The following is a 144,179-nucleotide window of genomic DNA, read 5'->3' on the forward strand; positions in this document are numbered from 1 at the left end:
GTGTTTTGTCGCTGTATTTTTTTCAAATTTGCTGATAAAAGGCTCGTTATGATAAAATAACGTTTCCATGTGGGGTGAGCCAGAATCCCCACTCTCTATACTACTAATTTGTTTATTCCGTCTACTAGGCGGAATCTGTTTATTCTGCTTATTTAGCCTAGATTCCCCTTATTATCACTTTTAGGCAGATTCAGGGTGGAATATAAGTTCGAAATACGCAAATTACTTTTACTAGGCGGAATGTTTACTTCTGCCTAATTAGATGGAAATACCTGCAGAAATCCCATCCAATAATGAAAATGTCAAGGATTTCAGACAGATTTTTTAAGCAATTTCTGCCTTAACCATAAAAAATATACTTCAGATTTCTATTAAACTGCCTAATGATTTTTAGGCATTATTGGGAATCAATGATAAATATTCACAGTAATTTTTAAAATGGATCATAAATTTTATTTTGATAGACATTATCAAATAAGATTTAGGTTTTTCTTATCCTATGGGGCAATGCCATTTTCTTTCTTGCATACAAAATCTAATCCAACATGGCATTACTTAAGTATTTTTCATTTCACTTTAAAGTTTGGTGAGATTTCACAAATATTTTGACCAAAACTTTCTTTGAAATTATGTTGAGGTCTCACTCAAATTTCTTTGAAATATGTGTGAGGTTTCACAAAAAATTGACTAAAACTTCACTAAAATTTTGATCATTATATAGTATTTTACTTAAGTTTTTTAGTGTTTCAGACATTTCTGCAGATTTCAAAGAAATAATGGATATGAATTAAACAGGACTTTATTACCCAAGGTGATATTTAAGTGTGCATGAAAACAATTATACTGATGTTGTAATTATATGACATCCAAGGCAAGAGAAATGGGAGTTAATAGTAATAAAAATAATAATATATATGACTTTATTTAGAGAAGGTAATTCAATTAGTTACAGAACTAATCTACCTTGAGGCCTTCTGTAATGTACAACATATACTGTATATACAACATGATATGAAGTATCTGACACTAAATAATTAAGTGGTTTTAAAAATCCAAGTATCAAACTTGGAACATATGCACAGGCATCTGTGAACACATAAACATATATAAAATATAAAATATTAATCTGCATTGAAAAATTCAGCTGTGAAAATAATGCAAAATTACAGAGAAGCATCCATTTGAGACAATTTGATTATGAGAAGAAGAAAAGCTAGGAGCCTGCCTTATGTAACTTGTACTGTAGACTGGATTTTTGACTGCACAAACTATGATGCTGTTGTGGTCTCTCGAATTAGTCCTTGTTCCATAAGCAGCCATGACAAACGTTTATCATGATATAATTACTCTTATTTTATACTGAATTCCAACACACCAAGAATATTGTGATAATATACACAATAATGCCTCACGAGACTGAAAGTAGATTCTTCTTTTCAGCCAAGAAAATTCCGCAAAGATATGACTCTCTCTGAAAGACAAGGATATCTGGCAACAATTCCCACCAGTGATCTACACGTTGTCCCTCCTTAAAGTTAATCAGTTTGGAATTGTATAACTTCGAAATCATCCTGATTCCTAATTCAATTCCTTGTCTTATTTAGCACGTTAGCCGCTACTGTAAAGCTCTTTATGGCACAAAATGCAAAATGCTTGTCCTGGCGTTCAGTTTTCATACAGATTCATCAATTATGTTCCCATCAAATTTGCGTTCAGGGTATGCTCATTGCCACACATTTTTCAAATGGTTATTCAATCTCTCGTCCCGCTCGAAAATTCGAATCGCCATGTTTAGCAAACATGCTCTTTCCCATCAGTTTCTGTTACGCGACGATTCATTGGTCAATTAAAAAATTTTGACCAATCAGAAAGCTTTATACAACGATCATCTGTTCAACAATAAATGGAACAAATACTTATTTAAAAGCTTGTTGTGGAATGGGACCGGATGGAGCATTATTTAAAAAAAAAGTTTCGGAGACGATATTAAAAAATGAGGAAATTCAGGTCAGGAGAAAAGCTAAATTATGTTTTAAAACGGAAAACAAGATGAAAACTTGTTCGAAGGCAGGTAAATCCAATTAAGTTAAACAAAAATAAAACAACAACAACAAATTTGAAAAAGAAATTTAACATGGCAAGCTATGAAAAGAAGTTATACATTGTGCCCAAAATAAACAATAAAATTACAGCTATCAGAAACAGGAAATATAAATGCTCTGAAAATCATTCATATTGTACAAGAAACAATAAATGTTATTATATCTTACTGATATTTTTATTGAACTGTCAGTGATATTACAATCACAAAATATCACTATATTTTCAGTCATTTAACTTTACAGACACACAAAAGCCAAGTTCTAATTATGCCTTATTTAACTGATGTAAATGACGAAGTTCTTCGTTCTGCCTAGATGTTGGTTAGAAAATATACTAAGTCCAGATTCCTCCTTTCATATAATAGATGTCAGTGACTAAGTTCCTAATTCCACCTAGATGGTGGGTGGAAAATCAACTAAGTCCAAAATTATGCCTAAAGATGTATTTATAGCAGGAATTTGACAAAAGTCCATCTTAGAGTTAGACGGACTCTAGATGGATTCATCTTTGACTTCTCAAATTTTCCATGTCCGCCTTTGTATTAACCAGATTTTTAACATTTTAGGCAGATTCCGCCTGGAGTCTGCTTAAGTTCCAGGTGGAATCCACCTAATTATTTCGTACGGGGGTACTGGCATGTGAATGTATATGTAATGATATGTGTATTGTATATACTGGTATGTGTATGTGTATGTACTGGTATTTGTATGTACTGGTATGTGTATGTGTATGTACTGGTATTTGTATATACTGGTATTTGTATGTACTGGTATGTGAATGTGTATGTACTGGTATGTGGATGTGTAGGTACTGGTATGTGTATGAACATGTATTAGTATGTGTGTGTGTAGGTACTGGTGAGTGTATGTGTAGGTACTGTTATGTGTGTGTGTAGGTACTGGTGAGTGTATGTCTAGGTACTGGTATGTGTGTGTATGTACTGGTGAGTGTATGTGTAGGTACTGGCATGTGTGTGTGTAGGTACTGGTTTGTTTAATTGTATGTAGCACATCAACAATTCCAGCACTGGACTATTTTAGATTACCACAACAGTTTATTCATAGCTTTAAATTAGTATGACTTGTGTTAGTAATTCTGTGATTATTTGGGATTTAATTTACACTACCAGAATTTCATTTTCTTTACATTTTCACTTTGAATCCTAAAAAAGTAAATTATTTATTGAATTTTTACAAAAACCTTTTGGTTTTTGCTCAGTTCTGTTACTTTGTTTAAGACCAGAGTTGGAACAATATATATACACATGTGTGTGTGTATATATATATGTGTGTGTACATATATATATACGACTATAAGATCTTAAAATAAAATGAAAAAGAGTGAGAAGCATTAAGGTTTGTAAAAATAAAAAATAATTGATTTCCCTAGAATACAAAGTGAAAAAAATGTAAAAACAAGGAACTTATGCTATTGCGAAGTAAATCCTACATAAAGCTAGAATTACAGATACAGGACTTAATAATTAATATTCTGAATAAACTGAAGTGCCAAAAGTGTTTTGTTGGATTAAAAAAATACAATCCATGAATTAAATTCTTATTAGAGACTTCAGTATAACAGGGCTGAGCAAATTTTTTTTTTAACTACTAGTCCAGGACAAGTGGTTTCAGAAAATTCACTAGTCCCACCTTTCTCTTCACTAGTCCCACCTTACTCTTCACTAGTCCCACCTTACTTTTCACTGGTCCCAAAATGGTAATCACTTGCCGATATTTGATGAGACGTATGTACTTAATCCATAGAAAAAAACAAATGAAATAATATACAACATAATTATTTCTTTAAAGAATTTAATTTTTAAAAACACTGGTTGTTATACATTGGCTTCTTCAGGTTCATGTATATATGTTTTAGCTCATGGATTTGAAAATATGTCCATGTATATATCTGCCACCTTCCGAGTCATATATTCAAGACAGGGATAACAAGCACACCCAGTATCTGTCTTACGTTTTATCCCTCCATTTTCAAACAAATTTACCTTCTCCGAATCGCCGTTATTACCTTCCTTGCGATTTTTTTTAGCAAACTCATTTTATCCGCAGAGTAACTATCAGCTTGCTTGACAACTACTTCTAAGTGATCATAAGATCAAATTTCTCTTTTAAATACGAACTGAAACAGCTCATTAATTAGCGTAATTGTTTCGCTTCAAACACAATATTGCACGTGGAAGTTAATCATCTGTATAATCAATTATAAATTAAAGACTCATTACTGTCATTTAATCAGTTCATAAAGGAAACCAACACTGATGTCGGTAAAGTACCTTTCATTAATTTAATTACACTGACTCGCTGGATTAAAATCATTGTGAGCCGCTGGTTATGATCAAGATTGAGAAAACTCATTGCAACAAAACCGCTTACAACACTGCTAACTGATCATACTGGCTATCTTTTGTTTGACGTGTTTTGATTTGCCAATAATTTGGTCGCTTAGCCCAATATGCAGTCAAGCGGTAACAGGATGTAAATGTATACACGAAGAGGAGTAGAATCAAGTATTCATTATGCCCGGAGGGCATGATTGGCCAAATAAAGGTAGATATAGTGATTAAAGCACAAAAACAAGGACTAGCCCGACTTTTTTAAAAAGCACTTGTCCCTGAATAGCGACTTGGAAAATTTTACTTGCCCGACTTCAAAAATGACTAGTCCAGGACGTCGGGCTATGGGATTTGCTCAGCCCTGGTATAAATTCAAGTCTCTACTTCCAAGAATGTTATTTTTGAAGAGCACTTTCTATTTCCAGAGAAGAATCATTTGAATTAAATAATTTCATAAATTCCAGCCCAAATGAATTACTGGACACAACATAATGCAAAATTTACTATTGAATCAGAGTAAAAAATATTTATGATGACCATTCAGGAGACCAGCTAGCTAAATGTACCACTGATATAATAACCATTCAGGGGACTAGCTAGCTAGATGTACATCATATAATAACAATTCTTTGCACAACTTATCAAGATTTACTGGTCATATAACGACTACTCGACGAACAAGCTAGCTAGATACAGATCATATAGACCACTCAAGGCATCAGTTAGTTACTGGTACAAGTCATTCTGTTATTTTTCTAATTCTAAAAGTCTCTAGGTGAAGGAGTTGCTTGTATTTGCACTTGCTTTATTAACATTAACCTTTCATACTTTGAATATTAGTAATATGTTGCAATATGCATAAAAATAGCTCTATGGTGTCATAGGGAATTGATTTTATTGCTGACATCTTGAAAGTACGGCCGTATGACATCAGTGGGAATATCAGTTGTTGTTGTTGTTGTAGGGTTTAACGCCATTTTTCAGCACACGATAGGCTATACATGGCGGCCAGTATTAATGGTGGAGGAAGAAACCGGGAAATCCCCGGAAAGAACCACCGACCCTCGAGAAGCTACTGGCAAGCTTTCTCACATATCCACATTGGCCGAATCCGAGGGGAATATCAGTAAAAATGTCCATAGGTTTAACATTTGCAACAGTATGGGTTCAAGGAAAACTTAATGTTTAAAATGTCCATAGGTTTAACATTTGCAACAGTATGGGTTCAAGGAAAACTTAATGTTTAAAGTGTTCATAGGATTAATATTATTTATTTTCTCAAAACAATAAGATAGCTCTTATCTGCCATCATTATTGCCGCTCAAGTGGCCTAGTGATTAGAGTGTCTGCCTCGGATACAGGAGAAAGTGGGTTCAATCCCTGGCTGAGTCATACCAAAGATTTACATAAATGGTACTAACAGCTGCCTCGCTTGGCACTCAGCATTAAGAGGTTAGTGTCAGGATAATGTGACTTGGTGGGACATCATGATACATCACTATAAACTGCCACACTGCAGACATCGTAGTGATATGACTGAAAAACTGTTAAAGCTATGTTAAAAATCTAAATCACACAAACACACACATTTGCCATCAGCGTGTTAGTTTGGATAAACTTCCACAGACTTGACAAACTACCAATGAAACTCCACTGCATAAAGCTGGAACAAAAGACAGTGCAAATAACTAAAGACCCATCTCTATCCTTCCATATAATTTTTCAACTTGCAAGAAAAATATGTACATGATTATTTTATCATCTAAATGAACGCTAATTATTTTATGATAATCAGTCTGACTTTTCACAGAATCACTTGTGTAAAATTGCACTTGCATCTATAAATAGCTAAAAGCATTAGATAAAGAAAGATGGTTGGCACGATTATGCTTGATTTCATGAAGGTTTTGAACTTCTAGACGGTGAAAGTTTACTTGAAAAACTGAAATCTATCAATGTAATGAAAATGTTTCTAGACTGGTTTACTTCCTACTTAATTGGCTGAGTGCAATGGGTATCATGCAATGGTCACATTTCTAAGAGTAAAAATATTAATTGTGGGATACCACAGTGCTCTATCCTCGGTCCTCTGTTATTCATTCCATTTAATAATGACTTACTCCTTTAGATAGGAAATTCAGCTTTTCCACTGACCCCTATGCAGATGACGCTACACCATCAGTCTGATAAAACCAGAACTGAACATGAAAATAAGTTACAAAATGTTGTTAACTGACTTTAAATATGGTACAAGAAAAGCTGTATGCTTAAAAATTAAGTTTTTAATAATCAGTACAGAAGAATAAAAAGGAATATTCATATTGTTCTGAACAAAAGCAGAAAGGGACACAGTTATGTTTATTGGAAATTACATTTTGATTTGAGTATGTCACATGGAGATAAGATTGCCGTCATGTGTCCTGAAGAAAACAAATTCCAAGAAATAGGTCAAGTTGGGAGATAGCAACGAGCCATTGAGCTGCATAGGGTTTGGAACTTAAGTTTATGCAACTGTACTAGAAGTTAATAAGATGTACATGTACTTTACAAGCCTTTCAGATGAACATAATGCTTACCGTCGATGCATCAGTTTGGAATACCAAACTTTTTAAATACACGTTTTCCAACTTGACAATAGCAGTACATGATATTTTGTTACACCTTCCTGAAAACTGGTCAAACTTACTGAAAAAAATAGACCTTATTGAAATGATCTTGTAAGGGTTGGCAGGTCTGTACAAATACTGCAAAACAAAAAGCCTACTAGGTACAACAAGACAAAAAGGAGTAATGCTGAACAGCAACAACCTCCAATTTATATTTGATGATGTGAGCCTACTAACAGATGGAGACAATTAGCAAGAGTTAGCTGATAAAAGTCATCTGAAGGAGAAGCAGGACAGCTTACAATGAGATTTAGACCGGAAACGCTCGTAAAACATCTTTTTGAGAAACTGGATAGCATTTATGAGACTGTAGAATCTGCAGAACACTTGATGGTTGAAATTCTACAATACCAGTCAAAGAGAGGATGACGATTTTGTGTCATAGTCCTGCCAAAAGCTAAAGAGAAATGTCTGCTTTTTCACTAATCGGTACCTGAAATGAAACCTAATAGGTTCTGGACAGGTTTAAATAAACATTTAAGACATGTATTAGGGCATCATTACAGAGATTTATCTACTATTTCTTGTCACGAGAAAGTTGAATATGAGTTCATGATTTTTAAAGCAACTGACCTATGTTGTTAGGCAACATGTTGCAAAAGGCAGCGTATAAGGTCAAAGAAGCAGAAATCAAATGGCAGTCAAATAAACTGGAGACTATTTTAGCAAGTCTCTCTTTTAAGGTAAATAGCATGCAGAGCCAGGTTATTAACATCAATGAGAAGGTGAACGGCAATGTATGGACAACCCTAGATGGGCCTAGAAGACAGGGTCAACTGATATGGACAACGCTAGATGGGCCTAGAAGACAGGGTCAACTGATATGGACAACGCTAGATAAGCCTGGAAGGCAGGGACAACAGGTAAGTACAATGCTAGATGGGCCTAGAAGACAGGATCGACTGATACGGACGACGCTAGATGGGCCTAGAAGACAGGGTCAACTGATACGGACAATGCTAGATGGGCCTAGAAAACAGAACCGACTGATACGGACAACGCTAGATGGGCCTAGAAGACAAGGACAACTGGCAGAGACAACGCTAGATGGGGCTGAAAGACACAGGCGACAGGCTACAATACATCAAGGTAGCAGAACAGGTGGATTAAACAGAACCGATATGTTGGAGATGTAGCAGTCAGGCTTCTTCAAGAAGAATGGCTGATTAAGGTACAGCCCCGACTGTGGACCTTTATCGGTTGGAAACTTCAGTAAAATGGATGTTGATATTATTGGTAACCAAAGGCGTCTTTTTTTAAATTCTATTTTGGAGATGTAGAGGTTAAGCTTTGCTGTCAGAATGCAGAAGGCCAGATTTGTCTGTTTTTAGCAGTACTAAACACGCCATCTTCATTAAATTCCAAACAATCCATCAAAAACTTCATCGTTTCCTTTGTTTCATTAGGTATTCTCAGCTTTTCATAAAGGACCTTAGAGATATTGCAAGCTGCTCGATGGACAGCTGAAGAAAAAGACCAAGAAAAGTGAGTTTGAAGAAGAAGCTGTATGTTAAGTAGAAAGCTTAACAAGGCGTTCAAACAACACCTGAATTAGTGACTACGCAGTTACTTCCATTAACACTTCATTATGCACTGCTCTGTTGGCCTAGTGGTTAGAGTGTCTGCTTTGGAAGTGGGAGGTCGTGATTTCCATCCCCGGCGGAGTCATACCAAAGATTTAGAACAATGGTACTAACAGCTGCCTCACTTAGCGCTCAGCATTAAGAGCTTAGTGTTAGGACTGGTCGGCCTGGTGTCAAGATAATGTGACTGGGTGGGACATGATACTACATGTCTGCGGCATGATGCCCCAGTGCTAGACAACACACACACACACTTCATGTCGATGCAAGTGGTGAGGGTCTCGGTGCAATTTTGAATCAGAAGAAGAATACAGTTCAAGCATCAGTTGCTTTTGCTGCCAGGGTCCCATGGTACTGTCTAGAGCAGAGAAAATCTATCTTGTCCACAAGTGATAATTTGTGGAATTAGAATGGGACCGCTCCGGTGGATTAGTTGTTAGAGCCTCCGCCTCCGATGCGGGAGGTCATGGGGTTGATCCCAGGCCAAGTCAAGTCCAAAGACTTACAAAAATGGTACTAACAGCTGCCTCGCTTGGTGTTTAGCATTAAGAGGTTAGTGTTTGGACTGGTAGGCCTGGTGTCAGGATAATGTGCCTGGGTGGGACATCATGTTACATGTCTGCGGCATGATGCCCCATTGCTAGACATCAGTATAAACTGCCACATTGCAGACATCATAGAGATATGACTGAACGATTGTTAAAGCTACATTTTAAAAAAATCCAAATCCAAATTAGAATGGGCTGTAACTGAAATGTGTTATGATTATCTCTATGGCAATGTGTGCAGAGTTTATAAAAACAACAACCCATTAACAAATAAACTAAAGTGGAAAACTGGATTCAACAGGGCACAGGTGGTTAGGTTCATTAGAAGGTTATAAATTACGCATTGTCTACAGGCCTGAAACAATATCACCTGGGGAGGATTCAGGAACCATAAATGTACCAATAAGTGGCTAGTTTCTCATTTAGTTTTTACCTTTTTGATCACTCTACCATGACTGTGTGAAAACGTTGATTCTTTCCTGTATTTAGTGTGCTTATGAGTCGGAATTAGTTCATGCTTATAACCACAATGACCCTGTTTCAGAACTAGAACAGTAAATAAGCGCTAGCCTAATATACATGACCTACCATTGCAAGCACTGAGTAGTAACCCTTGTAGATGACTATTAAATTAAATGACCGTACATGGAACTGTTTCAGAGTTATGGAGGTTAATGCAAATAAAATGTTAAATGTTATCTTAACGTTTCCTGGCATGTCATCGACAAACCTTATTTCACAAAAGTGTAATTTTATTTTCCATCTTCCAAATTCAGAAGATTCCTTTGCTTTTATTTGGATTAAATACATCATTGTATAATTTGGCAGAAGAGTATGTAGGCCACTTTATAACTGTAGTTATTTAGCGAAATATTAAGTAGGTCATTTTACAACTTTCTTCTCCTGGAAAAACTCTCTCTTGGGATGTTTCACATCTGGTGGTAATAAAGCCAGATCTTATGGTGTCTCAGCTCCTAAAAGATGAAACAAAAGATATCTCGATGAAGCCATGCATTGAATCTAAGTACAACCTACAGTTATTAAGACAGCATGCAATACAGAGCAACTGGCATTCGAATGCGTTTGCGTCAAGGTCGAACAAAGGTGCTCCAGTTAGCATTTGTACTAATTTCTCCTCAGCTCTGCATTAGCCGAGAATTTGAGATGAATCAAGATATGATTAATTGTATCGCTAAATCATCGCTAGCAGTCAGCCATTCAAAAATTTTTGTTTTAATGTTTTTTTTCTTCCTTGGAAGAGATTATTTACTTGCAGTTTGCTCATGTGTGTTCTTTTGATTTTTAAATCAATTAATTCCCATTTCTTACACCACTGTATATTTGTTGTGCAACCATATTTATAACATGTCTTTTTACCATTGTAAAGATAATCAGAAACAGGCAAGCCCTGGTAAACGCAAGCGCAGCTTCAGTCGTGTTTTTTGACTAACATAGTTCCTGAGTTGACATGCTGCTGTTCAATACAAGTGGGTAATAACGGGGAACAACAACAATAACACTATACAAGTGGGGAATAACGGGGAACAACAACAATAACACTATACAAGTGGGTAATAACGGGGAACAACAACAATAACACTATACAAGTGGGTAATAACGGGGAACAACAACAATAACACTATACAAGTGGGTAATAACGGGGAACAACAACAATAACACTATACAAGTGGGTAATAACGGGGAACAACAACAATAACACTATACAAGTGGGTAATAACGGGGAACAACAACAATAACACTATACAAGTGGGTAATAACGGGGAACAACAACAATAACACTATACAAGTGGGTAATAACGGGGAACAACAACAATAACACTATACAAGTGGGTAATAACGGGGAACAACAACAATAACACTATACAAGTGGGTAATAACGGGGAACAACAACAATAACACTATTTACATGACTTCCTAATATGATTAGATTAGGGGTATATGCGTGTTCTTCATCATGAATTACATGGAAAAATATTATTTTCTTGGTCCTTTTAGTTTATTCTTCGGACATGCATATTCTCTGCTGAAGCCCATACATACACCGTGTCCTTGATTATGTTCCCTCATATGCAAAGCACAAACCAAAATTAAGTTAGATATCATCTTATTGGGAAAACAAAAAGAATTTCTTGAAGGTTACTGAATGCTAACTCTCATGAGTGACCAAACAGAGCTTTTGAATTGATCGTCAAAAAAAGAAAGAAAAAAGTGGAGATGAAAACATATAAATGTGATGACTCGCAATGATCCATCTGTCCTAATGATAATGCAGCAAAATCAGTTATAAAGAAAGTACATTCATTTATTGTTTTTGTTCCTTTCTGAGCTGTCATGTATATATAAATTACATTCATCAATTTTTTTCCCTTCATGTTCTGTCATGTACATAGAAATTACCTTCATTAATTGATTTTATTCCTTTGTGATCATTCATGTTGGTGTTGACGTAGTCGGGACAACACTGAAAAATATGTTACCTAATATCGAATGATAAGAAGAGAAAAAAGCCAAATATGTCATGCATCAAAATGAATAAATATGTAGTGAATCAAACCACTTTAAAAATTCGAATATTTAAATATTATTTGATATGACGTGTGTAATGTATGAACAGTGAACGAAAAGATTTAAGTCTGCAGACTGAACCTATTTTAAGTAACAAATTATAATATAGCTATAATTTACTTCCGATTTTTAATTACGATACTAATTATTATGAATTATTAGTGTCCAAGACTTAATACAGTGTTATTTGACTCTGGTAACCTTGGTAACCTATACTAATGCAATTTCTGAAATAAACAAAAATTTTAAGACTAGTCTACAGAGGGTTCATACTGTTGACAGTAAAAAAAAAAAAATTATATTACAATCAGTTCTCTCATTCTCCACACACACATAATTGATATATATATATATATATATATATATATATATCTATATATATATATATATATATGTATATATATATATATATATATATATATATATATATATATATATATATATATATATATGCATTATTTGCTTTGTGATTCGGCAACTGACAGTTTATACCATGATAAACTCAGAAAAAACCCATTAAACTAACTGTCTGTATGTATGTCTGAACACGAGATTGTCATCAAGATAGATCAGGCAAGCTGTATATTGCAGACCGGCTAGGAAGATAGATCAGGCAAACTTTATATTGCAGTCCGGCTAGGAAGACTTTCATCAGGCGCTCAAATGCCCTGATATGCTGCACAAAAAGATGTCACTTATAGTTCTGTACTATTTATGAAATACAAGACATCAATACAGCTAGGAAGGGGAGTAAAGACTGCCTTGAGAGTATGTTTCCCATAAACCCTAGTGAAAGTATAACATAAACCAGCTGTTGATGTGTATCAGTTCTAATTCAGTATGGAATATCTGATTATTTTTACTGTCAAGTGATCTTACAAAGCTAATTAGATTAAGGCTACAATATCAAGGCAGGTAATACAACATTTTGGCTGCGGTAATTTTTATATTTGCTTGTGTAAAACCTAAGGAAATTTATTTATGTTCAGTCTTTACTTACATGCATTGTTGGGATGGGCCCACCCAAAGGTTCTATATGTAATATAACCTTTTCTGACCCCTTGAAGGAAGCTTGTGTATAACTGAACTGTTTCATGGTTTAGGGTGCCGAGTGCAATTTTCAGTACCAAGGGTTTGGCATTCCTCAAGTCACGTGTCATTATCTACTCACTGACTTCTATCAGACAAGTGAGAGGGCAGGGGCCAGTTTTTATGTACAATTTATTGCCTAAATCAGTGACCTAGTATAAAAAATCATGAAAAAACAAATACATAAGTGAGGTCAAAAAGGTCAATAATTTTGGATACCTATATTAAAACAAAGTATAAGAATATTATCCACTTGACCAAAGAAGTCAATGGCAGCCCAACCCCCAATTTCTATATGCAATTTTCATGTCCGAAGGTCATTTTTGACACCATGTTATGAACACAGTGCAAATACAAGCCCTTTTCCTAGATGACAATCCTGCAAAACAGTGTGTACTAAACATGCTGATGCAATTGAAAATAGTTGTCATCCAAGACACTTATGAGATATTCTACTTGCCCCAAACCCATGTGTTTACTGCAATGGGAGGCTAGCTCTTCTTCCTAGTTGACTATTGGTTGTTGTTGTAGGGTTTAACGCCATTTTTCAGCACACGACAGGCTATACATGGCGGCCAGTATTAATGGTGGAGGAAGAACCCGGGAAAACCCAGGAAAGAACCACTGACCCACGAGAAGCTACTGGCAAGCTTTCTCACATACCCACATTGGCTGAATCCGAGACTTAACCCACGCAGACAGAGGTGAGATGGCAGTGATCTGTAACAGAGAGTGCTTTAGACCATTCGGGGCCCTGCCGACTATTGGTATTTCACTATCAACATACTGCAGAGTAACTATGGAAGGTGTACATGCCTGACATCAATTTCAAGAACAACACAAGCCCAAAACAGCCAGTTCACAAATATATTCATATCTTTAAATAGTAAACAAAAATAGCTGAAAAAGTCACACCATAGTCTTAAGATAAGAAATTTGCCAGGGGCCAATTTACGAAACTGTACCCTGCCACCTTAAGAATTCGGCTGAAAATGGTTTGTGGGTGTGTGAGATTTTGATTTTTAACGTAGCTTTAACAATTTTTCAGTCATATTGCTATGATGTCTGCAGTGTGGCAGTTTATAGTGATGTCCAGCACTGGGGCATCATGCCGCACGATGTCCCACCCAGTCACATTATCCTGACACCAGGCTGACCAGTCCTAAAACTAACGCTTAATGCTGAGCGCCCAGCGAGGTAGCTGTTAGGGGATGTCCATTAATTATGTCAACAATTTTTAGGCAATTTTTTACCCCCCCTCCCCCCTTGTCAACAACTGTCAAACTTTCAGTGACCCCCCTAATAAAATTCCCCCCTCCTACAAACTAACAATATTTTATACGGCAAGCTTTTATGCTCAAAATAGAATTATGGAAATTAAAAGGTCTACAAATAAATTTTAATACATTTTTTTTTTACTTGTTTAACAGATTTCAAATTGACTATAACACTTTGAATTCATGAAAAAATTGAGAGTTTATTTTCTTGCTTCCTAGACTTCCTTGGCAAGAGCTCAACCAGTTTAGGATTAAACTGGTGGGCTGTTGATGGGCGAGCGTGTGCCATACCAACGCACCGACTAATTTCCTATTTTTTGATTTATTAAATTTATTGTAAAAAATAACATTGTTGACGTCAATTTATCTTGAACTCCCCCCTCCCCCATGTCATCAACTGTCAAACTTCTTCAAACCCCCTCCCCCCCATTTTGTTGACATAATTAATGGACGACCCCTTAGTACGTCTGTATGTCTTTGGTATGACTCGGGGATGTCCATTAATTATGTCAACAATTTTTAGGCAATTTTTTACCCCCCCCCCCCTTGTCAACAACTGTCAAACTTTCAGTGACCCCCCTAATAAAATTCCCCCCTCCTACAAACTAACAATATTTTATACGGCAAGCTTTTATGCTCAAAATAGAATTATGGAAATTAAAAGGTCTACAAATAAATTTTAATACATTTTTTTTTTACTTGTTTAACAGATTTCAAATTGACTATAACACTTTGAATTCATGAAAAAATTGAGAGTTTATTTTCTTGCTTCCTAGACTTCCTTGGCAAGAGCTCAACCAGTTTAGGATTAAACTGGTGGGCTGTTGATGGGCGAGCGTGTGCCATACCAACGCACCGACTAATTTCCTATTTTTTGCTTTATTAAATTTATTGTAAAAAATAACATTGTTGACGTCAATTTATCTTGAACTCCCCCCTCCCCCATGTCATCAACTGTCAAACTTCTTCAAACCCCCTCCCCCCCATTTTGTTGACATAATTAATGGACGACCCCTTAGTACGTCTGTATGTCTTTGGTATGACTCGGCTGGGGATCGAACCCACGACCCCCCGCATCCAAGGCAGATGCTTTAACCACTAGGCCAATGGAGCAGTGAAAATGGTTTATGTCAAAAGTTGAGTACATATCACATATTTAGATATTATCTAGTAAAATGGTATAAAGGAAAACTTTTTGTGTGCAAAACTAAAGCATTACGCTTTTAGAAAAGTGACTACTTTGTGGCAAAAATCACTGCATTACTTACATTGTGAGTTATGACTGACTGCATTTCTTGAAAGATTTCAAACTGTTTGCGACCTACAATGCTTTTGGTCTTTGTTTACCACCATAGCATCATGACAGAATCTAAATTCCTTTACAATGTTTCATGAATGTCAAGAAGAGATCTGAAGTTATAAATTTTAAGAGCGAATAACAGAAACGCTATGTTTGTTGTCAGTGACAAAAGTGAAAAGTTTCTATAAACTCTTCTAGTAAACTTAAAGAAATCACATATTTAAGTAAATCATGTGCTTTAGAAGTACTTTTACACTGATATAAAACAAGCAGTTCCTAACCTTTCAGTATCATTTTGGAGATGCTAATAACAGCATCAATATTGATTGTGTGAGTGTTGGGGGGGTGTAATCATATCGACAGGCTAGCTACTAAGGAGAATACAAGTTTGATCAATTAACATTCAACCATGCTGGAATATTGATATACTGATGTGTGGGACCCTGTAAAACTTACAAAGTGACATATCAAATAAATTCATTGATACACAGCCAATGAAATTGACCACACATATACAATTACTCAATACAGTTTAACAGAGAAATTTCTTCTCAGACACCAATTCACTTACAACTGACTTTAATGATTTCTGGAATTTACAAAATCACAGTAAATAATAAGATAAGATATAGAACAAATATTTACAGTGGATAATTCAGTTCAAGGTAAAAAGCATTTCACCTGCTTGGCTTTTAATAAGCATGTACCATAAAACAACTCCTGCGGAAGCTAAATCTGTCCGTCAAAGTCACTCTCTTGTGCACTTAGATCAGAATGAGTATCTGGATGAGATTGAAGCTATTACTGCAAAAAGAAAAGAAACAAGTGATATTGATGTACTTTTAACATTCAGTGAAAACATAAGAATTTCAGAAGAGAAACTTTATGTGTATTGTCCTTTGCATGAAACTGCCACTTAATTTTAAGCTTTTCCCCCTTAGTTAACTGAACCTAGAAATTTCAAGATATATACACAACACTGAAACATTTCCTATTATCATCCAAGTGTGAGATGAATCTCTTATGTCAACTTCAGAGTGGGGTCATGAAGGTAGAAATTATGTTGGTGTGCTAAAACTTTAATTCTTCTCACCAAAATATAGCAAGGAATATGCCATATGCATCATTATTTCTAACACCGTTCCACCGGTGACATTTAACATTCACAACAGTATGTTTATGTGTGATTCCTCTGAAGTCCATCTGCTCCTGTGGGGTTAAATTACTTTTAAGAATGCATGTTTACATGTTATGCAATTCTTCCTGTGTCTGTATTGAAATATGAATAATATTCATAAAAAGGTGCAAACCTTGACAACTACAAAAAGAGCAAGACAATACATAATGTATTGTCTTGCTCTTTCTGTAGTTGTCAAGGTTGCACCTTTCCACATTTTGTTCCCGTATTTAGTAAGTTAAGTCCAAAATATGCTACTTTGTCATCATGTAAACAGTTCTCACATTGAGGTACAAAACACAGTTACCTCCCTCTCCAAAGTGCACCACATACAACACTAAGTGATATATGGAAAAAGGAAGGAAATATAATGAAGCTAATGCATAAAAAATATTTAAATATACACAAAGAAACAGAAAAGTATAATAGATGTGGCTGACTGCACCAATAAAAATTATCTGTTTTCCTTAAGGGGGGCAGGGGCCAGATTTTATGTACAACTTTATTGTAACAATCAGCGACCTAGTATAAAAAAGCATGAAAAATCAAATACACAAGTGAGGTCAAAAAGGTCAATAATTTTGGATACCTATATTAAAACAATGTATAAGAATATTATCCACTTGACCAAAGAAGTCAATGGCAGCCCAACCCCCAATTTCTACATGCAATTTTCATGTCCGAAGGTCATTTTTGACACCATGTGATACTCACAGTGCAAACATAATCCCTTTTCCTAGATGACAATTCTGCAAAACAGTGTGTACTAAACATGCTGATGCAACTGAAAATAGTTGTCATCCAAGCCACTTTTGAAATATTCTACTTCCCCCAAACCCACATGTTTAGGTGGCAGGGTCCAGTTTCGTAATTTGGCCCCTGGCAAATTTCTTAACTTAAGGCTATGGTGTGACTTTTTCAGCTACTATTGTTTACTATTTATAGATATGGATATATTTGTGAACTAGGTGTTTTGGGCTTGTGTTGTTCTTGAAATTGATGTCAGTCATGTACACCTTCCATAGTTGCTCTGCAGTATGTTGATAGTGAAATACCAATAGTTGGCTAGGAAGAAGAGCTAGCCTCCCATAGCAGTAGACACGTGGGTTCAAGGCAAGCCGAGTATTTCAAAAACGGCTTGGATGACAACTATTCTGAATTGCATCAAACTATTTAGTAGACAATGTTTTTCAAAAGTTTCATCCAGGGAAAGGGCTTGCGTTTGCATTGTGAGTACTACATGCTGTCAAAAATGGCATTTGGATGTGAAAAATGCAGGTATAAAATAGGGGTTGGGGTGCATAAACCTCTTGCTATGAACTGCCATTGACTTCTCTGGTCAAGTGAATACTATTCTTATGCTCTGTTTTAATATAGGTATCTAAAAATATGGACCTTTTTGACCTCACTTGTGTATTTGATTTTTTATGATTTTTTATACTAGGTCACTGATTGCGGCATTAAATTTGTACATAAAAACTGGACCCTGCCCCCTTACCGCTATGGGAGGCTAGTTCTTCTTCCTAGCCGACTATTGGTATTTCACTGTCAACATAATGCGGAGTAACTATGAAAGGTGCAAATGCCTGACATCAATTTCAAGAACAACACAAGCCCAAAACACCAAGTTCACAAATATATCCATATCTTTAAAAAGTAAACCAAAATAGCTGAAAACGTCACACAACAGCCTTAAGTTAAGAAATTTACGAAACTATACCCTGCCACCTGACTGCAACTGTATAGCAAATGTATACAAGCCACCATGGCGGCCAAACGTGTGTTAATAGTATACGCCCACCAGGAACCCCGGTCCTTTAACGGGACTCTTAAGGATGAAGCGGTACGAACCCTGAAGGAAAATGGCTGCGAGGTGGAGGTATCAGATTTGTACGCAATGCAGTTTGATCCCACTGCTTCTAGACACCACTTCACAGGTGAGGAAGCATGGGGAATGGGGGGGGGGGGGGGGGGGTCCGCTAAATGTTCAATGTGGTAGCGCTGATTACAGTCAGCATTCGAAAAAACTAGTTCGTAGAAGAAACTCATGCTAGTAAGAACAAAATGAAAATAGTTAAAAGATGAAATTAAAACAAAATGTTAAAAATTTACATAACTACGTCAACAGCAGGATTGGTACTAAGGTGATCTACACATTGTGATGCTAAAGGGAGTTACACATAGTTTGGTATCTCAGGGATTTACACATAGTTTGGTACTTAGGGATTTACACATAGTTTGGTACTAAGGGTCTTTATATAGTATGTTGCTAAGAGGATTTACACTGTGGTGCTTAGAGTATTTACACATAGAGTGGTAGTAAGGGGATTTACACATAGTTTGGTACTAAGGGGATTTACACATAGTGTGGTACTAAGGGGATTTACACATAGCTTGGTACTAAGGGAATTTACACATAGTTTGGTACTAAAGGGATTTAGACATAGTTTGGTACTAAGGGGATTTACACATAAGTAGTGAAGTGGGTCACCCTAGCCTCAATGCACACAACGTACGCGCGCAGACACACGCACACACATACACTCACACACACACACTATAAAATGGATAAAATTAGTAACTACTTACAATATCAACTTGAGTGACGATCGTGGATAAACACCCATGTATCTATTTATAGCTATAATCAGCTAAAATTCCTATGAAATCCCACTATCTATTTATACTACAACTTGTGGGTTATTCCTTTGGAAAACCCCACTATCTTTTTATAGCCTCAGTTTGAGTGACGTTCCTGTTTATGAACTCTAGTACATATGTATAGCTACAACTTGTGGAAAACCCCAAGTCCATATTTATAGTCTCGAAATTTCCTGCGTCAGTGACGTCACTGTACTGGAAACTAGGGGGATAAATGTCAACAGTGTTGCAAGTGGCTGACCTGAATACGCGCTACTTTAGGTAGGTAGGTAGAATGTATTTAATAGGGATAAAGTGAGTTTTATAGGGACAAACAGAGACCAATACACACACACACACACACACACACACACGCACACCACAGAGGGAAGAACAAAAAAACAAACCCAAAATATACTATTCACACAGGGAAGAGGAAAAACCCAACAAATATACTATCCAGACGTGTGTCTGCGCGCGTACGTTGTGTGTGTGTGTGTGTGTGTGTGTGTGTATTGGTCTCTGTTTGTCCCTATAAAACTCACTTTATCCCTATCAGATACACTCTACCTACCTACCTGCAGTTGCGCGTATTCAGGTCAGCCACTTGCAACACTGTTGACATTTATCCCCTAGTGTTCAGTACAGTGACGTCACTGACGCTGGAAATTTCGAGACTATAAATATGGACTTGGGGTTTTCCACAGGTTGTAGCTATACATATGTACTAGAGTTCATAAACAGGAACGTCACTCAAGCTGAGGCTATAAAAAGATAGTGGGGTTTTCCAAAGGAATAACCCACAAGTTGTAGTATAAATAGATAGTGGGATTTTATAGGAATTTTAGCTGATTATAGCTATAAATAGATACATGGGTGTTTATCCACGATCGTCACACAAGTTGATATTGTAAGTAGTTACTAATTTTATCCGTTTTAGTCTAAACCATTGTAATTTAATTTTCGGGGATATGTTTCTTTTCCTTTAAATTCTGGGACAATTTCGTCATTTTAACGTTACTTTTAGTCACATCCATTTTGTTGCTGAGCATTTCTTGATTATAGCTATTTATAGCATCATTAGAATTATGCAAATTTTTGAACAGCCCAGCAAAATTTCAGGTCTTAGTAATGCTTTATATATAAATCTCAGGCTTTTACTAGTGTATGTCTGTCTCTGTCTCTGTTGTGTTTGGCCTTCTACCATCATTGTCCCTAGACAGGCCCACCATGTTAAACTCCCTTTGACGCTATACAGACCCACCATGTTAAATTTCCCTTGACGCTATACAGGCCCACGATCTATTCCCATGTTAAATTCCCCTTGAGGCTAGAGTGACCCAAGACTTTTTCCCCATGTTCAATTCACCTTGGGGCTAGAGTGACCCAAGACCTTTTCCCATGTTAAATTCCCCTTGAGGCTAGAGTGACCCATGATTTTTTCCCATGTTAAATTTCCATTGAGGCTAGAGTGACCCAGGGGGGTCCTGTAATGCTAATTCCCATTGAGGCTTGGGTGACCCACTTCACTACTCACATAGTTTGGTACTAAGGGGATCTACACATAGTTTGGCACTAGGGGACCTACACATGGTTTGGTACTAACTGATTGATCGATTGCTTGGATTTACGTCGCGTGCGCCCAAAAGGGCATGTGCGACGGGTTGATTCCCGCACAGCGGGATGCTAAATGTTCATTGGGGATGGAATTAGTGCCACATCCCCCAAACGTTTATGTGCTCAAGGAGCACTGCTAATTTAACCGACAGGTCGTAGGACCATATGTCTCTAACGACCTGAATGAAGGGCTTTCATGAGTGGGAATGGGCTCAACACACACTCGTGTTAACAATGAGTTCATTTCAGTCCGTATTTTCTGTACTATGTTTCGACCCAAGCAGTATATAACGCCTGTTGCGATTGGTCGCAACGATGACGTTACATCGGGACGCCTAGCTTTTGGCGGGTGGAAATTGTTCCTCATCTCCGCCGTTATACGATGTCCGAAAGAGGCAAGCGGGCAAGGAACTCAGCAAGCCAGCCATGGATGTCGTGGACTTTTAAGAACGTCAGTCCGTACTTAGTCAGATTTAGTCTAGTTGTACTAATGGACAATAAAAAATGCCAATAATGTGTTAGCCACCTGTGCAATTGGGTCAAATCAAAACAAGTTGTACAGTTTTCCTACGTCCTAACTATCGAAAAAATTCTAGTACATAGTGTACGTTGTAGATGCCCTACAGATTTGTAATAACTAATATGTCTGAGCGACATATAAAAAGCTTGGTCTCTATTAGGTCATAAAAGGTTTGAATTTTTGGACCGGTGGATTGACGGATCAAGTTAGTGTACATAATAGTTTTATCGAAACGTGATACCAAGCCAAAATGGTTCCCTGGATAAGAGGTATGATTGGTACCCCTTGGAAGGGCATTTTTAGCAGAAGTTCCCCTTTTTCTTCTGCTTTTTTTTACATTTTTCCACAGTCCTTTTTCCTTTCAGGTTATTTCGGTGAAATGGTAGCTGTGTAGCATAAAATTATAGTTAGCTGCTAGTAGTGAAAGGGGATATTATAGCGTCAATGGGACTTATCATTAAAAATACCCTTGGGAACATATAGCGTCAAGGGAAATTTAACATGGAGAAAAATCGTGGGAACATATAGCGTCAAGGGAAATTAACATGGAGAAAAATCGTGGGACTGTTGAGCGTCAAGGGGATTTGAACATGGGAATAGGGGACTGTATAGCGTCAAAGGAATTTAAACAGGGTGGGACTGTATAGCGTCAAGGGAAATGGAACATGGGATTTTTTAAAAAAAGGGGTAGGCAATGGAAAGGCTATCTCTTTTCGAGAAATATGGCTGGCCCTGAAAAGGGCCCTTGGGTTTTCTTCTTCTGCTTCTAATTTCTTCTTTTCCTCCACCAACTTCTTATTTTCTCACCTACACTCTTTTTCTTCTTTTTTTTCTCCTCCTCTTCTTTCTTCTCTTCCTCCTCTTCTTCTTTCTAACTCTTCTCATTTACTTCTTCTTTTTCAATTTTTTCATTCCATGCTCTCATCCTTGTCCTTTCCTCTTCATCCTCCTTCTCCTCCTTTATTTCCTTCATCACACCACTTATCATATCCTTTGCTTTTCTTAAATTATTAATTTCCATTTTTACTCTATGCGGACTATAAGAATAGTGATCTTCAACTAGTCGTACGAGCATTTGTTCTATCATTCCCAAATTGTCAAGGACGTCTTGCAATGATTGAAATTTATCCAGGTGGTTTGAAGCCATCTTCTATGAAGAATGGTTTGAACGACGAATACTGTGGGTTCTTATACTTAAAGCGCGTACGTGAAGGAAAACATCCCCCTAAAAACATAAAATGGATCTTACCTAGATCATGACCCAACAACGCGCGGACGTGAAGGAAAACATCCCCCTACTTTTTCATTTCATATAATATAACCCAAACTATACTCTCCACATACGCTAAGAAGCCCATAATCTACTATTCACACAAACATACCTGAGCTCTTACAAACACAAACACGCAAACACACAAACACATACCCTCACATCTTTTAAAAAGAGTTAGTGTTTATATTCACACTACTCTACCTACACACATTGGCAAATCGATCGTTATTTCTTTTCTAGAGTATTGGGTAGCCCTGAAAAGGGCTGTTTTGTTTGGAACTTCATGGACACCTGGTTAATGGTGGCACCTTCCAGGCCTGGCACCACATACACATCTTATCCCCCAGTTACTTTTTACCTTTTGGGGGGAGAGAGCAGAGGCAGGATATGTCGCTTCAGAATCCCAATTTTCGCTCTCTGGGATTCTGAAATTTTTTCTTCTCTCCTTTTCCTCCTCCTCCTCTTCTTTGTATCTTCTCTCCTCCTCTTTGTATCTTCTTTCCTCTTCTTCTTTATATCTTCTCTCCTCCTCTTCTTTGTTTCTTCTTTCCTCCTCTCTTATCCTTCCCTCCTCGACAATGGCTTCCGCGGCCAGTTCATTTAATATGCGCCTGGCATATTCCAGATGCACATGAAGTTCCAACAGTTTCTCCAGTCTCGTGTTCATTTTTGGTGTTGATCAATCAACAAGGGTAGCTAGACTGCCCAGCGAGTTTCAATTTATAGTGAAAGCGCGGACGTGATGGAAAACATCCCCTAATAACATAAAATTGATCTTACCTAGATCGTGACCAAAAAAACAACGCGCGGACCTAAAAGAAACACTCACTCACTTTTTTATGCTACCCATCATTATTGTAAAATTTTTTATAAATCACTTCAATAGACTACCCACATACGCAAAGCAATCCAATCTAACCCCAAATATACACCTCAAACAGACCCCCAAAAAACAAACATCATTTTAATCTACTATCTACACCAACCTACTTTATCACTTACAAACACACAAACACACAAACACATACACTTCCACTATTAATAAAGAGTTAGTGTTTATTTTCACACTACTCTACCTACACACATTGGCAAATTGATAGTTATTTCTTTTCTAGAGTATTGGGTAGCCCTGAAAAGGGCTGTTTTTTTGTTTGCTATGGCATTCTTTTTTAGTTTCTAAGAATGCGATGTCCTCTGAGGATAGACTTTCTGGCGATAGGTCTGCTTCTTCGGAAAGAGAAGAAGAACTCTTTGGTGTCGATACGGCAATCGACAAAGCCTCTGTCAGCTTCAGGTTGCTGCTGCTGCTGCTGCTGTTGCTGCTGTTGCTGCTGTCTCTGAAGTCTGTACTTCTCTGTCCATTCTTCTTTTTCCCTGTTCATTTCTTCTCTGAAGAGCTCTTCTATCAGGTCTTCAGTGATTTTTAACATTCTCACATTCTCTATTTCTTCTGGCTTCGGTATCAGACTGTGTCTGACTCTATGCAAATTCACGTAGGCTTCGTTGAGCTTAGCTAGTTTGGAACACATCTTCTTAGGAGGATGAGTCGACAATGGATGGTTAGACTGGGAACAACCCCGGTTCTTAAAGTCAAAGCGCGGACGTGAAGGAAAACATCCCCCACACGGTTTTCGAGCCGCAACGTTCAGTGAGTGTCATGAGAGGGATAGTAAGAAATCAAAGAGCATCAATCCAACAGTCTTATAGCTAAACAAACCACAAAGGCATTTTTTTCAAAACACAACATTTTTTATTCAAAAATCACTTAACACTAAACAACAACTCTAACATTTTTTAACAATAATCCAACATTATAACATCAAACAATTTTTTTCAAATCACAACATTTTTTCTCAATGGACAATCTACTTTAAACAGGGCTGACAACGTTGTGAATGAAATTGTGATTTCCACTGTTGGAAATCATTAGGCCATTGATGGACACTACGTTTCCTAGCTTGAGACAAAAGATAAGCATAATGGTCACAAAACCATCGATCTACTTTCACATCGTTTCTCGAAGAAGAACGAGGATCGAAATGAGTCACTAAATGTTCTAAGGAATAGCCCAGGCTGCGATGATGCAGAAAATACACACAGTACTGTCCACACACCAAGGAATCTGTGCCTTGTAATTTCACGTTATTGAATCGGGTGGTTTGAGCATTTCTTTTCATAAAGTCGATGATATCGTCTTCCAAAGGGGGCAATCCGTACGAATCGAAATATTCCACACATCCTTCTTGAGGAAAGTAGACGGCTACCCAATGGGTTCCTGGGAGATGACTGTCGTCCGTGTTGATCACGTAAGCTTGATGGTCTTTAGGTTTGCGATGAGGAAGTTCATCTTTAGCACAGACGACAGGATTCCAAGAAGCCGTATACGAACTGTGGTTTAAAAGGTAATAAAGTTCCCAGGTATCCATTGATTTGTGTGTTTTTTTCTTCTTCTTCACAGGTAATAATAAGTCGTCAATTCGATCCTGACTTTTTGCTTGAAAATGTCTGACGAATAAACGGTTATTCGTTCTGTTTCCTCACTCTGATTCAGGAGAGCTTCGATACGATGGATCTCTTGAGTGGTTAATGGTGGACAAGAATGTTCACGCAAGTCTTTATACCACTGGTGCAACACGTCCTTGTTTGAGATGAGACTCCAAGCTTCGTCCAGATACTCGTCCAATTTTTCTTCTTGACTTAACATCAGGCATTTATCGTGTTGAATTTGACTGGGATGATCGTTTTGGCATCCATAGCAATTTTTCTTGATCAATTCCGTCATTTTATCGACCAAGTGTTTGGCAAAACAGGAGACTAAATGGGCTTCTTGTTCTGGCCATCTCGACTTCATTATGATCACTTCTTCTTCTTCCACAGTCTCCTCACATTTCATGTCCAAAGTTTCTCCACTAGGTAAAGAGGGAGAACAGTCTTCCATGGTTTCTAGTAATCTAGAATGACTTCTCTCAAACTGTTGATTTCTATCGTATTATCAAATTCTGCATACAGGAGGACGTTCACTGTCTCGTCCAGTGACTTTGCAAACTGAAGTTCCACACGAATCTGGCCAGATTTTATAGGGTGGAAATGTCCCTCGTCGCTGCCTTGGTCAGGAGTGAAATTGAAAGCCCACAAAGCATAGCCTCCTGCATAATCCTCGTACGTAATACCGTGACTGGTGTTGGTTCCTAACTGTCCGGTGGCTTCGTACAGGGACAAGTACGACCTCAAGTAATTTTTGTTGGCAAAGTCAGGTTCAAAGGGTCGGGTACACAAGGTCTTGCCATCGCGACTGACTTCGATCTTGGACACGCCAAAGTGATGAAAGTGGAAAGGATTTTTACCCAAATCTCCGTTGAAGGCTTTATTCTCGACCATACCAAGAATTAAACGTTTGGGTAGCTGTCCTTGGAACAGATGATCTTTGATCATGGATCGCTGTCCCCTAGGAATGGTGAAAGTTTTCACTTCCACGCGTCGTATGGGATACTTGGCGGTCGTTCTGCTCAATGTTTGACTGATGTCGTTACCCACTTTAGGTAACACTTCTACGCGTCGTACGTAGAGCCTGGCTTCCTCGATGACAGTTTTGCAAGCGTCACTACCTATCAAATGGAAAGCGGCACTGCTACGATTCAGTCTCAGGCGGACATTCACCCCGTTTAGCAAATATTTCTCTTGCAACCACATGTCCAAATGCAAACGATCCATCAGTTCTAAACTTTTGTTTTCTATGATTCTGTTTCTTCGTTCTGTAAATCCCTCATTCCATGATTTATCTTTATCCTTTGTATCAATTTTGAATTCTTCAAACTGGTCTGCATCGTCAGCTTCCCATACCACACAGGCATTGAGATGAGTGTTCTTGGCGTCTATTCCGTACGTCAAGAGATTTTCCAGGTAGGCACGATAAGGGTAAGTATCCATGCTGCTGCTGACCAGTTTGTTGTTCAAGTACAAGTCCACTCCGCTAAACAAGGAATGCATGAAATTGTTGACGGGAGCTATTACATCAGTATTTTCTAGGGCTGAATTGTCTTCTTCGACAACTTTGACTTTCAGGTACAAGTAACTGCTATTCAGATCGATGTAATCTTCGGGCTGTCCTTTGATTTCAAACTCAATGGGAGCTGAGGCTGTCAATGAGGAAACGGGGTGAAATTCCACCCACTGGGATTCTTGCATCGTCATCATGGTGGGAGGCATGGCAAACAGATCCAGTTCCGTCTTGGAACAGGCGCAAGACTCTCGGTGCATCATTTTTTTTGTTGCTGTGTCTCAATAATCGAAAATGTCTAAGTCTCGAACGGTTCTTCTTTTCTTGGCCTTTCTCGCTTGAAGTCTGGTGAAAGGGTGTTTTCTTCTGCGTCGTCTTTTTCTGCCTTGTCCTTGCTGAATGCCTGACTCGGTAGCGTGCAGGGCATTTATAGGTGTGTCTCGTCGGCCTAAAATGTCTTTACCCGTTTGCAGCAAGACATTTTTGCCAGCCCTCATGAAGGCTTCTTTAGGGCTTTGTTTGTCGATGATGACATTTTGGAGAAATTCTTTGCCTTGCGTCAGTGCCGCATCTTTCAAGGCGTGCAATCCGCGTGTCACCATCGGTTTCAACACCGGGGCCACCGAACGAAAGGCTGATTTTAACATGTCTCCTAAACCGTGTCCTCGCTGTTGAGCCACCCCTCGGTACACTGGATACATGACTTAAGAGTCGTGAGAGAACCGTTTTCGAAAATGGAGTTTCACCGTGACTTTTCCTTTGGTGAATGGAATATTTTGTCCCAGATCTCCTTTTATAGCAATGTTGACCGTGTCCAAATACGACTTGCTGACCGGCAAATAGTGAGGATGGACAAATTCCCGGTGGACGTGGTAAGTGTTCCCACCTTCCTGGTGACTGGTCGTGGTACTATCCACTTTGAAAGGAATGACACGCAGTAACGGCACGGAGGTGTGTCCCACCACGTTATACTCCACCACATCGGAGTACACGAACATCAAATTCAGTCCTTGATTCAGTTCTACAGGTAATCGAAAATACTTGTAAAATTCCATATTGCTGTTGATCTTCGGATTAAAATTTGGAGCCATTTTTGTGTCTCCACCTAAAATATCAAACAAGTCACGATTGAACCTGAAGGACAACAGTTCAGTATCCTGAAATTTCATCAGTAAGCGACGAGCCACTTTATGGTACTCCAGGGTGACACTTTTTTTGACTCTGATCAGGGCTTTGCCAAAGGCGAACTCGAACCTGTTCGCAATAGTGTCCACCAAATGTTGGCCACTAAAATAAAACCCTGCCGGAATTTTAAAGGTGTAGATTTTGAAGGCTGGATTGCCGGCTTGTTTTGTGTCCCCTGAAAACCCGATGTCATTCATGGCTTGTTGCAATTGTTCGTTCAGGATTTCCACCTCAAAAGTGTTTTGCTTTTCGGTGATGTTTTGGATTTGTGTAGGGTGAATCATTTCTACTAAAGCCACTTCCCAATGGGCTTCGTGATCTAAGGGGATGGCTTGAGGTAATTTGGCCGTGTAACAGCACAACGTGTTGTTGGGAAACACCTCCATGGAACTGTCACTGGGTAAGGTTAAGTAAAATTGGTTTTGGTGACTCATAATTCCAGAGTTCTGTGGCTGTCCGAGGGGTTACTGGACGTCAGAGGCGTCTCTCCGCCCAAAATGGGGTTCTGGTTGTGGTTGTGGTTGGACTGGTGACTGACACTGGCACTGGACACAAGGTTCCCGTTCGAGGAGAATTTCAGGGAGGGATTAGGAAGCAGGTAACCGATGCAACTGCTCAATAAAATGGTCCACAATTGTTTGTCTCCTTGTTGCAAACTCAAATTGGCGATGGCTGCCCCGATGACACAATACACCACGAAGATTTGGCAGAAAAAGACGATTTGCGTTTTAGGCACACGTTCTCCACACCACACCCACAAGGGCTGTTTTTGTAAATCTTGCACAGAAGAACTAGGGGAAGAAGGAGTGGTCGACGTAGCTGCGTCTGCTGTGTGAAAGGGCATGATGGTCACTTCTTCTTTTTATAGTCGATGACTTGCGAAGCGTCGATCCAAGAATCGAAACTGGGTGGATATCCTTTCCAACGTACTTTGACTTCTTTGAAACGTCGTTTGCCCACTTTACGGGTTCTGCGTTCGAGAATGCTTTCGATATCGTACACGTCGTCTTCTTTTTTGGTGACACGTTGTAACTCGGGCAAATAAAACGTTCCTTTGAGCACTTCTCCGTTCATGTCTTCCAATTTATAGACGGCAGGATGACGGCCATGCACTCGTCCAGTGACGCGAAACAATTCGGTCGTCCAGTTAGGTAAGTAACCTTTGTCGAAAGTGCGTTTGGTTTTGCCAATGCGCACCCAATCTCCTACGGTCAACTCTCCACTTTTCTTGGGGACAGCCCTCGTCGGGGACGTACCAAACGGGCGCTCAAACACCAACACTTCGTTCTCGGGGGTCACGTCTTGCGGGGCACGTCCGATGCTTCGATGGTAAGATTGGTTGTACGCTTGCACCAGGTGCGGTAAGATGTCGATGTACTTCAGAGTGTGGTGATGCGTAAAATATTTCCACATGCGTTCTTTCAAAGTGCGTTGAAAACGTTCCACGATGCTGGCTTTGGTTTCGGGATTCTCGGTGGTACAAAAATGAATGTCACGTTTCTTTAATTCTTTTTGGAAAGCTTGGTTCAGAAATTCGGTGCCTTTGTCCGTTTGCCATCGAAGAGGGTGACGACCGCTTTGTTTCAACACCCGTTGCAGGGCTCGCACTAACTCGCTGCTCGATTTGGAAGTCAAGGGCACGACCCAGGCAAATTTGGAAAAGACGTCGATGACACAAAACAAATATTTGTAACCACGATTGTAGCTGGCCAAATGAGAGACATCGGCTAAATCGGCTTGCCATTGATGATCGATGCCTTCCACTCGGGTGCGACTTCTGGCAAACTTGCGTCGAATGGGTTTGTGTAAAGTGTAGGTAGCTTGTTCTTGTAACCATCGTTGCACTTGAGGTAAACGGAGACTTTTCAGTCGCGTTTTGGCAGCACGATACAATTTTTGAACTCCTGCGTAACCTGCAGGATGGGAGGGATCGTAGTAAATGCTGGCTAAGACTTTTTCCATTTTTTGTGTTGGTTGGTGTGTTAGTAAGACACCCACTCTTGGAGGATGCTACTCTTTTTCTCTTGGGGTATTTTCTTGGATTGCAAGGCTTTGCGTGTGCGGCCGGCAATAGGTGTCGAAGATGAGGAGGAGGATGTCTGAGCGGGGGATATCGGTTCTTGTTTCACTTCTGTCTTCACTTCTGTCTTCACTTTCTTTTTCTCTTGTGAGGAAGAAGGGTGGCCATCATCTTTTTAATCCATCCAATTCTGGAGGTAGGTGGTGTTGTTAACTTGCGTACTTTTTCTGGTGGAGTTTGAAACCCTTCCTCTTCTTCTCCTTTTTCTGTCTTGGTCACGGGTACTGGTGGTACTGGTACTGGTACTGGTGATGGTGCTGGACTTTTCATCAAGGTCTTAAAATCTTTTAGAGTGGGTAAAGCTGTTTCGTCTAAAGCTTTCTGGTGAAAGAGTTGCAGTCTTTGCAAGAGTTGACCGTACTTTTGCGATTTTTCTGTTTCGGACAAATCTTGGCGATCCATCAAGGATTGCAATTCGTGTTGTAACTGGGACATCTCGCTCAGATTGGGATTGGGAGGTAAATGCGGGGTGCGTTGTTCTTGCCACCGATGGTATTCCATCCATCGTTTGTAAGGCACTAAAGCTAGTTTTCGTCCTTCCATGGGGTTGTCAGGGGTCAATTCTGAGATCTTGGGACTTCCGAAGGCCTTTTTATCTTGCTCCCACCAGTCCTCCCAACATGGTTCCCAAGACTCCTTTCAGTATGGGGCCTAACAAGAGAGGTAAAATGCCTCCACGTTGGACCAACATCTTCTTTTTTTGACGAATGGGAATTTTCTTTTGAACCATTTTCCGAAGAACGTGACGATGTTTGCCTAAGCATTGTTTCTGGTGTTTGGACAAAGGGATCGTGCCTTTCAAAACGTTCAAACAACATTCGCACACGGTATCGATGACCTCTTTGGAGGCCGTTTGAATGAGTTTTTTTCGTAGGGGTGGAGAAGCTTTGGACAGGACAGATAACAGGTCCCCATGTTTGGCTAAACGTGGTGGCAGTCCTTTCCTTTTCTTTCCTTGGGGTTTTCTGGAGGGTGACATCTTTGAGTCTTTAGGAGCACCTAAAAACACTGATACCCTACTCGGTCACAGGCCTTTTTTATACTGGAACGCGTCGCCACTGATTGTCTTTACGTCGTATCAGTTTGAGGGCAGGCATGACACGTCGTGCAGGGGTACGTAACGGACTAAATCGAGCCAGTTCTTGCTTGGACAAATCCAGTAAACTTTGTAACATGCCCGATCTTTCATGGACTTTGATTTTGGGAGAAGGTACTTTGTGAGCAGCAGCCACTGCCGCTAAATTGGAGGGTCCTGCTACTGGGGAAGTTCTTTTGGGGGTCATCAACGGAGAAGTTCTTGGTGTGATCAACGTCTCCAAGTACTCTTCAGTTCCTGGTGACATCAACGGAGAAGTGGACAAACGTGAGGCTGCCGGAGACGCAGTCATTGCCGTGGCAGGTCGTGGTTTGCGAGTGTAAGGTTGCGTCCTGGCCGAAGTGCCTCTCTTGCGACTAGTTTTCTTCTTCTGTGGACTTTTCTTTTTCTGGGGACTTTTTCTCTGTTTCTTTTTCTGTGGGGCTTCTTTTCTTTTTCCGGGGTGGTGGTGGTGTCTGGTCAGAGGAGGGGGCATTAGTATCCCATCTTAAGAGTGAGCGAATGATGACCCCTCCTAGAGTACCGCTCCCTCCAGGTTTCAAAATGATTTGTTTTTTGGTTTGAGTATCGATGCGGGGATCGGCCAGTTGGACCAAAGCGACTTTGTTTCGATCGAAAAAGCGTTGGGTTTGATGAGGAATCTGAATGATTCCTTGGAGTAATTGACGTGCCGTCACCGTGAACCATCGTAAGACTTCTTTGAGACTAGCTTCTAAGACACGAGCTCGTGTTTGTGGATCTTTTTCTCGACTGATGCCATAAAAGGCACGAATCAATTTGACGGGAAGATGCGACTGAAGGGACGTCATGTTCACACTGTGTGAGACAGACGAAAAAGGGTCTGAGGTTTTTATAGATTTTTTTTCATGGGGAGTGAAATGAAGTCGAGGACGGAGACGTGTACAGGACAGGCCCTCCGTCTTGGCACCAGTGGTGAAACAAGTGGGTACGAAATCGCAAATCCTCGGGGGTCGTAGGTTTCAAATCGACGAGTAAATAGGCGTGTGGTGTTTGAGTGGCATCGTCGTACGCCTGAGTCAGCCAAGGCGTTCCTAACTGTTTGGCTAAGACTTGCACTTGCGATTTATCTCGAGGGCTTTTAAACAAGACCACGTAATGCGCATTGAGACTGATGGTGCGATGGGCTTTACTTTGTTGAAACAAATTTTGGGTGATGTAAACGACACTGGCATTACGGTGATGCCCTTTGCGCGTGAACCACAATTTAATTTCTTCTTCGTCTTCTCCTAACATGTCGTCGAAAATGACCAAATGGGTTTGACGGGAGTCAGAGACGATGCCGTCGTCTTCTTTAGGAATGCCTTCCACAAACACGATGGAATCTCCTTGACTTTCTCGCAAGAGGCTGTACGCCGATTGCCACTCTTTGTAACACCACACGATCCGTTGAGGGGGCCGATCGATCAAATGATGTTTATGTTCAATCAAACGTTTGACGAATTCGGTTTTGCCTGAACCGCTAGGTCCAGCAATGAGCATGTTAAAGGGATGGCGAAGATACAAAGCCTCCCAACTGGCACGATCTAAGTGTTCGTCGATGACTTTGACAGTAGAGGAAGAGGGAGCAGAGACAGTAGAGGTAGCCATGGTGTGAGAAATGTCACTTGTGACACGAAAAACAAAGAAGACAAGAGTTTATATACTTTTTCAGAACACGTTTATTGAATGTTTTTTTTCAAACATGAATACGAAAGACAAAAAAAGATAAAAGCCAAAGGCTTAAGTACAAGGATAAAAGGCACATGATAACGATGAACGTGGAATAAACACAAGTGTCTGTACAACAACCACATCTTTTGGGTAATGTTCTAACCAGTTCAACAGGGGGTAAGGTCACACAAGTGTCCTCCCGAAAGGGTCTTTCAGGCCTGTCCACGACAGTCCTGTCCTGGGTGACGGGTTCTTCTGGCACCGTCACTAACACGGGTTGAAAAGTAACTTTTTTCCTTGAACAACTCTCGTGCATACTGGGCCACTTCTTGGGTCCAAGCCTCAAAATCCCATTCTTTCCAGGCACGGACATCTGTCCAATGGGGATGTAAGTCACAAGCTACACACACATCGTCATACACGTCTTGGGTAGCTAAAAGTTGACGAATCTTTTTTTCCCGTAGAGGTCGAGAAGTATCCAGATGAAAACGCAAGGCTTTGAGCAAAAGGAGTTTTTCGTGACAATTTAAGGCCATGGAGGTGGTAAGTACTGATCGTAAAGAGTCCACAAAGAATCGGCTGGTAAACGAAATCCCAAAAAACAAGTCACTAAGACACACACCACTTGTCGTCCCAAATTGAATGGATACAGTTCTTGTAATAATCGATGGTAATGATCCACGGTTTGAATATGGTCATTGAGTTCCTTCCACGGAATCTGTTGGATGACATGTGACATAAGTCGTGGCATGGCAGCCTGTTTTTATAGTCTCTTTGTTTCGGAAACAATACACGTACTTTCTAGCCAGAGATCTTCGTTCTCCAGTAGGGAATCTAAATCTTGCATACTGTAACCGAAACTTCAGAGTTCGTTTAGAAGTTTCCTCTTCCTCAAAGTAGATTCCACGTAAAATATGTTGATAATCCTTTAACTTGTCTTCCTCAGTGTATTGCTGTAGGTGAATCTCGAAGTAACCAAAATCATGAACATTTCGATCATTCACTAACTCAAAGTGTTGAACAAGGTCTGACCACTGAAACAATTTCTGACGAATCAGTTCTCTTATACCATTCAGGTACCAGTGGTTAAAGATCTGGTGACGTAACGGATGCAATTGTTCTTTACGTTTGACTTGTATTTTCACCAGCTCTCGGTAAATGCGTTCTCTCAACTCCACAGGCAAAGCACGAATGTTCTCTAGCAAAGTATCCATGAATAGGTTATACTAAATCCTCTTTGGTCTGACACAAGAAATGTACTGTTTGCACAAACATGGTTTCACTTCAGTGTCGAATTTAAATCCTTTAGTCACTAATCTACACATTACAATTCGTTCAGAAGTTTCCTCTTTCACTAAGTTGACATTGTGTTCAAGATGTTGGTAATTCGTTAACTCTTCCTCTGGAATTCGATGCAGTACGTTTACAATGATGTAGGTAGAATCGTCCATACCAAACCAATCCTTTTTAAAACTAGAGGATCGTTGATCAATGTCTGTCCGATGGAACACTTTCAATTGAATCAATCCTTGTATAGCCTTCAGGTACCAGTGGTTCAAACACCGGTGACGTAACGGATGCAATTGTTCTTTACGTTTCACTTGTATTTTGACCAGCTCTCGGTAAATGCGTTCTCTCAACTCCACAGGCAAAGCACGAATGTTCTCTTGTAAAGTATCCATGAACAGATTATTATGGTAAGAAGTTACTTCAATGTCTCGGTCCCACTAAAGGTAAGTAATGACAATTCGGTGACCATCGAGCATGTTCTACGTAGGCCGAATCTTGCGGTTCCCAGTGGTGAAGTGACACACCGCAACTGAAGCACTTGACTTTATCTCCTTCGCCCAAGTAGAAAAATCCGGCTCTGGCTAATTCTTCGGGGGTCGGTCCTCCCAGATACTTTGGCCATTTTCCTTTGAACGATTGAAGACGATTTTCAAAGTCGCAGTATTCCGACAAACGCACAGGAAACGAATATTCGTCTTTCACAGGTTCGTTTCGATGAGGGTTGGGTGACAGGAACAGGAGTTTGCTCAGGGCTGGATGACATCCGTAGGGAGGTAAACGTGAAGGTCGACATTCCCCTTTAAACCCGGTAAAATGTCTAAGAGGACGAGCGGCATCGCTTTCGCATCCCTCAGGTTTGACACGCACAGCATCACTTTCCATGATAGGGGCAGTGAGAACAAAGTTCCCATGATGCTTTACGGCATCGCTCAGGTCACAAGGTACAGCATCGTATCCATCGCAAGGCTCACAATCGCACTCGTCTGCAAACTCCGTTATGCAATTACAATGGTAACCACATGGACAATCGCAGTTTCCTTCCGGACATTTTCCGTCGCAATGCCTGGGTCTTATCCATCCAGTATTAGTCACACTAGAGGAAGATACAACTTTTTTACAATCCCCAAACTGGAACGATGTCTCTTTCAAAGTATTCATCTTGTTCGCTCGGTCTTGGTAGTCACAATGAACTATCGATCTTGACCATAGCCCTTTTTTATACTAGTCGCAATGCAGTCTCCAGCTTGTACATCTTTCCGTTTTTACGTTTTTTATGTCCTGTTCTGGAAGGTACCGTCTCTAAGGTACCGTCAACATTGTACCGTAGTGTGATGGGTGGAAAGGCCATAGAAAGGTAAGGGCAGTGCGGAGACCATCGAGTATGCTCCAGAATAGCTGAATCTTTATAGATACATAGATCCATTCGTAACTTCAGTCCGCAAGCGAAACACTGTACCTCGTATCCCAATCCTGACTCAGGTCCCAAGTAGACAAATCCTGTTCTAGCTAAAACATGCGAAGAAGGTAATCCTTCCCTATCCGTAGGCCATTTCTGAAACGTGTCCAATCGACGGGCACAATCACAATAGTCAGGTAAGAAGACTGGAAAATGGTAGGGTTTGAACTTGGAGTTCTCATCGGGTTTCTCACTCGATTCTTGCTGTGGCGAAGTCATCTTTCTGGTGGGTGACTATCCTCTTACAACCAATGTTTTATACCAACGTGTCCATACGGTAAGGTAAAATGATTGGGAAGTCGAACTCGCTTCTGGTACACGATTTGATAAACTTTTTCCAAAGGTCGACTGACGATGTGGTGAGTGGGTAAACGTACAATCTTGTTCGGTTGGTGAGTGGTCACTTGAAAGTTTCCATCCTCTCCCGATTGCAAGGCTTCTTTCAATACCCCAAAGTTGACCACTCGACTGGTACGATAATTCAGAGTCAGTCCTTTCACTTTGCACGTCGTGTGCACTTCTCCTTGTTTGTCCCGGTATTCGTAGCCGTAATTTTTGGGACCACCACTGACGAAACTTAGAATCTTGTCGTCGGGATGCTCGTCTGTCCAGGCTCCTAAACGGTCTCCTTCGATGTCAGGGTGATGTTGAATCGGGTGATGGATGTAAATGCAACTGTCCGTGTCAAAGTACAGGACGCGTTCTTCTAACAGTTCTAAAGCTTCGTACAATTTTAAGCGAGCATGGGCTGTCACGTAAGCCGCAATGATGACATTTCCAAAAGGGTCGTCTTGTACAAAGTCCAGATCTTCTTCGTAATTGACCAAGATCAAATTCTCTCGAACGACGTCCACGTGTTTCATGTATTTGGTTTTGTCGTGAATCATCTAGAAGTAGCGGGAAGGTTCTGTCAAATATTCCGTCTTGGGTAAACACGGTCGTTGTGCCATTTTACCCCACAAGCAATTTAACATCACTTTGGCAAACGATCGCCTGCCTTCGTTTTTCTCGATGTGGTCTAAAGTGATGCCTTCTTGTTCGTAGTATTTCTCTTTGAATTTTATTTGGTCTTCCGGAGTGTGACACCAGGAAGGATAGCCGCTGGCTTCTTGTTTCAGTTTCAAAAAGGCATCCACGCAGTCTGCGAAAATGCCTTTCTGCGTGGGGTCACCCTTGCGGTATTGTTGTGTCTTGGGAAAGTGACAAATTTCGTACACTTCTAACAGTTGGTATCCCATGTCCAGAGCTTTGAACAATTCCACGCTGACCCAGGTTCCCGTCAAGGCACGTTCTTCCTGGCTGTGATGGCAAGGTTGGTCTTGGTTGCACGTTTCGGCACAAGTACGGCACAAGGGAAACATCAGTTTGCCTTGACAATGGTGAGGTAAGACGGGATGGTATAGGTTCGTGGGAGGCAAAACTTTGCACTTGATCAAGCCTTCGTATTGTCGAATGTTGACCAGGTCGATGTGTTCCGTCAGCAATTGCGGGTGCCCTACAGGAAAGCGACAATATTTGCACACGTAGGGATACAGCGAACACACGTCCAAGTATTTGATTTCTTCTCCTTTCTCTTCGTCGGCTTGGTACAGCAAACAGGTGGCATTGGTCCTTCCTCCGTACAAACTATCCCTCGGGTTCAGCGGGTCCATGAACTGGTAACTTTCCACGAGGCGTTTAAACTCGGGATCGGTTTTGATACGGTGATCGTACTCGTGTTCCCACATTTCCACCACTTGGTATCCTTGCTGTTCTAACTTTAGGCGCCGCTGACAAGTGTCCTGGTACAAGTCTTCCATGGTTCGTTGCAAAAACTGATTTTTAGTGCCACGGTCAGGGTAGCAGACGGGACATCCGTGAAATAAGCAACCGTTAAACTCGTACACGATCTTGGGGTTTTCTAAGTCCCAGCCATCGACCGAATACGTTCCGATGGTCTTTTCGCCCCCTCCGTTGCGGGCATGCTGAATCCATTTGTCTTCCTTGTCGCACAAGTAATGTAACCAACGTAGGGCTTTGACCGAGTATTGACGTTTGACAAAGTGAGACGTTTGAGGGCTGATGACAGCCACGGTGTTTTCAGGCATGAATCGTTGTCGATACACTAAGGAACACGCTTTGGCAATGGTGCAAGCTTCTTTCAAAGGATCGACCCCTCCGTGTTCCATGAACAGTTCTCGAAATTTTCCACAGCAACGCCGTAAAATGTCCACGTCGGAACGACAATACTTTAGCATTTCTTCCTGAAAGTCGAAAGGGTCCGAGGCGTGAGCCTGGTACCAAGCGTAGAAAGCTTCTCGTTGTTCGGTACGCATGTTGTCGGGGTCGTAATAGTGAGCCTCGGGTAAATGGGGTAGAACGGCATGTTGATTGGCTTCCGTATTGAAAAAGTGTGGAAAATACCCTTTAGCCATTTCTGTCATTCCAAACGTTTTAGGCATTCGACTCAAAGGCATGGCCAAGTAACTCATCGAATCTTTAAACTGCACTTGTCCCACTTGCATGAAAATGATTTTGGCTCCGTTCAAAGTCACTTTAGGACGCTCGGTGCCTTGTTCCGTATAGTATCTGAGAAGAAACTGTCCATCGTATCCGGAGAAATTGTGAGCCATCACCGTGGCATGACGATGACAATCTCCGTAACGTACGATGTCCTCTTGGCTCCACGTCTTGTCGACGGGGTCTAAGACCCATCGAGCGAAATCGGCTAGCGTGTTCGGTCCCCGAAAGATTTTTTCACGTCCTCCAGGAATCTTGCTGCAGTGAGGGCAATGACTGAAAATAGGTTCTTGAATGCACTTCTCGCACGCTCGATGAGCCACGCAGAAATTAGGAATGTGAATGCCGGTTTCTTGCATGCATTCGAAATCGAAAAAGATGAAATTGCCTTTCTTCTTGTGACCGTCCTCTTTCTCAGGTGGGGGTTGGTATTTTTGCACGTGACATTGGTGTTCCAAGTCCACGATGTGGTGACAAATGTGACATTTTTTCTTTCCTGAACATACGTGTGTCTTGATATTATTGGTACGTATGACTTGTTCACACGTAGAGCACAATCTCAGCAGTTGACAAGCGCATTTCTTCTGTGAACCTTGCGTTTTCAGATGTTGTTGGTAACAGGTAGAGCTGACAAACGTGCGCAGACAAGTTGAACAAGGCACTGGTTCTTCGCTCAGACAGGGTGAAGAGGCCAAACATCCTGGGCATTTCGATCCACAATGTTTGTGTTGCTCTCGATTATTATAACCATGGTCACATTTCTCACAGTAATAACCGTATCTCAGGAATCCGGTGATACTGGTAATGGTATCAAAATGGTCATCGTGATGATAAACATGAATGTATTTTCCGTCCTTAAAATCTTGCCCTCGAAACAACATAGACCCTCGCACTTCTTGAGGGTGCACTTTCAAGGTGTATCGTGGAGCTAGGGTATCTTGCAATTTTTGCATCTCAGGAATGCCACAGGGTGTGTCTTTGGACAGGCCAGCTTGTTGCAACAGGAGTTCTGCTTCGTTTCGTTGTTTGGCTCGATCGGATTGTTGAATAGTTTTCCAGGTTCTTTTCCATTCTACCGTGTCGTTCTTGTTGGCATAGGTTCGTCCCACCACAATGGCACGGGCTAAACACATCTGGTCATGAGGATTGTGAATTTGGACAAGGCTACCCTTAATGCTGCGAAGGTCGTTCACCAATAACATCTTTTTGCGTCCGGTCCCTTGAGGTGGAGAGACGTGGGTCATGTCCAATGTGGCTTTTCCATCGGTGATGTCAAACTGGTCATTAGATTGTTGCACGTGTTGAATCTTGTCCATGACTTTGGAAGCGGTCAATTCTGCAGGGCTGCTAAACTCGATCCAAACAGGGGATTTCAAACCGTCGTGTTGTATGGAAAGTCTCAAGCGATCGTCTTCTTTGGGTTGACATTGTTGCTTGAGTGCAGTGAGCAAAGAATCCCACACCCCAGTGATAAACACTTCTGCTTTCTCTAACGGCACTTCAGCCTTGAAATCTTTAAACTTCACTGTGTATTTGTAAGCCGTAGTTCTAAATTTTCTAGAGGAGCGCTTTTCCGTCTCTCGAATGGAATAGTACTTTTCAGGGTTAACTAAGGGTGGTGAAATTGGTTTAGAGGGTTCTGATTCTGGTTCACTCATGTCCTCTTCAAAATCACTGGCATGAATTTGTGCCAAGATTTCAGCCCTGGTACGAGGCGATAGATCACGTTTCTGCCTCTTACTTCTTTCTTCTTCTTTCTTCTCGAATGAATTAGATCGTTTCATCTTGAAAGCAAAAAGTCAAATGACTCAAGTTCAAACACCATGAGCTACTTTATAGTCATAGCATACCAGCGTATATAAAAGGGTGTGTGTCTTGTCCTTTCACTATTCATTTCACTCTCAAGCCGAGCACAACGATGGAAGAGACTAACCAGATGGAACGTTTCGTCAGAGCTTTGCGAGGGGTCATTAGAAAATTCTCTTCAGACCAGCCTACGGACTACTCTCCTTTCTTTAGAGATAAAAGTCAAGATACTTGCTATATCTGTCAGAAGAAAGGGCATTGGTCTTCAGAATGTCCAGACCGTCAAAAAAGAACAAAAACAGGGACTAAAAAAGACAAAAGTCAAGATACCTGTTATTATTGTCAAGAAAAAGGACATTGGTCTCCAGATTGCCCAAAAAAGAAACAAGAGGAGTCAGAAGAAAAGAGGGATTCTTCAGAAGAAGAGAGGGATTCTTCGGATGAAGAGAGGAATTCTTCAGAAGAAGAGGAAGAAAAAAGACAATTCTATTTACAAGAGGCAAAGAAACAGGAGAAGAAGAAAAGAAGAAGGGAAGAAAATGAGGAAAAGACGGTGAAGAAATTCAAAAAACAGAGAGACTAAACATGGAGAAAGAAGAAGTTAATGAACTTTTTTATTAAAGTGTTGTGTTGTGAATTGTGAATTGGATTGTAAAAAATGGATAAAAGAATAAATGAATGATATAAGGTAAGAGTCTTTTAGTTTTGATTTTAAAATAAGAACGTACACTCACGCACTCATAAAACAGACACGTACTATAAAGGTAAAATGGGTGGGTTTTTTTTTTTTGAGTTATTGGCAAATTGAAATTGTATTTCTTTTCGAGAAATGTGGGTGGCCCTGAAAAGGGCCTTTTTTTCTCTTTATGGTGTAGGGGTGAGTTTAAGCAATCAACTTTAACTGCCTTATGCCTTTGCCACGGCCAAGGCCTACTTCTGAACTGCGTAATGTTGATGATGATTGGGGTGAAATCACTAAGGGTGGTACGGTAGGCTTAGTCACAGGGTTGACGTGTTTAGCTCGGGAAGGTCGTATTCTCTTCGGTCGTGATAAAGAAGTCTGATACATTTGTTTTAGACTTCTTAACTCCGCTAAAATGTCCAACAGTACCGTGACCGTTTGATTTTCACCCTCTTGTTTCTTTGCTGCTACTTCTTCTTGCTGTTGTTGCTGTTGTTTTTTTCTTACCTCTTCTTCTTGTTGCTGTTGCTGTAGGAGAAAAGCCTGTTCCGCTTCCTTTTGTCGTTGTATAAATTTCTCCAATTCTTCTTTCTGTCTCTGTCTAAAATTCTCCACTTGCGGTAATAAAGAAGGTAACGAAGGTTCCGGAACAAATTCTTGCGAGGAGAGAAAATCCACAAAATCCCAATTCACCTCTTCTGAAAGTAAGTCCGGGTTCCCTTGGGCGGTCTCCCCTGTTGGTGCACCCCATTGGATCGTTTTCTGAGTTTCCGTCATGTTGAATCACTGTCGCATAGATTGACTGCACACAAGCGCTAGCGAATCTATATAGACTACGTGACGTCACAGACTGCTCTCTTCGGATTGGATGCGGGCTGACTGAATTTTGTAACGCGTGTTCGGATTGGTGAATGAACTCAATCCGTTTCAATCCTACCTGTACCTATAAATAAGCGCAGTTCAGTGCATTGATTCACCTGTTCTCGTCGCTTCAAGATGTGGACCACAGTTGAGTCATCCACCCTTGTGTCTTCCATGATGTTTCGGACAGACTTGCTTATGTATGTCCGATCCAAGTGGACCGTTGTCCACAGGACAAACACCAGCCTGTGGATACGTAGGATCTACGTTGAAAGACAAGGATGCCTGAAAAGAGTGCTGGTTTACGGGCCAACAGTGAGACGCAGCCTAAGGACAAGAAGAAGACCAATACGGTGCCCTTTATGTTAATGAATACATTAACATAAACCCAAAGGCCCTTTTCAGGGCCAGCCATATTTCTCGAAAAGAGATAGCCTTTGAATTGCCTATTCCTTTTTAAAAAAATTTTTAAAAAAAATCCCATGTTCCATTTCCCTTGACGCTATACAGTCCCACCCTGTTTAAATTCCTTTGACGCTATACAGTCCCCTATTCCCATGTTCAAATCCCCTTGACGCTCAACAGTCCCACGATTTTTCTCCATGTTAATTTCCCTTGACGCTATATGTTCCCACGATTTTTCTCCATGTTAAATTTCCCTTGACGCTATATGTTCCCAAGGGTATTTTTAATGATAAGTCCCATTGACGCTATAATATCCCCTTTCACTACTGCTGCTGGACTGGGTAGTTCTTGTAGGCGTCTTGTGTAAGGATTGTGACACCATAGTGCCACTCGCTATTCATTTATTTTTGCTTTTATTTATGTTAGTTTTTTTCATGATTGCGTTGCACGCTTATTTGTGTCCGACTGAGGCAAAGGAGGTAGTGACCAGGAAGGCAGGCGACCATCAGCAGGCAGGAGTCCGCTCATTCCAGGGTACTGGTCTAAATGGATGTACTTGCACGAATTTTGAGTTTCGGTTCTTGTGTCTGAAATTGTTCTAAAGATAAGCTAGATTACATTGGATGGAAAACTCTGTGCTGCTTTAGTGTTAGTATGGTCTGTATCACAGAATTAAGCCGCAGTATTACTTTGGCTGTCTTTCATGTTAGGGCTAGGAAGAAAGCAAGAAGATTTAAAAAATTAAAATAATTTGTTTGTTTATTTTTTAAGGATATATTTGGGATTTAAGAACACGGGAACCTTTGCTGAGTACTGAGGTCCCTGGGGACGTATAAAAAGCGCCCGTCTTTCTATGTATATTTATCTGGTTTTAGAGAGTATTTGGATGAGTTATGTATGTTTTACAGATTTTTATTTTTAAGCTAGAGGGACACCCTTGCTGAGGACTCAGGTCACCCAGGGCCTGTCAGAGGTGCCCATCTGCTAGTGGAAATTTATTTTTAAGTGAGGTTGGGTTGTTTATTGTATGGTTTGAGGGTGTTTTATATTTTTTCTTTTATTTGGTACTAAGGGTATTTACACGGTGTGGTGCTAATGAAATTAAGTGTTTCCCTTTACGCACATTTGTGCGTCAGGGACGCACGCTGGAGAAAATTGACGCACACGTTTTGTTGCCGTGCGTTTTTTTGACGCGAACGATTCGCATAAATCGATCAGAATTTATTTAATATCCAATGCTTTGGACGAGGGAAGGCATCGTGTATATTTCGAGCATGTGCATAGTCTGGTTCCCTGCTTCTTATGTTCCCTGTGTTGCACTCCGCTATTCGTATTGCGGAATTCAGCATAGGGAGCATACGAAACAGGGAACCAGACTAGCATAGGTAATGTTTTGACGGAGTAGCTTCCCCTAATCATCATGGAGCTCCTCAAGATGAGGTCTCTCTAAACACCCTTAGAAACCCCAGGACACCCCAAGACTCTCCAAGAACACCCCAGTATTACACATATTGGCACCAAAGCTCTCTCTCTCTCAAAAAAAAAAAAAAAAAAAATGCTAAGAAGCGAAAAGAAAAGCAAACACATATTGGTATTGTTACCATCAGTGATTAATAGTATTGGTTGATGTCCGTATTTCCAATAACCTACGGAAACTAACTCTTATGCATCAAATATCTTTAATTTTATAATATTAATAAACAATTTTCTCATTTAATGACTACGCACCATACTTCTCTCATTTATTTTGTTATAAACTGTTTGTATACAGATTTTCATTTTAAGTCGTGTATCAAAATCTTTGACAGACGTTTAGAATACATGACCAAAGAGTGTTACAAGCTCCACGCGAATGATTTCCCTTGATTTTAAGTAGCCGTGGAGGAAAGTCGCTCTGTAATTCCTTTCGATTTTACATGAATGCCATGCTTGATATATCAGATTTAATTTATCTAAATTGTTTGATTATACAGGCCATTTAATGATTGGTACAGTCACATAGACAATTAATTATCAACAATAAGTTACAAACTACCAAGTCGTTTAATTCTCTGTATGAATTACTCTGTCTCAATAGCGAATCCAGAGGACATGCCAGACATATTACACAAATTACAGACTGATTAAAAGAAGAAAAATAATGAAACACACATAACTGGTTTATTTTAGAAGTTATTAATGTTTTCGCATAGTAATAAAATCCAAAAAGTAGATTTTCATCGCTTTAAATTTATTTAATAGAGCAAGTTTCTAGCTGAAATTAGAAGAAGAAAAAAAGATATGAGCTATCGCATACCAAAATAACTTTCCAATGTTTCCATAAAGAAAATATAAAATTAACTTTTAGTAAATCAGGCCATTATCAACACTATCAAACAGTAAGGCATATTTATTGACTATTGAGTTCTCTAGCAAATCGTACTTTCTTCGCATTATATTTACAAAACAAACTGCATAAAGAGTTATTGACGAGTAAAACGATTGTACAACTTATTAAAGAGTTATTGATGAGTAAAACGATAGTACAACGTATCAAAGAGTTATTGATGAGTAAAACGATGGTATAACATATCAAAGAATTGTCGGAAACAGTACAAACGATCATCCGATATGTATTGATCCTGTCCTTCTGTACACAGACGCTTCTTACAGAACTTAGAAGAGCTTTCTGGAACATATTGCTGCAGAGCTAGATAGAGGTGTTGAGTCCGTGGAAGTCAGAGTGCCTGGAATGATGGAATGTGGAAGTGATGATGAGAAGAGTATAACCAAGCCAATAGAGCCTGTATTCCCCTCTGCTACACGCTATCTTTGCACTGAATATCTGAAGGATAATGTCAGGCACTTCCTTCAAAATAAAATATGGGTGGAAAAGGGTGAACGTGATATAATAATGACCCAAATATTTGATACCGGTGTCATCACAGTCGCAAATACTACAATATATTTTGAAAGTCGATCGGAACTTTTGGAAACAATCATTAATAAACAGCATCCGACATTTGCACCATGTTTTATAAATAACTTGAAACCAAGACTACATAAATATTTTTTCAGAAAGCTAGCTGTAAGAATACTGAACGCGTGAATTTGACTAATGACAACTCACCCATCAATAACATTCTACAACTTTCCGTTGACTGGAAACCACAACACGTGCAAGATCTAATACATAAACTTTTCAGCGTGACACAGGCCCATTTCATGGATGATAGAAGCACTCTTCATGACAGCGGGAATTATCAACTAACGAAAAAAGAACACATTTGCTACATAGATTACAGAGACTGAAGGTGCAGATCCGAAAAGCAAAAAGACAGAGATTTTCGCAAACGTCCTCATGGACATTAAACGTATACAGAAATCAAAGTAGATGAAATCGCAAATTGGAAAATACACCGCAATTAATAAGGCTATTATTATTATAGACTACTAATTATAAAATATATATTGTGTTTTTGGAAAGTTAAATATTATTAAGAATTTATATGTATCTGTAATCGTAGTATTGATTTATTGTATAGAAGATTTCGCTACTACATGCTCAGTACTAATTAATTTAGAAATAAAATACATTTAAAACTACAGAACATAAGATATTGGAATTGAAAGTCAAACATTTAATACTTCGCAATTATGGCAAACAGTGTTGGAGTCAGCCCGAAATATTGAAATTAGTAAGATTTGTTTGCTAATCGTTAATTAATTCAATATTTAATTATTTACATTATGTTTTAAAATTAAGAAATTCTAGAACGTATGAAGTTGGTAAGCTTGAAGGAAAAAAATCATTATCTATATACTTTTATATCTAAAATGTATGAATATACAAGCATCATCTATGCTACTTGGTATGTTCAATTCAGAAATACATAGATAAATAAATAAATATTTAAGAGAGGAAGACTGACAGAATAAAATAGGATAATGAATCATTACACTAACCTGTATAGCAAATGCGATGCTGCCATTTCCCGCATCTATTACAATACAAAGCAAGCTGGCGAGGCCTGACATGATTATTATATTGTACACAAGGATAAAACGTCATTGTCACAATTAATACTGTCTGTAACTTGTCACAACACTGTGACACTTCCTCGCCCAGCCCTTCTTTGTTCCATTAGTTTAGTTCTTTGAGCCGTAATTGGATATGGCAAAACTTCTTCCTCCTCCTCGGTATCATCATCACTAGCGTGTATATCTTCGTGGCTATCGGTGTGTGTACCTTCACTTTCTGGTCGCACCAAGCATGGTTTTAGTCTATTGAAGTGAACAATCTGAGTCGCCTTATGATTGCTTCTTGCGATCAGGTATGTAACATCCGTTACTTTCTTAACAATCCGCCATGGTCCAGTCCATTTGATATGTAATTTAGGTGACTTTCCTTTATTTCGTAGCGTATGGTGCAACCACACTAGGTCACCATCACTAAAAGATTGACCATAAACCTTGAGATCATAAGCGACTTTCTGATGCCGAATAGCGGTGCCTATTTTTTTTCGGGCTTCCTCGTTGGCTTCCCACATTGCTTCTCTATAATCCGACACAAATCGAGGCAGATTCTTTGGGGCCTCGTCTGGTGTTTTGCCAACTAGAAGATCCGTAGGGAGAATCACTTCTCGGCCCAGCATTAGCTTGTTCGGGGTGAATCCGGAGGAAGTGTGCTCAGATGCACGATATGCCATGCTCGTAAGAGAAAGGTATTCGTCCCAATTTTCTGGTTTATCATCCACGTATGCTGCTAGGATCTGGCATAAAGTTCTGTTATACCGTTCCACCATCCCATTACATTGTGGATGATAGGGAGACGTTCGCGTCTTCTTAATCCCTAATATTGCACACAGCTCTTTGAATACGGCACTTTCAAACTGCCGGCCTTGGTCAGATAACAGCACACGAGACACGCCAAATCGACAGATAAAATTATCCAGCAACGCTCTTGCGACCGTAGTGGCTTCAATATTAGGCAGAGGCACCGCCTCAATCCACTTAGTGAAGTGATCTCCAATTACAAGGATGTATGCATTTCCTTCTTTCGTTTTCGTAAGAGGTCCCAAAATATCTAGGGCTACCAGCTCTCCTGCTTCCCCAGCCGTTATGCCCTGAGGTTTCGCTCGGCGCTTCTGTTTGGGACTTTTGTGCTGAGCGCAGACGGAGCACGTCGCACAGTAGTCACGAATATCATCCCTCATACCGGGCCAATAGTAACGTTGACGCACTTTACTGAGCGTTTTGTCAACACCTAAATGTCCCCCGGCGGCTCCATCATGGCATTGTTTTAGGACTTCTCGCCGCCAATTGTATGGTACGACAATGTATCTTTTAACTGGCTTGCCGGCACGATCTAGCCAAACTCGCACAAGCATGTCGTCTGACATCTCTAATAATTTGTATGCCCCCCATAAAGCCTTAACGTCTGCACTATTCCCAGATATTTCTTCCCAAGCAGGGCGTTTCTGTGCCTCAACCCAACTAATGACTCGTGATAAAGTAGCATCTTGTCTCTGTATCTCTCCGAAATGTATCCCACTGTCTAGCCGTATAGCGGAAAACCCCACGGTACGTTTGCTACAGTATTTGCACCCGTTGCACGGTAAGCGACTCAAACCATCAGCATTGGCATGTCGAGTTCCAGGGCGATGTTCTATCACAAAATCATATTCTGACAACTGCTCCAGCCAACGAGCCAACTGTCCCTCTGGCTCTTTGAAGCTCATGAGCCATCGCAGGCTACTGTGGTCAGTGCGTACCTTGAAAGGTAGGTCTTAAAATGGCGAATGAAATGTACGACGGCCAACAGCTCACGACGAGTGACACAATACTGGCGTTCGGTCCTGTCCAGACACCGACTAGCGTAAGCTACTACTCTTTCTTTCCCATCTATGTTCTGGGACAGGACAGCACCTATGGCTTCACCACTCGCATTTGCGTCAAGTATAAAGGGGCTATTGAAATCCGGTACAGACAGTACTGGTGCAGAGGCAAGCGCTTTGCGTAATTTTTCGAATGCCGCCTGGTGTTCCTCTGTCCAGCGGAAAACAGAATTCTTTGTCGTTAGTTGGTGTAAGGGAGCTGCAATTTCAGCAAAGTGACCTACGTACCGCCTATAATAACTGCAAAACCCAAGGAACCTCCGCACTGCGGTTACTGATTTCGGAGTGGGCCATTTCAAAACAGCAGCTACTTTCTCAGGATCAGTGGCAACTCCGGCCGCTGAAATAGTATGACCCATATACCGAACCTCTCGTGCACAGAGTGTACATTTGCTGGGTTTCAACTTTAGGCCGGCCCCTAAAAGACAGGTAAAGACCCGTGCTTGTCTTTCTAGCAATTGCTCGAACGTGCTTCCGAAAAGTATCACGTCGTCGAGATAAATCAGACAAACTTCATATTGCAGCTCGGCTAGGACGGCTTCCATTAGTCGCTCAAAGGTCCCAGGCGCGTTGCATAAACCGAACGACATGACGTTAAATTGATAGAGACCCCTTCGCGTTGCAAACGCTGTCTTGGGCCGATCAGCCTGCTCAATTTCAACTTGCAAGTACCCCGACATCAAATCAAATGTCGAGAACCAGCTCATACCAGACAGCGAATCCAGACTATCATCGATTCTAAGAAGAGGATACGCATCCTTCTCTATAACTGCATTTATTGCCCTATAGTCCACGCAAAACCTCTTCCTCCCATCTTTTTTTGTCACCAATACCACAGGGGCAGCCCAGGGGCTTATGGACGGTTCTATAACCTTTTTTCAGCATGTCGTCCACTTGTATGTCAATCTCCTGTCGTAGCTGGAACGGTAATCTTCTAGGTGGTACTCGAATTGGCGCGGCATTCCCTGTCTTGACAGCGTGCTTGATAAGGTTTGTTCTGCCCAAGTCGTCATCATCTTTAGCAAACACTGTGCGAAATGCGCTTAACTGTCTGCTTAGGGCGGCTGCTTGATCTGAATTCAAATGGACGCTTGACCTCTCAAATAATTCAGACAAATACAACGGTAGACTGCTGTTCGAATCCTGTCTGGAACAATCGACATTTTGTGTAGATATGGCCACACTGGCTTAAGCACAACAAACACCAGCCTGCAAGTTCATCGCCTCTTTAGTCGGGTTTAGCAACCGTATTGGCACTGTTCCGTCTGCAGTCTTGATGACGGCTTGCGCGACAAGGATTTTTGTTTCATATCTAAATGATGATAGAGGCTCAAGCACTGACTCGGTAGCTAGCTTTCCACAGCCGGCATTTGCCATCCAACCTCGCGTGATAATTTCCTTCTCACCTGGGACAATGATGTTTTCAGCCAAGGTGATACGGTGACAGCCTAAAGACCCCGCAAAGTAGCACGGGAGCTTTAGTCCCTGCATTTGCAGTGTACACTGTGTTATGCTAATGTCACATTTATGCAGACGGAAAAAATCTAGCCCAAGTATTCCATCAGGCCTAATGTCAGCAACGACGAAAACATGTCGCCTTCTGACGCCTTTCCAAGCAATCAAAAATTCAGCCTGACCATAAGTTTCAATTTTGTTACTGGATGCACTGATTAGTTTGCTATCCACAGTCTGAGTTTTGGCTTTCGATGACATAGTGCTTCATACCGCCTTCTGCTGATAATGGAAACGGCAGCACCGGTGTCTGCCAGCAAAGCGAGCTCCACCCCGTTAACAAGACATTGTGTGTACAGTCCCGGTTCTTCGTTTAAGTAACGTACAGGATTGGAAATGTCTGTACTGCTTATCTTTTTAGAGTCCCCTTTTTGTTGGTCTCTTTTTCTCCACTGTTCGTTGTATTTGTTGAGAGGCTTAGTACATTCGCTTTGGTAATGACCCCATCTGTTTCAATTCAGACACTGAGCCCTGATCGCCTTAACTCGCGTTGCCTACATTCCGTCTGGTGCCAACGATCTAATGTTTCCTGCTGTTGTTTATTCAACTTCTTATTTTGTTCCACTGATGTTTCTATCTTTGCCTCAAGTTGTTCTATTGTAGTTTTATATGTACTCTCCTTACACCTGTCTGCAGACTCCTCATAATCCTTACTAGCAGAACTTACTGGCTTCTGCCTTGCACCAGCACGCAGGAAAGCCTCCCATTCGACCCCTACCCTGATGGCTTCTTGCAAGCTGCTAGGGCGATGACGCCAAATTTCAAGCTTCAGATTTTCATCCTGTACCGCCCCTAAGAAGTTGTCTTTTGCCAGCCTATCGCGAATATCAGGTGGGCAACAGGGATATGCCAACGAAACCAGTCTTTGTATTGTTTGACCTAATTCAGGGAGTGTTTCCCCCCTTCTCCTGAAACAGCTTCGGAGCTGTGCCTTGTAGTACTCATCTTGGTTACGAGGCGCAAAGCGAGCTTCCAAGGAAGCTTTCAACTTCTCAAATTTCACTTGACCGGGCTGGACTTGGAGATCTGTTAAGACTTGGAGAGCATCTTTCCTTAAACACGCAGCTAAGCGCAACCCTTTTTCAGCTTCACTCCAATCGTTAATCATTGCGCAGTGTTCGAAATGTGTCATGTAGTCTAGGAAAGGTTGCGAACCATCGTAAGTGTCTGCTTTAACTCTTGTCTTTGTTCGAGTTGGAGACAGAGGGGCACTACACTCTGTTTTTCTCGTGTCATCTCCCTTGGTTACACGTGAGCCTGACGTCACTTTTCCAGTGTTTATCTCACTGTGGCTCCTGAGCGATTTTTCTCTCAACAAATTATCTATGGTTGTTCCTAATTTTTCGAACTTTTCTGTGATGAGGGTATCTATAGTCTCTAGCAGACTATCAGTGGGCGGACTTAACTGTCTCTTCGATATTGGATACGTAGCTCGATTGTAACCGTCAGACCTCACGTTCTCAGGCGTACCCTCCTTTAAAGTTTCGAACTTCAGATCATCCGACTTGCCACCAAATGCACGTGCATCGCCATCAACTTTATTGGCCTCGCACGGAGTCGAGGTCACAAGAAACTGGACGTTACTGTCTACGTCCACGTTTTATCTGCCTCTCTATAGTAGGCGACAAGGGCGATAACAGTCGCCAGTGAACAGACTGTGGTAAAGGCGTATCAATTAAAGAGGTAGGCGTACCTCTGCCTGTAGCCATTATAATAACTTATAGTAATTCCCTATTAGCCTGTCGCGATGAACTTTAAAAGAAACTTTGCAACTACCAATTGCTGTTCAGAACAGGCTTAGAAGTATTTGTTGTTGTTGTTGTTGTTACTGTTTCGCCAAATCCGTTACGAAATGTTAATAAATTCAATATTAAACTCATCGACTTAACACAATACGGCGAGGGGGAAGGTGTCAAATAACTTTTTTTTTTTTTTTTTTTTTAAACCAATTAATGGTCGCTAGTCACAAGTACGCAGACCAATGTGTGTACTTTTCAGTTCACTGAGAAAGTAGCAGGTCTGTCAAAACAGAAATAATGAGGTCTTACTAATACGAAAATAGAGCGAGATGGACGATTATTTTGGTCCAATCTGTGTTTATGCTATTCTGGGTGGGGGTGGGGTATCAAACACGCGATCTTACGCACGGTTCTTCTCTTATTATTTAATAATTATACAGCCAAATTCATGAATCGGGAAAGCACAGAATTTCATGGCCAAATAAATTATGATATCTTTAGGCCATTTCAGCTTAGTTATCTCCGGAATAATCAGCCGTTTTGCCCAATTCGGTATCCACGTCTCAGCAATGTGACACGATGCTTGTGACTGACCGGCGTTCATTTTACCTATGAGCCATCTGCAATTTCACTTCCTTGTCTGCATCACTGCTGACATTACGTCCTAGATAAAATATTCCGTCTCGACTGGACATATGTACTCAAATTAAACAAATTTCTTAAGAGCAAATAAATCTAACTACTTTCGCAGACTAAATATTGCGAAATAATGAAAATAATTTTTAAAAGTGTTGTATCATTTATATCTATTTTTAATATTTATTATTTTTTTATTTTTTTAATTTTATAGGACACGTCTTTCTTTCCAAATTGCGAAGGAATAGTCTGTTCTATACATAGTAAAAAAAAACTAATTACTTTCAACATATCACATAACTATTCACATATCCCATCGCTAGCCACCAGAAATTTTCTTGTTACACGCACACGGGTATTTACTTGACCGAGCGGTTGTCAAACCCTGGCGCGATTCTCGCTAAAAGTCATAAGTTTCCCCGACTTTCCAAAGACTTCCAAACAACCTCAGTTGTAAATCAGAAAGCCCGACGTATCCATTCTTTACCTAAATTTTCCTCTAATTAATGAAAGACCACAGATAAACCAAACTGCCAACTATCTATCAACCGTACATCTGCGTGTTTTGGCTTCATTATGTTTCCGTACCACCAACCGTTCACGCCTTAGAACATATATGAGTACTCCCTAACAATGGGAACTATTTTAACTCCGCCACCTTAGGCCAGTCAATGATGCTTTCCAGGCACATTTCGCCGATATAACTGCACCATATTCGCCCACATGGCGACATGAACGGTGTCTGTCAAGTCCCTTTTTATTTATGCCCTTGTGTAATTTACCGGTTTAATACCGTAAGTACTGTCCTTGCAGTCACGCTACCAATGTATACCACTAGATTTTGATATGTACTATTTTACGACAGGGACATTCATTCGGTTTTGGTCGGAATTCACTACTAGTGAACCAGGACATCATGGAAACACACTAACACTTCACTCCGTGACGTTTGCTCCTATTAATTAGCTCATTAGTTCGGGCAAGGAATATTTCCATGGCGCCGAATTCCAGTAATCAAAGAAGTAATCACACAAATCTAAGAATTGCTTAAAACGGGGCACTACAACCAAGTGCACATACTCTAAATTTACTACAATATAAACTGTAATTACTCTAAATTAATCCAAAATTTACACACAAGTATGCCAAACACCTTCATTAAAGCTTAGGATAACGACTAGCATGTAATGAAAATGTTTGGCTCTTTTGTACAAATTTAAAGCGCGTGGTGCGTTTAATTATTTAACCTTTTTCTTTTCATTCAAATTAGCCTGCATTGATTAACTTAATAAAAGTGCATTTTACGTATCCATACTAGCATCATACAATTTACGTATCCATACTAGTATCAATGCATCATGCAATTTACGTATCCATACCAACATCATGCTGTTTACATATCCATACTAGCATCATGCAATTTACTTATCCATACTATCATCAATGCATCATACAATTTACGTATCCATACAAGTATCAATGCATCATGCATCATGCAGTTTACATATCCACACTAGCATCATACTGTTTACCTATCCATACTAGCATCATACTGTTTACGTATCCATGCTATCACCTTGCAGTTTGCGTATCCACACTAGCATCATACTGTCTACGTATCCGTACTAGCATCATACTGTTTGCGTGTCCACGCTATCACCATGCATTTTACGTATCCATACTAGCATCATACAATTTACCTATCCATACTGGTATCAATGCATCATGCAATTTACGTATCCATACTAGCATCATGCTGTTTACGTATCCATACTAGCATCATACAATTTACTTATCCATTCTAACATTAATGCATCATACAATTTACTTATCCATGCTAACATCACGCAATTTACGTACACACTAGCATCATACTGTTTACGTATCCGTACTAGCATCATACTGTTTATGTATCATTGCTATCACCATGCATTTTACGTATCCATACTAGCATCATACAATTTACTTATCTATACTAACATCAGTGCATCATACAATTTACGTATCCATACTAGTATCATGCTGTTTACTTATCCGTACTAACATCAATGCGTCATGCAGTTTACATATACATACAAGCATCATACAATTTACGTATCCATACTACTATCAATGAATCATGCAATTTATGTATCCATACTAGCGTCATGCTGTTTACGTATCCATACTAGTATCATACAATTTACGTATCCATACTAGTATGAATGCATCATGCAATTTACTTATCCATACTAACATCATACTGTTTACGTATCCATACTAGCGTTATGCATTTCACGTATCCGTACTAGAAGCATGCATTTTACGTATCCACACTAATATCGTGCAGTCATTTCAGATCGCACGCTTAGATATGCTGTTTGCAACTGAAGAGACCAATGAATGGCTACTTATGTTCTAGCAGCGGGCGAAACGAATAACAGTAGTGAATAGCGACGATCTGGCGACAATGGGACTTATCATTAAAAACACCCCTGGGACTGTCTAGCGACTGTGTAAATTTAACATGGAGAAAAATCGTGGGACTGTCTAGCGACAAGGGAAATTAACATGGGAAATAGATTTTGGGACTGTTGAGCGACAAGGGGAAATTAACATGGGAAATAGATTTTGGGACTGTTGAGCGACAGGGGGAAATTAACATGGGAATAAATCGTGGGACTGTTGAGCGACAATGGGAAATTAATATGGGATTTTTTTTTTCAAAAATTAAAAATAAAAAAAGGGTAGGCAATTGAAAGTCAATCTCTTTTCGAGACCTATGAGTGGCCCTGAAAAGGGCCTTTGGGTTTATGTTAATGTATCCATTAACATAAAGGGCACCGCATTGGTCTTCTTCTTGTCCTTAGGCTGCGTCTCACTGTAGGACCGTAAATCAGGACTCTTTTGAGGCATCCTTGTCTTTCTACGTAGATCCTACGTATCCACAGACTGGTGTCTGTCCTGTGGACAACTGTCCACTTGGATCGGACATACATGGGTATGTCCGTCCGGAACATCATTGAAGACACAAGTGTAGAAGATTGCACATCGGTCCACATCTTGAGGCACCGAGAACAGGTGAATCAATGCAGTGAACTGCACTTATTTATAGGAAGAGGTAGGATTGAAACGGATTGAGTTTGTTGACCAATCCAAACACGCGTTACAAAATTCAGTCAGCCTGCATCCAATCCGAAGACAGCAGTCTGTGACGTCATGTGGTCTATATAGATTCGCTAGCGCCTGTGTGCAGTCAATCTATGCGACAGTGATTCAACATGACGGAAACGATCCATTGGGGTGCACCAGCAGTGGAGACCGCCCAAGGGAATCCGGACTTACTTTCAGAAGAGGTAAATTGGGATTTTGTGGATTTTCTTACTTCGCAAGAATTTGTTCCGGAACCTTCGTCACCTTCATTACCGCAATTGGAGAATTTTAGACAGAGACAGAAAGAAGAATTGGTACGATGGACAGTTTCTTCTCAGATACTATACGGAACATGGCACCGAACGTCCTAAAGTGACTTTGAACGGAGCCAAAATCATTTTCATGCAAGTGGGACAAGTACAGTTTAAAGATTCGATGAGCTATTTGGCCATGCCTTTGAGTCGAATGCCTAAAACGTTTGGAATGACAGAAATGGCTAAAGGGTACTTTCCACACTTTTTCAATACGGAAGCCAATCAACACGCCGTTCTACCCCATTTGCCTGAGGCTCACTATTACGACCCCGACAACATGCGTACCGAACAACGAGAAGCTTTCTACGCTTGGTACCAGGCTCACGCCTCGGACCCTTTCGACTTTCAGGAAGAAATACTAAAGTATTGTCGTTCCGACGTGGACATTTTACGGCGTTGCTGTGGAAAATTTCGAGAACTGTACATGGAACACGGAGGGGTCGATCCTTTGAAAGAAGCTTGCACCATTGCCACAACGTGTTCCTTAGTGTAGCGGCAACGATTCATGCCTGAAAACACCGTAGCTGTCATCAGTCCTCAAATGACCAACTATGTCAAACGTCAATACTCGGTCAAAGCCCTACGCTGGTTACATTACTTGTGCGACAAGGAAGACAAATGGATTCAGCATGCCCGCAACGGAGGAGGCGAAAAGACCATCGGAACGCATTCGGTCTATGGTTGGGACTTAGAAAACCCCAAGATCGTGTACGAGTTTAACGGTTGCTTATTTCACGGATGTCCCGTCTGTTACCCTGACCGCGACACTAAAAATCAGTTTTTACAACGAACCATGGAAGACTTGTACCAGGACACTTGTCAGCGACGCTTGAAGTTACAACAGGAAGGATACCAAGTGGTGGAAATGTGGGAACACGAGTACGATCACCGTTTGAAAACCGATCCCGAGTTTAAACGCCTCGTGGAAAGTATCAGTTCATGGACCCCCTGAACCCGAGGGATAGTTTGTACGGAGGAAGAACCAATGCCACCTGTTTGCTGTACCAAGCCGACGAAGAGAAAGGAGAAGAAATGAAATACTTGGACGTGTGTTCGCTGTATCCCTACGTGTGCAAATATTGTCGCTTTCCTGTAGGGCACCCACAATTGTTGACGGAACACATCGACCTGAAAAACGTTCGACAATACGAAGGTCTGATCAAGTGCAAAGTTTTGCCTCCCAAGGACTTGTACCATCCCGTGTTACCTCACCATTGCCAAGGCAAACTGATGTTTCCTTTGTGCCGTACTTGTGCCGAAACGTGCAACCAAGACCAACCTTGTCAGCACACCCAGGAAGAACGGGCCTTGACGGGAACGTGGGTCAGCGTAGAATTGTTCAAAGCTCTGGACATGGGATACCAACTGTTAGAAGTGTACGAAATTTGTCACTTTCCCAAGACACAACAATACCACAAGGGTGACCCCAGTCAGAAAGGCATTTTCGCCGACTACGTGGATGCCTTTTTGAAACTGAAGCAAGAAGCCAGCGGCTATCCTTCCTGGTGTCACACTCCCGAAGACTAAAAGACATTGAAAGAGAAATGCTATGAACAAGAAGGCGTCACTTTAGATCATATCGAGAAAAACGAAGGCAGGCGATCGTTTGCCAAAGAGATGTTAAATTTGCTTGTGGGGTAAAATGGCACAACGACCGTGTTTACCCAAGACGGAATATTTGACAGAACGTTCCCGCTACTTCCAGATGATTCACGACAAAACCAAATACATGAAACACGTGGACGTCGTTCGTGAGGATTTGATCTTGGTCAATTACGAAGATCTGGACTTTGTACAAGACAACCCCTTTGGAAATGTCATCATTGCGGCTTACGTGACAGCCCATGCTCGCTTAAAATTGTACGAAGCTTTAGAACTGTTAGGGGAAGGAGATAAAGTCAAGTGCTTCAGTTTCTGTGTGTCACTTCATCACTGGGAACCGCAAGATTCGGGCTACGTAGAACATGCTCGATGGTCACCGAATTGTCATTATTTACCCATAGTGGGACCATAGACATTGAAGTAACTTACCATAATCTGTTTATGGATACTTTACAAGAGAACATTCGCACTTTGCCTGTTGAGTTGAGAGAAAGGATTTACCGAGAGCTGGTCAAAATACAAGTGAAAGGTAAAGGACAATTGCATCCGTTACGTCACCTGTGTTTGAACCACTGGTACCTGAATGCTATACAAGGACTGATTGAGTTGAAAGTGTTCCATTGGACAGACATTGATCAACGACCCCCTGGTTTTAGAAAGGAATGGTTTGGTATGGATAATTCTATCTACTACATTGTAAACGTACTGGATCCAATTCCAGAGGAAGAGTTAACGAATTACCAACATCTTTTACGCAATGTCGACTTAGTGAAAGAGGAAACTTCTGAACGAATTGTAACGTGTAGATTAGTGTTTAAACGATTTAGATTCGACAATGAATTAAAACCATGTCTGTGCAAACAGTACATGTCTTGTGTCAGAGAAAAGAGGATTTAGCATCACCTATTCATGGATACTTTACAACAGAACATTCTTGCTTTGCCTTTGGAGTTGAGAGAACGCATTTACCGAGAACTGATCAAAATACAAGTGAAACGCAAACGCAAAGTTATTCATCCGTTTTTAAATTATGCTCTGTTCCAAAGTATAAGAAGACTGATTATGAGTGGATATTACATCAGGCACAAAGGTAAACGAGGCTATTGGCCACCACCCAAGGATTCCAAAAACAGTGTATATACTTATGGATATTTTACAAGAGAACATTTTGGGCTTGCCTGTGGAGTTGAGAGAAAGGATTTACCGAGAGCTGGTGAAAATACAAGTGAAACGTAAAGAACAATTGCATCCGTTACGTCACCAGATCTTTAACCACTGGTACCTGAATGGTATAAAAGAACTGATTCGTCAGAAATTGTTTCAGTGGTCAGACCTTGTTAGTGAGTTAGTGAATGAACGAAATGTTCATCATTTTGGTTACTTCGAGATTCACCTAGAGCAACGCATTGAGGAAGACGAGTTAAAGGATTACCAACATATTTTACGTGGAATCTGCTTAGTGGAAGAGAAAACTTCTAATCGAAGTTTGAACTGTAGGTTACAGTATTCTAGATTTCCTACTGGAGAACGAAGATGTCTGGGTAGAATGTACGTGTATTGCTTCCGAAAAAAAGAGAGTATAAAAACAGGAATCCATGCCACGGCTTATGTCACAGGTGATTGAACAGATTCCGTGGAAGGAACTCACTGACCATATTCAAACCGTGGATCATTACCATCAATTATTACAAGAACTGTATCCATTCAATTTGGGTCGACAAGTGGTGTGTCTTAGTGACTTGTTTTTTGGGATTTCGTTTACCAGCCGATTCCTTGTGGACTCTTTACGAACAATATTTACCACCCCATTCAACATGAAAGTGGTGCCATTAAATGTTCACGAGAGACTCCTTTTGCTCAAAGCCTTACGTTTTCATCTGGATACTTCTCGACCTCTACGGGAAAGAAAGATTCGTCAACTTTTAGCTACCCAAGACGTGTATGACGATGTGTGTGTAGCTTGTGACTTACACCCCCATTGGACAGATGTCCGTGCCTGGAAAAAATGGGATTTTGAGGCTTGGACCCAAGAAGTGGCCCAGTATGCTCGAGAGTTGTGATCCTTCCTTTCAACGTCCAAAGAAAAAGGTTACTTTTCAACCTGTGTTAGTGACGGTGCCAGAAGAACCCGTCACCCAGGACAGGACTGTCGTGGACAGGCCTGAAAGACACTTTCGGGAGGACACATGTGTGACCTTACCCCCTATAGAACTGGTCAGAACTTTACCCAAAACATGTTGTACAGACACTTGTTTTTATTCCACGTTAATGATTTTCATGTGCCTTTTATCGTTGTACTTAAGCCTTTGGCTTTTATGTATTTTTGTCTTTCGTATTCATGTTTAAAACATTCAATAAACGTGTTCTGAAAAAAGTATATAAACTCTCGTCTTGTTTGTTTTTGTGTCACAAGTGACATTCCTGACACTATGGCTACTTCTGCTGTCTCTGCTCCCTCTTCCTCCACTGTCAGAGTCAACGGCGAACACTTAGATCGTGCCAGTCGGGAGGCTTTGTATCTTCGCCATCCCTTTAACATGCTCATTGCTGGACCTAGCGGTTCAGGCAAAACCGAATTCGTCAAATGTTTGATCGAACATAAACATCATTTGATCGATCAACCACCTCAGTGGATCGTGTGTTGTTACAAAGAGTGGCAATCGGCGTACAGCCTCTTGCGAGAAAGTCAAGGCGATTCCATCGTGTTTGTGGAAGGCATTCCTAAAGAAGACGACGGCATCGTCTCTGACTCCCGCCAAACCCATTTGGTCATTTTTGACGACATGTTAGGAGAAGACGAAGAAGAAATTAAACTGTGGTTCACGCGCAAAGGGCATCACCGTAATGCCAGTGTCGTTTACATCACCCAAAATTTGTTTCAACAAAGTAAAGCCCATCGCACCATCAGTCTCAATGCGCATTACGTGGTCTTGTTTAAAAGCCCTCGAGATAAATCGCAAGTGCAAGTCTTAGCCAAACAGTTAGGAACGCCTTGGCTGACTCAGGCGTACGACGATGCCACTCAAACGCCACACGCCTATTTACTCGTCGATTTGAAACCTACGACACCCGATGATTTGCGATTTCGTACCCACGTGTTTCACCACTGGTGCCAAGACGGAGGGCCTGTCCTGTACACGTCTCCGTCCTCGACTTAATTTCACTCCACAAAAAAATCTTTAAAAACCTCAGACCCTTTTCGTCTGTCTCACACACATTTTGAACATGACGTCCCTTCAGTCGCATCTTCCCGTCAAATTGATTCGTGCCTTGTATGGCATCAGTCGAGAAAAAAATCCACAAATACGAGCTCGTGTCTTAGAAGCTAGTCTCAAAGAAGTCTTACGATGGTTCACGGTGACGGCACGTCAATTACTCCAAGGAATCATTCAGATTCCTCATCAAACCAAACGCTTTTTTGATCGAAACAAAGTCGCTTTGACCCAACTGGCCGATCCCCGCATCGACACTCAAACCGAAAAACAAATCATTTTGAAACCTGGAGGGAGCGGTACTCTAGGAGGGGTCATCATTCGCTCTCTCTTAAGATGGGATCCTAATGCCCCCAAACTTCTCCCCAAGAAAAAAGTCAAACGAAGCCCCAAGAAGAAGAAAAAGACCAGGTCCCCAAGGAGAACTTCTGCAGTGGCGGGACCCTCCTCTTACCAGACACCACCCCGGAAAAAGGAAAGAAGCCCCCAGAAAAAGAAACAGAGAAAAAGTCCCCAGAAAAAGAAAAGTCCACAGAAGAAAACTAGTTGCAAGAGAGGCACTTCTTCGGCCAGGACGCAACCTTACACTCGCAAACCACGACCTGCAAAGGCGGTGACCGCGTCTCCGGCAGCCTTACGTTCATCCACTTCTCCGTTGATGACACCAAGAACTGAAGAGTACTTGGAGACGTTGATCACACCAAGAACTTCTCCGTTGATGACCCCAAGAACTTTCACAGTGGCAGGACCCTCCAATTTAGTGGCAGTGGCTGCTGCTCACAAAGTACCTTCTCCCAAAATCAAAGTCCAAGAAAGATCGGGCATGTTACAAAGTTTACTGGATTTGTCCAAGCAAGAACTGGCTCGATTTAGTCCGTTGCGTACCCCTGTGCTGAAGTTGATACGACGTAAAGACAATCAGTGGCGACGCGTTCCAGTATAAAAAAGGCCTGTGACCAAGTCGGGGTATCAGTGTTTTTGGTGCTGAAGACTCAAAGATGTCACCCTCCAGAAAACATCCCTCTTCTAAACAGCCCCAAGGAAAGAAAAGAAAAGGACTGCGTCCTCGTTTAGTCAAACATGGGGACATGTTATCTGTCCTGTCCAAAGCTTCTCCACCCCTACCAAAAAAACTCATTCAATCAGCCTCCAAAGAGGTCATCGATACCGTGTGCGAATGCTGTTTGAACGTTTTCAAAGGCACGATCCCTTTGTCCAAACACCAGAAACAATGCTTAGGCAAACATCGTCACGTTCTTCGCCAAATGGTTCAAAAGAAAATTCCCATTCGTCAAAAGAAGATGTTGGTCCAACATGGAAGCATTTTACCCCTCTTGTTAGGTCCCTTACTGAAAGGAGTCTTGGGAACCATGTTGGGAGGACTGGTGGGAGCAAGATAAAAAGGTCCTCGGAAGTCCCAAGATCTCAGAATCGACCCCTGACAACCCCTTGGAAGGACGAAAACTAGCTTTAGTGCCTTACAAACGATGGATGGAATACCATCGTTGGCAAGAACAACGCACCCCGCATTTACCTTCCAATCCCCATTTGAGCGAGATGTCCCAGTTACAACACGAATTGCAGTCCTTGATGGATCGCCAAGATTTGTCCGAAACAGAAAAATCGCAAAAGTACGGTCAACTCTTGCAACGACTGCAACTCTTTCACCAGACAGCTTTAGACAAACAGCTCTACCCACTCTGAAAGATTTTAAGACCTTGATGAAAAGTCCAGCACCATCACCAGTACCAGTACCACCACTACCAGTGACCAAGACAGAAAAAAGGAGAAGAAGAAGAAGAAGGGTTTCCAACTCCACCAGAAAAAGTACGCAAGTTAACAACACCACCAACCTCCAGAATTCGATAGATTAAAAAGATGATGACCACCCCTTCTTCATCACAAGAGAAAAAGAAAGTGAAGACAGAAGTGAAACAAGAACGGATATCCCCTGTTCACACATCCTCCTCCTCGACACCTATTGCCGGTCGCACACGCAAAGCATTGCAATCCAAGAAAATACCCCAAGAGAAAAACAGCAGTATCCTCCAAGAGTGGGTGTCTTATTAACACACAAACAAACACAAAAATGGAAAAAGTGTTAGCCAGCATTTACTACGATCCCTCCCATCCTGCAGGTTACGCAGGAGTTCAAAAATTGTATCGTGCTGCCAAAATGCGACTGAAAAGTCTCCGTTTACCTCAGGTGCAACGATGGTTACAATAACAAGCTACCTACACTTTACACAAACCCATTCGACGCAAGTTTTCCAGAAGTCGTACCCGAGTGGAAGGCATCGATCATCAATGGCAAGCCGATTTAGCCGATGTCTCTCATTTGGCCAGCTACAATCGTCGCTACAAATATTTGTTTTGTGCCATCGACGTCTTTTCCAAATTTGCCTGGGTCGTGCCCTTGACTTCCAAATCCAGCAACGAGTTAGTGCGAGCCCTGCAACGAGTGTTCAAACAAAACGGTCGTCACCCTCTTCGATGGCAAACGGACAAAGGTACCGAATTTCTGAACCAAGCTTTCCAAAAAGAATTAAAGAAACGTGACATTCATTTTTTTACCACCGAGAATCCCGAAACCAAAGCCAGCATCGTGGAGCGTTTTCAACGCACTTTGAATGAACGCATGTGGAAATATTTTACGCATCACCACACTCTGAAGTACATCGACATCTTACCGCACCTGGTGCAAGCATACAACCAATCTTACCATCGAAGCATTGGACGTGCCCCGCAAGAAGTGACTCCCGACAACAAAGTGCTGGTGTTTGAGCGCCTGTTTGGTACGTCCCCGACGAGGGCTGTCCCCAAGAAAAGTGGAGAGTTGACCGTAGGAGATTGGGTGCGCATTGGCAAAACCAAACGCACTTTCGACAAAGGTTACTTACTTAACTGGACGACCGAATTGTTTCGTGTCACTGGACGAGTGCATGGCCGTCATCCTGCCGTCTATAAATTGGAAGACATGAACGGAGAAGTGCTCAAAGGAACGTTTTATTTGCCCGAGTTACAACGTGTCACCAAAAACGAAGACGACGTGTACGACATCGAAAGCATTCTCGAACGCAGAACCCGTAAAGTGGGCAAACGTGTCAAAGAAGTCAAAGTACGTTGGAAAGGATATCCACCCAGTTTTGATTCTTGGATCGACGCTTCGCAAGTCATCGACTATAAAAAGAAGTGACCATCATGCCCTTTCACACAGACGCAGCTACGTCGACCACTCCTTCACCTAGTTCTTCTCTGCAAGATTTACAAAAACAACCTTTGTGGGTGTGGTGTGGAGAACGTGTGCCTAAAACGCAGATCGTCTTTTTCTGCCAAATCTTCGTGGTATATTGTGTCATCGGGGCAGCCATCGCCAATTTGAGTTTGCAACAAGGAGACAAACAACTGTGGACCATTTTATTGAGCAGTTGCATCGGTTACCTGGTTCCCAATCCCTCCCAGAAATTCTCCTCGAACGGGAACCACGGGAACCTTGTGTCCAGTGCCAGTGCCAGTCACCACTCCAATAACAACAACAACCCCATTTTGGGCGGAGAGACGCCTCTGACGTCCAGTAACCCCTCGGACAGCCACAGAACTCTGGAATTATGAGTCACCAAAACCAATTTTACTTAACCTTACCCAGTGACAGTTCCATGGAGGTGTTTCCCCACAACACGTTGTGCTGTTACACAGCCAAATTACCTCAGGCCATCCCATTAGATCACGAAGCCCATTGGGAAGTGGCTTTGGTAGAAATGATTTACCCAACACAAATCAAAAACATCACTGAAACTCAAAACACTTTTGACGTCGAAATTCTGGACCCAACAGTGCAGCAAACCATGATGACCACTCCTGAACTTAAATCACTTGCGAAGACCCAAATACCCCGCAGCAGCAGTGACATTTCTCCTCCTTTTTACGTTTATCACTTTAAAATTAACTAGGCCATTATTTTAGTGGTCAACATCTGGTGGAGGCCATCGCTGACAAATTTTATGCAGCATTTGACAAAGTTCTGACCGGACTAAAAAAACGTGTCACCATTGAGTACCACAAACTGTCTCACCGTCTACTCATCAAATTTGAAAGTGAGGATAGAAGTATACGTATTAAATTTTGCCCAGAATTGTATGACATTTTGGGTGGAGACCTCAATATGGTCACGGATAAGCACTCCAAAAAGATTGAGAAAGCAGAGATTGACAATAACGGGCATTTTGCGAGGTATTTTCGTTTCCCAGTAGAACTGAACCAGGGACTGAATTTGATCTTCGTGTACTCCGATGTGGTGGAGTACAACGTGGTGGGACACACCTCCGTGCCGTTACTGCGTGTCATTCCTTTCAAAGTAAATTCTGCCACGAACACTGACGAGGAAGGTGGAAACACTTATCACGTCCACCGCGAATTTGTACATCCTCACTATTTGCCTGTCAGCAAGTCGTATTTGGACACGGTCAACATTGCTATAAAAGGAGATCTGGGACAAAATATTCCATTCACCAAAGGAAAAGTCACGGTGAAACTCCATTTTCGAAAACGGTTCTCTAGCGACTCGTAAGTCATGTATCCAGTGTACCGAGGGGTTGCTCGACAGCGAGGACACGGTTTAGGAGATATGTTGAAATCGGCCTTTCGTTCGGTGGCTCCGGTGTTGAAACCGATGGTGACACGCGGATTGCACGCCTTGAAAGACGTGGCACTGACACAAGGCAAAGAATTTCTCCAAAATGTCATCATCGACAAACAAAACCCCAAAGAAGCCTTCATGAGGGCAGGCAAAAATGTCTTGCTACAAACGGGTAAAGACCTTTTGGGCCGACGAGACACACCTATAAATGCCCTGCACGCTACCGAGTCAAGCATTCAGCAAGGACAAGGCAGAAAGAGACGACGAAGAAAACACCCTTTCACCAGACTTCATACTTCTAAAGCTAGAAAGGCAAAGAAAAGAAGAACCGTTGGAGACTTGGACGTTTTCGATTATTGAGACACAGAAAAAAAATGATGCACCGAGAGTCATGCGTTTGTTCCAAGTCGGAACTGGATCTGTTTGCCATGCCACCTACCATGATGACGATGCAAGAATCCCAATGGGTGGAATTTCACCCCGTCTCCTCATTGACTGATTCCGCTCCGATCGAGTTTGAAATCAAAGGACAGCCCGAAAATTACATCGATCTGAATAGCAGTCACTTGTACTTGAAAGTCAAAGTTCTAGATAAGGATGATGGTGGAGTAGAAGACACTGAGAGTATAGCTCCCGTCAACAATTTCATGCATTCCTTGTTCAGATCAGTGGACTTGTACTTGAATAACAAACTGGTCAGCAGCAGCATGGATACTTACCCTTACCGTGCCTACCTGGAAAATCTCATGACGTACGGAATAGATGCCAAGAATACTCATCTCAATGCCTGTGTGCTATGGGAACCTGACGAAGCGAAGGAGTTTAACACATTAAATAAAAGCAATGACGGCTTTGTGGAAAGACGAAGCAAAATGTTAAATAAAAAGAGTTTAGAACTGATGGATCGTTTGCATTTGGACATGTGGTTGCAAGAGAAATATTTGCTGAACGGGGTAAATGTTCACTTGAGACTGAATCGTAGCAGTACCGCTTTCCATTTGTTGGCTGATAGTTCTGCCAAAAGCAAAATCGAGGAGGCCAAACTCTATGTACGACGCGTGGAAGTGTTACCTAAAGTGGGAAACGACATCAGTCAAACGTTGAGCAGAACGACTGCCAAGTATCCCATCCGACGCGTGGAAGTAAAAACGTTCACCATTCCATGATCGAAAATCATCTGTTTCAAGGACAGTTACCCAAGCGTTTAATCCTTGGTATGGTCTTGAATTCAGCCTTCAACGGAGCCTTCGCTGAAAATCCTTTCTACTTTCAACACTTCGACGTGAAGAAAATCGAAGTCAGTCGCGATGGCAAGATCTTGTGTACCCGTCCTTTCGAACCTGACTTTGGTGACACAAAGATGAATTACTTAAGATCGTACTTGTTCTTGTACGAAGCCACCGGACAATTAGGGACCAACACCAGTCACGGCATTACGTACGAGGATTACGCAGGAGGCTATGCTTTGTGGGCTTTCGATTTCACTCCAGACCAAGGCAGCGACGAGGGACATTTCCACCCTATAAAATCCGGCCAGATTCTTGTGGAACTTCAGTTTGCAAAGCCACTGGACGAGATAGTGAACGTCATCCTGTATGCAGGATTCGATAATACCATAGAAATCAACAGTTTGAGAGAAGTCATTCTAGACTATTAGAAGCTATGGAAGACTGTTATCCCTCTTTACCTAGTGGAGAAACTTTGGAGATGGAATGTGAGGAGACCGTGGAAAAATAATCTCAAGACAAAGACGACGAAGTTATGATGAACTCAAGATGGCCAGAAAAAGAAGCGCATTTAGTCTCCTGTTTTGCCAAACACTTGGTGGAAAAAATGACGGAATTGATCAAAAAGGAGTGCTATGGATGTCAAAACGATCATCCCAGTCAAATTCAACACGATAAATGCCTGATGCTGAGTCAAGAAGAAAAATTGGACGAGTATCTGGACGAAGCTTGGAGTCTCATCTCGGACGAAGTCGTGTTGCATCAGTGGTATAAAGACTTGCGTGAACATTCTTGTCCACCATTAACCACTCAAGAGATCCATCGTATCGAAGCTCTCCTGAATCAGAGTGAGGAAACGAAACGAAGAAACGGTTATTTGTCAGACATTTTCAAGCAAAAAGTCAGGACCGAATTGATGACTTATTATTACCTGTGAAGAAAAAAAAAAACACACAAAAAATGGATACTTGGGAACTTTATTACCTTTTGAACCACAGTTCGTATACGGCTTCTTGGAATCCTGTCGTCTGTGCTAAAGATGAACTCCCTCATCGCAAACCTCAAGACCATCTAGCTTACGTGACCAACACGGACGACAGTCATCTCCCAGGAACCCACTGGGAAGCCGTCTACTTTCCTCAAGAAGGATGTGTGGAATATTTCGATTCGTATGGATTGCCTCAATTGGAAGACGATATCATTGACTTTATGAGAAGAAATACTCAGACCACCCGATTCAATAATGTGAAATTACAAGGCACAGATTCCTTGGTGTGTGGACAATATTGTGTGTATTTTCTGCATCATCGCAGCCTGGGCTATTCCTTAGAACATTTAGTGACTCATTTTGATCCTCGTTCTTCTTCTAGAAATGATGTGAAAGTAGATCAATGGTTTTGTGACCATTATGCTTATCTTTTGTCTCAAGCTAGGAAACGTAGTGTCCATCAATGGCCTAATGACTTCCAACAATGGAAATCACAATTTCATTCACAGCGTTGCCAACCCTATCCAAAATAATGTGTAAATTAAACAGAAAATGTTTGATGTTATATTGTTGGATTATTGTTAAAAATGTTAGAGTTGTTTGTTAGTGTTAAGTGATTTTGAATAAAAAATGTTGTGTTTTGAAAAAAAATGCCTTTGTCTTTTGTTTGGCTATAAGAATGTTGATTCATGCTCTTTAACTTCTTACTATCCCTCTCATGACACTCATTGAACGTTGCGGCTCGAAAACCGTAGAGGGATGTTTTCCTTCACGTCCGCGCTTTGACTTTAAGAACCGGGGTAGTTTCCAGTCTAGCCATCCAGTGTCGACTCATCCTCCTACGAAGATGTGCTCCAAACTAGCTAAGCTAAACGAAGCCTACGTGAATTTGCAGAGGGTCAGACACAGTCTGATACCGAAGCCAGAAGAGATAGAGAATGTGAGAATGTTAAAAATCACTGAAGACCTGATAGAAGAGCTCTTCAGAGAAGAAGTGAACAGGGAGAAAGAAGAATGGACAGAGAAGTACAGACTTCAGAGACAGCAGCAACAGCAACAACAACAGCAGCAGCAGCAGCTGCAGCAGCAACCTGAACCTGACAGAGGCTTTGTCGATTGTCGTATCGACACCAAAGAGTTCTTCTTCTCTTTCCGAAGAAGCAGACCTATCGTCAGAAAGTCTATCCTCAGAGGACGTCGCATTCTTAGAAACTAAAAGATTGCCATAGCAAACAAAAAACAGCCCTTTTCAGGGCTACCCCAAACTCTAGAAAAGAAATAACACTCGATTTGCCAGTGTGTGTAGGTAGAGTAGTGTGAATATAAACACTGACTCTTTTTTATAGTGTGAGTGTATGTGTTTGTGTATATGATTGTGTGTTTGTAAGTGCTCAAGTAGGTTTGTGTGGATAGTAGATTATGATCATGTTTTTTTTTGACGTGCGTGGAGAGTAGATTTGGGGTTTGATTGGATTGCTTTGCGTATGTGAATAGTATATTGAAGTGATTAATGAAAATTTTTAAATTAGTAATGGATAGTAAAAAAAGTGAGGGAGTGTTTCTTTTAGGTCCGCGCGTTGTTTGGTCATGATCTAGGTAATATAAATTTTGTTTTAGGGATGTTTTCAATCACGTCCGCGCTTTTACTATAAATTTAAAATCACTGGGCAGTCTAGCTACCCTTTTCATTCGTTGACAAGACAATGAATACCAGAATTGTGAAACTGCTAGAACTCCAGATGCACCTGGAATATGCCAGGCGCATACTAAATGAACTGGCCGCGGAGGCCATTGTCGAAGAGGGAAGGATGAAAGAGGAGGAGGAAAGAAGAAAAAAAGAAGAGGAGGAAAAGGAGAGAAGAAATTTCAGAATCCCAGAGACAGAAAATTGGGATTCTGAAGCCACTTATCCCTCCTCTGCACTCCCAAGACAAAAGGTAAAAGGAGACTGGGGAAGAAGATGTGTGTGTGGTGCCAGGCCTGGAAGGTGCCATCATTAACCAGGTGTCACTGGAGTTCAAAAACAAACAGCCCTTTTCAGGGCTACCCAAACCTTTAGAAAAGAAATAACAATCGATGTGCCAATGTGCGTATGTAGAGTAGTGTGAATATAAACGCTGACTCTTTTTTCTTGTGTGTGTGTGTGTGTGTGTGTGTGTGTGTGTGTGTGTGTACGTGTGTGTGTGTGTTTGTTTGTAAGCGCTGACGTAGGTTTGTGTGGATAGTAGATTTAGGTTTCATTTTAATGCTTTGCGTGTGTAAATAGTAGATTTGGGGTTTGTTTATTGCTGCTTGACGTATGTAGATAGTAGATCATATGAAATGAGAAAAATAGGGATGTTTTCCTTCACGTCCGCGCGTTGTTAGGTGATGATCTAGGTAATATCAATTTATGTCTATGGGGAATGTTTTCCATCACGTCCGCGCTTTCACTATAAGAACCCACAGTATTCGTCGTTCAAACCATTCTACAAAGAATAAAAAAGACAGTCCCAGGGGTGTTTTTAATGATAAGTCCCATTGTCGCCAGATCGTCCCTATTCATTAGTAATAACCTTAAAAAGCAATTAATTAAGAGTGTACAATTTCTCTCCAAACGAAAAATAAATAAATGAAGGAAACATTATCTTGACATGTCAAGCGATGTAATAAAAATATATTTGCATTCAGTCTGTTACAAATTTAATGTAAACAGAGTTTTACAACAATTAATCACTCTGCAAATGATAATGTTACATGGTCCATTCAAATACAGTTCTGCTCCACTGGAATGGCGGAACCTCTGCTTTGCATTTGTGCATGTTGTTGTAGGGTTTAACACCATTTTTCAGCACAAGATAGGTTATACATGATGGCCAGTATTAATGGTGGAGGAAGAACCCGGGAAAACCCCAGAAAGTACCACCGACCCGCGAGAAGCTACTGACAATCTTTCGCGCATACCCACATTGGCCTATCCAGAGACTTGAACCCAGGCAGAGGTGAGATGGCAGTGATCCGTAACGGTGAGCGCTTTAGACCACTTGACCACTCAGGGTCCCCCATTTGTGCATGTCAAGAAGAGAATATATGTGAATTCTTTGTTCCACTGTACACATGATCATCTGAAAAGAAATAAATATACATTTTGTGTTTTAAAAAAATTGACATGGCCACGTCTAGAAATAAAATCATATAACAAAGTATATTTTACATTCGGGATGATTTTATAGTCCCTGTGAAACAGTTGGGGAAGGTAAACCCCTGATTAAAACTCGTTAAAGAAACACGCTTCAGTTGGTGAAGGCAAACAGCTCTATAAAACTCATTAAAGAAACAATCCTCAGTTAATGAAGGCAAATATCTAAATAAAACTCGTTAAAAAAGCAGCAATACAAGTTCTGTAAAGATGATAGATCGTCTCGGTATATAATTAAGAGCATGATCAAATTAGTTTTGTAGTCTCCGTCCCTCTTGTGAGAGTGGGTCACAGCGACCCACTCTTAATGCATTTTACATCTATTGTTTCAGAATATAATTAATAAGACTGATAGCCTTGGCATATATGGTAACTTTGTTCACTGTTTACATGGCTGGTTTATTGCTCATTTACTCAGCCAAATCAATGATTCTTCATATGTGCAGTTGCATTTGACTTGGTTTATCAGAAACATTTTGTGTGAACAAACATCAATTATTCCGGTTTGGTCCATTTATCTCTAGAATATTAACTATAAATTGGTCACAGTGATCATTACTGTCACATTAGAATGACTTGGCTTGGTTTTATTATGCATACTGCCTACATCGAGCAAGCGAAAGAAATATTCCTCGGAATTATTGTTTATATAGATTTTTAATGAAGGCGTTTAAGTACATCCATTGCAATGACGACGTCATTGATATATATATATGTAGCATGTTGCAGATATATATATATATATATATATATATATATATATATATATATATATATATATATATATATATATATATATATATATATTGCTCACGATTACTCAAGCGTCGAACTGGAATATCGCGTCAATCAGTGGCGTATTAGGAGGTAATGGACGCCCTCGCGGTAAATCTAAGGTCTGTGAAAAGTACATATTCACTTGAATAGCCTGCAGCTTTTTTTCATTCAATCTGCCCCAGCCTAGGTTTACGCAGTTTCGTAGCCAGTGAAATGATTGTTTTCTTTCCACGTAAACAGTGACATTTTTTGCTTGACTCTTCTTACTAATAATGAGTAATCCATTTTATCATTGCTACGCTTGGTATGAATGCAATATATTTACGAAATTGATTAATCCATTATATCATTGCTTGGTATGAATGCAATATATTTACAAAATTGATTAATCCATTGTATCATTGCTTGGTATGAATGCAATATATTTACAAAATTGATTAATCCATTGTATCATGCTTGGTATGAATGCAATATATTTACGAAATTGATTAATCCATTGTATCATTGCTTGGTATGAATGCAATATATTTACTAAATTGATTATAAGAAAAGAGAATAAGAGTAAAGTTAGAAGAATAATCTCTTATAGTTGCACAGACTTAATACGGGGGGGGGGTGCGAGGGCTCCATGGTTGGGAATGCGTTAAAAGTTATCCGGAAATTGCGATTAGTTATAGCTTGTGTTTAGTATGAAAGACGTGGAATTGATATTTTTAAAGCTTGTGTTTGGTATGCAAGTTATGGGTATTTAATTTAAACGGACACACATTAGTCAACTGAGGAGGATTTTGATATTTTGGTGTATCAGCTTTGTGTTACTACAACTTCATTTCTGCCATAAACATAAATTTTTCTTTGTTTTTACATTTTTGTTTATTGAAATATTTTTTTAATTAGTTATATTTAATTCTCTGTATTATTATAGGAACTATGATTTATATTCCTTACGTCAATCGTCTATATTATTTTGAATTTTACAACTGACATGGATATTTACAGATAATAACATCTCGTAAGTTGCTTTGATAAAATATATTTAAAATCGGCTACTAATTAGTGTTCAACGTCAATGCAGACTAGAAATGTTCAGTTACCATCATCCACGTTTATCTGACAGAATTTATAGTTTCATATTAAAGTCAAATGATTTTGTTTTATATGCAGTAAATACTAGAGCAGCAGAGAGGGTGAACAAACTCTAATTGACTTATCTGTCAAATCGTAAAATAATCCTTCCTTGAAAATCGCAGAAACTCTAATTGACTTGCTCTCGAATCGCAAAAATAAGCCTTCCTGAAAATCGCAACAAAAAAAATCGGAAAAAAAGATCGCGGCGGTGACTAGGGGTGCAGTGGCTGCACCCTCGCTGATGCCACTATCCAAATTTTTTATCAAGACCTAAACGATAACGCGATTGTGGGTCATGTAAGTGTATTGCTATAAATCCATGCAGGGTTGACTGAGCCTGACTAAATAAATTTCTAAACTTAATTATGTCCATATCACCGCTACACCAGGTCTGACGAATATTTCTCAAAGTATGTGTATCAACACCATTAAATACAGCTAAAATATTGCAGTTATCTCTGATCAGTTTTGGTATTTGTGTATATTTTTATGTATACCGCGTGAAAATATTCTAGCAGGATTTGATTGCTTATCCAGCATTACATAGTCGTATACAAATAAATTATTAACAAATCCATCAATATCATCTACAGATGGCGCTTCATTAATATCAGTAATAAATTCAATAACATCATCACCGTTTACATCCAACAACTTTGCGTTTTCATTAAAGTCTTTAGCATCGTAGCATTGCTGATCATCCACAGATGGGGCTACTAAACACAGCTTGTCCCATTTGAGCCATCTCATTATCAAATTAAGCAGCAGTTGCGTTTTACCACTTCCAGATGGACCTATTATGATCATTCGGATATAATTTGGTAATGATGGATGATGCTTGACCGGTTCTCGCTTTTTTGTTGCCGAAAAATCAATTACATCCATGATGTAGAAATATAATAAATAATATGGATTATATTGTGTGAAATGCAGGACGCGTACTCCCACGAGTGGACTGACAGCCATTACAACAACAACAACAACAACAAAACTACAGGCACTTACGGGCAAATGTGAACGATGTGGTACAAAAAAATTAAATTTATTTCAACAGGCGGAGTTTAAAAAAAAGGATGTGATATTGCCGCGCAGTTAGCGGAGTTACCAGGAACGCAATGGGCTAAATACCCAGGAGATAAACATCTTCCAAGATATAATTAATGTGGTCCTGGTACCAGACTTGATATGAGGCTTGACAACCAAGATCAGCCAAAACCAGGTGCATATCCAGTAAATGCTACTGATAAAGCGTGTCACGTTCATAATGTAGCTTATAAAAGTAAAAACCTACAAGATAGACCTATTGCAGATGTAAAATTAATTCATGCGCTTAATTCCATAAAAAATAAATCTTTCAAAGAATCATTAGCTTATTGGTTGGTGAGATCTGCGATGAAAAAGTAAGCTTGTATTAGGAGCTGGTAATTAATCATCCGATTATTCTTTATTAAATGGGTACTGGAGGGGTAGAGCAGCGATTAGTAAACTCACCGAAGCAGCATGTGTCGAACGTTCTACTGCTGAAAAATGGTTAGCCCGACAGGCAATTTGGCAAATTAACTACCAACGCCTAAAACAATTAAGTACACACATTTTGATGTTAGCGTCCCTAATGAAGTTCATCAGGCTGATATTTTATTTCTACCACACGATACTATCAAAATTGGAAGACGTCGTGTAACATACAAATACGCGTTAACTGTCGTTGATATAAGAAAGCAGAGCCACTATTAACAAAGACAGCAACTGAAGTAGCTTCTGCGTTTGAACGAATTTATCGACGTGGTGGCATACGATGACCACAGCTGCTGCAAGTTGATCCTGGCAAAGAATTTCAGGGCCTAGTATCATCACTGATGAAGCAACATAGCGTCAAAATACGAAGAGGACATACTGAAATTCATCTTGATTAGGCAATTGTTGAACGATTTAATCGAACGCTTGCTGAGCGGTTATTCGAAAATCAGTATGCGAAGGAAATAATTCAGGACATAAGATCTCGCCAATGGGTTGTAAGATTACCAAGTGTGATAGTTACTGGTGCAACTTTTATGAAGCCTATTAGCGCAATTACAAGAAAACATATACCCGTACAACGACGTGATTTTTCAAGACAACCAGTATTAGGTAGTGTGACTGTAAGATATTTATATGAACACGGTGAACTTGAAGGTGGTAAAAAAAGAGCGACTGATCCTATCTGGAATATTACGACACATACAATTTCCAGCGTGGTAAGGTCCGCTGGTAGACCTGCAATCTACAGACTAGATTCAACTGCTCCTCAACGTGGATTTACACGCGAAGAATTACAAGTAATTCCTGAAGACACAATTACCACCTCGATCACTTAACTAGCACCTCTGCGCTGATTACATTCAAGACAGGTTAGCATAATATTTTCGCGTGTATGACCAAGACTACTATCTTTTCTATCCACGGTAAATTGTCTTGGATCATTATTTGAATATCGCCGAAACATTATACAATTACATCTTACACAATGATTAGTCTGCTGCTGTTTTAGCGCTATGATAAATTCAACATCGAGATCAAAGTCTCTTTTTTTAAACTTTGTTTATAATCATCTAATTTTTTACTTACCATATCACTATCATCGAGGATATCATCAATCGTTTCTGTGGCGTCTATGACAATTCTCCGCAGCTGAGATATTCTTCTGACTCGAGACACTGCAATATAAACTACGTTTTACCACTCGATACAATCATCGACAATCCAAACTCGAGTTTCAGAGATGGTTAACCCCTAACATGAGTGAATTGTCATCGCGTATACCAGTGTCCATCTGGTGGGACGATGGCTGGAAATATCATATGTGTGGAAAATTCATATTTAATACTCAACTTGATAATACAACTTTGACCAGTAACGATTCTGTAGCAATGTAAAGTTTGTCAAAGATTAACTTTGTTATAAAACCCGGTGATACTATGGTGGAAAATCTAGATATGGGATCGAACATGATACCAACTACGGCAATTCCATCAGCTGTATCAGAGTTAACAAATAAAAATTACGTCGACGATACCATAGCAACGACTATTGCATCACGAGTAGCAAATTCAGGTGATACTATGGTGAGAAATCTGGACATGGGATCGAATAAGATATCAACTACGGCATTTCCATCAGTAGTATTAGATGTAACAAAGAAAAATTACGTTGACGATAACATAGCAAAGAATATTGCATCAGGAGGAGCAAAATCCGGTGATACGATGACAAGCATGTTAGTCATGTGCTCGAATAAAATAACAACGGACTATAATCCAGTCGCCCCATTTGATCTAATAAATAAATTGTATGTTGACGCTGAGATAAGTACAGCATCATGGAGTACAATTGCTTCTGCAGATGCTAATTATCTTGAAAAAGTCTGGTGGTACTGTAACAGGTGCGATAGATATGGCTGCTAATAAGATAACGTCTACGTATGTACCCGTTTCTACATCCCATCTTACTAATAAACAGTACGTTGACAGTGTTTGACAATCGCAGTCGATGGTGGTGTTACAAAACAAGCTAAACATAGTATTGGTCACATTCCCCGTCTCGTAGATTCTGTTAATAATCGTTGGGATTTTGTTGTAACAGTGTCAAGTTAGTATTCGGATAATAGTTCAAGTTATGCGTTTGCGTTTAACATCCTTATTTATATGGCGGGTTCAAATGGATCACAGACGGGAGAAACGTCTAACTTTTGGCTCAAAATAAAGTGCCCGGCTGCCGTAGCAATATGGAAAATTCAGTACGAGGTCAAACAAATGCTAATATCTTATACACTTACGATTGGCGATTATAAGGATCGAATGATGATACAACATGGAATGAGCTGTCTTGGACATTACTGGGTGATTTTGTTACTACTACTTCTCAGCAATTTACACTTTGTCCTGCAGGAACCATAAATAAGTATTCGTTTTTCCGGATTTTTGTTATCAGCGCTGTATGTCCATATCCAGGTTTGTCGATGTTTCAGATATATACATTTGATGACCTAGTATAGGTCTGGCGTGCTAGCACGCTGTGGTTTAATGTGATTGTAATCTATAGTGTCTGTTGATCCTCCATCGATTAGAGTCGCAAAAGAGTTTTATAATTTTATGCTAAACCCGAAAACGGAGATGGAGATAGCTGATGTTGATTCGATAGACCCAGGATGTGTAGAGGAAGCAAGAGCAATAAATATAATTTCACGAATGAAAAAATTAAATTTACATTCCTCCAGTTTAACAGATAACAGTGATAACATTCCCAGAGTTTCCGGAATGAGTGAGTGCCTGCGAGAAACGTCGGTTAAAGGTTGAAAAATATTTGATAAGTACACTGCTGGAGCTAAATAGAGAAAATGTTCTTGCGATTGATAAATATAACCTTGTAAAAACACAATGTCATGGTGGTAAGAAACCAGAGCAAGAGCGACAAAGGAAGAATCACGACGAGCTGGATAAACTAGGTGAAATAAGTAAACAAAAGTTTCTAAAAAATCGTAAGCTCAAGGACATATTTGCTAAATAAGTATCAGAAATTGAGTCCAGAATTGAATTATATGCATGTCACTAAACCAGATTTATTGATCTAGTGCCCATGCGTCTTCTGTTATCAGGTGTAGCAAGGTGAGATCCACTTTTACCTCTTCTATCCTGAAAGAAGTGAGGTGGTGTTGGAAAACAAAATAATACTTAACTTTTGTGGTTGAGCTAGCAGTTACATAATATCATTCTAAATAAAAGATAATATTTAAAAGTTTGAACTAATTTGCAGGGAAACTGGAGAATCCAGATCATTTCGACTTTCAACGGGAATTGAGACACGCGAACAAAGAGGAAAAACTTCCAAAAGACGTTGCCATGGAGTTAGAGAAGCTGGTGAGCGCAGACCTGTTGATTTTGCAGTTTCCAATGTACTGGATGAGTCTTCCTGCTATTCTCAAAGGCTGGCTAGACCGCTGTTTCATGGAGCCGGTCTGCTTTGATACGGTTAATGGCATGTGGTTTGACCATGGACCTTTTACAGTAAGCCTTGAAAGGGGTAGAAAGCTTCAGATCGTTTCTGACTAACACACATACACAAGCAGACAAATGCACAAATACATAATCATTGTAGATATATAATAGGAGTAATAACTTTATGGAGCATGGATTGGCTATTGTTGATAACCCGACGATCGCTGTCACATTTTATTTCCACAGCAGGTGAAATATTTGAAATTGTGAACCGAATGTTTCGTTCCTTCAAAACTAGATCGACATATTTCAGCAACAGTTATATATTTTATTTAATTATTATTATATGATCAAGCAGTCTAGAGCGTAGCCTATATCACTCTCATATGGAGCCTCAGTTGGAAATCCCAGTAAAATGTCCTAAACTTTATAGCCTCAAACGGGAAATCCTATTTTAAATGTACCTGTAGGGTTAACATACGGGTGACGCTTTGTCCTCAAAATGTGTATAGCCTCAAACGATAACAGTGTTACAAGTGGCTGACCTCATTTGGGGTGACAGTGTTACAGTATTTGAGTTGACCTTTATAGACGCCACGGTAGGTATGTATGGAAAATCCTGGATGAGAGAAACCTAAAGATTAAATTTAATGAGTTTAATGCCTTAAATTAGTTTATAGCCTCAAACGTGTTTGTGGAGATCAAAAGGGTTTGTAGGGTTAAACGAGAATGTAATGGGAAAGGGTTTTAAGTTTTAGTTGTCAGCATAAACAAACAGATCAACAGACATATGCACATTCACATCATAGAGGAAAAAAAAAAACATTTTTGGCAATAGTGAAGTAGTAATTTTTTATAGATAAGTGGCCCTGGATAGGACCGTTGGGGTTTGTTACCCAAATCGAGTTAACAATGGTCGCATCTCGCCGATCTTCTTTTCCTCAAACTTCGTTTCACAGTGTCTTCGTAAAGCAAGACTCTCTTAAGGCACCCCTTGTCTTTCCACATGAATTTTTCTCGTCCAGGTAGCCGTGTCCATAATTTTGGTGATGAGCCATGATTTTACAATCATCAAATAGTTCGGGTTGCACAGTATCCCCAATATGAGAGTGGATGCTTCCATGCTGTTAATATAGTATACGGCTTGGACTCTCCACTTGGCTACATGGTATGCATCTTGATTGTGGTAGAGAACATGTGAAACCACGAGACGAATCGTTTGTATTGATAGCCTAAGGTCGAATGGAAACTGATTAAAATGTTTCAATAATTCAAAGTTGCTGTACTAAATCCAGCCAGAGTAGGGAGTCTCTCTTCCAGTCAGAATAGATCGGTGCGTGACGTCACATGCAGTATATAGTTGCCACAGCATTCTTACGCAGTGAGTCAATTCAACATGATTTGAGTATGGTTGAAACAAGGAAGACAACGTATTGGGTTGCGACTCCTGCGCCTGTTAAAACCAGAGTCATGCTTCCAGAAGAGGATGATTTTCATTTGGATTCATGGATTTTCTTTCGTCTTGGCAAGAATTTGTACCGCACCACTGCCTGTATCGGCCTCTCCCTTGGTAGCGAATTTTAGACAGAGACAGACGGGATAATTGGGGAGTTCTTTACAACGGCAGAAATAAACAGAACAAACATTTGTGATTCAACAACGGCAAGGAGAGGAAAGAAGAAAATGAGAACAAGAAGAGAGGAGAAAATGTGAAGAAGAAGAACATAAAATGACAGTGAAAGCCAAACGTTACCTGTGCTACAAGACATTTTGGTAGAGTTAAGGTATCTTGTAGAGCTGTATCAGACGACTTTAACTCGGACCAGGAGAACGGGAACTTTACAGACCAAGTAGTCCAGACAGCCGTAACTACATCTACGCTCACTAACACTCAGATGACTGCATCAACAGTGTCTACCGAAACATTCACATTAGTATGAGAAAACGTAGAACCTGGTCGTGGTAAGGGTTTGCAATGTTAAATCTCATAATTTTAAGTCCATGAGTTTGTCAAAAACAACCATTGGCTGTTTTCAGGGCCATGTACATCTATTAAAAAGAGATAATATTCAAAGATTGCCAAATCAAGTAAAACTTAAGTCCCTTTTCACCATGATGGAATAGTGTGCGTGTGTAAGTGCGTGCGTTTTATCCATACTATACAGAACTCAAGACAAAGGCATGCTTTTTGTTTTGTTATATTGTCCTTTTGAAACCATAATGAAAATTTCATTTAAAAGAGTCCATTGTTTTCATTTTTAAATGCCTGTCTCCTTTTTTTAATTTATTCAGCGACAAAGGCTCTTCCTCGGCTTCACTTTCTTCTCGTAGTCTGGATTTCTTGCATTTCTTGACAAGAATGGGTTCTTCATTTTTGGAAGACCTTCCCTCTTCTTTCTCTTTCTTCTTTTGTTTGTTTTCTTTTATCTTGGGGCAATTTGAAGACGAACGTCCTTTTTCTTTATAACGATAACATATATCGTGACCTCTGTCTCTCTTTTATCCTGCTTTGTCGTTGTAGGCATTATGGAGCACAGCGTCCTTTCTGCTGACAGATACAGCAAGTATTTAGACCTTTATCTGGAGAGGAGTAGTAGTCTGTTTTCTATTTTCGAAGCTCTACCGGAAGGGTAAGCTGTTGTGACTCTGCTATTTTGACTCATTGAGATCTGTATGAATACCCTTAAGGTAAGACACTGGCCCTGTTTACAGGGTCTCGACATGTAAAATCTAGTTAAAAAAGGTGCAATCAAGATGAAACGATGGCAGTATTCTAGTGAGAAAAGGCAAGACAGTTTTAGGCATCAGCGTGACATCGCTTCACATCTGAATTCCCACGGCAGTATTGTAGCCACTGATTGCGTACTTGACGTCGGTGCTGTTTCTCCTGGGGTGCTTTTGACACTTTTAATAAGTGGCTAGCAACAGCATTTCAAACATTGTATCGTGCTTCTGAAGCTAAAAAGTGTACGTTTACACAAGGTTGTTACAAGAACAAGCAACGTACACGTTACACAAATCCATTCAATGAAAATTTTCCAGACGTCAATCAAAGTGGAATGCATTGATCATAAAAGGAACCCGATTAAGCAGATGTCTCTCATTTGGCAGTGTACAATCTCGGTTACAGACATTTGTTTTCTGTCAACGGCGTCAGTAGTGAATGGGGTCACCCTACGTACAATGGGAATTAGCATTACAGGGACCCCTGGGTCACTCTACGTACAATGGAAATTTAACATGGCGAAAAATCGTGGGTCACTCTACGTACAAGGGAAATTTAACATGGCGAAAAATCGTGGGTCACTCTACGTACAAGGGAAATTTAACATGGCGAAAAATCGTGGGTCACTCTACGTACAAGGGAAATTTAACATGGCGAAAAATCGTGGGTCACTCTACGTACAAGGGGAATTTAACATGGGATTTTTTTTTTAAATTTTAAAAAAAATTTTTTTTAAAAAAGGGGTAGGCAATTCAAAGACTATCTCTTTTCGAGAAATATGGGGGCCCTGAAAAGGGCCTTTGGGTTTTTTCTTCTTCTTCTTTTAACTTCTTAACTTCTTCCACCATCCTCTTATTTTGTCCATCATTCCTTTCTTCTTTTTCTTTTCTGTTTCCGGCAACCAGTCCGGGTGACCCATGGCTCGGAACTTCTCTTGGATTTTCATCCAGTTTGCATTTAGTTTCTCTAGTTCTTCCTTTTTCTTTCTATTTTCTTCTTCTTTTCTTTCCTTTGACCACTTTTCTTTGATCTTCTTGACCTCTTCGGTCAGCACATTCCTCATTACTTCTTCCGCTTTCTTAAGCTTGTCTAAGCCCCACTTCACAAAAGACCAATCTGTCCATTCCACAATGTCTTCTAAAAAGCACCTTACACTTGTCACATAAACTATTGCTTCTTTCAACTTACCCACTTTCACATACGGTGGGTTAATTAAACCTCTGATTCTCTTCTCCTCATCCTCTATCATTTCTTTTACTATATCGATGGCTAAGTGGAGGCTGGTTACTTGTCTTGAGACGAAGTCTTTTGTCACTGCATGCCTCCATTCCTGTTCAAGCCTTTCTGCTACATTCAATCCATCCACCATCCAATACCAACTTCCCATAAGGTTGTTGTACAAAGCTGAAGCTGCTGGCATCTTCTTGTTTGCTTATTCCGTAGAATGGGCTCCAATGGCAAACACTGTTAGTTTTATACTTAAAGCGCGAACGTGAAGGAAAACATCCCCCTAAAAACATAAAATTGATATTACCTAGATCATGACCTAACAAAGCGCGTACGTGAAGGAAAACATCCCCCTACTTTCTCATTTCATATAATAAAACCCTAACTTTACTCTTCACATACGCTAAGAAACCCATAATCTACTATTCACACAAACTTACCTGAGCTCTTACAAACACTAACACACAAACGCACAAACTCATACCCTCACACTATCTTAAAAAAGAGTTAGTGTTTATTTTCACACTACTCTACCTACTCACATTGGCAAATTAATAGTTATTTCTTTTCTAGACTATTGAGTAGCCCTGAAAAGGGCTGTTTTTTTAAACTCCAGATGCACCTATCTAATGGTTGCACCTTCCTGGCCTGGCGCCGCACACGCATCTTCTTCCCCAGTCTTCTTTCACCTTTCTTCTGGGGAGCGCAGAGGGAGGATGATTCGCTTCAGCACCCCAATCCTCTGTTTCAGGAATATTAAACGACATCATCTCTTCTCTTTTCTTTTCCTCCTCTTCCCTCTGTCTTCTCTCCTCTTCTTCCTTCTTTATTCTTGCTTCTTCTACTATAGCCTCCGCTGATAGTTCGTTTACTATCCGCCTGGCATATTCCAGGTGCATCTGGAGTTCTAACAGTTTCACTATTCTGCTAGTCATTCTTCTGGCTGTGTTGATCAATCAACAAGGGTAGCTGGACTGCCGAACGAGTTTCAATTTATACTGAAAGCGCGTACGTGAAGGAAAACATCCCCTAAAAACATAAAATTCATCTTACCTAAATCATGACCAAATTAACAACAACGCGCGGACCTAAAAGAAACACTCGCTCACTTTTTTATGCTACCCATCACTTCAATAGACTATCCACATACGCAAAGCAATCCGTTATAACCCTAAATATACACCTCAAACAGCCCAAAAAACAAACATCATTTTAATCTACTATCCACACCAACCTACTTTATCACTTACTAACACAAACACACCAACACATACCCTCAAAATTTTTAAGAAAGAGTTAGTGTTTATTTTCACACTACTCTACCTTCACACATTGGCAAATGGATCGTTACTTCTTTTCTAGAGTATTGGTTAGCCCTGAAAAGGGCTGTTTTTTTTGTTTTGCTATGGCATTCTTTTTTAGTTTCTAAGAATGCGATGTCCTCTGAGGATAGACTTTCTGGCAATAGGTCTGCTTCTTCGGAAAGAGAAGAAGAATTCTTTGGTGTCGATACGACAATCGACAAAGCCTCTGTCAGCTTCAGGTTGCTGCTGTTGCTGCTGCTGTTGCTGTTGTTGCTGCTGTCTCTGAAGTCTGTACTTCTCTGTCCATTCTTCTTTCTCCTTGTTCATTTCTTCTCTGAAGAGCTCTTCTATCAGGTCTTCAGTGATTTTTAACATTCTCACATTCTCTATTTCTTCTGGCTTCGGTATCAGACTGTGTCTGACCCTATGCAAATTCACGTAGGCTTCGTTGAGCTTAGCTAGTTTGGAGCACATCTTCTTAGGAGGACGAGTCGACAATGGATGGCTAGACTGGGAACAACCCGGTTCTTAAAGTTAAAGCGCGGACGTGAAGGAAAACATCCCCCACACGGTTTTCGAGCTGCAACGTTCATGAGAGGGATAGTAAGAAATGAAAGAGCATCAATCCAATATTCTTATAGCTAAACAAACCACAAAGGCATTTTTTTCAAAACACAACATTTTTATTCAAAAATCACTTAACACTAAACAACAACAACTCTAACATTTTTTAACATTAATCCAACACTATAACATCTAACAATTTTTTTCAAATCACAAACATTTTTTTCTTCAAATACGATCTACTTTAAACAGGGCTGACAACGTTGTGAATGAAACTGTGATTTCCACTGTTGGAAATCATTAGGCCATTGATGGACACTACGTTTCCTAGCTTGAGACAAAAGATAAGCATAATGGTCACAAAACCATCGATCTACTTTCACATCGTTTCTAGCAGAAGAACGAGGATCAAAATGAGTCACTAAATGTTCTAAGGAATAGCCCAGGCTGCGATGATGCAGAAAATACACACAGTACTGTCCACACACCAAGGAATCTGTGCCTTGTAATTTCACGTTATTGAATCGGGTGGTTTGAGCATTTCTTCTCATAAAGTCGATGATATCGTCTTCCAAAGGGGGCAATCCGTACGAATCGAAATATTCCACACATCCTTCTTGAGGAAAGTAGACGGCTACCCAGTGGGTTCCTGGGAGATGACTTTCGTCCGTGTTGATCACGTAAGCTTGATGGTCTTTAGGTTTGCGATGAGGGAGTTCATCTTTAGCACAGACGACAGGATTCCAAGAAGCCGTATACGAACTATGGTTCAAAAGGTAATAAAGTTCCCAGGTATCCATGTTTTTTTTCTTCTTCACAGGTAATAATAAGTCATCAATTCGATCCTGACTTTTTGCTTGAAAATGTCTGACGAATAAACGGTTATTCGTTCTGTTTCCTCACTCTGATTCAGGAGAGCTTCGATACGATGGATCTCTTGAGTGGTTAATGGTGGACAAGAATGTTCACGCAAGTCTTTATACCACTGGTGCAACACGTCTTTGTTTGAGATGAGACTCCAAGCTTCGTCCAGATACTCGTCCAATTTTTCTTCTTGACTCAACATCAGGCATTTATCGTGTTGAATTTGACTGGGATGATCGTTTTGACATCCATAACAATTTTTCTTGATCAATTCCGTCATTTTGTCGACCAAGTGTTTGGCAAAACAGGAGACTAAATGGGCTTCTTGTTCTGGCCATCTCGACTTCATCATGACAATTTCTTCGTCTTTGTCTTGGGATTCTCCTTCCACGGTCTCCTCACATTTCATGTCCAAAGTTTCTTCACTAGGTAAAGAGGGATAACAGTCTTCCATGGCTTCTAGTAATCTAGAATGACTTCTCTCAAACTGTTGATTTCTATCGTATTGTCAAATTCTGCATACAGGATCACGTTCAACGTTGGATCAGCAGGGTCTCGATTTGCAAACTGAATTTCCACACGAATCTGGCCAGATTTTATAGGGTGGAAATGTCCCTCGTCGCTGCCTTGGTCTGGAGTGAAATCGAAAGCCCACAAAGCGTAGCCTCCTGCATAATCTTCGTACGTAATACCGTGACTGGTATTGGTTCCTAACTGTCCGGTGGCTTCGTACAGGGACAAGTACGATCTCAAGTAATTGTTCTGGGCAAAGTTAGGCTCAAAGGGTCGTGTACACAAGGTCTTGCCGTCACGACTGACTTCGATTTTGGACACGCTAGAGTGTCGAAACTCAAAAGGATTTTCGTTATGAAGTCCATTGAAAGCTGAATTCCTGACGATACCAACGATCAAACGCTTGGGTAACTGTCCTTGGAACAGATGATCTTCGATCATGGATCGCTGTCCAACAGGAATGGTGAACGTTTTCACTTCCACACGTCTTATGGGATACTTGGCGGTCGTTCTGCTCAACGTCTGACTGATGTCGTTTCCCACTTTAGGTAACACTTCCACACGGCGTACGTAAAGTCTGGCTTCTTGGATAACAGTTTTGTATTCGTTGGCATGGGCCATCAAATGGAAAGCGGCACTGCTACGATTCAGTCTCAGGCGAATATCAACTCCGTTCAGTAAATACTTTTCTTGTAACCACATGTCCAAATGCAAACGATCCATCAGTTCTAAACTACGTCCTTGCAAAATTTTAGTTCTACGTGTGTTAAACCCCACATTGTGAGGATTGTCATCTTCTGTCAGGGCTGTGTCGCTAAACGTGCCTGCACCTGCCGTGTCAGGTTTCCATACCACGCAAGCATCCAGATGAGTATTCTTGGCTTCTTTTCCGTACGTCAAGAGATTTTCCAAGTAGGTACGATATGGGTAAGTATCCATGCTGCTGACCAGTTTGTTATTCAAGTACAAGTCCACTTCGCTGAACAAGGAATGCATGAAATTGTTGACGGGCGCTACCCTATCATTGGCTCCAGGATTGGTGTTGTCAGTTTTGATCACTTTGACTTTCAAATACAGGTAACTGCTATTCAGATCGATGTAATCTTCGGGTTGTCCTTTGATTTCGAACTCGATGGGAGCGGAATCAGTCAAAGAGGAGACGGGATGAAATTCCACCCACTGGGATTCTTGCATCGTCATCATGGTGGGGGGCATGGCAAACATATCCAGTTCCGTCTTGGAACAAGCACATGACTCTCGGTGCATCATTTTTTCTGTGTCTCAATAATCGAAAACGTCTAAGTCTCGAACGGTTCTTCTTTTCTTGGCTTTTCTAGCTTGAAGTCTGGTGAAAGGGTGTTTTCTTCGTCGTCTCTTTCTGCCTTGTCCTTGCTGAATGCCTGACTCGGTAGCGTGCAGGGCATTTATAGGTGTGTCTCGTCGGCCTAAAATGTCTTTACCCGTTTGCAACAGGACATTTTTGCCTGCCCTCATGAAGGCTTCTTTAGGGTTTTGTTTGTCGATGATGACATTTTGGAGAAATTCTTTGCCTTGCGTCAGTGCCGCATCTTTCAAGGCGTGCAATCCGCGTGTCACCATCGGTTTCAACACCGGGGCCACCGAACGAAAGGCCGATTTTAACATATCTCCTAAACCGTGTCCTCGCTGTCGTGCAACCCCTTGGTACACTGGATACATGACTTGCTTACGAATCGTGAGAGAACCGTTTTCGAAAATGGAGTTTCACCGTGACTTTTCCTTTGGTGAATGGAATATTTTGTCCCAAATCTCCTTTTATAGTAATGTTGACCGTGTCCAAATACGACTTGCTGACCGGCAAATAATGAGGATGGACAAATTCGCGGTGAACGTGGTAAGTGTTTCCACCTTCCTCGTCAGCGTTTGCGGCAGAATCCACTTTGAAAGGAATGACACGCAGTAACGGCACGGAGGTGTGTCCCACCACGTTGTATTCCACCACATCGGAGTACACGAACATCAAATTCAGTCCTTGGTTCAGTTCTACTGGGGTACGAAATAACTTGCTAAAAGACTCGTTGTCGTAAACGATGGGTAATTCGTTGTTCTTGAGTATGCTCATTCTCAGGTTCATGTCTCCGCCCAACATGTCAAACAATTCAGGACAAAATAAAATGGACATGATTTTACTCCGCTCAAATCTCATCGAGAAGCGACGAGCTACTTTGTGGTACTCCATGGTGACACTTATTTTGGCATGCTCCAAAGCTTTCCCAAACACGCCATTAAACTTGGCAGCTATGACGTTGACCAAATGTTGACCACTGAAATAATAACCTGGGGGAATTAAAAAGTGGTAGGTCCATTTTTGAGTTTTCTCATTATAGATTTTATTGTCATACGTGACTTTCTTATTCAACTCCTGTTGCAATGACTCGTCATGAACTTCCACATTAAAAAAATTTTGATTGGGAATGACATTGAGGACTTGGGTCGGGTGAATGATTTCCACTAAAGCCACTTCCCAATGGGCTTCGTGATCTAAGGGGATGGCCTGAGGTAATTTGGCCGTGTAACAGCACAACGTGTTGTGGGGAAACACCTCCATGGAACTGTCACTGGGTAAGGTTAAGTAAAATTGGTTTTGGTGACTCATAATTCCAGAGTTCTGTGGCTGTCCGAGGGAATATTAGTGGATGTCAGAGGTGTGTCTCCGCCCAAAATGGGGTTCTGGTTGTGGTTGTTGGAGTGGTGACTGGCACTGGCACTGGACACAACGTTCCCGTTCGAGGAGAATTTCAGGGAGGGATTGGGAAGCAGGTAACCGATGCAACTGCTCAATAAAATGGTCCACAATTGTTTGTCTCCTTGTTGCAAACTCAAATTGGCGATGGCTGCCCCGATGACACAATACACCACGAAGATTTGGCAGAAAAAGACGATTTGCGTTTTAGGCACACGTTCTCCACACCACACCCACAAGGGTTGTTTTTGTAAATCTTGCACAGAAGAACTAGGGGAAGAAGGACTGGTCGACGTAGCTGCGTCTGCTGCTGTGTGAAAGGGCATGATGGTCACTTCTTCTTTTTATAGTCGATGACTTGCGAAGCGTCGATCCAAGAATCGAAACTGGGTGGATATCCTTTCCAACGTACTTTGACTTCTTTGACACGTCGTTTGCCCACTTTACGGGTTCTGCGTTCGAGAATGCTTTCGATGTCGTACACGTCGTCTTCTTTTTTGGTGACACGTTGTAACTCGGGCAAATAAAACGTTCCTTTGAGTACTTCTCCGTTCATGTCTTCCAATTTATAGACGGCAGGATGACGGCCATGTACTCGTCCAGTGACGCGAAACAGTTCGGTCGTCCAGTTAGGTAAGTAACCTTTGTCGAAAGTGCGTTTGGTTTTGCCAATGCGCACCCAATCTCCCACGGTCAACTCTCCACTTTTCTTGGGGACAGCCCTCGTCGGGGACGTACCGAACAGGCGCTCGAACACCAGCACTTCGTTGTCGGGAGTCACGTCTTGCGGGGCACGTCCGATGCTTCGATGGTAAGATTGGTTGTACGCTTGCACCAGGTGCGGTAAGATATCGATGTACTTCAGAGTGTGGTGATGCGTAAAATATTTCCACATGCGTTCTTTCAAAGTACGTTGAAAACGTTCCACGATACTGGCTTTGGTTTCGGGATTCTCGGTGGTAAAAAAATGAATGTCACGTTTCTTTAATTCTTTTTGGAAAGCTTGGTTCAGAAATTCGGTGCCTTTGTCCGTTTGCCATCGAAGAGGGCGACGACCGCTTTGTTTCAACACCCGTTGCAGGGCTCGCACTAACTCGCTGCTCGATTTGGAAGTCAAGGGCACGACCCAGGCAAATTTGGAAAAGACGTCGATGACACAAAACAAATATTTGTAGCCGCGATTGTAGCTGGCCAAATGAGAGACATCGGCTAAATCGGCTTGCCATTGATGATCGATGCCTTCCACTCGGGTGCGACTTCTGGCAAACTTGCGTCGAATGGGTTTGTGTAAAGTGTAGGTAGCTTGTTCTTGTAACCATCGTTGCACTTGAGGTAAACGGAGACTTTTCAGTCGAGTTTTGGCAGCACGATACAATTTTTGAACTCCTGCGTAACCTGCAGGATGGGAGGGATCGTAGTAAATGCTGGCTAAGACTTTTTCCATTTTTTGTGTTGGTTGATGTGTTAATAAGGCACCCACTCTTGGAAGAGGCTACTCTTTTTCTCTTGGGGTATTTTCTTGGATTGCAAGGCTTTGCGTGTGCGACCAGCAATAGGTGTCGAAGAGGAGGAGGATGTCTGTGCAGGGGATATCTGTTCTTGTTTCACTTCTGTCTTCACTTTCTTTTTCTCTTGTGATGAAGAAGGGGTGGCCATCATCTTTTTAATCCATCCAATTCTGGAGGTAGGTGGTGTTGTTAACTTGCGTACTTTTTCTGGTGGAGTTAGAAACCCTTCCTCTTCTTCTTCTCCTTTTTCTGTCTTGACCACTGGTACTGGTACTGGTACTGGTACTGGTGATGGTGCTGGACTTTTCATCAAGGTCTTAAAATCTTTCAGAGTGGGTAGAGCTGTTTCGTCTAAAGCTTTCTGGTGAAAGAGTTGCAATCGTTGCAAGAGTTGACCGTACTTTTGCGATTTTTCTGTTTCGGACAAATCTTGGCGATCCATCAAGGACTGCAATTCGTGTTGTAACTGGGACATTTCGCTCAAATTGGGATTGGGAGGTAAATGCGGGGTGCGTTGTTCTTGCCACCGATGGTATTCCATCCATCGTTTGTAAGGCACTAAAGCTAGTTTTCGTCCTTCCATGGGGTTGTCAGGGATGAATTCTGAGATCTTGGGACTTCCGAAGGCCTTTTTATCTTGCTCCCATCAGTCCTCCCAACATGGTTCCCAAGACTCCTTTTAGTATGGGGCCTAACAAGAGAGGTAAAATGCCTCCACGTTGGACCAACATCTTCTTTTTTTGACGAATGGGAATTTTCTTTTGAACCATTTTCCGAAGAACGTGACGATGTTTGCCTAAGCATTGTTTCTGGTGTTTGGACAAAGGGATCGTGCCTTTCAAAACGTTCAAACAACATTCGCACACGGTATCGATGACCTCTTTGGAGGCCGTTTGAATGAGTTTTTTTCGTAGGGGTGGAGAAGCTTTGGACAGGACAGATAACAGGTCCCCATGTTTGGCTAAACGTGGTGGCAGTCCTTTCCTTTTTTTTCCTTGGGGTTTTCTGGAGGGTGACATTTTTGCTTGTGGGTTCCGGGACATTCACCGAACAGACACTAACGTCGATGACTTAACGCACACCCTTTTATCTTTTTTTTCTGGGACTATCGCTTTGTCATAAAGGTGACAATGTTTTTCCGAAAATCGCCAAGGAATCCTCCCCTTTGTTGACGCCTCTTTTTCTTGGAACGACTGTGTCTTTTTTTAGGGTAACGTCGATGCTTGGCTAAGCGCTTTGTCGGATGACGCGTCTGCCTTTGTCTCTTTCTTTTGTGGCTTCTTGGAGGTGACATCTTTTACAAGTTCACTGATACCCCCGACTTGGTCACAGGTCTTTTTATACTGGAACTCGTCGCCACTGATTGTCTTTACGTTTTATCAGTTTGAGGACAGGCATGACACGTCGTGCAGGGGTACGTAACGGACTAAATCGAGCCAGTTCTTGCTTGGACAAATCCAGTAAACTTTGTAACATGCCCGATCTTTCATGGACTTTGATTTTGGGAGAAGGTACTTTGTGAGCAGCAGCCACTGCCGCTAAATTGGAAGGTCCTGCCACTGGGGAAGTTCTTTTGGGGGTCATCAACGGAGAAGTTCTTGGTGTGATCAACGTCTCCAAGTACTCTTCAGTTCCTGGTGACATCAACGGAGAAGTGGACAAACGTGAGGCTGCCGGAGACGCTGTGGCAGGTCGTGGCTTGCGAGTGTAAGGTTGCGTCCTGGCCGAAGTGCCTCTCTTGCGACTAGTTTTCTTCTTCTTCTGTGGACTTTTCTTTTTCTGGGGACTTTTTCTCTGTTTCTTTTTCTGGGGGCTTCTTTTCTTTTTCCGGGGTGATGGTGGTGGTGTCTGGTAAGAGGAGGGTCCTGCCACTGGAGAAGTTATTCTTCTTGGGGACCTGGTCTTTTTCTTTTTCTTCTTGGGGCTTCGTTGGACTTTTGTCTTGGGGATAACTTTGGGGGCATTAGGATCCCATCTTAAGAGTGAGCGAATGATGACCCCTCCTAGAGTACCGCTCCCTCCAGGTTTCAAAATGATTTGTTTTTTGGTTTGAGTGTCGATGCGGGGATCGGCCAGTTGGACCAAAGCGACTTTGTTTCGATCGAAAAAGCGTTGGGTTTGATGAGGAATCTGAATGATTCCTTGGAGTAATTGACGTGCCGTCACCGTGAACCATCGTAAGACTTCTTTGAGACTAGCTTCTAAGACACGAGCTCGTGTTTGTGGATCTTTTTCTCGACTGATGCCATACAAGGCACGAAACAATTTGACGGGAAGATGTGACTGAAGGGACGTCATGTTCACACTGTGTGAGACAGACGAAAAAGGGTCTGAGGTTTTTATAGATTTTTTTATGGGGAGTGAAATGAAGTCGAGGACGGAGACGTGTACAGGACAGGCCCTCCGTCTTGGCACCAGTGGTGAAACAAGTGGGTACGAAATCGCAAATCCTCGGGAGTCGTAGGTTTCAAATCGACGAGTAAATAGGCGTGTGGCGTTTGAGTGGCATCGTCGTACGCCTGAGTCAGCCAAGGCGTTCCTAACTGTTTGGCTAAAACTTGCACTTGCGATTTATCTCGAGGGCTTTTAAACAAGACCACGTAATGCGCATTGAGACTGATGGTGCGATGGGCTTTACTTTGTTGAAACAAATTTTGGGTGATGTAAATGACACTGGCATTACGGTGATGCCCTTTGCGCGTGAACCACAGTTTAATTTCTTCTTCGTCTTCTCCTAACATGTCGTCGAAAATGACCAAATGGGTTAGACGGGAGTCAGAGACGATGCCATCGTCTTCTTTAGGAATGCCTTCCACAAACACGATGGAATCGCCTTGACTTTCTCGCAAGAGGTTGTACGCCGATTGCCACTCTTTGTAACACCACACGATCCGTTGAGGGGGCCGATCGATCAAATGATGTTTATGTTCGATCAAACGTTTGACGAATTCGGTTTTGCCTGAACCGCTAGGTCCAGCAATGAGCATGTTAAAGGGATGGCGAAGATACAAAGCCTCCCAACTGGCACGATCTAAGTGTTCGTCGATGACTTTGACAGTAGAGGAAGAGGGAGCAGAGACAGCAGAGGTAGCCATGGTGTGAGAAATGTCACTTGTGACACGAAAAAACAAACAAGACAAGAGTTTATATACTTTTTCAGAACACGTTTATTGAATGTTTCAAATATGAACACGAAAGACAAAAATACATACAACCCAAATAGTGATGTACAGGAATATAAAACACAGCAAAGCGATCAAAGTGGAATATAAACAAGTGTCTGTACAACATGTTTTGGTTAACCAAGATGTCCTAGGGACAGTGTGTAATGTTCTTACAGTCTCTACATGAGGTATTGTCACACAAGTGTCCTCCCGGAATGACCTTTCAGGCATGTCCATGACAGTCCTGTCCTGAAGCGAGTGGTTGTTCTCGGTGACGGGTTCTTCTGGCACCGTCACTAACACGGGTTGAAAAGTAACTTTTTTCCTTGAACAACTCTTGTGCATACTGGGCCACTTCTTGGGTCCAAGCCTCAAAACCCCCCTTTTTCCAATCACGAACATCTGTCCAATGAGGGTGTAAGTCACAAGCTACACACACATCGTCATACACGTCTTGGGTTGCTAAAAGTTGGCGAATCTTTTTTTCCTGTTGAGGTCGAGAAGTATCCAGATGAAAACGCAAGGCTTTGAACAAAAGGAGTTTTTCGTGACCATTTAAGGCCATGGAGGTGGTAAGTACTGATCGTAAAGAGTCCACAAAGAATCGGCTGGTAAACGAAATCCCAAAAAACAAGTCACTAAGACACACACCACTTGTCGTCCAAAATTGAATGGATATAGTTGTTGTAATAATTGATGGTAATGATCCACGGTTTGAATATGGTCATTGAGTTCCTTCCACGGAATCTGTTGGATGACATGTGACATAAACCGTGGCATGGCAGCCTGTTTTTATATTCTCTTTTTTTCGGATGCAATAGACGTACTTTCTAGCCAGAGATCTTCGTTCTCCAGTAGGGAATCTAAATCTTGCATACTGTAACCGAAACGTCAGAGTTCGTTTAGGTGTTTCCTCTTCCTCTAAGTAGATTCCACGTAAAATATGTTTGTAATCCTTTAACTTGTCTTCCTCAATGCGTTGCACTAGGTGAATCTCGAAGTAACCATAATTATGAACATGTCGATGATTAGCGACCTCAAAGTGTTGAACAATGTCTGACCATTGAAAGAATTTCTGACGAATCAGTTCTCTTATACCATTCAGGTACCAGTGGTTAAAGATCTGGTGACGTAACGGATGCAATTGTTCTTTACGTTTCACTTGTATTTTCACCAGCTCTCGGTAAATGCGTTCTCTCAACTCCACAGGCAAAGCACGAATGTTCTCTAGCAAAGTATCCATGAATAGGTCATACTAAATCCTCTTTGGTCTGACACAAGAAATGTACTCTTTGCACAAACATGGTTTCACTTCAGTGTCGAATTTAAATCGTTGAGTCACTAATCTACACATGACAATTCGTTCAGAAGTTTCCTCTTTCACCAAGTTGACATTGCGTGAAAGATGTTGGTAATTCGTTAACTCTTCCTCTGGAATTCGATGCAGTACGTTTACAATGTAGTAGATAGAATCGTCAATACCAAACCATTCCTTTTTATAACCAGGAGGTCGTTGATCAATGTCTGTCCAATGGAACACTTTCAATTGAATCAGTCCTTGTATAGCCTGAAGGTACCAGTGGTTCAAACACCGGTGACGTATCGGATGCAATTGTTCTTTACGTTTCACTTGTATTTTGACCAGTTCTCGATAAATGCGTTCTCTCAACTCCACAGGCAAAGCACGAATGTTCTCTTGTAAAGTATCCATGAACAGATGATTATGGTAAGAAGTTACTTCAATGTCTCGGTCCCACTAAGGGTAAGTAATGACAATTCGGTGACCATCGAGCATGTTCTACGTAGGCCGAATCTTGCGGTTCCCAGTGGTGAAGTGACACACCGCAACTGAAGCACTTGACTTTATCTCCTTCGCCCAAGTAGAAAAATCCGGCTCTGGCTAATTCTTCGGGGGTCGGTCCTCCCAGATACTTTGGCCATTTTCCTTTGAACGATTGAAGACGATTTTCAAAGTCGCAGTATTCCGACAAACGCACAGGAAACGAATATTCGTCTTTCACAGGTTCGTTTCGATGAGGGTTGAGTGACATGGGTAGGAGTTTGCTCAGGGCTGGATGACATCCGTAAGGGGGTAGACGTGAAGGTGGACATTCCCCTTTAAAACGAAACCCAGTAAAATGTCCAAGAGGACGAGCAGCATCACTTTCGCATCCCACAGGTCTGACACGCACAGCATCACTTTCCATGATAGGGGTAGGGGTACTAAAGTTCCCATGATGCTTTACGGCATCGCTCAGGTCACAAGGTACAGCATCGGTCCCATCGCAAGGCTCACAATCGCACTCGTCTGCAAACTCCGTTACGCAATTACAATGGTAACCACATGGACAATCGCAGTTTCCTTCCGGACATTTTCCGTCGCAATGCATGGGTCTTATCCATCCAGTATTAGTCACACTAGAGGAAGATACAACTTTTTTACAATCCCCAAACTGAAACGATGTCTTTTTCAAAGTATTCATCTTGTTCGCTCGGTCTTGGTAGTCACAATGAACTATCGATCTTGACCATAGCCCCTTTTTTATACTAGTCTCAATGCAGTCTCCAACTTGTACATCTTTCCTTTTTTACGTTTTTTATGTCCTGTTCTGGAAGGTACCGTCTCTAAGGTACCGTCAACATTGTACCGTAGTGTGATGGGTGGAAAGGCCATAGAAAGGTAAGGGCAATTCGGAGACCATCGAGTATGCTCCAGAATAGCTGAATCTTTATAGATACATAGATCCATTCGTAACTTCAGTCCGCAAGCGAAACACTGTACCTCGTATCCCAATCCTGACTCAGGTCCCAAGTAGACAAATCCTGTTCTAGCTAAAACATGCGAAAAAGGTAATCCTTCCCTATCCGTAGGCCATTTCTGAAACGTGTCCAATCGACGGGCACAATCACAATAGTCAGGTAAGAAGACTGGAAAATGGTAGGGTTTGAACTTGGAGTTCTCATCGGGTTTCTCACTCGATTCTTGCTGTGGCGAAGTCATCTTTCTGGTGGGGTAACTATCCTCTTACAACCAATGTTTTATACCAACGTGTCCATACGGTAAGGTGAAATGATTGGGAAGTCGAACTCGCTTCTGGTACACGATTTGATAGACTTTTTCCAAGGGCCGACTGACGATGTGGTGAGTGGGTAAACGTACAATCTTGTTCGGTTGATAGGTGGTCACTTTAAAGTTTCCATCCTCTCCCGATTGCAAGGCTTCTTTCAATACCCCAAAATTGACCACTCGACTGGTACGATAATTCAGAGTCAGTCCTTTCACTTTGCACGTCGTGTGCACTTCTCCTTGTTTGTCCCGGTATTCGTAGCCGTAATTTTTGGGACCGCCACTGACGAAACTTAAAATCTTGTCGTCGGGATGCTCGTCTGTCCAGGCTCCTAAACGGTCTCCTTCGATGTCAGGGTGATGTTGAATCGGGTGATGGATTTAAATGCAACTGTCCGTGTCAAAGTACAGGACGCGTTCTTCTAACAGTTCTAAAGCTTCGTACAATTTTAAGCGAGCATGAGCTGTCACGTAAGCCGCAATGATGACATTTCCAAAAGGGTCGTCTTGTACAAAGTCCAGATCTTCTTCGTAATTGACCAAGATCAAATTCTCTCGAACGACGTCCACGTGTTTCATGTATTTGGTTTTGTCGTGAATCATCTGGAAGTAGCGGGAAGGTTCTGTCAAATATTCCGTCTTGGGTAAACACGGTCGTTGTGCCATTTTACCCCACAAGCAATTTAACATCACTTTGGCAAACGATCGCCTGCCTTCGTTTTTCTCGATGTGGTCTAAAGTGATACCTTCTTGTGCGTAATATTTCTCTTTGAATTGTATTTGGTCTTCGGGAGTGTGACACCAGGAAGGATAGCCGCTAGCTTCTTGCTTCAGTTTCAAAAAGGCATCCACGTAGTCTGCGAAAATGCCTTTCTGCGTGGGGTCACCCTTGCGGTACTGTTGTGTCTTGGGAAAGTGGCAAATTTCGTACACTTCTAACAGTTGGTATCCCATGTCCAGAGCTTTGAACAATTCCACGCTGACCCAGGTTCCCGTCAAGGCCCGTTCTTCCTGGCTGTGCTGACAAGGCTGGTCTTGGTTGCACGTTTCGGCACAAGTACGGCACAAGGGAAACATCAGTTTGCCTTGACAATGGTGAGGTAAGACGGGATGGTATAGGTTCGTGGGAGGCAAAACTTTGCACTTGATCAAGCCTTCGTATTGTCGAATGTTGACCAGGTCGATGTGTTCCGTCAGCAATTGCGGGTGCCCTACAGGAAAGCGACAATATTTGCACACGTAGGGATACAGCGAACACACGTCCAAGTATTTGATTTCTTCTCCTTTCTCTTCGTCGGCTTGGTACAGCAAACAGGTGGCATTGGTCCTTCCTCCGTACAAACTATCCCTCGGGTTCAGCGGGTCCATGAACTGGTAACTTTCCACGAGACGTTTAAACTCGGGATCGGTTTTCATACGGTGATCGTACTCGTGTTCCCACATTTCCACCACTTGGTATCCTTCCTGTTCTAACTTTAGGCGTCGCTGACAAGTGTCCTGGTACAAGTCTTCCATGGTTCGTTGCAAAAACTGATTTTTAGTACCACGGTCAGGGTAGCAGACGGGACATCCGTGAAATAAGCAACCGTTAAACTCGTACACGATCTTGGGGTTTTCTAAGTCCCAGCCATCGACCGAATATGTTCCGATGGTCTTTTCGCCCCCTCCGTTGCGGGCATGCTGAATCCACTTGTCTTCCTTGTCGCACAAGTAATGTAACCAACGTAGGGCTTTGACCGAGTATTGACGTTTGACAAAGTGGGTCGTTTGAGGACTGATGACAGCCACGGTGTTTTCAGGCATGAATCGTTGTCGATACACTAAGGAACACGCTTTGGCAATGGTGCAAGCTTCTTTCAAAGGATCGACCCCTCCGTGTTCCATGAACAGTTCTCGAAATTTTCCACAGCAACGCCGTAAAATGTCCACGTCGGAACGACAATACTTTAGCATTTCTTCCTGAAAGTCGAAAGGGTCCGAAGCGTGAGCCTGGTACCAAGCGTAGAAAGCTTCTCGTTGTTCGGTACGCATGTTGTCGGGGTCGTAATAGTGAGCCTCAGGTAAATGGGGTAGAACGGCGTGTTGATTGGCTTCCGTATTGAAAAAGTGTGGAAAGTACCCTTTAGCCATTTCTGTCATTCCAAACGTTTTAGGCATTCGACTCAAAGGCATGGCCAAATAGCTCATCGAATCTTTAAACTGTACTTGTCCCACTTGCATGAAAATGATTTTGGCTCCGTTCAAAGTCACTTTAGGACGCTCGGTGCCTTGTTCCGTATAGTACCTCAAAAGAAACTGTCCATCGTATCCGGAGAAATTGTGAGCCATCACCGTGGCATGACGATGACAATCTCCGTAACGTTCGATGTCCTCTTGGCTCCACGTCTTGTCGATGGGGTCTAAGACCCATTGTGCAAAATCGGCTAACGTGTTCGGTCCCCGAAAGATTTTTTCACGTCCTCCAGGAATCTTGCTGCAGTGAGGGCAATGACTGAAGATAGGTTCTTGAATGCACTTCTCGCACGCTCGATGAGCCACGCAAAAATTAGGAATGTGAATGCCGGTCTCTTGCATGCATTCGAAATCGAAAAAGATGAAATTGCCTTTCTTCTTGTGACCGTCCTCTTTCTCTGGTGGGGGTTGGTATTTTTGCACGTAACATTGGTGTTCCAAGTCCACGATGTGGTGACAAATGTGACATTTTTTCTTTCCTGAACATACGTGTGCCTTGACACTATTGGTACGTATGCCTTGTCCACACGCGGGGCACAATCTCAGCAGTTGACAAGCGCATTTCTTCTGTGAACCTTGCGTCTTCAAATGTTGTTGGTAACAGGTAGGGCTGACAAACGTGCGCAGACAAGTGGAACAAGGCACTGGTTCTTCGCTCAGACAGGGTGGAGAGGCCAAACATCCTGAGCATTTCCATCCACAATGTTTGTGTTGCTCTCGATTATTATAACCATAGTCACATTTCTCACAATAATAAACATATCTCAGGAATCCAGTGATACTGGTAATGGTATCGAAATGGTCATCGTGATGATAAAGGTGAATGTATTTTCCGTCCTTAAAATCTTGGCCTCGAAACAATAGAGGCCCGCGCATTTCTTGAGGGTGCACTTTCAAGGTGTATCGTGGAGCTAGGACATCTTGCAATTTTTGCATCTCGGGAATGCCACAGGGTGTGTCTTTGGGCAGTCCGGCTTGTTGTAACAGGAGTTCTGCTTCGTTTCGTTGTTTGGCTCGGTCGGAACGTTGAATAGTGTTCCAGGTTCTTTTCCATTCTACCGTGTCGTTCTTGTTGGCATAGGTTCGTCCCACCACGATGGCACGGGCTAAACACATCTGGTCATGAGGGTTGTTAATTCGGACGAGACTCGTTTTGGTGTTGCGAAGGTCGTCCACCAATAACATCTTTTTGCGTCCGGTCCCTTGAGGAGGAGAGACGTGGGTCATGTCCAATGTGGCTTTTCCATCGGTGATGTCAAACTGGTCATTAGATTGTTGCACGTGTTGAATCTTGTCCATGACTTTGGAAGCGGTCAATTCTGCAGGGGTGCTAAACTCGATCCAAACAGGGGATTTCAGACCGTCGTGTTGTATGGAAAGTCTCAAGCGGTCGTCTTCTTTGGGTTGACATTGTCGCTTGAGTGCAGTGAGCAGAGAATCCCACACTCCGGTGATGAACCCTTCTGCTTTCTCTAACGGTACTTCGGACTTGAAATCTTTAAACTTCACCGTGTATTTGTAAGCCGTGGTTCTAAATTTTCTAGAGGAGCGCTTTTCCGTCTCTCGAATGGAATAGTATTTTTCAGGGTTGACTAAGGGTGGTGAACTTGGTTTAGAGGTTTCAAATTCTGGTTCACTCATGTCCTCTTCAAAATCACTGGCATGAATTTGTGCCAAGATCTCAGCCCTGGTACGAGGCGATAGATCACGTTTCTGCCTCTTACTTTCTTCTTCTTTCTTCTCGAATGAATGGGATCGTTTCATCTTGAAAGCAAAAAGTCAAATGACTCAAGTTCAAACACCATAAACTACTTTATAGTCATAGCAGACCAGCGTATATAAAAGGGTGTGTGTCTTGTCCTTTCACTATTCATTTCACTCTCGAGCCGAGCACAACGATGGAAGAGACTGACCAGATGGAACGTTTCGTCAGAGCTTTGCGAGGGGTCATTAGAAAATTCTCTTCAGACCAGCCTACGGACTACTCTCCTTCCTTTAGAGATAAAAGTCAAGATACTTGCTATATCTGTCAGAAGAAAGGGCATTGGTCTTCAGAGTGTCCAGACCGTCAAAAAAGAAAAAAAAAAACAGGGGATAAAAGAGACAAAAGTCAAGATACCTGTTATTATTGTAAAGAAAAAGGACATTGGTCTCCAGATTGCCCAAAAAAGAAACAAGAGGAGTCAGAAGAAAAGAGGAATTCTTCAGAAGAAGAGAGGGATTCTTCAGAGGAAGAGAGGGATTCTTCCGAGGAAGAGAGGGATTCTTCTGAGGAAGAAAGAAGACAGGTGAAGAAAAAGAAACAGGAGAAAAAAAGAAGAAGGGAAGAAAGCGAGGAGGAAGAAGAGGAAAAGAGTGTGACGGTGAAGAAATTCAAAAAACGGAGAGACTAAACAAGGAGAAAAGAAGAAATTAATGAACTTTTAATTAAAGTGTTGTGTTATAAATTGTGAATTGGATTGTAAAAAATGGAGAAAAGAATAAATGAATGATATAAGGTAAGTGTCTTTGAGTTGTGATTTTAAAATAAGAAGCTACACTCACGCACTCATACACAGACACGTATTAAAAGGGTAACATGGGTGAGTTTTTTTTTTTGAGTTATTGGCAAATTGAAATTGTATTTCTTTTCGAGAAATGTGGGTGGCCCTGAAAAGGGCCTTTTTTCTTCATGGTGTAGGGGTGAGTTTAAGCAATCAATTTTAACTGCCTTAAGCCTTTGCCACGGCCAAGGCCTACTTCTGGACTGCGTAATGTTGATGATGATGATTGGGTTGAAATCACTAAGGGTGGTACGGTAGGCTTAGTCACAGGGTTGACATGTTTGGCTCGGGAAGGTCGTATTCTCTTCGGTCGTGATAAAGAAGTCTGATACATTTGTTTCAGACTTCTTAACTCCGCTAAAATGTCCAACAGTACCGTGACCGTTTGATTTTCACCCTCTTGTTTCTTTGCTGCTACTTCTTCTTGCTGTTGTTGCTGTTGTTTTTTTCTTACCTCTTCTTCTTGTTGCTGTTGCTGTAGGAGAAAAGTCTGTTCCGCTTCCTTTTGTCGTTGTATAAATTTCTCCAATTCTTCTTTCTGTCTCTGTCTAAAATTCTCCACTTGCGGTAATGAAGAAAGTAACGAAGGTTCCGGAACAAATTCTTGCGAGGAGAGAAAATCCACAAAATCCCAATTCACCTCTTCTGAAAGTAAGTCCGGGTTCCCTTGGGCAGTCTCCCCTGCTGGTGCACCCCACTGGATCGTTTTCTGAGTTTCCGTCATGTTGAATCACTGTCGCATAGATTGACTGCACACAAGCGCTAGCGAATCTATATTGACTACGTGACGTCACAGACTGCTCTCTTCGGATTGGATGCGAGCTGACTGAATTCTGTAACGCGTGTTCGGATTGGTAAATGAACTCAATCCGTTTCAATCCTTCCTCCGCCTATAAATAAGCGCCGTTCAATGCATTGATTCACCTGTTCTCGTCGCTTCAAGATGTGGACTACAGTTGAGTCATCCACCCTTGTGTCTTCCATGATGTTTCGGACAGACTTGCTCATGTATGTCCGATCGAAGTGGACCGTTGTCCACAGGACAAACACCAGCCTGTGGATACGTAGGATCTACGTCGAAAGACAAGGATGCCTGAAAAGAGTGCTGATGTACGGACCAACAGTAAGACGCAGCCTAAGGACAAGAAGAAGACCAATGCGGTGCCATTTATGTTAATGAATACATTAACATAAAACCCAAAGGCCCTTTTCAGGGCCCCCATATTTCTCGAAAAGAGATAGTCTTTGAATTGCCTACCCCTTTTTTAAAAAAAATTTTTTTTAAAATTTAAAAAAAAATCCCATGTTAAATTCCCCTTGTACGTAGAGTGACCCACGATTTTTCGCCATGTTAAATTTCCCTTGTACGTAGAGTGACCCACGATTTTTCGCCATGTTAAATTTCCCTTGTACGTAGAGTGACCCACGATTTTTCGCCATGTTAAATTTCCCTTGTACGTAGAGTGACCCACGATTTTTCGCCATGTTAAATTTCCATTGTACGTAGAGTGACCCAGGGGTCCCTGTAATGCTAATTCCCATTGTACGTAGGGTGACCCCATTCACTACTGGCGTCTTTTCTAAATACGCTTTAGTCGAAACTTTGACTTCCAAAATGAGCTCCGAGTTAGTACGTGCTTTACATCTGGTGTTGAAATAACATCCTCTTCCAGGCAACACATTTCTAAATCAAGCTTTTCAAAAAGAATTGACCATTGAAAATCCTGAAACCAAAGCCAGTGTCGTTAAACGTTTTAAACTTGCTTTGGAAGAAGCCTGTAAAAGCATTTTTGACGTCAGCATACTCTCAAATACATCAACGTGCCACCCCTGCGGGTTAAAATTTACAAACATAATATGGAAAATCGGATGCTCGCCTGAAGATGTGATCCCCGACAACAAAGTGTGCGTGATCGATGGCTTGTTTTGGACATCCCCTTCTGCCCCCAAGAAACCTGGACTGTTAAAGATCTGAGAATTGGTGCGCATTGGAAGGACGAATTGCTCCTTCGACAAAGGTTAACTACCAAACTGGACTTCCAAATTGTTTTACGTCACTGGACGCGTGCGTAGCCGCTATCCTCCAGTGTATAAATTGGAAGACATGAACGGTGAAGTGTTTTAAGGAACTTGTTACTTTCCCGAGTTACTATGACCTAAAAGGAAGACGATGTGTACAACATGAGAAACAGTCTCGATCGAACGACACGTAAAGTAATCAAAGGCTTGCTCGAAGAAATGCAAGTTCATTGGAAAATATTTCCTCCGAGTTTTGATTCATGGATTGCCGCTTCGAAAGTCATCGACTATAACAAGAAGTGACCATCATGACGTTCAACACAGCTGCGACCACTCCTTCGCAGAGTTCCTCTCTTCAAGGTCTACAAATGCAATCCATTGTGGGTGTGGTTTGGAGAACGTGTGCCTAAGATGCAAATCGTCATTTTCTGCCAAATCCATGCTGTGTAATATGTCAACGGGGCCGCCATCGCCAATTTGAGTTTGCAACAAGGATGCAAACGGTTGTGGACCATGTTACACAGCAGTTGCGTTAGTTACCTTCTTCCGAATCCTTTTTTTATATTTATTCTCTGGGCAGTAACAACGGTAGCCTTACAACCAATAGCAGTCACCACCAAGACAGCAGCATAAACAACAGTCATCTTTTATAACATTCGGAAATCATTCTCCTTTGACATTGAGTGACTCCTCGGAAGGAGAACCCTCGAATTATGCATAACCAGTTGCATTTAACTTTACTCAATTACAGTTCTATGTATGTGTTTCCCAACAACACCTTATGTTGTTTCACGGCCAGATTCCCTGATGCCATACAACTGGGTCAAGAAGAGCATTGGGAAGTTGCTTTGATATAAACCAACCTCTGCTGTGGCCTAGTGGTTAGAGCGTCCGCCTCGGATGCGGGAGGTCGTGGGTTCGATCCCCGGCCGAGTCATACCAGAGACTTACAAAAATGGTACTGACAGCTGCCTGGCTTGGCGTTCAGCATTAAGAGGCTTGTGTTAGGACTGGTCGGCCCGGTGTCAGGATAATGTGACTGGGTGGGACATCATGCTACATGTCTGCGGCATGATGCCCCAGTGCTAGACATCAGTATAAACTGCCACATTGCAGACATTGTAGCGAGATGACTGAAAAATTTTTAAAGCTACGTTAAAAATCAAAATCACATCACACATTGATATAAATCGTTAATCCCACGCAAGTTCTGAATGTCAGTGGAAACCGTCGAAATCATCAAGAACAAGTGCATGAACACTTGGATAAAATGATCCTCTCATTTACGAATCCAAACTACCAGCTCCAGCCAGTGGACTACCTCAGCCCCTATCGAATTTGAAATCAAAGTACTGACCAAAGATTATAGGGATTATAGTATTTCTTCATCACTGCAGTCTTGGATTTCCTTTAGAACATTTAGTGATTTGTTATGATCGTGAATACTCTAAAAACGATGATAACGTAGAAAGATGGTTTTGGCATCATTTAGGTTATCTTTTGTCTTCAGTTAGGAAACGTAGTGTGCATCGATTGTCTTAAGAGCATGGATCAGTGGAAGTTGAGTTTGATTCCACAAAATTGTCAGCCTTGTAAAGATGTTCTTGGTTAAAACTGTTCAATGATTGATTTATATTTTTGTGTTTGAGAAGCTTATTGTTGTCATTAAAAAATTTTTTTTAAACGATGATATATACACTGTAGTACATTTCTTGTCACTGTATGGTTATGCTCTTTCCTTATTATATCACTCTGGGTCCTATTTCAGTCGCTTTACCAAATTGCAGGGATATTTTACATCGCGTTCATACTTGAGGATATAAAGCGGTGCGCTCGACAATATGACAACATAATTCATTTATTCCAGTCAGCAACACGACCTTGAGCCATCAACATCGGAAAACCTGCTGTGATAGGAGAGTTTGGGTTAACTGTAGTGCTTTCTTGCTGCCAGATATAGCTAATGGCAAGCCAAATATTTCATGCAAGGAAGGGCGTAGCTGCGAATACGTGGCAGTGTGCCACATAATAGACAACTAGCCCCCACCCCACCGGTGTTGAGTAATTTCCAACGAGAGGTTCTACCATTGGATGAGTAAAACCAGCGCAGCAGGCGACAGTCCACGAGAGTAGCAGGCCAGAGTGAATAAAGCGACAAGAAAACCCACCAGGCCTACCTGGGTAGGCTGCCATTCTGCGAACAAGAGGCAGCCACCAGGGAACTCTAGGAAGGGAAACCATCAGGCAAGACAGTTTTACTGAACCTGCAAACTCAGACCAATGACATTCAGCAACCAGGGGAAAATGCTATACTTTCTTATCCATCCATTTCCTGGGATTGGAGCACGTAGACGTCTGAAAAAGGTCAACCTGCCCGAAACCATAGCCAGGTTCATCGTTCATCGTTTCCAGCAACGCACTGATCAAAGTTGCCTGATTGTATTGGGTTTTCTTTTCGACCTATGCAAAATCCTTTTGAAAAAAAAAAAAAAACTATTTACACTATTTGATGCTACCGTCAGAATTTTTATCTGTTAGTGACAATAATGCGTGATACTAAATTAAAGAGGAGTATCATTAACTCACGGATTGGCTTATTATTTGTACACAAAATTCAAACTTGAACGAAATTTGTTAATACACAAAATTTATAGCTTACTGAATTGTCCTAATTAAACACGTCGCTGACACATTGGTTGTTAAGAAAAGGCTGAATTAGGAAAACGATTCAGGCATATAAATCGGCGCAAGTTCCATATTTTAATGCATGTAAGTTAATGTTGGGGATTTTACATGTCCATAGGGCAGCGTCAAAGAACTTAGTCTGTTCTGCCTTAGTGTTTTTTGATCCCTTGTGTTACGAGTCTACGCAGGGGCCCCGACTGGCCGAGTGGTCTACAGCACTCTCCGTTAAGGATCACTGCCATCTCACCTCTGTCTGCATGGGTTAGAGTCTAGGAATCGGCCAGTGGGGGCATGTGAGAAAGCTTGCCAATAGATTCTCGTGGGTTGGTGGTTCTTCCCGGCTTTTCCCGGGTTCTTCCTCCACCATTAATACTGGCCGCCATACATAGCCTATCATGTGTTGAAAATGGCGTTAAACAACAAAAACAACAACGAGTCTAGGCTCTTACAAAAAGTAACAGGACAAAGTGAAGACAACAAGCTTTTTAAAATTTAACAAGTCCCTATAATATCAAGTGAAAAGTTAGAAAAAAGTATTAAAAATAGAAGTCCTAGTAATAAAAGGTTCTGAATGAAACTGAGTTTGAATACCGATGAAATCCAAAATGAAAGACGAATACGTCTGCTGTAACCTGCGAAGTGCTGCAGTGTCAGCAATCTTTTGTTGAATCATGGAAAATAGTATTCCAGTTTTTGAATTCTGTATAAATTTCGATAAATGTCTTTGTCCAAGAATTAATTCGGAGCACTAGTATTTCCAGGGTAAAAAATCACTTGAAATCCAATAATTTGAAGAAAATAAAATCTCAGCCCAAATTGGTCACAACATCACAACTTAACGTAAAAAAAGTTTAATACTCCCTGGCTACTTATATACAAAACATTAGGTATAAGGGTAACTTAAGACGCAAAACAGATTCCCGGATGGAGGTCAAGAGTTCATCTTTCCAGAAGAAATGGAAGTTTGTTACATGATAAATATCACGTCATCCAGGTATAACCTTGACGTAACATAATAATTCTTACTCTGTGAAAGAATAATTTTAAAAAAAAGTTTGCTAAAGCTATCACTGGTTCTGAATCAAGGTCAGAAACTAGATACAGTGTTTCTATTATTAGTTTATAAAAAATACATTCAGGTCAAACATAACTGAATTGAATTTCTGGTTAATGTCAGATCCAATAAATAAAGTTACATTGCAAAAGCATGTAATGGAAGAACAATTTAATACTAAAAAACACATTTAAAATAAATCAAATATAAATTAAATCAAATATACATAACAGTTGTTCTTTGCATAGTTCATGGATCCTTTATCCCGTGGGCTGTTAGGAACCATTTTGTGTCTGAAGGGTACCTTGCACATCTCGATGATAGACCTGGTGGGATGCGAGATAAGATTGATCGATATTCTTGTCTCATAACTAAAGAGGAAAAGCCTGCCCGGGAGAAACGGGCTAATGATCCGGTTAGTAAACAAGAGTTGACAAAGTGCAAAGAATCCCCGCCATTAACAAAAATCCTCCCCCAAAAGCGATGGCAACCAAAGAGGATCACACTGACCTATTTGCCGAATCTAGCCAATTTGCATCGGAGCAGTTGCAGTAAATAGGTCGTAAACAACTATGAAGCGACCCAGTAGCTGCCAAAACCTTCGTAGAAGACCTCGAAATACCTATCGACAGCAAATGAACTTATTTACCAGAATTAAAGACTAGGACAACTAAAGCTTTGATCAAGAAAGCAACAGCAACTTCAAAGAAGAACGGGTGAGGTTCCTGGAGTGTCCAGTACCCCTAGCAGGCCTGATAGGCAGTTTACGGATTGAACAACATGTTATTACGAAGACCTCTCATTCCCTACCCGCCAGCTCTTTGTCAATGAATAGTAGCTGATCTCATTGACCCGCGTCCTTTAAAACAGCGAGTCAGAAGAATTTACCAGACGCCATCACATTTAGTTCAGAAGACGAAGAGCCCACAGTTGAAGTAAAAAGTCCCTTTAAGGGGTAATTAGTGCTACAAGTTGTCTAAGGTTTTCCTTTTGGCTTGAAAACCAGTTTTAATAACCCTGTTTCAGACTAAAATGTGAACCATTTGGCCACCAGTCTAAAAATACTCTTCTTAAATATCCAGCATTGACTGCAAAATATTTAATAAGTCACTTAGATCTTATACTTGTCTTCATTTTGGAACATCGATGTAGACTTTGCACACACAATTCTAACACGATACGAATAGCAACATTTTGAAACCTACCGAATTGCCCATATCAGATGTGTATGTGTATGTGTTTTCAAATCAAACTTAAAACCCTTTACCATTACACTTTTCGTTTGACCCTATAAACCCTTTTAGCCTCATAAACACATCTGAGGCTGTAAGTGCCTTTGACGCTTTAAACCCATTCTTATGATTAGCCTATAGTCCCCTTTTACTATGAATTTTCCATACGTACTTATTGTGACGTATATTCAGGTAAACTCGAACACTGTTACTGTCACCCCAACTGAGGTCAGCCACTTGTAGCAATGTTACCACTTTAGGATATAAACATTTCGAGGCCATATAGTCCTACCCCCCCCCCATATATTAACCCATATGTACAAAGTTATCCTAGGATTTCCCGTTTTAGGTTACAAGCTTTGGACCATTTTAACATAGGATATCCCATGGAGGCCCAATCGTCCCATCTAACTACTCACAGTCTACTGTATGTTTGTGCCCTCTACCGATTTGAAAAACGAAAAGCAACAAGGATATAAAAGAGGCATAAAACCCAAGTCATTTTAGTCAATAATTTATCATTTCTAACCTGACTTTTGCCAAGGGGTCCCTATCAATGTTGACTTATTGGCGTTGCAAAGCAATCGGAAACTCCCGATGTAAACAAGCAGAGAAAATGCCCACTGTCCTTTTCTGGCTTCTAGAATAGTAATTTTTAGGGGAAAAAACCTGTCGTCTGCGTCCAGTATTTGAATGCTTAGTGGTAATATTTTTAAAACAAATTGAACAAATAAAAAGGAGGAACTCTTGAATAAATGCGTTCAAACAGATCAAACTCCCAAATTTACGGAATTATTGAGATCATCAAAGACTGAACTACATCACATTTGCTGCATGAATACCCATGTAAATATGGCCGGCCGTGCTACTAAAAAAACTCTCGTTTGATTAGAAACACTAGCATGTTAATGATTTCTCGGACCTCTTGTCGACAGTCAGGTTATAAATTATAAATCAATGAAATAAATGACTTGGTCCTGTAGATGTTTTTATATCTTTGATTTTTTTTTGTAATCGTTAAAGGATACAGATAAACCAGGATGGTTTGTGAATACTATAGTACAACGATTCGACAAACGGACAAATCGCGGATGTTTTTTAACAAATAGTATCATGTGCTGTCCCTGCTAGAATCCATCATTGTTTCTGGAACTGTTTTATAGGAAGACAGACCAATAGTGCCCGTAAGCAACTTGATACACAGACGACTCTTGAGTGACAGAATTTCACAATCTTGTTTTCAAATCTACAATTAACTCCGATATGGTGGCGAATGGATTCACATACTAAAATGAAGTTAAATAACCACAAATGTCCGAGCAGCACCGGCTCTTATTCTGAGTTTAAATTAGCCCTAACAACATAAAACAGGCTCTCCTATTGACGTTAAAATTATGAAGTGCACTTGTACATAGTAATTTTAAAATGTTTTCAATATTCAAAATGTTTTTGAATTTGCTTTCTGAAACAGAGAAACTGAATATAAATGAACGAGTAAAGGAAATCAACTCATTTATATATCAAACAATTAAAATACAAACTACTCTTATTTATGAAAACGATGGCAAACGTTCGAGAGTGATAAGTGCTTAAATTCGATTCACGAAGAAGAATCAGGAAGGGCAACTGCGTTTAGTAATTCCTTCAGATGCATGTCGTACAACACATCCTACTCAGAGATGTGAGTTCTGTATTGACAAATATTTGAAATACATGTACGCTACATCAGATTCAGAGATAATGGTTCTGTGTAGAAAAGTATCTGAACATATTGGTATAGAAATTATTATTGTCATATGTTCTGCATAAAATATTTTATGTTTTTTATTAGGCCAAGAAAGCGATGTTATCGTTCACTACTGGCGGGACGGCATCCTTCTTCTCCAAGCGGGGTCTGTTTGGTGACATGGAAGTTCTACTCTGGCCAATACATGTTTGTAGACACGTGACCATGCATGTTTGTCTTCACTCCCACCCCACACCAATCACACTCACACTTCCATACACAAACACACTCTTCATCCTTACTCTAGTACTTTAGCCTTATCATATCATAGCTTCTCCAAGCAGGGACTGTTTGGTGGTTTGAATCTTTTACTGCGACCAACAGATATGTGCCGATTTGTCTCCCACCCAGTTTCCATCCCCTTATCATTGTCTGTCTCTCCCAGACTGGTCTTATGTTATCATAATATAAATGAGCTATTTTTTATATGTTTTGTAGAATAGTTGTTCATTGTGATCAATAATCATACAACACATTATTCAGTTATGTCCTATTTAGTCAAATACCTTTTCCCAAACGTAGATGAGAAACATCAATGGGTTCATTTTATACGTTGTGACAATTTTAACTAAACAATAACGGGTAAGGTAACATCACAGTTAACTGTATTAAGCTGGATACTTTTATTTTCAGAACACATTACGATTCTGTGGATTCCAGGTTCTACCTCCGCATATTTTGTATGCGCCAAATGACGTGAGCATGGAAGAAAGACAGAAAATGCTTTCTGATTGGTCAACTCGACTGTGTACAATCTTTGCCGAGAAACCTTTAGATTTTGTTCATATCGAGAATTTTAATGTGGAGGACGGCTTTCAGCTATCTCATAGTTACATGGAACAAGCAGAAAAATTGGAATTTGGCCCGACTGTAGGCCAGAATCTCGGAAAACCTTTCAAATAATTTGTCAAGGACAAGAAATTGAATCAGTTGTCAAAGACAAGAAGTGGTGACGAAGCGAGATAGTTTGTATATTCTGATATACAGTTACGATAAAACTAAGACTTGCTTATAAAAGACAAATACAGTTGATCTTTAAAAAAGATACATAAAGATTTTTAATTATGTTTCAGGACGGGTGGTAAAATGGTTATTTCAACTTCATGAGTAGTATAGTAGGGCTGTTTAGGGTCTATGGAAATACCAGTAAAAAATGTCGTGGGGCTGTTTAGGGTCTATGGAAATCCCAGTAAAAAATGTCGTGGGGCTGTTTAGGGTCTATGGAAATTTAAATGGGGCAAAACTTTGGAGTTGTATAGGGTCAGTGGAAGTCCCAGTCAAAAAGGTGTCCCAGCATTATGGGGTCTATGGGAATTTAACATGAGTGGGCATGTATAGGGACAATGGGAATTTAACATGGTAATGTCACCTGGGGAATTTAACATGGGTGACTTCATGGTGTTTATAGAGTCAAAACTATTTATAGGGTGAAATGCATTTATAGGGATAAAGGTTGATAGGGGCAAAAATTAGACATAGAAAAACAAACAAATACATATTCAAACAAAGAGGATGGAAACACACAGACAAGAGGACATAAATGTTCTAAAGAAAGACTCACAGATAGAATAGAGACTCGAGCAAGAAAAGTCTAAGCACTATCCATTTAATACATTAACATTTTGACATAAAAAAAAAACTATTTACTAGTTATTCAGTTTGGTTCCAGTATACTACTTTTTAAAATTAAAGTTCACGCCTTTCTAAAATTCACTTCATATACAACTTATTTACATTAAATGTTCATTTATAAGAAAAAGCTAACACAAAACAAGTAACAAACAAGTAACAAACAATCAAATATGACAAAGTTCTTGTTTCTATATCAATCACACACGTTTAAAATCTGTTAAGCTACCACTTGTGTCCCAGCATAGATGTTTCACATCACGTACTTCGTTTCATTGGTAAATCTCATGTTATGTCCATCTTGCTAGGTACATTTATTGGTAAGGAGATCAAGTGCAGTCATCGTCTTCTTCCCGTGGAGGTACAACGTATGACATATGAATGGTCACTTTTCCATCGGTGATGTCAAATTTTTCTCTTATCGTCTGCATGTCTTCAATAGCCCTCAAAAGTGTGGAAGAAGTTAATTCTGCAGGTGTGCTAAACCCGAGACATACAGGCGAGTTCAAACTGTCGTGATACGTAGATAGGCTCAAACGACATCGATCTTTGACTTGGCACTGATGTTTGACTTTCTCTAACAGTCAGTCAAGTAGGTCCTTAATGAATCCTGCTGCTTCCTCGTGTGGAACGTCAGACGCGAAGTCTTTAAATTTCACCGTGTAGGTGTAAGTTGTCGTCCTAAAATTTCTCGAAGTAGCTGCCTGAGCTATTTGGATGCTAAAATACTCCTTTAGGTCTACTGAATCCTTTCCCTTCTTGGACGCACTTTGTTGTGACGGTATGGTGGTGAAAATGGTCAATGATGTTTGTTCCTTCTCTTTTTCATCTGTGTAGAGTGATTCATCTTTTTCGTTGCTTGTCCTCGCAATGAAGTGTTGCTCTTGGAAGTCGTCCCTTTTTTATACTGGGCGATATCAGCATGTCCATAAGGTAAAATATTGTGGTCTGGAACTTTCACTGGTTGCACGTAGTTTGTCATGGCGTTAGTACATAAACAAAGATGTGGTACTGCATTCGTGATGGGATCGTGAGTTTTTCGTTTGACTTGAGGTTTAGGTTCGTTACTAGTTGCTTGAAAGGATTCAATTTTCTCGATTGACGTTGGTAGTTACAATGAACTATTGGTCTTGGACGTTGTCCCTTTTTATATGCTGACCAATATCGACGTGACCGTACGATAAAGTGAAGTGGTTGGGAAGCCGAACTCTCTTCTGGTACACGATTTAATAGACTTTTTCCAATGGTTGACAGACGATTTGGTGTGTGCGTAAACGTACAATCTTGTTCTGTTCACGGGTGGTCACATTAAAGTTTTCATCCTGTCCAGACTGCAAGGCTTCTTTCAATACGCCAAAGTTCACCACTCGAATGTTGCGATAATTGAGAGTCAATCCTTTCACTTTTTACACTCTGTGCACTTTTCCTTGTGGGTCCCGGTAATCGTAGCCGTAATTGTGAGGACCGCCACTTTGCAAAACTTAGACTCTTGTGCTCGGGGTGCTCGTCCGTCCAGGTTCCTAAACAGTCTCCTTCGATGTCAGGGTGACGTTGACCCAGGTGATCGAAGTAGATACAACTGTCCGTGTCAAAGAACAGGACGCGATCTAACAGTTCTAAAGCTTTGTAAAACATTTTTTAAACGAGCATGGGGTGTCACGTAAGCAGCAATGATGACATTTCCAAATTCGCCGGCTTCAGCAAAGTCCAGTTCTTCTTCGTAATTGATTAAGATCAAGTCCTCAGGAAGGACGCCCACGTGTTTCATGTATTTGCTTTTGTCGCGAATCGTCTGGAAGTAGCGGGAAGGTTCTGTCAAATACTCCGTCTTGGGCAAACACCGGTGATCGTACTCGTGTTCCTATATTTTCACCACGTGTTATCCTTGCAGTTTTAACTTGAAGACTCATTGACAAGTAACCATGTTCAAGTCTTCCATGGTACGTTGTAAAAACTAATTTTTAGTGTCACGTTGAGTGTAGCAGAGGGGACATCCGTTAAATAAGCATACGCTAAACTCGTACACGATCTGAGGGTTTTCTTAGGCTCAGCCATCCACCGAATATGGTCCGATGGTCTTTTCGCCTCCTCCATTTCGGGCATGTTGAATCCATTTGTCTTCCTTGTCTCACAAGTAATGTAGCCACCGTAGGGCTTTGACAGAGTATCAACGTTTGACAAAGTTGGTCGTTCGATGCTGATGACAGCCAGTGTGCTTTTGGGCATGAATCGTTGGCGGTATACTAAGGAACACGCTTTGGCGATGATGCAGGCTTCTTTCGAAAGATAGATCCCTCCGTGTTTCATGAATAATTCTCGAAATGTTCAATAGCAACGCCGTAAAATGTCTACGTCGGAATGACAATACATTAACATTTCTCCCTGAAAGTCGATGGAGTCCGAGGCTGGAGTCTGTTACCAAGCGTAGAAAGCTTCTCGTTGTTCGGTATGTATGTTGTCGGGGTCGTTGTAGTGAGCCGCAGGCAAATGGGGTAGAACGGCGTGTTGATTGGCCTCGGTATTGAAAAAGTGCGGAAATAGCCTTTGGTCATTTCTGTCATTCCAATCGGTTTAGGCATTCGACTCAAAAAAACAAGCATTGTGGATTGAAATGCTCAGGATATTTGGCCTCTAAACCCCATCTTGACGAAGGACAAGAACGAGTGCATTGCCCTGATTGCCAGCTTCTGAAGACACAAGGTTCACAGACGAAAAGTGCTTGTCAACTCCCGAAGTTGTGCTCTACTTGCGAACAAGGCACACATACCAATAATGCCAACGCACACGTATATTCAGGATAGAAACGATGTCAAATTTAGCGCCAAATTAAAAAATGTCATTCTAAACCAGAGGAGGAAGATGACCAGAAGAAAGGGAATTTCATCATTTTAGATTTTGAATACATGCAAGAAACCAGCATTCGCATTCCTAATTTCTGTGTGGCTCATCGAGCGTGCGAGAAGTGCATCCAAGATCCTATCTTTAGTCATTGCCCTCACTGCAGCAAGATTCCTGAAGGACGTGAAAAAATATTTCGGGGACTGAATACACCATTTCGTCGATGGGGTCTAGCATCCAATGGGCAAAATCGGCTAGATTTCGCCCAATGGACTTTAGACTCCATCAACGAGACGTAGAGCCAAGAGGACATCGAAGGTTACCGATATTGTCATCGCCATGCCACGGTAATGGCTCACAATTTCTCGGGATACGATGGACAGTTTCCTTTCATGACTTACTTGGCCATCTCACCCCTGTCTGCGTGGGTTCGAGTCTCGGATTCAGCCAATGTGGGTATGTGAGAAAGCTTGCCAGTAGCTTCTCGTGGGTCGGTGGTTCTTTCCGGGGTTTTCCCAGGTTCTTTCTCCACCATTAATACTGACCACCATGTATAGCCTATCGTGTGCTTAAAAATGGCGCTAAACCCCACAACAACATTACTTGGCCATTACTTAGAGCACAACCTCGGGAGTTGACAAGCACTTTTCGTCTGTGAACCTTGTGTCTTCAGAAGCTGGCAATCAGGGCAATGCACTCGTTCTTGTCCTCCGTCAAGATAGGGTTTAGAGGCCAAATATCCTGAGCATTTCAATCCACAATGCTTGTGTTTTTCAGTCGAATGCCTATACCACAATGCACAAGATACACTTTTCAATCCACAATGCTTGTGTTTTTCTCTATTGTTATAGCCATAGTCACATTTCTCACAATAATAACTGTAGCCCAGGAATCGGGCGATACTGGTGATTACATCAAAAGTTTTACCGTGATCATAGAGTTGAATGTATTTTCCGTCTTTGAAATTTTTACCTTCAAACAACTGAGGTATGTGCACTTGTTGAGGGTGCACTTTCAACGCGTTGCTTGGAGCCAGGACATCTTGCAATATTTGCCTTTTAGGAATGCCACAGGTGTATCATTGCATATCATATCCCCGCTTGCTGTAACAGTAGCTCTGTTTTCCTTCATTATTTGGCTCGGTCCGATTGTCGAATGTTCTATCAGGCTCTTTTCCATTCTACCTGTCGTTTCTGTCGGCATACGTTCTTCCTACCACGATGGCACAGGCTAAACACATCTGATCTTGAGTGTTGTTAATTTGAACGAGGCTTTTTTTGGTGCTGCGAGGTTAGTCCACCAATAACACTTTTTTGCGTCCTATCCCTTCGGGAAGCGAAACGTGGGTCATGAACAATATTGCTTTTCTATCGGTGATGTGAAACTTGTTGTTGGATTGTTGCACGTCTTGAATCTTGTCGAAGACTTTGGAAGGTTTCAGTTCTGCTGGGCTGCTAAACTCGATCCAAGCGGGGGACTTCAAACTGTCTTGATGAATGCAGTGTCTCAAGCGATCGTCTTCTTTGGCTTCATATTGCTGTTTCAGTGTGGTTAACAAAGAATCCCACACATCGGTGAAAAAACCCACTGCTTTCTCCACCGGTACATTGGACATGAAATCATTAAACTTCACCGTGTACGTGTAGGCCGTGGTTCTACATTTTCTAGAGGAGCGCTTTTCCCGTCAATCGAATGTGGTAGTACCTTTCAGGGTTTTAGTGGTGGTGGTGGACCTTGGTTTGGAATAGGCTCTCTCGGTCTGGTCGAAGACGTGGAAGGTAATGGTTCAGGTTCACTCATGTCTTCGATTTGAGCAAACACATCTTTTCGTGTGTGAGGCGATATGTCACGTTGCCTTACCTTCTTCCTTCTCACTGAAATCGTGCGATCGTTTCGTCTCGATTGCTGATTCAGAAATGATTCAACCAAGTTCGATCTCTCTGTATGTATATATATATATATATATATATATATATATATATATATATATATATATATATATATATATATATATATATATCCCTCTCTCCCTCTTGTTGTGACAATGACTTGGTATATTTCGCAGGGCAAGTGAAAGTCCAACAGTTAGGAACCCTGGTTGACTTAATACGAACGACAATGGTGTGTCTTAGTCAACACCATACATCTTGACGACCCTTCGATTCAAACCCTTCCACGAGAGAAAAACTTTGGAAGAAAAAAAAAACGCAGACAGTTGGTGTCATCAAAAAACTAGAGACGGTACTGTGCCGTTCGCACACGGACGTACTTCAGAAAACCACGCTGCTTGGCAACGATGTCTCCTTCTCTCCGTCACGTCTATTTTGTCGTTTACCTACATATCTACCAACCTTGATTTAACACTCTTGTTTCCTCATTTGATATACTTACATTTTTTTTACTAAATCCATTTTTAACAGAACTACCCTTTTTCAACATCTGTGACGAGGTCTCCTACTGCTCTTACCACTGTTGTTGCACCTACAAAGGTGATTTTTCCTGAGACCAAATTGCAAGACAAGGCAAGTGCGTTGTGAGGATGACAGTAGGTATCTACATAACAACTGTCAAACCCCCCATTGTTCTACCTCTTGTTGTGGTATTGACTTGTGATACTCTACATTTTCTAAAGTAGAAATGTTTACAAACCATACAAAGTTATGTGAATTTAGCTTTTGACACTTTCACAGACTCTTCACATTACAAGTGTCACGAGAAAAATGTATCTCCAATTTTTACCTTGTTTCAAAACAAGCACACTTGCAAATTGACCAGAAATCTGTACTTATTTATTTGTGGATATCCCACAGACCTGTCCAAGCATAAAGAGGTGATTAAGAACGTTAGTAATATCCCCTCATTTGTTTCAGAAATATCAAAGCTTTATGTGTATTTTTCCCCTCTTCCACCCTTTATTAGTGCTTATATATGTTCCCTAAAAGCAAATAATTTTGATCAAAAAAGAATGAATTTTGTTTTGAGGTTTCTCGGTTTATAATTTTTTTTAATTCAAGTTGTTGGTGCAGGGCAGATTACATTTGCATACCTTCTCAAAGTAAGAGGCATTTCTACACATGTCATTGCCTTTATTAAATTTGGTTTTGTTGGTTAGTCATCTTTAATCTTTAACTCTATTTTTGATGAATTTATTTTTATAGAAGATTTAATTTCTTTTTATAGGAGATTCAAGGCTTTCTTTTGTTATGGTATTTATGTTGTTTAGTATATTGCTGCGAAAGAAAATCTCTATAGCAAAGTGCTTAAGTTTGTTCAGTTTTTTACTTCAAGCTCTACAAAAGGTACCATGTTTGTCTTAAAAGGGATTGAAGCTCTAAGTTACGCGGACGTGTAGGTAAACATGCCTTTCTTAGTACAGTTTGCTGTCTTTGTGTTCGTTCTAATCATGATTGATTTATATCTTTGTATTTTGGTGGTCATATTTCTTCTTATGTAAATATATGCATCAATGGACAGGCAGCTTGAGCCATCATCCTTGAGGTTCACTAAACGTTAGCTTCTTTACTTTATACAAATCCAAATTCACTAGTTTTATGAAAACAAAACAATAAAAACTGACACAAAGTACTGTAATACTTCTGTCTCTATTGATGTGAGTGTTGATGTCAAAATATTTGAGTGAGATTAAAGAAGTTTGTCAGTTTCAAAACGCGAACCAATACTGTGGCCGTTCAGTATTTGATGCGACAAGAATAAATGGTACAATACGCAAGAGAGGGATTGTAGGTTCACACTCCAGTCTGTCTACATTGCAATGGTAACAACGCAAGATTGTTGACATTATTTTGCTACACTACCTTAGAACAAAACAATAGCAGCAGAGGAGATGAACAGACCTTTTGCTGGAGCGTCATTTTTGGAAAAATAAGTCTTCCTACGAAAATGAAATTACAAGGTCAATAACGCCAAACGAAAGCCGCTAACTAACCGAGTGTCTCTAATTAGGTTAGTTTTCTTGTTACTTTATTATTGTCAGTGTTTTCAAAAAGTATGCGCGCGTGTTTACCCACCGTGACGCTTCATTAAGGTCGCACATCCTCTGTTGCTGTAATTAAATGATTGTCATATCAATAATGGCTCCAGCTATGGAGTCTTTTACAGCTAGATTAGCTCGACAGAGAGATCAGAAGCAATCAAACAATTTATTTCTGTTCGTGATTCTGTTAAATGAAAACTACAAGAACGTCAAGAATCTCGGGTTGAATTTGCAAAAGGTTCAGAACAATTAGTTAAGCCTGTTACAAAAGTTACTGAATTAGTGGCAGAAGCAACTGAAAAAGTAGCAAAAAGAACTTAAGAAACAAAGGAGCTTTTAAGAGATCTTCCAGCTGAAATAGCCGCTGCTCAACGTACTGCTCAACCACCTCTCGGGGATGAAGTTGACGAAGAAGAAGAAAAAACGTAGATAACACTAAAAAAAAGGAGAAAAGGGGTTAGTTTTAAGGACAAATTTACTGAGGAAGGTATAGAGAAATAAAAAACCTTTTGTATACGTGAATTAGGTGCATTTGCTGTTGCAAGGTTTTCTCAAAGGCATAGATTTTTAAAACCTGAATATGGTAAGGGTATAAATCGTGAAACGTGGAATAATTGGGTGTATTGTATACACCAAGGAGTTAATAAAACAAACATGAATGATCCGTTACTTACTGGAGTAGATCAATATAACACAATGATTGAAGAAGAAGGAAACAAAACAAAAACAAAAACGCATCAACATTGCCGAGGAAGTCAAAATCTTCTCAACTAGAACCTCCTGATCAAGAATCTTCCTATCAACTTCCTCCACCGCAGCAACAAATAGAACGACAGCAAGAACAACGAGCTTCCTAGCAAAGACCTAAATATCTTTTTACTGATAAAGCTCGTAAGCACTTAGCTGAAAATCAGGATGAATTAATCAACATTACTAGAGGTGAATATAATTCTAGATATTGAAATCCTGAATATGTTGCAAAGTTATCACCTGAATATTGGATTCCTGTAGTATATTTGTCTGCTAAAGACTCGTTGATTAAATTAAAAGATTCCGGATATATTTAATTTAAAGAGAGTGTAGAAAACAACAACAAACTAGTGATGATCCTCCCGGCTCTACTGAAAATGGTTTTCATTCCCCTACTACACCAAAGGGATGAGGTCTTATTGCTTGTCCTAACAATGTTCTTTCTGACGTAGAACGAATAGAAATCCTCATAGGAGGAAAACGTGCTGGACAAAAGTCTCCAGACATTATTAATGAAGCAGCTGATATTTGTCGAAGATTCTTCACAGGCGGTATCTTTCACATGGAGTTTATCTGTCTCTCATTAATGAAATCGTTGATGATTATCACCGTGAGTAGATAAATAAATAATAACTAAGATGATCGTACATAATGATCAACGTGGACCTGTACTGGTCAGGGTGATACATTTGCGATTAACTAATTATGAAGCGATTTATGGTGATGGGCTCGGCGACTTTGTTCAGGGTCTATTTAGAACGATACCCACAAAAGCAATACCGAGTTGCCAAAGATTCTAGAGACCTCTGAATGACAGTTGTATAACATTTCCCAGACACAAAATACCATACACATGCGCACAGACTGGCGAAAGTGCACAAAATTAAAATATATAGCGATGATAGAGACCTCAGAATGACTTAATGTCTGTTGTATGATGACATTTCCCAGACACAAAATACCATATACATGCGCCACGACATGGGGACCATAACTTTCATTTTCATTACTACAGTCACTGACTGTGTTTTCGTTTTCTAACATGATATTTCTTAACTGTCTCACAACTGTGTTTATACATCTTTTTTTTGGTTCGTACTCGTGAGACATTTCTGATCTAATTTTCTCGGTCGCGCGTGAAGTGAGACGAATTTATCCACTTCTGTTTCCTTTACCGCAGTCAAGGATTGGAACATAGCTTGTTGAATTAATGAATTTGTACTCTACTGGTAGTGTATATCTATCTTCGAATTTACGCTCTTTTAATGATTCAAAATCACAATTAATTGTTTCAGGGTTTAGTTCACCAGATACTTTTATGCCGTCATGTTTTAATTTATTAATTGCAGAAATAATAGCATTGATATTTTCATAGTTCATTATATAATAAATATATATTTAAAATAAAAAATAAAACAAAATACACAACACAACCTCCATGTCAACTCCTAGATTGCGAAACGACATTCTATCATTTTCAGAAGGTGAAATATTTACAGTAGATCTAAGGACAGCACAACTTATATGTGAACACCTAGACTGCCAAACGACATTCTAGCAAGTTCAGAGGGTGATGTATTTACAGTTGATCTAAGCACAGCACAACCCACATGTGAACTCGTCGATTGCCAAATGACATTCTAGCAAGTTCAGAGGGCACGAAATATTTACATAACACATCGCCCATGCGAACCATAGATTGGCAAACGACATTCTAGCAAATTCAGCGGGCGTGAAATATTTACAGTAAATCTTAGATCTAAGTACGGCACAGTACATATAGTATCATATTTACAGTATATACAATCTTAATTCTAAGGCTGCACAACATACAATTTTATATAACTTAATTCTAAAGACGGTACAACACTTAATTCTAAGGACGGCACAGCATACAATCTTATCTAACCTAATTCTAAGGACGATGCAACACTTAACTTGATTCTAAGGACGGCACAACACTTGACAATTCATAGGACGGCCAAACATATAATCTTATCTAACTTCATTCAAAGGATGACACAGTAGATATAGGGGTAGCCTTCTCTAAGTACAACATTTCTGCACACATACACACCCTCCAAATCAACCCCGGGAGAGTGCAAAAGAATATTTTTCTTAATTATAATTGCTGAATAAATATAGATGAAGCAAGAAACCTTACAGATTCAGAAAAATAACGATAGTGTTTCTTAAAAAAAAAAACCAAAAACTACCATTCATAAGTAAATAAAAGACTACAGACTCTACCATCGCTGACAGTCAAGGGGAATAATATGGGGACTTTGTCATCGACGAGGTCATAAAACATTAAATTTTCTCTGAAGTAAGATAATTTTGTTTGTATTTCTTTGAAAATGCCGATTTGGTTATATTATTTGTAACGCCGATTTGCTTGTTGTACCGAAGGAGAGAAAATTAATCATCAAAAAAATTATTTAGAATCGAATCCTATTATAAAATACAGGCGAGATAACTACGCATCCTTGACAGGTTTATTTCTCTTTATCTGTCTGTGTCTAACACATCGAGAAATAATAAATTAATACTTTTTGTTTATACTTTCTTGAGTAGCCGATTTGTATCTTTTATTCGAGACTGATTGTCCTGAAGGTATGCAAATATCAAAATACTTGACAGCTGCATTCATTCATTGAAATATTATTTATTCACCAGTCTCTATTTACGGATTTAACGACCCTAGTAAATATTTTATATTTGCCAGTATTTCCAAATTTGCAATTCTCGCTCTGTGTAATAGCTCGTAAGTTGTCTGAAGAGTTATTTAGTTTTTCTCCATCAATATGATCGATTACAAGACCATCTTTGATTACCCCTACCCCACCCCGAAACATTTGTAGACAAACCTGTGACTGAAATACTTCTGATTACACCTTCACGGGATGCTTCATAATTCTTGATGATAGGATGTCTCACAATTTCTTTTTGCTCCATTTATAAATAATATTATTTGTACAAATAGTGATTTTGCAAGTCTAGCTAAATAGTCTTCAGCGTTTCTTATAACTGTATTATTATCGGTGTTATTGTTTTAAATCATAATATCATTTCAGCTCTCTGTATTTGTATCACCAAACTGCACACACAACTGCGTTTCTCCTCTAACTCCAGCACCGCACTGTAAGTACGGTTTCGGTCCTAGACTTCCACGACGCACGCTTTTTAAATCATATCCACATAATTCAGTTACGCAGACTTTGTTACAGGGAGTCGTAGAGCCTGTCATTAGCTACCTACATTTGTTCTTTGTTTGAATCATTATATATATATATATATATATATATATATATATATATATATATATATATATATATATATATATATATATATATATATATATATATATATATATATATATATATATAGTCGATCTTGACAGAAGAACCCCTGACTTACCGATGCGAGCTCTGGTTTACCCGACGAAAACTCTGACTGATAGAGTTCGAAATGCTAAAAACGAATTTCGCAACGATGGTGCATCTCACGTGTGGTCAATATTTAAAATCATGGGTAACACCGATGGTGTCGCCGAAGGTGTTATCGATGCTAATATGAACGATGATCGAGCGAAAACGATTATTAATTATCTCAACGATCAAAGATATTTTTTTCAGAATAAAGTTTATTATATTAGCAGAAACAGACATTGATACTTGGATTATCCGTGACAAACGTGACGTTGTCCTTCATAATGAAAAAATCGCCCTATTAAATAAACTTCCAAGCCAGGAATGTTGACTGGTATTGACAAATCGTATTATGCACGATCGTATCCTGTGACCGCGGTTATTTATGGAATTTATCAGCTGAAGGACAAACCCAGCGTTGATGAACTTGCGCCGATGAAATTTTCGTCCTTGACTTTGTCAAGACTAAATCGTGTAGCCGGACGAGTAACGGAACATTTTATAAACGCGATACATGGAAATGATTTAACGGATCAGCGACGTGAAAAAATAAACAAATGGGCTGAATCAGTCAAGGATACTGGAGCTACAATAAATGATGTTGCTGAATTAGGAAAGTAATTAAAATTTTCAATAATATTAAAATGATTACCGAAGAGGTTTTGTACAAATCAATAAATCGAAGGGACCTTGAATTGAAATCATTGATCATAATGCGCATGCGTGGACTAATGCACTAACAATATTTCCACAAAATCGAATTGTTACATTTTACCAAGGAGATTTTTTCAATTTTATTAACGAAATAATAAGAATGATGCTGTATCAGTATGGTTATTTCAGAGTTCTGAAAACTACGATGAATTGATTAGGCCAGAGGGAAGTACCTATATTAAAGAAAAAATTAAGTTTGATTAGTTTGTAAGACCTAGCGGCGAAATATATCGTAAAGAATCTCTCCAGGAACAAATGAAAAATCTTGCGCGGCGATATCGCTGAATATACATCATGACTCTGGCAATGTCGGGTCTGAACAATTAGTGATTAATTGTTTTACCGTTCCGTCAGTCTCGGCTCATTTTGCTGTGAAGAAACATTCGTGGAAACCAAATCGGTTTGATTTTCTTGAAGAATTACAATGTAGCTGTATAAAATATGGACACGGTGGATTGTGGAATACTAAATACGATGATAATGCTGTTACCTCGGTTGATATGGTTGCATGATATCCGGGAAGTTTTCTTGGTAGGGGAGAATGTTCTGGGTATTTTAAGAGATTTTGACATACCACACACGAGATGACCAGAGTATCGATAAATGGACCTTTATATCTGGACTTGACTGGATTCTCCTGTATCGAGTCATTCGAGTTTGCTAAAGGTCTTCATCCGATTTATTATCTCTGGTTTGGTAAACACTTTTTAAAATAAGTTTGGTACCAATAATTTTATTACGATAAATGCTCGATGTAAAAATACTGATATCGTTGATTGTAAGTGAGGCAATTATATCATATAGTTCTCAGAAAGAAGTTTGGTTACCGCCAAAAACCTCTATTCAGATGATAAAAATCCTGATATGACTGATTTTGAGAATAAAACAGCAAAAGATCTTGGTAGAAAAGTAAACGGTAGATTCGCCCAAAGAGGATCATATGATCATAAACGACATTGTACAAGATTAATTATAGATGACTCCGAGTTAGTTTTTAGAATTGCTGATACCATGAATAAAGGTATGTTTTTAAGTCTAGACATAGTTTTCTTGTCAAATGGAACTAAATCTGGTACAGTCGTTAGTTATATGGATGGTGAGTCACCAGTTTACTCATTTAAGATCTTCAATGCTTGCGTACGTTTCGAAAAATCTATTATCGATGATAAATAGAGTTTCTGAGTTTGCTGTCAGAGTCGCTACGGATTCATTTTATATCAATAAAACAAATACAAAAATTGCGAAAACAACTACATATCGGCACTTATGCATCATGTGGTGAATGAAGAATAAAACAAGAAAATATACTTGATTATTCTGAAACGACTGATGTTTCGATAAAAGATATTTATTACCAAAAAAAATCAAATATCAAAATTATCATCTGCACCATCTGTATATGATCCAGTAGCTAGACATAAAACAGTTTATCTCAATGGACCGGGAATTTGTGGTAAAAAAACTCGTGTGATCGAATTATTCTTGAACAGTTAGTTGTTCAGAAGTAATTGTATTAACACCTACATACAGACTCGCAAGAGAAATGAGAGAAAGAAATATTAAGTCGTGCACGTATCACAAAGTCTTTCGATGGAAGGGAGATAAATTGACTCCTCAGTTGCGGAGAATCGTCATATACTTTACAGAAACTGCTGGCGACAACAACACAGTTGTTGTTGGCGATGTTTCTGACAATGATATAGTAAAACAAAAATTAGATATAAACAGTGTGACAAAAAATAAGCGCGACTTTGTCTGGATGCTGAATTTAAAATAACGCTGAAACAACCACAAAATAATAACTGTGTTGACTGCAACACAGTAATGTTGTGGGGCGATATTATTAATAATCCAAGACAATTTACCGTAGTCATAATTGATAGCAATTTTGGTCATACATGAGAAAAATACGATGTTGACCTGTCTCGAATGTAATCAACGTAGCGGTGGTAGCACCTATGGTGCTTTACAAAAGTGATCGCGGTGGTAATTGTGTATCCTCGGGAATAACTTGTAATTGCTCGCGTACAAATCCACTCTGAGGAGCAGTTGAATCTAATCTGTAAATTGCATGTCTACCCCTGCGTCTTAAATATTCTCAGCATGGTGTTTTTATGTTTTCTAATTTCATGGTGTTTGTTTTTGTAATCATATCATTATATGTTTTTTACCTTATAGGTTTTGTCTAATGTTGTAAAGCGCTTAGAGCTTCTAAAGATTAGGCGCTATACAAAGTCCTCATTATTATTATTATTATTATTATTATTACCACGCTAGAAATTATATGTGTCGTAATACTCCGGATAGGAACAGTCGTTCATTTTTTACCACCTTCAAGTCACCAGGTTCATATAAAAATCTTAAGTTACATTACCTAGCACTGTTTGTTTTGAAAAATCATGTCGTTTTATTGGTATATGTTCTTTTGTGATTGCGCTGATGGGTTTCATGACAGTTGTTCGAGCAATTACGTTATTTAACGCAGCTATCACACTTAGTATTGTTGCAACCCATTCACGAGATCTTTTGTCTTTGTGAATTATTTCCTTCGCATATTGATATCGAAATAACCGCTCGGCAAGTGTTTGATTAAATCTTTGAAGAATTGCCTGATCACGATGAATTGCAGTATGTCCTCGTCTGATTTTGACGTTATGTTGCTTCACCATCGACGATACTGCACTAAGAAATTCTTTGCCAGGATCAACCTGTAATGGTTGTAGTCATTGTAGACCACATTGTGGTCCAGATTTCCGCAGATAAATTCGTTCAAACGCATAAGCAAGTGAAGTTGCTGTTTTAGTTGATAACGGCTCTGCTTCCTTGTATCTACATGCAACGTCAACGACAGTTAACGCATATTTGTATGTTTGATAGTATCGTATGGTAAAGATGAACTTCATTGGCACGCTGACATCACAATGTGTATACTGAATTCGTTTAGATGGTGGTAGTTAATCTGCCATATTGCCTGCCATAGTTAATATGCCATATTACCTCTCATGCTGACCAATTTGCGGCATCAGGACGCATAGTATTATGCGCGTCGGTGAGTTTATCAATTGCAGATTTATCTTTCCAGTATCCTTTTGGACTATAATAAATCGATTCCTGGCACTTTTCCTAGCGAAGCTGCAATATCACCACCGGACACAGTTAGCGAGATAAATTTGTACTTGCAACTATCACATCCTACACATTTGCCTGTAACTGCACGCCTGCAATTTTTTTTTCATCGTAGTTGTTAATTCACTTGTTGGGGTGGATGTTCTGCATTTTTACACAATATAGATCCATATAATAATTATATGAACGTAATTGATTTCTCAGCGACACTTAAGCAAGAACCAGTAAAACACCATCCAGCATTACCAACTTTTTTTAAAGCAATTATCATAGGTCCATCTGGGTCTGGTAAAACACAATTGCTACTTAATTTGATAATGAGACAGATCAAATGGATTAAGTTGTATTTAGTACCTCTGTCAGTTGATGATCAGCGATGCTACCAAGATTTAGATGAAAATGCAAAATTGTTAAATGGAGATGGCAATGATATTATTTAATGTATTACTGATATTGATGAAGCCCCATCTGTAGATGACCTCGTTGGATTTATTAATAATCTCGTAGTTTATTATGATGTGATGCTGCATAAACAGTCAACTCCAGTTAGTGATTTGTGTTACTGAACAATATACGCAAATACCAAAAGTGATCAGAGACAACTGTAATATTTTAGTTGTATTAATGAAGTTGATACACATACTCTGCGAAATATTCACCAGACTTGGTGTAGCGGTGGCATGTGTCACGGAATTGTGTATGAGTTATATCAATATGTATATGTTGTCAAAAATGTACTCGGGTTTCGTTGCCGCGTACAGCGTCACCCGAGGGTGGTATATTTTTTCGGCTTAGTTATTTCGAAATCGTGAGCGAAACTCAGACCATGCTGCACGAACAAATTGCCTGCAGCGGGGAAACTAAGTACCTAGCTACGTATATCTGTCACAGCAAGTGTACTTATAGAGCAAATTCTCTATAACCAAATCACATTACGCCGAGTCTTGTCAGGAAGCTTACCCCTTTACGGAAGCAAATCTCCAGCTGTAAAGGTAATGAAATTTTTTATTACTATTCGTTTATATGACTGAATTGTTTTCATACTTTAGATCTTTTAGAACCTTAATTAATGTTTCAAAAAGACTTGTATCTGCAAACATATTCATTGAATGCAGTAGCTAATGAGCAGGAAACATATATTTATTCTAAATTCTACGGAAAGTCAATACCTAGGTTATACAACGCCATATTAGAAATACTTTAGTCTGGTTCGAGTTAGAAATTTTTGGTGCAACTGAACAGACAACTTGAATTTAATTATACGCTGTGTGCGTTAAACGATTAATGTAATGGGTAACGAATTCATGTGCGCGCATGCGCTACATATATCAATGCAGAAGTACTTAACCGAGCAGCAGGGGGGGCGAATCCGACATTTTGTCCAAACGTTATTTGGCTTAATTAGTACTTTCTGCACTCAGCGGATCCGGTGTCGTCAGCGCCTGGTAAAAAAAAAACGACGTCGTCGTCGAGGGGATCGTCCGGACGTCATTTGGTTTAATTAACACCTTCTGCGCGCCGATCCCCAGCGTCGTCAGCGTCCGGTAAGCACATCGACGACCGCGTCGATGTCATCGCCCCCCCCCTGCTGCTAAGTGGTTATTTACAATTTAACCGAATATTTGGTCAAGTCCGATACGATATCGTGTCCGAGGGTCATGTAAATTTATCGTTACAAATCCATGTGGGGTCGACTGAGCATGACTAAAAAAGTTTCGAAAACCATTAAAGTCCATGTCACCGCCGCACCATGTCTGCCAAATATTTCGTAGCGTGTGTGTATCAACGCCGTTGAATACAGCAAGAATATTACAGTTGTCTCTGATTACTTTTGGAATCTGAGTGTATCGTTGAGTGACATATATCACGTCAGTGTTTTTATGCCTGCCTCTGGAAAATATCCTAGCTGGGTTTTTTTGATTGTCTAACATAACATCATCGTACACGACTAGATTGTTAACGTCGCCATCAATATCATCGATACCTGGTGCATCATTGATATCCGTAATAAACTCAATGACATTTTTTTTAGCGATCGCTGATGCATTCTCGTTGAAATCTTTCAACACCTCGTAGCATCGTTGATCATCTACGCTAGGAGCAACCAAATACAACTTATCCCATTTCATCCATCTCATTATTAAATTGAGTAACAATTGCGTCTTGCCGGATCCAGATGGTCCGATGATAATCATCCGGATCGAGTTTGGTAACGCTGCAACATGCTTAACTGGTTCTCTTGTTTTAGTCGCTGAAAAGTCAATTATATTCATGTCTCTATACATAAATTATGGATCTATATTGTGTAAAGTGTAGAGTGCGTACTGGCACAAATGATATGACAACCGTTACAACAAGAAATAACAGATCGGCGCTTACTGGCAAGTGTGTACAATGCGGTACAAAGAAATTTAGATTTATTTCTATTAGACCCGGAGATGTTTTAAAAAAAAGCGAGGAGGTGATATTGCAGCCAAGTTATCAAAACTCCCCGGAACCCCGTGGGCAAAGTATCCAGGAGAAAAACACCTCCCAGGATATAGCTACTGTGGCCCCGGAACGCGATTAGATATCAGACTCGATGATCAAAATCAGCCCAAACCCGGTGAGTACCCAATAAACGCTATCGATAAGGCGTGTCATGCTCATGATGTTGCTTACTACAAAAGTAGCGATCTGCAACAGCGTCATATCGCGGATGTAAAATTAATTCACGCGTTAAATGCTATTCCTGATAAATCCGTCAAAGAAAAATTGGCCTCATGGTTGGTAAAATCGGCTATGAAAGGTAAATTAATGATTGGAAGCGGAGCTTCTCGCGCTGGTAATTGAAAACGCTAGCGTTTATAATAACAACATGGAATCCATCTATTATTCTCCGAGAGGATACTGGAAGGGGAAGGCCGCAATTGGTAAGCTTGCAAGCGCTGCAAAAGTAACGAGGGCCGTTGCGGCTAATTGGTTATCCAAACAGGCTATATGGCAAATCTATCTACCACCGCCTAAACAAATCAACTTCTCGCGCTTTGATGTCAGCGTACCTAATGAAGTTCATCAAGCTGATATACTATTTCTGCCGCATGACAACGGTTACAAATACGCGCTAACCGTAGTTGATGTTGCGAGTCGATACAAACAAGCGGAGCCGTTAAAAACAAAGTCAGCAACTGAAGTAGCCGCTGCGTTTAAAAGAATTTATCGAAGAGGTCCTCTGCGCTGGCCAAATCTATTGCAAGTTGATCCTGGTAGTGAATTTCGCGGCGCTGTTTTATCAACGCTGAAACATCATAGCGTCGCGATACGACGAGGTCATACTGCGCTACATCGTGATCAGGCAATTGTTGAACGATTCAATCGGACTCTTGCTGAACGGTTATTTGGATATCAATACGCGAAGGAATTCATCCAAGAAAAACGATCTCGTGAATGGGTCAAAAGGTTGCCAGGCGTAATTGCCGCGTTAAATAACGAGATTACCCGAGCAATCAACATGAAGCCCAGCGACGCGATTAAAGAAAAGTATATACCCGGAAGATCAAAAATAAATAGCGTTTCCAAGCCGATTCTCGGCGATGTCACTGTTAGATATCTATATGAACCAGGAGAGCTTGAAGGCGGTAAAAAAAGAGCTACTGATCCTATTTGGAGTGTTACCACACATAACATATCAACGATAATACGATCAACTAATAGACCACCGATTTATAGACTGGATTCAACTGCCCCACAGCGGGGGTTTACACGCGAGCAACTACAAGTGATACCTGACGATACTCAATTACCCCCGCGTGGTCTTAACTAGCGCCGTTGCGTCTATTACACTCAAGACAAGTCAACCTCACATTGTTTTTGACATGACCGAGACTGTTATCGATCCTGTCCACGGTGAATTGGCGAGTGTCTTTATCCGAATAACGCCAACTCATTATACAATTACAACTCGCGCAGTGATTATTCTGTTGTTGTCGTAGCGAGATTATTAATTCGGCATCAATATCAAAACGCCGCTGTTTTTTTTATCCTGTTGGCGGTAACCCGAGAGTTTTCTATCAATGACGCTTGCATCGATGGTGACTCCGTCACCGGCTTCGTCAATAACAATTCTTCGAAGCTGATTTATTCTCCGTACTCGGGACACCGCAAGATAGACTAGATTGGACCATTCGATGCGATTATCAACCATCCAAACAATTGTATCCGTGATAGTCAGTCCCTGCGAGGAATGTATTGTTGTTGCGTATCCTAGCGTCCACGGGGATTTATCAGCACGTAGCGCGTCCTCGACGACGCTGATATCAACGAGCACAATATCATTCAGCACGAGAATTTGTTTTTCTGTCCCCGACGCTGTCCGGCCCGGGATTTCAACTTCAATGTTCTGTCGCCGTGTATCCGCGGGTCTATAGCATAACGGCACTGGACGCGTTGGAAACTTTTCCTTATGCAACGTAAACAACCTCCGCTGAAGTGTGTCTCTGACTATCTTTCTACTCGCTACAATCAAATCGTTTGGTCTCCATGTTTCCCAGAATTCATTTAACGGCGTTTCCGGAATCACCTCTCGGATTATTTCACATTGAACTCTATCCGGCTGTAATCTGATTAATTTTTTAACCCCGCGCAGTTGTTCATCAAGTGCTCGGTAATCAGTATCGGTTTCTTCATAATAGTCCACGAACCCGCTCAACCAATTATGTGGACCCTCGCCGACAAATGGTGGTGGTTGGCCATGGTCACCACACATGATTACCGCTGTATTCGCGAGCAGCAACCAATCAAGAAACATTTGTAAAATATCTAACGAAACAGTACATATCTCATCCCAGATGATAACTTCAGGAATAAATTTTTCACCCATTCGATCAGGAGTCCACTCGCCGCCGCTGTATCGAAAAAAGCTGTGATAAGTAACGGCGTCAACATTTCGTTGTTTTATCTCTCGCGCTAGTCTATGGGTCGGTGTAAGCACGATCATACTTGCCCGCGTTCGGAATAATTCAATTGCCCGAGTCGTCTTTCCTGACCCGCCACAGCCGCTTAAATAAACCGTCTTGTGTCTACAAATTGGATCAGAACACGGTGGTGCATTAGACCATTCTGACAATTTATCACCGCGTAGGTAATTGTTCTCAACGGTGACATCTGCTGACGGGGAATAATCGCGTCGTATTTCATTTTTAATTCTCCATGTACCCCAACTCTCGTCCGGACTAGTAAACTCGGCTACGTTTTCCTTATACGCTACGTCAACATAAAATGAATCAACGGCTACTCTAACCGCGGTGTCGGGGAATCTATTTATCATTGAGAATAAATTGATAGCGGCGTAACCCAGCATAGACGCCCTCAAATGCGGGTATGCCGGGCTGTCTCCATCGCTGTAGGTAACAACTGTACCCAACCTCGTTCCATTGGACAAGAAAGCTGTTTCGCAGTTCACGTATCTATTTTTTGCCACTGCGTCCTTGATTACGAAATCATATTCTGCGTCATCTATAATCAGCCGTGAGCAATATCGTTTGTAGTCGTGGTTTTTTCCACCTTGTGTGAACTTACCGATTATTCTTCTACCGAGATCTTTTGCCTCGCGGTTTCGTTGGTTGAATATCCTCCTGGACCATTCGATGATATATTCCTCGTCGGCATCAATGTGTTTTCTGGACTCGTCAATTATGCTATCTAGACGTTCCGGTTCTGGTAACCAGACTTTAGTCTGCGCCCGATATGATATAATCGCGTCACTGACAATCAACGAAACTAGCATTTTACAATCAATCATGTACCGTAGCAGCGCTATTGGCAACCACTTTTTTTCAGCCATGTGTCTACCGATCCAAATATAGCAACAGCGATGAAGTCCTGCCGCGAACTCAAATGATACTATGCGAGCGAATCCGGTTAAATCAAAATCAGGCAGTGGTCCATTAATAGCAACACGAGTCATTTCATGTCTGGGGTGTCCAAATCGTTTGAAATACTCAGCGGCGGATCCATACCCGAGAAAACTCGCTGGATAACAGGCAACCATATCAACGGAAATCATAGCGTCGCGGTTGTATTCAGTGTTCCATAGTCCACCGTGATAGTATTCCAAACAACTGGATTGTACATCCGGTAGAAATTCCTTGCGCGTTGGACTCCACGCATTTTTCCTCGCTGCAACATGAGCTACAACCGATGGAATCGTAAAACAATTTGTTAGCAGTTGTTCATCATGCTCCTCAAATTCTATGGCGGTTTTTTTCATCCTGTTGTGAAATGCTTCAGTGCGATATAATTCACCGTTTGGTCTTACAAACTGATCAAAGGTATCAGCGCTGCGAAGTAACCACACTGATACAGGGTCGTTTTTACACAAATAAGCGATAGCATCAAATAGTTTCCTCTCCGCGAGAAAACCATCTTGTATAAATTCCCCCGGGATATACTTTACTGTTCTATCCCGTGGAAACACTGTGATCGCGGGCGTCCATGCGTGTTCGTTATGATCAATAATTTTGATTGGGGCTCCATTTGATTTGTACTTCGATTCGTATAATACTTCACCGGTTATCGTTGTAACGGTTATTGGAAATCTCAGCGACGTTTCTAATCTCGCTATGTCGCTGATGGTTGCTCCACGCTCTTTTACGGTTAGTTCCCACTGGTTGATTTTGCTACGTCGTAAATCAGTCAATTTGTTTCCTCGACACGCATTTGTAAAATGCTCTATTACTCGTTCTGCTACACAATTTATCCCCGTTGACTGTTTCATTGGTTTCAGTTTTCCGATATCAGGTTTCTTATTTAACGGGTATATTCCATAAACAACTGCTGTTTCAGGATACGCTCGTTCATAGTATGGCCTGTCAATTCCGGTTAACAACCCCGGCTTGGAGTCGCGGCTGACAATGACTGTTTTCTTGTCGCTGAGAACTGGTTCAAATTTATCACGTATGATCCAATCACCTGATTCCACCCGGACAATGAATTTTACTCTGAAGAAATACTTTTTACCGTCAAGTTGTGATATTATCGTTGCTGCGCGGTTGTCGTTCATGGTAGCATCAACAACGCCATCAATTCGAAATGTTGACCAACTATGAGATGCGCCATCACGCTTGAATTCATTGATACAATCGCGTATTTTACTCAACAGGGTTCTATCGTTTATTAACGCTTTTGGTGTGTCCTTGAGGACTCTATCGAGATTGAACTTAATATTTTTCCAGGGCTTAATTGCTGCTAATCTCTCGAACTCATCCATATAATTAAAACAAGTATTTAAATGAAAGAATATAGTATAATGAATCACTGCAAATGGTTGATGATTGGGTCGACAACCCCGTGCAATAAATCATGTAGAGGCGAATTCTGCGGGTATCATTTACAAAGCGTTCGTAATGGTTCTCTTGGCCCCCTCCCGTGCTTGGTTTGCCACGTCGGTGTAAGAGGAAAATCGCAGTTGTGTATTAATTGTGGCGCAAAGCGATACAGGGAACTAAAACGCTATTATGACAAGCGAATTAAAAACGCCGTCATTGACCCTACCGCCGACTTCGTCATCAAAACCCCCCAGGACTACGTTGAAAGATTCATAATTGAACCAAATAATAAATTAGACAAGTAGTATTGATATACAAATGGACCAAGAATTTCAGCCGCATCCTGTGCTCGTCAATTACGAGGCATCTCGCGACGGCATTGTTAGAAACCGCAAACTGAAGAAGCCGGTTGGATGGAAAAACAATCACGGGTATTTAATGTTTGGTGCCGGAAAGAAGAAGTATCTTGTTCACAGGGTAGTATATGAAGCGTTTAAGGGGCCAATCGAGGATGGTTTCGTTATTGATCATATTAATAATAATAAGACTGATAATTCTCTTATAAACTTGCAAGCTGTCTCGCAGAGTCAAAATACCAAAAAAGGCCAAACCGGTAAATACCCAAAGAAAGCAAAACCCGTAAAGTCATTTGATACAACAACTCACGAGGAAAAAATATTTCAGTCGATGAATGAAGCCAGTAGATACTTTGACATTTGTATCTCCTCAATACGAAAAGTAGCAGAACGAGTATATCAAACAGCAATCTCAAAAAAGACCGGGCATAGAATTCGATTTTCATATATAAATACGAAGTCACCGGCGCCTATGGCGCTGACGAAGTCGCCATGACAATAAATTGTCCATTCCGGAAGAAAACGAATTATTAAACACCTTCGGAATTGATACACGGGGGTTTCATTTTTTTTTTTTATTTAAAAACAAGATGTTTTATAAGAATAATGAATATCGAAGACATCAATAATATATTAGCCGAGATTTCAAAATTAAAAAATCAAGGAATTGAATTATCTGATGGTCTCGACAGTGAAAAAATATTATCCGATTATGAGATTATTAACGAACAATCGAAACGGGGGCGTTTTACCCTGGCCCGCGAGTACTTTTTCATAAAACGATTACAACATACGATCAATGAAAACTTGTACCACAATGACGCAAATGCATTCATTGGACTATTCACTGCCGTTGAAATAATACGAAAAAAACTCGGACGTGTTTATGAACGACGCCGGGAGATTTCTAGCAAGATCAAAAACATTAGAAGGATTATAGACGAAAACTCCGGCGAGAAATTAGAAATTGCTTCGCAATTGCAATAATGGTAGGTGAATCACTCACTACTCGGCTAGCCAGAGAGCGGCTAGCAGCGCTTAGAAAGTTCATACCGTTACGAGACAGGGTCCAAGAACAACTTCAAACGCGGCAGCAACTACAAACCGATTTTACTGTTGGAAGCGAACAACTCTTTGCCCCGGTAACTAAAGCGACCAAAGATGTTACGGCGGCAACTGTACCTGTCCTCGATGCGCTTGAAAAGATAGCGGCTCAGACCGAACAAACAAAAAGGTCTTTAGAAACACTAGCGGCTGCTACAACACGGAGGCCACCACCACTCGCTATAACCGAACCACAAGAACCTTATGTTACAATGGCCGACGAAGAAGAACCAGGCGCCACCGCAAGAGAACCAGAAGAAGAAATACCGGAAGAAACACCGGAAGAAGAAATACCAGAAGAAGAAAAAGAGAGGAATATACCCCGTAATGTACTTAAGAAGAGCACAAGGGATCAAATTAGAGACCTCAGCAACAGGAGGGAAGAATTAATTGATTTTGCTACCAACAATTTTGCTAAGAGCATACGAGATAAGGAACATATCAATAGCGGTTACGAGAAAAATATAAAGTCGTTAAAGGATTGGACAAGAATAGTGTATTTAGCGAGTAAACATAAAGATGTATTACCACGTGGTGATGGCCCCGATTACGACGCATTCCACAAGGAAGTTGAAAAAAGGGTAAAACAAAAAAAAGGAAAAGGATACTCTGTTGGCAAAGAATCCTACGGCGTAACCTGTCCTAACAGTGTTCTCAGTGATATATCACGGCTAGAGGTACTAATCGGAGGAAAACGAGCCGGAAATAACTCTCCGGAAATAATCAATGAGGCCGCTGATATTTGCAAGCGGTTATTTACGGGCGGTATCATGGACGTTAGTGCGTATCGAACGCTCATAGACGAACTCGTGGATGATTAAAAAAATTATCGTTTTTGTTAATTCTGACCGTTTTTGGTCGTTTTTGGTCGTTTTTTGACCGTTTTTGGTCGTTTTTTGACCGTTTTTGGTCGTTTTTTGACCGTTTTTCGAGGGCAAAAACCCCAGGAAATCATTTAGAGAAAATCGATGTTTTTGCTGAAAAATCGAAAAAAAAAACGACTATAGGCAACAAAAAACGACCAAAAATGACTAGAAATCAAGAAAAAACCGGATTTTTATCGAGGGCAAAAACCCCAGGAAATTTTGATAAAATTTATTCCGGTTTTCCACACGGCGGTGGGGGAGGGGTGATGATCACAATCACTAATTGAAAAACCGGTGTTTTTATAATAAAGATGATCATACACTACAACCACGATAAACCAGTACTCGTCTACGTGGTAAACTCGCGATTGCCTGTTTACCGCGCGTACTATGGAGATGGTCTCGGTAGCACCATTGCGGGGTTATTTACAAGAATGGCTCCAAAAGTAGCGCCGTTAGCCAAACAATTAGGAATGAAGGCTATTGATGTTATTCGTGATAGGGGTATTAGTGCTATTGGAGACGTTGCCGGAAAGGCGCTTTCTGCAGCAAAGGACAAACTAATGTCGTTGGTGAAATCCAGGGGATTTTCGAGAAAAAAACAGAAACCACCGGTGATGCCATCAACGACGGTGATGCCTGCAAATGTCAGTAAAGTAATAAATAACGCCGTGGAAGAAAAACTAGAGTCGTTGGCGGCTCAGTCATCCACCAACGCGCCCATGAACACAATAGCGGGAGAGTGGTCTTAAACAGAATTCAAAGAAAATCGCAATTGAAAACATCAACATGATAAATAATAGAAATGTTTGCGCGAACCGCTGATCCCGCGTTTGATATGGATGCCCCAGTGCGCAGGGATGATTCTGTCCGTGATTATCAATTTTATTCTTATTATGCAGCGCAACCTGACCTACGATCGCGAATTGAACTTCAAGTCCAAGATACCAGTAGATACTTTCTGCCATGTGAAGCGTTTATCGAAATTGAGGGAGAACTCGTGACAAATGCCGCCGATAATGCACCATACGCAGATGACAATCATGTTCGAGTTGGTTTCGTCAACAACGGTATCATGGCGTTATTTGAGAGCGCCAGATATCTTATTGACGGGCGAGAAATTGAATCAATAGAACGCGAGGTTGATGTTGCAACGACGATAATTGGGTTAGCGAGATACTCGGACGATTATACGAGATCGGCGGGCCCATCTATGATGTTTGCGAAGGACTCCGCCGATAACGCTGATCATTTTCAGTACGTTAACGTGCTAGTGGAAAAAGATACCGCAGTTGCTAATCAAGCTGAAGCAGCCAATCCAGACCGCAGAGCAAGACCAGGCGATAGTTTCACTGTTATAAAAAGTCTTAACGATAATTACAATATGGGATTCGCAGCACGAATGTCGATGATAAAAAGACCACGCCGGCAGTTTTCATGCGTGATTCCACTCCATCACATATTTGGATTCTGCAGAAATGTCAGGAGGGTTATCTATGGGGCCAAGCATACAATCGCGCTAACGCGAAGGGGCGATGATAACAATGCAATATGGCGTGCTGCTGGCGTCGCTGCCGGTAAAGTCGTTTTAACTAAAATGGCATTGTGGATGCCGGTGCTGACTCCATCAGTTACCACGGAAGCACGATTGTTAGCATTTATGGAACAGGGAGGAAAATCGTTGTTGAGTTGGCTAGCGGTAACAACTGATGCTAAAGAGGATAACGTCGCCGATACGTTTACATGGCACCTGGCATCAAAACAGGGTGTTTCAGCCCCGCGTCATATTTTTATAGCGCTACAGAATAGGGAACGATTGGGCAGTCAAGAACGCAGCCATATGATATTTGATCAATTAGGAGTCAGGGATGTTTCGCTGAGAATAAACGGACAACAGGAACCATCCGAGGATATACAGCTTAATTACGGCGACAACCATGTCGCACGTGTGTACCATCGATTGCTGTCATATATGGGTCGTGATCAAAACGTCGACACTGGTTTGCAAATATTACAACATGATTTTAAAAAGCTGTATCCGATTTATTATTTTTCGTTGGAACATCTTGATTTAACGAGACAATCCGTCGTTGATATACACTTCCGAGCTCGTATAGCCCCGGCTGGTGTTAATTATAGAGCGGTTGCTGTCATTCTCAGCGATAAATCAATGCTGCTTTAAGGTGTTGGCGGACGAATGAGAATCGTTGATGCGCCAGTGGAAAACATGTAATTGAAAGCACAAAACGCGTTTACAATAAATGTCGTATAGTGTCGTCAGTGTAGAGTTGACTGATGGTCAAGTCAAGAAATTACGATCAAAGTCGGCTAAACAATGCGGGACCACAATAACGCTGAAGCCGTCACAGATGGCAGGTGGTAATCATAAGATATCGTTGACGGCGCGTCAAATAAAACATTTCAATAATGCGATGAAGAATAAAAAGGGTGTTCAAATAGATTTCTCGGCCGCAGCGATCAAAGACATGGAAAAGACCGGTGGGATATTTCCGTTGTTAGCCGCGATTCCGGCATTGATTGCCGCGCCGGCCCCAGCAGTGGCTAAGGCGGCTGCGTTAGGGGCCGTTGGTACCGCGGCGGGGATGGCATTGAAAAAGGCAACCGGGAAAGGCTATAAAAAAAAACGACCCGTGGCCGGAAAGGGTCTAAGACTACCGGGAACCCCGTATTCATGGTACTCGGGAAAGGGTCTAAGACTACCGGGGACCGTTTATTGACCCGGGGGTCAATGACTCCTATGTCTAATTTTGATTTAATAGACGCCGCAAACGCGTTAGCGATAAAAAACTTCAGAGGTGTTTTTATGAGGGATCAATTACCGGCGGCACCAAGGAATATTGAAACCGGCATAATTAACCTCGATGGGTCCTCCGGAGCGGGGACTCATTGGGTTGCATACGCGATTGATCCGCGTGCGATCGTCTATTTTGATTCATACGGGTTAGCCCCGCCGAACGAGTTTATGCGGCATATCCGGACGTGTTCAGCCCGGGTTTTTTATTCCACGCTGCCAACACAGCAGTTAAGCGACCCGCCGATATGCGGCCGTGAAGTATTGAACGTACTCGCGGCAATTTCATCATCGCGAAAACCACCTCATGTGATTGTAAACGAATACACTAGTGGGGTCGTAGAGGCCCGGCGGGTTAATTAGAAACGCCGTTTTTTTTTACAATAACGATGATTGATATTTGGGGACGACCGGTTTCGGCGCTGAAAAAACCCACGGAAACGCCCGCCACCGATGACATAAAAAACCTAATCGAGGATGAAATCGCTGATACGTTGAATTTAACCAGTGTCGACCCGGGGGAAATAGTTGTATTTCAAGACCGCCAGGGTAAATTGAAATCCAGTAATGTGTCGCTGGATGACGTTTTAATACGACAGCGTGATGTCGCCGAGGACACTATCGCGCTGTATACCAGAGACGGACGACTCAAGCCGGGTGAACATGTATCGTCGGTGAAATTAATCCGGGATGGTTTTATAAGGATGGATGTGGTGGTAACCAATATACAACTCGCTGCCACTAGTTTTTTTGGGGCCCCGATGGCAACCGAACCGAATCTTGCAACAATAAAAAATACTATTTCGGAGTTTACAACACTGTCGGGTCAATTTTACACGTTGCGAAAAAATTTTAACAGGATCGATAACAACTTTGATAAATTCTTTGGTAAAAAAAATACCAAGCTGGATGAGATTACAACAACTATAAATGATATCACTGCGTATGGACAGGAAATAAAAACAATCAAGGCTGATGTTGAAGTGAACAAAGAGAATATAGACGCGCATGCAGGGGAAATAGTAACGCTCAAAACCGAGGTTGAAGCGAATAAAGGGAATATAGACACGCAGATAAGGAAAATAAATACACTCGCTGTTAATACTGCAGTGAGCAAACAAAATATCGACGGGCATACACAGGAAATAAATACACTCATTACTAGGGTTGCAGCGAACAAAAAAAGTATAGACGGGCATACACAGGAAATAGGAACAATCAGAACTGATGTTGAAGCGATTAAAGACGGACTACCGAGAGTAGCAGAGCAATTCGAAAAAATAAAAATCCCTCATGAGAACATCATCAACATAGTATACACAATTCGGCATGGATCATTCGATTGGACTCCTACACAGAATACAGTAAATATCACCGCAACTGTTAAGGGCATTTATCGATTGACATTGATTTCGGCGATGCAGTTTAGTATATCATCGTCGAGTTCATCCGGGTTTAACAATACAGTGTCAACAATCATTGACAAGGATACAATTGAACGGTTTGTAATTAAGGCCGTTGATAGCAGTCTATTTAGGACAAACATCACATGGTATGTGGAATTTGTAGCGGATCTAAGTAATTAAAAACACTAGCTCTTTTAAAATAAAAATGACCACCAGGGTAATTGAATCAGAGGTATCACCGACGTCACATCAATATCGATTCGATACCGCAAAAGAATTCTCCGCGAATTTGAAAACACTTTCCGAACAATACCGCGCAAAAATAAAAAAATACCGCAGAAAAATAACCACCATCGACGCGGTCGTGTACTCGGTGTCGGGTATAGTAGCCGGTACCGGTGTTATTTTATCCACGGTAACCACGATAGCCCCGATCGCTGTTCCAATCGCTATCTCCGCGATGACAACAATTGCTGGAGTCGCCAACGCAATCACTAAAAAGATATCATCGTGTTTTCAGAAAAAACTCGACGAGTATACAGTAAAACATCAAATAGTATCCGACGCGTACTCGAAATTATCCGGGGTGATCTCGTTATCGATTGATAACTTGTTCATATCCGATGTTGAATTCTCCACGATGGTCCAGTTGTATAGCTCCGCGATGTCAAAAATCGAGAATTTTCAACTGGAAGCCGGAACCACCTGGTTGTTGAAATTAGACACTAAAAACAACGAATAATAATAATGTCGCTGAACCCCAAAGGGTCTCAATTACTTCAGCGGATCGCGGAGAACACCACTCCGGTACAAACAAATATGATATCGATAACGTCAACGAAGCCAGAATTCAGTGTGAACTTCCCGTCGCCGGTTCCAGTGAAGGAAATAGCGCTGGCAAAATTGCGAGTATATCACAGTTGGCCTAATATCCGAGCGGACGCATTTAACGGACAACAACCTAATAACTCGCTGGTTTTTGCATGGACAAATAAGCCCGATGGGACCCCAGACTGGAATGAGGTTACAATACCAACTGGGTCATACCAAATAGAACAAATCAATAAGGAATTTCAACGCAGGACAAAATCGATCACAGGAAAGGAATCAAAAATCGCTATTACGGTTCATGAACCGACGTTATCGTCGACGATTGAAATAAGCACACCGGGGTATATGGTTGATATTTATAACAGTTCAATAAGAACCATACTAGGATGGCCTAAGAATCCACCCGAGGACTTGCGCACGAATGAGAAATCGTATCATGAGATTACCCCCCGGTATCTAGGTAATTTATCTACTATAAAAAGCACGTTATCACCCAGTTGGTTTTTATTTCAAGACAGGAATATCATGCAGTGGTATTTTCAGTATGGGGAAACTCCTGAATCGGTCGCCATATTAACATTTATTTTAAGTGATATCACTGATATGTTTGCCGAGATTAATCATTATTACCAATTACAACTAGAACAGCTACGGGAAACAAAAGAACGAAAACACGTTGAGGTGTTAAATCAACTTATATCAGACATGGAATATATCAATGAACGAGTCGTTAAAATGATATCCGATAACAGCGATGGTAGTAAACAAAAATTCCTAACCGAGTATAATATCACAGAAGCCGATTTACCCGATTTCAAGTTTCCAGGATACAACGCGCCAGAACTAAGAAAGTCTCTTAATGATTTTCTCGGTCCATCAACTTATATCCTCAGACACGATAACGGAGATGATGGTAGGCATATTGCTCCATACAACGTAAATATCGCATCAGTGATAGCGATCAATCTAGTGTGTGATGTTATCGAAGGGAGTTACCAGGTGGATACCAAGCAATCAAATCAAGCTCAACAGGGATATATCCTTTATTCGTTTTCACCAACAGCCCCTCCGGGATTTTTGATCATTGAGAGTCCGATTAATCCGGTCTATATGCGATGCCATGATCGGTTTTTAACGAGAATTAATTTTAGAATTACCGATCAATCAAATAACCTAATTGACCTACAAGAGGAGGAGTTAGTGATCACTCTGTTTGTAAAATCATAGCAGCAGGGGGGGCGATGACATCGACGCGGTCGTCGATGTGCTTACCGGACGCTGACGACGCTGGGGATCGGCGCGCAGAAGGTGTTAATTAAACCAAATGACGTCCGGACGATCCCCTCGACGACGACGTCGTTTTTTTTTTACCAGGCGCTGACGACACCGGATCCGCTGAGTGCAGAAAGTACTAATTAAGCCAAATAACGTTTGGACAAAATGTCGGATTCGCCCCCCCCCCCCCTGCTGCTAACCGTCTCATATGTACTACACGGTTTAGTTATCATTTTAGCTGCCTAAATGCCATGCCTTTTATATGGTTTGATGTGGAGTCACCAGCTGTAGAGCTGCTTTATACATGCCTGCCATGCCTTGTACATCTTTTGATGTGGAGTCACAGAACTCTGTGGGGTTTCCTGTGACGTATACGCTGTGTTTTGGTGACGCTGGATCGGAAGAGTGGACTGGTTTTCTCGCTGCGAGAAACGAGGGCTTCGCGACCAACGGGTCTGTGATGTGAGGGATCCTTCAACAGACTGAGAGGAGCGGACCATGCGTGGGTGCTTCTCCGGCCATTAACTAGAGCGCGTGGAACTGGAGTTAACATTTTGGTCGTCAAATGGGCGCCACGATAGTTATAGTGTTCCATGTTATTTCCACTATTGCATTTCATAATTTCATTCATTCTTATTGTTATGTCGTTATATGAACGATCGATAGGTTCATAATGCCATTCATTCCTATTGTTATGTCGTTATATGAACGATCGATAGGTTCATCATTTCATTCATTCCTATTTCAATATTGGTTTACGATCGATAGGTTCATAATTACACGTATTGCTATATCGTTATGTGAACGATCGATAAGTTTATAATGTTATTCATTCCTATTGCAATGCCGTTGTGTGAACGATCGATAGGTTCATACTTTCATTCATTCCTATCGTTATATGAACGATCGATAGGTTCGTAATTTACACTGCTTTTCAATATCGTTATTTGAACGATACATAATTACATTCTTTTCTAGATCGTTATTTGAACGATACATTCAAGACTCTTTATATTGGGGTGTAGGTCACTTTTATTTTGTTGATCGGTGATAGGAACTCACGTTTTGTTTTGAAAGTCCATTTGTTAAATTAATGTTTAGAGTTTTTCCTCGCTGAGTTAATTGTTGATAGTTCCATGTTAGGAACTTTATAATTTTCCTTATCTTTCTGTTTATAATGGTGTCAGATTTGTTAATATTTAAATTGCGTTTATAAATAAACATCTTGTAAACGCAGTTGCTTTTGGTGTCTTCCCTAATCCATTCCCAACCCGGCTTCATCCTCTGACAGCATGGATATAATTAAATTTAGAAACTTTTCGCGAGCACAGTCGACCACAAACTGATTTAAAACAATAAATTTACATGATCCTCGATCACGATATCGTATAGACCTTGATAAAATGCTTGGATGAAAGACTGATTTAATTAGAGCGGCCGAGGAGGTGCGACCTCAAGGAAGTGTCACGGTGGGTAAACACGCGCGCATACTTTAAAAAAACACTAAGGACAACAATAAAGTAACAACAACAAACAATACTAACCGAATTAGAGAAACTCGCGGTTAGTTAGAAGCTTCGATTTGGCATTATTGACCTTGTATTTTCATTTTCTTAGGAAGCCTTATTGTTCCAAAAATGACGCTTCAGTAAAATGTCTCCTCCGCTGCTACAATGCATCACTCATCATAGACGATTTATTGGCTATGCTTATTTTCTTACCGCGTTCGCTTCGAATTGACTTCATTAGCTTTTCGCAGAGTGACAAGATCAGGCATGTTTTTTTTTTCTTCCTGCTGCTGGCCGCTACACTACTTGCCCTGAATTAAAACCGAACAATGTCTTACTAGTTGTAAGTGACTTCATTGGCTAACCGATATTTTGCACCGCATTAGCTTAAAATGGATTTCAGTTGTTGTTCGCATGGCGAGACGATTAGATGCATTGTTCTGTATCTGACCACTAGTCACTTTACAAACAATAAGCTAACACACAATCACACCATGGCCGACTCATGGAAATAATGTTCGTCTTGTTACGAAATATATTACGGCTTGTTTGGATGTGGCAAAATAATGTCAACGCTCTTGCGTTGTTACTATTAGTAGTATATGGGGACAATGGGACTTACCATTAAAAAAAACACCTTGGGACAATGGAAATTTAACATGGGGAAAAATTGTTGGGATACTCTAGGGACAAGGGGAATTAACATGGGAATCTATTTTGGGTCAGTCTAGGGACAAGAGAAATTTAACATGGGAGAAAAAAGCAATTCTAGGGACAAGGGGAATTGAACATAGGATTTTTTTCTTAAAAAATAAAAAAAAATAAATGAAATAAAATAAAGTAAAAATAAAAAAAATATAAAAAGGGGTAGGCAATTTAAAGTCTCTCTTTTCGAGAAATTGGAGTGGCCCTGAAAAGGGCCTTTGGGTTTCTTCTTCTTCTTCTTCTAACTCCTTAACTTCTTTATCCATCCCCTTATTTTTCCATCATTCCTTCTTCTTCTTTTCTGTTTCCGGTATCCAGTCCGGGTGACCCAACGCTCTGAATTTCTCCTGTATTCTTATCCAGTTATGGTTGAGTTTGTCGAAGTTTTCTTTTCTCTTTCTATTTTCTTCTTCATTTCTTTCCTTAGACCACTTTTCTTTGATGTTCTTGACCTCTTCGGTCAGCACTTTCCTCATTACTTCTTCTGCTTTCTTAAACTTGTCTAAGCCCCACTTCACAAAAAACCAATCTATCCATTCTACAATGTCTTCTAAAAAACACCTTACACTCGTCACATAAACTATGGCTTCTTTCAACTTGCCCACTTTCACATACGGGGGGTTAATGAAACCTGATTCTCTTGTCCTCATCCTCTATCATTTCTTTCACAATATCGATGGCTAAGTGGAGGCTGGTTACTTGTCTTGAGACGAAGTCTTGTCACTGCATGCCTCCATTCCTGTTCAAGCCTTTCTGCTACATTCAATCCATCCACCATCCAATACCAACTTCCCATAAGATTGTTATACAAAGCTGAAGCTCCTGCCATCTTCTTGTTTGCTTATTCCGTGGAATGGGCTCCAATGGCAAACACTGTTAGTTTTATAGTGAAAGTGCGGACGTGAAGGAAAACATCCCCCTAAGACATAAAATTGGTATTACCTGGATCATTACTTAAAACGCGCGGACGTGAAGGAAAACATCCCCTACTTTTCTCATTTCATATGATGTACTACTCACATACGTGAAGCAGCCATAAACTAACCCCAAATCTACTATCCACACGCGCAAAGCATTATCATGAAACCCAATAATCTACTATCCACACAAACGTACGTGAGCGCTTACAAACACACACACACACACACACACACACACACAAGAAAAAAAGTCAGTGTTTATATTTACACTACTCTACATACACACATTGGCAAATCGATTACTTTTTCTTTTCTAAAGGTTTGGGTAGCCCTGAAAAGGGCTGTTTGCTTTTAACTCCAGATGCACCTATTTAATGCTGGCACCTTCCTGGCCTGGCATCACACACACATCTTCTTCCCCAGTCTCTTTTCACTCTTTTTTGGGGGAGAGCAGAGGCGGGATAAGTGGCTTCAGAACCCCAATCTTCTGTCTCTGGGATTCTGAAATTTCCTCTCTCCTTTTCTTCCTCTTCTTTGTTTCTTCTCTTCTCCTCTTTTTTGTTTCTTCTCTCCTCCTCTGCTTTGTTTCATATCTCCTCCTCTTTCATCCTTACCTCTTCTACGATGGCCTCTGCAGCCAGCTCATTCACAATACGCCTGGCATATTCCAGGTGTACATGAAGTTCAAGCAGTTTAGCTAGTCTGGTGTTCATTCTGGTGG

The 144,179-nt window shown here is 40.8% G+C and overlaps 1 protein-coding gene across 1 annotated transcript; it reads left to right on the forward strand.

Annotated features, from left to right (window-relative positions):
- The first annotated feature begins 18,414 nt into the window (after positions 1-18,414).
- On the forward strand, positions 18,415-108,958 carry LOC149796293 (ribosyldihydronicotinamide dehydrogenase [quinone]-like). The gene is made up of 4 exons (XM_089960938.1): positions 18,415-18,616; positions 76,502-76,752; positions 107,938-108,039; positions 108,526-108,958. Exons 1-4 carry the CDS (start codon positions 18,445-18,447, stop codon positions 108,793-108,795), a joined length of 795 nt encoding a protein of 264 aa, XP_089817064.1. The 5' UTR covers positions 18,415-18,444; the 3' UTR covers positions 108,796-108,958.
- The last annotated feature ends 35,221 nt before the right edge of the window (positions 108,959-144,179 follow it).

This window comes from Sinohyriopsis cumingii, chromosome 6 (assembly GCF_028554795.1).
Source record: "Sinohyriopsis cumingii isolate HCF-2022 chromosome 6, ASM2855479v2, whole genome shotgun sequence".
NCBI lineage: Eukaryota > Metazoa > Mollusca > Bivalvia > Unionida > Unionidae > Sinohyriopsis > Sinohyriopsis cumingii.

Coding starts and splice junctions, on each gene's coding strand:
- LOC149796293 (XM_089960938.1), top strand. CDS start 18,445: ATGGCGGCCAAACGTGTGTTAATAGTATACGCCCACCAGGAACCCCGG. Junction 18,617..76,501: donor TTCTAGACACCACTTCACAG/GTGAGGAAGCAT, acceptor ACTAATTTGCAG/GGAAACTGGAGAATCCAGAT. Junction 76,753..107,937: donor TTGACCATGGACCTTTTACA/GTAAGCCTTGAA, acceptor GTTTTTTATTAG/GCCAAGAAAGCGATGTTATC.